Here is a 144179-nt window from a genome sequence, read left to right as displayed (position 1 = left end):
AAACCCTTTTTTTATCCAAGCCTTCTCTGGTTTTTAATTTACTGTTTGTTAATTTTATGGTTTTTAAATTATTGTACTGTTTTAACTTTTATATGTGCTTTAATTGTTGTTAGCCGCCCAGAGACATATGTTTGGGCGGGGTATAAATTTAATAAATAGATAAATAATAATAAATAAATGTCACGTCTTCGTTTCAGTCAGTTCCAAGATGGAATAAACCCCAGGGCAGGGTCCACTTTAAGTGACCTGCTCCCATCTCTCCTAGAGTTGTTCCTATCACATCGAACAGCTGCTGTGACAACTATATAAGGAGGCAACTTCCAATGTGGTTCCTGAAATCCTTTGAATACACTGGTGAACATTGTCCCAAGCGAGGTGTTATGTAAGCATTAAAAGCATTTTAAAATCCAATTAGAATAGGAGCATAGGAAGCTGCTGCCTACCGAGTCAGACCATTAGTCCGTCTAGCTCAGTCTTGTCTACACTGACTGGCAACAGCTCTCCAAGTATTCAGATAGCAGTCTTTCCCAGCCCTACCTGAAGATGCTGTCAGGGACTGAACCAGGGACGTTCTGCGTGCAAAGCTGATGCTTTACCACTGAGTTGCGGCCCTATTCCCAGCCATAGTAGGAACATAGGAAGCTGCTGCCTACTGAGTCAGACCATCAGTCCGACTAGCTCAGACTTGTCTACACTGACAGGCAGCAGCTCTCCAAAGTTTCAGACAGGAGTCTTTCCCAGCCCGAACTGGAGATACTGCCAGAGATTGAACCTGGGATCTTTGATGTGCAAAAAGCAGATGCCCTTCTACTGAGCTTCTGCCCCATCCCCTAAGGGGAATATCTTACCCCACTCACATGTAGTCACCTATCCAAATGGGGTAGACCCTGCTTAAGGAAGAGGATAATGCCTGTTTGTTATCGCAAGACTGGGTCTCCTGTAATGAAGCTCAACGTAGTCCTGTCAGTATGTTTCCCCTGCTTCTGGCTTCATTTATTTGACCTGCATGGTGTGGTTTTCTGGGCTGCCGCCAGGTCCATTTTTTCTGTCTTTAAATGTCTGTGCAAATAATCTCCCCCAGCCAGCCACCAGTGTGTGCACTTTGTACAATGCTAAGGAAACCTAAGCTGTAAAGCAAGACCTCCCTAGTTCCTCCAACACAGACCTGATTCAAAACCCACCACTTCAAGATATGAGTCAGGGTGCTTTCAGTTTTAAACTGGGCTCTAAAAAATGTGGAAACTGCAAGTTAAGGTGCCCGGCTTAACATCCGAGCCATATGAACTGTAAAAGTTTTGTAAAGGTGAAGTGTGCCGTTGAGTCGGTGTCAACTCCTGATGACCACAGAGCCCTGTGGTTGTCTTTAGTAGAATACAGGAGAGGTTGACTATTGCCTCCTCCCCGTGGAGTATGAGATGATGCCTTTCAGCACCTTCTTATATCACTGCTGCCTGATATAGGTGTTCCCCATAGTCTGGGAAACATATCAGTGGGGATTCAAACCAGCAACCTTCTGCCTGTTAGTCAAGCATTTCCCTGCTGCACCCACATATATCAAAGTTGTAGGAGAGGCAGAGAGTGATCATGTGGGAGCCAGGAACTGGGGAGGACAGGCACGGACAACCCATAATCTCTCCCCCACATTTTATCAAGGGTGGATGAAAGGCCGTCCTACTCAGCAACCATCTCCCGCATGATCACTCTCCCCTCCTCGATCTTTGCAAACACACAACCACCGACCGAGAGCAGGCAAAGCTCCTATCCTGGCTGGGCCTTCCTCTGACCCTGTTGGGGGTCCTGAGAACAGGCCCCTGGTCTTTTTCAGATTATAGGTCCTCCCTAGGAAGGCCTGTGGGATTCTGGAATCGGTGCAAGGCCATACATATTTCAAAGCACCGACATGTCGGAGGTTTCACAGGGGAGTCCGATGAGGCTGAGGAGGGAAGAACCGCCTGTTTCAACACAGGTAACTTTCGACCAGGTTTGCTAAGGTGCTTGAGAGGAAGCGAGTGAGGTTGTTCAGGATAACATCAGCCCTGAGCAGGTGTGATGACCGTGCAGCAAACTGCCTTTTCTTGGGCTTCAGACTGGGCACTAAAAGCACATTTCTCCTTTGCAGATTTACTACGAAGAATGATAAGCGGTTCTGTGCTGATCCCAGGCTTAAAAGGGTCAAGGGGAGAATCCATTCCTTCTTAGAAAACTAACCGTGTCCTGTTTCCGCCTCCTGTACCCCCAGAAGCGAAGAGAAATGTTCAACCTGGAGCTACCAGCTTGTGGAGGAAAGGAGGAAGTTATACAAGGTTGAAAGCTAGGCTATCCATCTTCAAAGGGGACGCCCGCCTGATTTTTTATTTTTTATTATTTTGAATAACCACATGTACAATTTGCTTGTTCATTTATTCTTTGCATCATAAAATAAATAAAACAGAAGCACTTTGAAAACAGTTGCCTGACTTCTTTGGGGATTAGTGGTAGGGTGGTATCCTGGGGACATCAAGAGTGTTAACCAATTGGTGTTGCCCAGAGCTGTTTTGGAGATGTCACAGGTACTAGTCATTTGGTACTTTCCTCAACTTGCTTATTGGTGTAATTGGGCACTAGTCAATTGTTACTGCCCAGAGCTGGCTGGGTACCATCATGGGTACTCACCATTTGGTACCTCGATAAGTAGTTTGGTGGTGTCACAGGTGCTAGCCAAATAGTGCTGCACAAAGCTGGCTCAGATGAACATTTGTTCAGCAGGGTCCACCTTAGTTTGCATTTGAAAATTCTGCAATATATTCCCCTTAGGCGATGGGGCCATAGCTCAGTGGGAAAGACTCCTGCCTGAACACTTGGAGAGCTGCAGCCAGTCAGTGTAGACAATACTGAGCTAGATTGACCAATGGTCTGACTCGGTATGAGGCAGCTTCCTGCGTTAGTAACTTCATGGGCACTCATCATTCACCACCATCCAGAAGTAGCTTAGTAGTGTCACAGGCACTAGCCAATTGGTGCTGCCCAGATCTGGCTTGGTGACATGGGCATTAGCCATCAGGTGCCATCCACAACAAGGTTAATGAGGGAACAGGTGGTAGCCAATTGGTGCTGCCTACAATTATGTTAACTTCTGACTTTTTAATCAGTGCGAGGGATGTGCACAGGTTCGGCACTGAACCTCGGTTCGTGCACAATCCTAATCGGTGGAGGAAAGGTGATTCCACAGGAAATGAACCTAATATGCAGAAGGTACAGTAGAGACTTTGGAACATAGGAAGCTGCCATATACTGAGTCAGACCCTTGGTCTATCTAGCTCAGCATTGTCTACACAGACTGGCAGCGGCTTCTCCAAGATTGCAGGCAGGAGTCTCTCTCAGCCCTATCTTGGAGAGGCTGCCAGGGAGGGAATTTGGGACCTCCTGCATGAAAACAGGCAGGTGCTTTTCCCCTAAGGGGAATCTCTTGCAGCGCTCACATGTAGTCTCCCATTCAAATGCAAAGCAGGGCAGACCCTGGTTAGCAAAGGGGACCAGTCATCCTCCAGCTTTGTGCAAATGTAGTGAGTGGAGAACTCAGACATCAACTTTCAGCATGAATCCTGGAAACTGAGTGTGAAAAAACATGTCCATATTTCCATTAGTGGAAACTTGGAGGGTGGTGTGAGATGGCAGAAAGAGACTGCAGGAGGTTCCATTAGTTCTAGCTCTCTGCTAGGTGGCTGGTTCATGGCTTACCCTCCATCTTGGAACCATAGATTTGGGCGGGATCTTGGAGATCTTCTAGTCTACCGTCCCTTAGGAAATTCTTCCAGTGACTAGCCAGCATATTCCTAATCCCACATAGGCATGTGCAGAGTAGAAGGTGCTTTACCTCCAGTTTCCATTATATCTGCAATATCTCGGCTTTGCATGTCCCCCCCCCCCAGCAATGACCAACGGTGGGGAATGGATCATGATGTTCCCTTTCCATAACGCAGTGTTCCTGGGGCATGGAGAAAGTGAGGAGGGTAGTGCTTTGCCTACGGTGTGCTTGAGCAATCGAGGAAGCAGACAGGAGAGGCCTTCAGGCAGGGTTTTAAATCTGCAGCCAATTCAAAGAGCCCACGACCAAGCTGAAAGGAAGAGGATAGGCTCACAGCTGCTCCCACTTAGGCAGAGATACTTCCAGGTTCCTCTCTGGGAGGTCCAGAAGCCAACTCTGGAATCAGTTTTCTACTTCCTCATCTGGTACTCTCCAAAAAGCCTTTGGTGTGACTCCAGATTACAGCATGTTTTCGCCCGCAATCCTCAGAATCCAAATGCTGCCTTTACTTCTGAGAAATCTCTGCTCCAAACCCCAACACTTCCTTCCCATCTTCTGCTGGACAGAGAAGGGAGGGGTCCCAGTGTCCCGGGCCAAGGTGGAAAGGACATCTGTGCCTGATTCTGGACCTCAGCCAACCACTTCGCACAAGACGTCCAGCGGGGAAGAGTAGCCAAGCTGATCTGTTTCCTCCTTTTCTCTCCCTCCCTTTGTCCTGTCACAAAAGGAAGATGGAGAAACCGTGGTCCTACTGGAGGAGGAGGAGGAAACTCAGCTGGCACCAGCCATGTCACTAAGGAATTGGTTCGGGGCACATGCCCCTTGGGCTCACTTTAAAAGAGGCCTCTGCTTCCCCATCTCCACCACAGATGGCAAAGATGAAGACCTCGGTGGTTGCCATACAGGTTGTCCTGCTCATGGCCATCGTCCTCTTAACTTCGGCTGAGGTTGTTCCTGGTAAGGCAGTCCTCTTTTATTTTCTCTCTTTCTCTCCATGGCTCTGCACTGAAAGAGGAAACTCTTGCTAGGGTCTTGTGAACTCTTCTTTTGATCTTAAGGTTTTCACAGATGCTCATGGAACAAGTCACATGGGTGTTCCTGACCCAAACAGGCTGGTCTTCAGGCAACTCGGGTGTAGGCATGGGTTGGGTGTGGGCCCACCCTGTACTTGAAACAAACTGGGATATCAAACCACAATTTGATGCTGGACTGATATTCTGTATGAATATGCACAAATCGGATTTTCAGATTTGATTCAAATTTGAATTGAAGCTGGCCAATTTGATTCAAATTCAAATCGAATTGGCCAAAACCAGGTCGATTTGATTCAAATTTGATTCTATTTTATTCAAATTTGAACCAATTCAACCTATTTTGGCACTTTTTTTTACCAATCAGGGCAGCTGAATGGCTTTTTTAAAGGTGCCAAAATGTCTCTAAACTGTTGTCGAATCTGAGATGCTGTCAGGATTTGAACCCGGTACCTTCTGCATGCAAGCAGATGCTCTCCCACTGAGCTACGGCCAAATTTCTTGGTTTCCCCATCAGTCCAGTGGGAGAGGAATCCGCCGAGCAGGGGCTGTAAGCCAGAACGTCACTCTGCTCCCCTCTCTCTTGCAGGTACCAGGCTGAGATTGATTTGCTACAAGCTTTACATGAAAGAGCAAATTGCTCTGGCAAGAATGAAAAACTATCAGTTTTCCACAGAGGGCTGTGGCCTGAAAGGGATTGTGTAAGTATGAAAGACAACTGTCCTTCAGGAGAACCAGACTCTAAAGTAGTCGGTCAGTATGGACCTGACTTCCAGATTCATCCATTTGGCCAGTAGAATTCACTGGGTTGCTGCCAGGTTCATTTCCTTAGAGGGGGAATGGAGAGCCCTGATGGATCAAGCCCAAGAAGGCCCATCTAGTCCAGCATCCTGTTTCCCGCAGCGGCCCACCAGATGCCTCTGGGAAGCCCACACAGTGCATGCCTTCTCTCCTGGGCACTTTCCAGCCTAGCTGCTCAACAGCAGCAAAATGCCTCCGTTCAGGCAAGTTGCATTTGAAACGTAAACAGCAGGGGGAGCAGTTTCCTGGAAACTAACAACCCCAAAAAACAGCAGATTTTTCACGCTGGATGTATGACGTCCTAGCTCTATATTGCAGCAATTAAATTTGAAATAAGGCACCCTGCTGTCCGCATAGGGACTGCGGTGTCACGGCACAGGAAGCGTGGAAGCACACTTTCGAGATGCGTCCTGACCCCGTTGCAGGGTCTAATCTGGAAAACACCTCTCCTGTTGCTCCCCTGCAACTGGTATAGAGGCGTCTTGTTTCTGAGGCTGGAGTTGGCCCATAGCCACCAGACTGGGAGACACTGATAGCCCACCTGTCCTCCATGAATTGGTCTAAGCCCCTTTTAAAGCCATCCAAGCTAGTGGCCCTCACTACGTCCTATGGCAGATGTGCTGTGGCATGCACTGTGTGGAAAAGGACTTCCTCTTGTCAGTCCTAAATTTCTCAGCCTTCAGTTTCATGGGGTGATGCCCAGTTCTAGTGATGGGAGGTCATTCCTGGGTTCCTGATTTGTGCAAATGTAAATGTCTTGTCAATGTAAACTTCCTGCTAAATGGGCAAAGAGGCACCTTTTTAACATGGTGATTTTCTTTATTGAGCAGGGGGAGAACAACTGGCCCTATCCACTCCCAGCACAGCATCCCTCCAGTGGCTGTTGCTGGTGTCTCTCTTATGTTCATTAGTAGATTGTGAGCCCTTTGGGGACAGGGTGCCATCTTATTTATTTGTTATTTCTCTATGTAAACTTTTTTGGAAGTGTTTCTTGAAAAGCGGTATATAAATTATTGTTGTTGTTGTTGTTGTTGTTGTGTGCTTTGTACAATGCTAGTGACTAAAGTAAGCTGAGTGACAGATCAGGGCTTCCATCCCCAGTTGGAATCTCCCCTCTGCCATGAACTCAGTAGGTGACCCAAGGCAAGCTGCTCCTTCTCGGCCTCAGCCCCAATGTGGGATAAAACCATATTTACCCAAATAGAAGAGGAGTCTGTATTCAAGACGTACTGCCATTAAAATAATACATGTTGGGTACAGGTTGGTTGTCCCTGTATTTAACCCACAGGAAGAGGACTCTAACTTTAAGATGACTCCCTCCCCTCAAATTCTTATATCAAACTAGTCTTGGAATCAGGTAAATATGGTAATACTTGATTATCTGAGAGGGTGGTTGGTTAAAGGGGTAACATTTACTGTGTGCTTCTAGTACAGACAGTAGGGCTGGTTCTGCCTCCTGTCCCTTCGATCATGGTCAATCAGGGGGCAGCTGAAGCTGTAATGAGGGTTCCCAATCTACTGGGGACACAATGCATGCTGGGATAGCTCTTTGGATTGTTGGAGGACCCAGCTCCCGATTTCATGAAGACGCCAGCTGTCTGCATCATCTGGGAGCAGAGTTCACAGTTAGTGCTCATCTGTGGGAGACAGAGCAGGAGATCTCCCACCAGCACCACAAAAAAGCAACAACACTAACCCCAGATGCTTGTGTGAGAGGGCTCGGGGAGTGAGGCCATTCAAGATCGCCAACTCTGAACTGGGGTGGCTATCATGCAGTGATGTGCCTCTTCTGGGGCTTCTGAATGGGCACTCAACACACATTTCTCCTTTGCAGATTTATGACAATCCAGAATCGAATGACCTGTGTCGATCCCAATGATGCATGGGTCCAGGATTACATGCATCAGCTCCCCAAAGCATGATCATGTCTGGCTTCATCTTCCTCAGCCACCAGAAGAGAAGAGGGAGAATCGTGTTCTCATCTATCAGCATGTGGAGGGAAGGAGAAAGTTATCAAAAGTTGGAAGTCAGGGCTGCCGATCTGCCTTTTCCTTTCCTCGTGCTTCGGGGGGGGGGGGTTTACCCACCTGCAATTTATTATACGAAGGAGCTACATGTACACTCTGGTTCTTCCTTTGTTCTTCACATCACAATAAATAAAGAAATAAAATGGAAACATGTGAAAAAGTCTTGCCCAATTCCTTCCGGGGACTAGAGGTGGTAACACTGCTGGAGTCAGCCGTCCTGCGCTAGCTTAGTGAAGGAACAGGCACTGGCCAATTGATGCTGTCCACAATTGTGTTTCGCTCGCATGCCTTCAACTTAAAGAACAAACACCCTTCTGGCTGTGAGATCAGCATAGTAAAAGGAGCCCAATGTAGAGATTTCTTCTGTGTGGAATAGCAGTGGGTTGAGAGCTCAAGTAATCCTCAGTATGAGAACCTGGGTGTGATACAACCTGGGTGTGATACAACCGTATCGTATGTGGTATGATACAGCGGAAACGGAATCCAGCTTGCTGGGACATGACAGGGCTGCGCATTGAATTGGAACAATAACCATATCGGATTCTGTACAGCCCCTTTGGCAGCATTTTGCATTGTATTGTTTTTGAGGTAACATTGCTAAATATCGGAAACAACCTAAAATGATGCTTTCCGTCTCGCATCGGACCGCATCGGAGGACTGGGTGGCTGTTTACCTGCTTTTTTCAGGGGCTTGTGTCCCACCCAAACCTTGCTCCTCTTTGAATCTGTGGGTGTATGTAAAAATGCTGAAGGGGCTAGGAGAACAGTGAAGTGATTGGCCTCCTCTCTAGCTGTGTGTTTAATGCCTCCACAGGCATGCAGCTGTTAGGAACATAGGAAGCTGCCATATACTGAGTCAGACCCTTGGTCCATCTAGCTCAGTATTGTCTACACACATGTACTACACATAGTTTCTGTATGAAGTTGGAAATATTGTCGCTGACAGTTTTCAAAATGGCGGCACCTCTCTCAGCTTTCACCATAGTTGAACAGTGATGTGTCATTTGATTTTTACTGTCAGAAGGAGTTAAACCAAGAGAAATCTACCGTAGAATGTGTGCACAATATGGAGACAGTTGTTTATCCATATATATACATACATATACACACACACACACAAGGGATGTGAAGTGTTCAGAAACTTCACACAAGTAGAGTAGATGAACATCGACCTGGTAGACTGGTGCATAAACGTCATGCATAATTGGCTACACTCTTCACCAGAAACCTTTTTCTCCGATGGAATTAAAAAGTAGGGATGTGCACGGACCGCAGAGGTGTGGTCGGACACCGACATGGCCTGTGGACCGGTTCGTGCACATCCCTATCAAAAAGCTTGTTAGTCACTGGAATAAACGTGTTGAGATAGGAACTGAAAAAAAGTGTATGTTCATGTTTCTGGAACAGGCAGTTTTGATGCTATATTAAATTCCTTATTTAATGACTTCTGCTGCCATTGGAACATAGGAAGCTGCCTTCTACTGAGTCAGACCATCAGTCCATCTTCCTCAGCATTTTCTACACTGGCTAGCAGAGGCTCTCCAAGGTTTCGGGCAAGAGCCTCTTCTAGCCCTTCCTGGAGATGCTAGGGAATGAACCTTGGACCTGCCGCATGCAGGCAGATGGTCTACCACTGAGCTGTGATCCCAAGAAGAATATCGTCTAGCTGGCGGTGCTCACATGTAGTCACCTATCCAAATGCAAACCAGGGTGGACCCTGCTCAACAAAGGGGACAATTAATGCTCACTCCCACAAGACCACCTCTTCTTCTTTCACCATACAATTCAAGGAGCCATGTTTTTGTATTGTATATGCAAGATGAATTGGCATCCAGTTTTGCACTGCCTAAAGAAACTCATCCTTTCCCCACCTGGGTTTCCAACTCCACTGTGCTTCCAGCTATTGCTAAGCCAAATGTTCTCTAAGGAAGATTTTCATTATACATTTTGGGGTTGCAAGAAGGGGTCACATCAGGGATAATCTGAGGCAATTGTGGACGTGGGGAACTAACATCTCAGTCAGTTTGGGGGGGGAGGTACAGTTTACCACTGGTGGCAGTGGGTGGTGGTGTTGTGGTTTAAAAATAAACAACATTTCCCGCCGTGCTCTGTTCTGCTGATGGCAATAACTTCAGCCCTGGAAAAGGTTGACAATTTTCACCCAGAAGCTCCCTCAGAATGACACCACACCATAGCATCATCCCCTTGGGCATTCTGGGGAGAAAATGGAGGCAGAATGCTGGGAAGATCTTCAGCGCTTCCAGCTCTTCTGTGGCTGCCTGACAAAGTGCAGTTAAAAAATGTGTACAAATCAAAAAGTGGCTCCTCCTCACTGCTGACTGAGAATTCGGCTCCAGACACCTGACATGACCCAATGGCCCCTTCCATTTTTGCCACCCACAAACGGGGCAATACAAAGTGGAGGGCAGCCTTTGGATCAGCCTTACTTCCTGTAAACAGCAGCATGCCCGTGCAAGGTGGGCAGCTTGTCACACTATCCAGCTTTCTGTCTGACAAGAGCTGCAGAAAGGTTTGCTTGTTTATTTCAAGGGCGAACCTTCCTCTGCTGCTGCTGCAATCTGATGCAGTGGGCGACAGTCCACAAAAAAAGCTTCTGCCACAGAAAATCTGTTAGTCTTTAAGACGCCCCAAGAAGACCCCTTGTGTGTTTTTGTGGTTGTTGCAGCAACAGACAACTGCAACAACCCTTCTAGCCTCCTCACGGTTCAACACAAGTCTGGGTGGAAATTCTGCAGTGACAGGGTGACATCTGCTGGACGTTGTGCTGAAAATGAACCCTGAGCAACAGCTACAGGAAGCACCAAAAGCCAGGTCTAGTCATGTCTTGGTCAAAATCAACCAAAATGACACAAAGTTTAAGCCAGCTTTTATTTTATTTTATTCTATTCTATTCAATTTATATACTGCCCTTCCAAAATGGCTGAGGGTGGTTTACAACCGAATAAAAACAATTAAAACCAGTTAACAATTAAAATCCAAACTATAAAAACAGGAAAAAAAAACCAATTACACATTCAAACAGTTAAAAACCCTGGGAAACCAGGGCAAACATTTAAAACAATTTAAAACAGTTTACAACCGTTTAAAAACCCTGGAAGCCCAGGCCAAACAGATAGGTTTTTAAGGGCTCTCCTGAACGACAGTAATGAACTCAAATTACGGGTTTCTGCCAGGAGTGTATTCCATAGCCCAGGAGCAGCTACAGGGAAGGCCTGCCTCTGAGTCGCCACCAGATAGACCAGTGGTAACTGGAGACGGACTTCCTCAGATGACCTTAACGTGTGGTGGGGATCATGCAGAAGATCCCTGCTCTCTAAGATAACTCTCTTTTAAGTTCTCCAGAACCACTAGGTAATGCTACCCAGTTTGGCATCTACTGACTCTGTAGCTGCTGCTGCATCTAAAATCCACAGCTTTGCTCATATAAAGGCATTTCTCTCCTGTTCTCTGCCTTACAAGAGGCCTGAGTGCTGGGGATGGAGAAAGAATAACCGTTACATCTACATGCACTTTCTAAAATGGGGGAACAGCTGTTAGTCTTTTCTTTTTACTGTTGTGAACTGCCCCGAGCAGTATCGTACTGGAGGGATAGAACATAAATGTTTTAAATAATTTTTAAAATATGTATTTAAATATTGTAAAATGAATGAATGAGTAAATAGTATTTCTCTTATTAGCCCTGGGTCCATCCTGATATCACCGCCTAGCAGTTTAAGAGGCTAACCTAATTAAGTTTCTGGTAACTCTTCCAACACACCATCTTAAGACTGTTAAGCTGCAAATCTTTGGGCTCCTACAATGCACCCAGCTCCCCCACCTGTTTTTTGCTTTGCTTTGCTTAACATCCAGCCTGATGAAGAACTGTAGGGAACTCATAGGCTTGCTTAAGGCTTTGTGTCATTTTGATACTGGGAAAAGTTGGAGGAAAGAGAAGAAGAGGACGACCAGCAGCAAGGTGGATGGACTCAATTACGACAGCAATGAACGCACCACTGAGAATCCTTAAAGGCCAAGTTGAAGACAGATCATCCTGGAGAGAATCTATCTATGTGGTCCCTAAGAGTTGACACCAACTTGACGGCACTTCATCAATCAGTCAGTCAGTCAATCAGTCAATCAGTCAGTCAGTCAATCAATCAATCAGATAAGGATATTACTAGATGTTGCTTTTGGATAAGTTGAATAGACCAACACGGCCACCTCTGTTTTCATGTGCTAAAGCAGGGCTGCACAAATTCAAGCCTCCAGCTGCTGTTGGACTGGACGTCAACGCCAGTCAGTGGCCAATAGTCAGGGATGATGGGAGCTGTAGTCCAACAACAGCTGGAGGTCTGACATTGTGCAGCCTTGTGTAAAGGAAGGTGAAGGTAATAGTAGTGTTACCAAACAACTGCATTTTATTGTCCTGATCAGTAAAACTGTGTTCTGCAAGATAACCAATACCAGGATCTAAAACACTGGAAAACTCCAGATTCCACCAGCCTCTGCCAATCAGTCATCAATTCCCTCCCTGCCAGCTTCACCCATACACAACACCCTGGCTGGCCACATCCCTGACTTTCCAGATTCAGCAAAGGCCCCACCCCAACTTCCCAAATTCATCTTCATTCCACCTAACCTATCACGTTCATTCTGACTATACTGGCTATATATATGACAAATACTGCTTTGGAGGGTACCAAGTTCTCCCTCATTAGAGGTCCACAAGCAAAGGCTTGACAGCCATCTCTTTCCTTCACTGAGCAAGTTTTAGTCTAGAAGAATCCAAAGTTCACTCTCTCTCTATTAGCAACTCCACACAATCAGCGCCTGGTCAGTATGCCAACAAACAAGTCATGTGAAGCCCCCAACAACTGCATTACCAAGATTCTACCCACTCTGTACCCCCCAAGTTCAAATACAGGTTACCGAAGTTGGGTGGAAGTTGGGACAATCCCAGTAATGCAGAGCAGGAACCAGTGGTTGGCGACTTCACACAACACACCTGCCAGGTGCACACCCTCACAGGCAACCCCCGCTTCCCAGTTTATCAACCTGGCAGTGTTCATGTGAAGCTGCTCTATGATTCCAGGGGCAAATTATTCTATTTCTACTACAAAAGGTAAAGTTGTGCCATCGAGTCGGTGCCGACTCCTGATGACCACAGAGCCATGTGGTTTTCTTTGGTAGAATATCCGAGGGGTTTGCCATTGCCTCCTCCCACACAGTCTGAGTGGGGGACATAGACGTTAAAGCCTGCAGGGAATACATATCATAGGAAGAGATCTGACTCTTCCGCATATCTGTGCTGAGTCACAATCCTTCCTTTCCTCCTAGGGAGAAGATGGAAAAATCTTTCTCTCTCCTTACCTATTCCTTATGAAGTCCATTAGATTAGGATTATTGTTGGAAGTGAAGGACTGTGCGCTGTCTCATGTCTCAATGACAGAGGGGGACAGACTAGTGAGTCAGAGGGCTAGAGAGGTCAAGACACTGGTCATCTCCTTCTCTACTGCTCTGACACTATCTCTTTGGTATGTAGATTGCTACTCTCAGGGACACTTCCTTCCTGCCTGTCTGCCACTTCCTCTTCCTTCTTCTTCCCTTGCTTCTTCCTTGCAACATGCAAGCTTCTCTCTCCCTGCACCATGTGTGCAGAGATGTAGAATCCATCTGCATCCAGCTAGTTAGCTAGATTAGAGATCCTATCTCTCCACTTTCCTATCTAGAATGTAGTTCTCCAATAAAGACTCCTTATATTGATTTGAAACTATGAACTGGCTCCAAGTTTCTTTTGTTCTCAGCAAACACGCATGCCTGGACAGACTCCGCTGTGTTTTGCCTTTGTGCACTCTGCTATATTAGAGGGGGATCTCTTACTAGAGAGAATTCCCAACAATTAGGACTTTCCTATCCAAGTGTACTTAACCAATAAATACTTAGTATTTAGTTCTACAAGCATCTCCCTGTGTTTTCAACAAAAAGCTGCAACAACTAAACCATCCACTTCTACCTAGTCTGTAACTGGAGTGTGCGCTCTCTTCCTTAGTGCTCTGCTGATTTACCTACTGGGGGTAAAAATTAACAGCCTCCAACAAGTCATGCCTATGGGATGCAACAACAAAGTTGCCCTGCAGCCTTGCCTTCGACCCTGAGGCAAAGAGTTGAAAACCCAGTTTTCAGGCTTTTTGCTCTTTGAATGCTTTTGGAGTGGGGAGATCTAGGAAGAGGATTGGCAGTCTTTTGCAGAAATGACCATTCCCTTGCATGGCGTCCAAGCTGGGATGGGGCTGCAAAAGCAGAGGCGATGCTGCAGGAGGGCTGGCACGCACTGGGGACTTCTGGGTGTATGTGTGTTAGGGTTCTGGTGGTGGTGGTGGTGGGGATAGAAAGCCAAGGCTGATGGCTATCACAAGCCAATTAAGCAGAAGTGTGTGTTTGTGGCATAGGCGGAACTGGCGGGGGGGCAGGCAGGGCACGAGCCCTAGGCGCCACTGAGGTGGGAGCGCCACACCAGTTCCTGCCACCCTCACCCCATTGCCCACCTGCCCAGCCCCAGGGCCCCTCAGCCACTTGCCTCCAGCTCCGGCCTAGGATCGGCAAGGCCTGCAAACTGCATAGCTCTTCGATCCCCGCCTCTCAGCTGATCAGCGGGTGGGTGGGGCTTCCAGAGAGGCCTCCAAGTAGGCCTCCCTGAAGCCTGTACTCAGCAGGCCAAGCAAGCCAGGAAGGAGGAAGCAGGCAGAGTTCTCTGCAGCAGCAGCAGACCGTCTGCCCAGACCATCCAGCACAGCTTTTGCCAGGTAGGCTGTGAATTCCTTTTTGTGGTCCCCCCACCCCTATAGGAATCTGCTTGCCATAGGGCTTTTATATGGGGGGTGGGGCGAGACTGAGAAGTCTCTGAATATTTAATTTAAAACAGACTGGAAAATGTGCTGGCTTTAAAAACAAAAACTATCTAAAAAGGCCTATAAGTGGCTTGTTTCAGGGCAGAAAATTACAAAAACTTCTGGAACAAGTATATTTTATTTATTTTCATTCATAAATGCACTTATGTTCAAGTTGTTTTGCAACCCAGAAGGTCTGAGTGAGAACTGTGAAGCAGGTGTTGTGCTTTTATTTTATTTTATTTTATTTTATTTTATTATTTTATGTTATTTTATTTTATTTTTCTTGTGTGTGAACTGCTCCCCAATAACTTGCAGGGACTTCAGGGTAAATCTGGCCAACATGTGAATGCAGCACCTCCATTCCAGAGGAGATGTGTGTTAAAGCGCTTTAAAAGCCTCGTGTGAAAAACCTCCTGGAATCAAACTTTACTGAATTTGTTCAGAATTCTGAGAAAACAAACATAGGCTCACCCTACATGGTTGAAAGTCTCCTTTGCTAATCTGCAGCAAGGGGCCCATTTTAATAATTAGTGTTTCTAGTGTGTTCTAGGCATTAAAAGTAGCACAAATATATAGTACTCAATGTATATCACTATATACTGTGAAGTGTCCATGTGTGTATTCAGTGAAATGTATTTCCAGGCAGCATAGTTATTTTGAAATATCAGACGTAAATCCTTGGGGGCCTGGGGTGTGTGGAGGCCCTGGACTTTGAGGGGCTGGGGCCCCATTTTAAAATCTCATCTTGGCCCATTCCATCCTTGCTATGCCCCTGGCGGTCACTACACATGGGTTTCACTACACAACACCTGCACAGAAGAAACTCCTATGTAGAAAATGTGTCTTTTGTAAATTGACCCTGAATTTTCCATCCATGACTGGGATATCTGAGAGTTAGAGTCAATAATAAAAGAACAGCACACTGCTTGTGACAGGAAGGGGCAAATGACAATGATTTCTTAGTCTGGCAGGGGCTGGTTTTGGCCCTGGCAGAACTTGGCTGTCTGCTCCTGTTGCAAATTCCTCTGTCTAGTGTGGCAAACTAATGTATCCTCCTACCTCTTGGTGTCAAAGTAAGCACTAATGTGGTGAATGCACATATACCCCATCATGAGCCAACAGTCATCATAAGACCAAGGCTGGCAGGAATCATTCACTGGTTTATACACACACACACACACACACCCCACCACCTTCTTCTTCCCCTATTTTGCTAGTAGCTATTTGGGCAGGTGATCCTCTAGGACAAAGTCATGTTTTTTAAAGAATGAGATGAGACAGAGAAAATGACACTTGGAATCCTCGCATAACTCCTGACTGTTGTTCTAAGTCTTTTACAGAGATGGCTCATGTTTTCAGGTTTTGATCAACAACCATGTCTAGATGGTACAGTGTTCCTTTTAACAGGGATTTCCAGATATTGTTGACTACAAGTCCCATCATTCCTGTTTGGACAGTGGCGCTATTTCAGTGCTTGCCCTAGGCGCTATTTTCCCTAGTTACGCCTCTGGTTTGTGGACTTCAACAGAGCCAGATCACAGAGGGTGCTTTAATTACTAAACCCTTGGGAGAAAGGGAGGCGTGGCGTCCCACCTCCTCTAAGAACTCCTTGGCCGCAAGGAAAACACAGATGCGAGCTATGTGTGAACCTACCCAAAAGACAGTAGAGGGGAGGGGCTGCTTCCTTAATGCTGCGAGGTTCATTCGAAGCGGCTTCTCTCGTTGGATACCCCGAGAGCTGGAAGTCCTGTGTGGGAAAGCTCCAGGTAGGGCTGGGAAAGACTCCTGAAACCTTGGTGCTGTGTAGACAATAAACTAGATCAGGGATTCTCTACGTTGGGTCCCCAGATGTTTTTCGACTTCAACTCCCATAATCCCCAATCAAAGGCCACTGGGGCTAGGGATTATGGGAGTTGAAGTCCAATAACATCTGCAGACCCAACGTTGAGAATCCCTGAACTAGATGAACCAATGGTCTGACTCAGTAATGGCTGCTTCCTATGTTCCAAGGAAAGCACAGGTTGAGAACATTTGAAGAGTCATGCTGGATATTTGGCTTCCCACCATTGCCTCCAAGAAGGCTGCACAAATGTAACTTGAATGGTCATCACAGCACACTCCTGGAGCTTGTTCTCTTTTACTGGGAATGACTGTCCTCCCCCAAGATAGTGCAGTTTTATTATCTCCTGCAGCTAGCTATAGTTTGCTTTGCTGTGTGGGAAGGCCAGCTGAATTGGGTTAAATTTATATTTTATGATATCCCACCCTTCCAAGCACAATGCTGATTAGGGCAGCTCACAGCAATAATTACAATAAAACAGCATACCATTTAAAATAATAGTAATAAATAAATAAATACAGAGTCAGCAAGGCAGTCTAAAAACATAGCACTAAAAACTGGGATCCTTATTAAGACTAAGTTTAAAATCCAAAGATCACTGGTGCAGACAGCAGGTTAAAATGCTAAAAAAAAGCTGTTAAAGAGAAGGGAGAAAGAGGATGAAGTTGAGGGATGAAAGGAGTATAAAAAACAATATAATAAAATTAATTTTATTAGTTGATGTAATAAAACTAATAAAATAGTCCTGTGAATGTTGTGCATCACAAGCAATTAGTACATGTGGATCCCAATCCTATGCATGGTTACTAGAAATAAATTCAATTGATTTCAGTGGCCGCAGTGTGAAATAGGTACCCTGCAGGTTAAGTAAATACTGTAGGAAGGTTGAAAGAATTTCCCTACATAGTGTATGATCCAACAGCAGCAGGATGTTTCTGCTGCAAATGGTGATGTGGAAAAACTGTTAGTCATTATCAGCAAGGGAGATATAATAGGACATTTTTGTAACATTTGACTTTTTAAAAAATCTTAGTGCATGATTTAGTGCTGGAAATATATGAAAGCTGTTATGTGGCTGGAACAGGCAGAACAGTGTCATCAAATGACACAGCACAGCAGAATATAAAAATTGGTGGGTTATGTAGCACAGCTGGCTGCATAATTTCATTGTAATTTATAAGGCCACAACATCTGGCCCTTGGCAGCTGAGTTCCCATCCTTTTATTTCAAAGTCCAGAATTCTCTGCTGTGCTGGAGAAAGAGTTTTCAGTTTCAAGTGGAATTTGATGGCGGGGGGAGATCACATTTGGTCATAAAGATAATCATGAAATAAATACTCTGAGAGAATGGAGAAAAGAACAAGGGTTGATGGCATCGTCACAAACTGCACCCTTGAGGTGTCCCTGCATGCCACTCACTACAACTGTACCAAATTTGGTTCAAATAGGTAAGACGGTCCACAAATTAGCCCATTTGCACCTCAAATGTTCACGTGACCGCCATCTTGAATCAGGGTAGATGACATCATCACAAACTACACCACTGAGGCAACCCTATGTGTTCCTACAGCTGTAGCAAATTTGGTTCAAATCGGTTAGGCTGTTCACAAGTTACCCCATGCACGCCTCAAAGGCTTACGTGTCCGCCATCTTGAATTTGAGTGAATGACATCATCACAAACTATGCTGTTGAGGTGTCCCTATGTGTCCCTACAACTGTACTCTATTTAGTTCATATTGGTCCAAGCACTGCAAAGTTGATTGGAGGGGACACACAAATGGACAGACACACAGAATGCCAGATGATCTCATAAGCCTACTGGAAAGTAGGCTAACAAAAGGAACCAAGTTAATTCTATTATGACTGTGAATAAAAAAAAAAGAGTTGATAAAACTGTTGGGGTTAGCTATGTCTGCTAGATCAAAACAGTGGGCACTAGAAGAAGAGGTTGGGGGGGGGCTGGACAATGGTGCTCTCTGGACTGGACCTCTGGTCCAAGGTCCGGTCCTACACTGGGGGGGCCCTCCAAATGTCCCCCTGCGGGCCTAGATGTCCCCCTGTGGGGGCAGTGGGGCCCATGTTGCGCTGCCACAACTGGCAGGTGGCTATGTGCACAGCGTGCCAAGACTCAAGGGGGGGGAGTCCAAATGGCCCCGTAGCGGCAGCAGCCCACGCTGTGCCGCCACAGCCAGCAGGCGGCCATGTACATGGGCTGCCATGTGCTCACCAGGCAAGGCCAGCTGTGAGGCCCTTGTCAGTCAGCCCCAATCTCTCTCCAGCAAGGTGGAGGACACAGCCAACTCACTGCAGGCGATTCCTACCTACCTGCACAGCTGCTTCCCACATGCCACCCGATCTCCCCTCGGCCCGGCAGAGCAGGCTGGGGCAGGCCAGGCGAGCAGCACTCCGAGCTGCGCACACACACGGCATTGGGCCATTTCATGCAGCCTGCCCAAGTCATGCAGCAAGAGGACAAACAGCAAGGCAGGGCAGGCTGCCTACTGGCAACCAGTCTGGAAGCAGAGTGGCCAGCACAGTACACACCCCATCCCCACCCGGCTGCCTGCCCTGTGTATTGTACAGTACCTACCTTCTCCTCTGACTTAGTAATAACGGAAGGTATGCGATTCTCTTTTTTGGTTACCCCCCACATTTTGTATATTTATAGAATGGCTTGTCACCGGTCTTTTATATCAGGCACAGATGTAGGGGCAGGGTGGGACGGCTCTATATCTCTAATTTGAAGTGAATTAGTCAATCCATTTTTAAATGTTTTATTTTTTTAAAAAAATTTTTTAAAGGCCTATAAGTGTCTTGTTTTATGGCAGAAAATTGTAAAAACTTCTGGAACTGGAAACCACCATCACCACCACCACCACCCTGACCATCATTCCATCCCACATGTGGAAGAATCTGCCCCTTGCTTTCATAAAAAGGGGAAAGCATCCCATTTTTGCCCCACCCTTTAGATCTCTTTGAATGGCTTGGCATAGGGCTTTGATATTGAGCACAGTTGTAGGGCAGGGTAGGAGGACTCAGTATTTCTAATTTGAAGTGGATTGGTCAAACTATTATTTTTAAATAAATTGGTTTTTTAAAAAAATCAAAAAAAGTCCTACAAGTGGCTTGTTTCATGGAAGAAAACTACAAAAACTTCTGGAACTGAATCCTGCCCCTCGCCACCGGACACCAGTGGGAAGTTGTAGAGGGGTGGGCAGTTACCCACTCGGTCCAGGCTCCAAAATTACCTAGGTGCATCTCTGGGACTGGCACCAGTGTCCCCTGTAAGAGGGAATCCCAGATGTTGACTACAGCTCCCAGAATCCCTAGCTGCAGTGGACTTTGGCTGAGGATGCTGGGAGCTGTCGTCGACAACATCTGGAATTTTCTATTACAGGGAACACTGGCTGGCACCACATGTTTACATGAACAGGAGCGTGGGGGGAAACTGAGCTGAACCTCTCCCACCTCGCTGCGTCCTCACCAACTTCCATTACTGGAGCTGGGCTTGGAGAAACGATCTTGGGCCTTTGTCTAGCAAGCAGAACATGGGAGGTAAGGAGGCAGTGTTCAGCAGAATGCCATGGGGCGGAAACACGCATCACCTATGTGGCTGCCCTTATTATATCTAGTTTGGTCATCAATCTGACAAGATAGATACATAGAATCTCTCTTGGCTTGGTGTGAAGTAACTATTTAATCGTTAGATTTATATACTGATGGTTTATATAATCCATTTATCTCAAGGTGGTTTACAAGATTAAAATACAATAATCAAATCCAAAAAAAAGATTAAAAATACAAACCATAAATTAGAGTCAGAGCTGTATATACAAAGACAGAGAAGAGAGACTAGTTTTGCCATTAACTTCATAACCTCCTCATTGTAACTATTTTATCATAAACAGGTGTGCATGACGTAATGTTATTAGAATATGGAAACATTATATATGTATACTAGTGAATTGACACTTCTGAACTTTGGTGCTGGAAAAGACTTTTGAGGATACCATGGACAGCCAGGAAAACAAACAAATGGATCATAGAACAAATCAATCCAGAATTGTCACTCGAGGCACAAATGACCAAACTATCATACTTCGGACACATTATGTGAAGACCCAGCTCCCTTGAGAAGTCCATAATGCTGGTAAACATGGAAGGGAAGAAGAGGATGACAAGCAGCAAAGTGGATGGACTTGATTACGACAGCAATGAATGCACCACTAAGAGACCTTAAAGGCCAAGCTGAAGACAGATCATCCTGGACAGAATCTATCTATGTGGTTGCTAAGGGTCGACAACGACTTGACGGCACTTAATCAATCAATTAATCAATCACTAGTGAAACAGACTTGCAGTTGGCAAGCATTCCTCCTGTACCACGAAATGACCATGCACTCTCCCTTCACTCTTGCTAGTTGATGACCATAGCAGCTGCTTTGTTTACAGGATGTGATCGTGTTGCTGCCAAGAACCCTGAAAAATATGAATTCTATTTCTAACTAGTGTTTCAGGCCCGTTGTGATAACGGGCGCTAGTAGGGGAGAGTTCCCCCCCCGCCCCACTTCCTCTGGCCTCCCCCCCCCACGCCCTCCCAGCTGGCCGAGACTTCCTTACCCAAAGCAGCCCGCGACAGTCGGGCGATCAAAAATCCATTTTTTGCGAAGAAGAGAGGAGCTCCGGAACAGAGCTCCTCTCTGTGCTAAGCCAATGCCCAAACTGCTGCTATGGACGCAAAGGACGCAATAGGTGTCCTTTGCGCCCAAAGCACCACTTCGGGGAGAGACTTAGCACAGAGAGGAGCTCTGTTCGGGAGCTCCTCTCTTCTTCGCAAAAACAGCTTTTAGTTCGCCCGACTGTCGCGGGCTGCTTCGGGTAAGGAGGTCTCGGCCAGCTGGGAGGGCGGTTGGCGGCCATGGCGGCGGCCGCGGAGGCATTCTTCTGGGCCGTTTTGGCCCTTAATCATTTGCGGGGGGGGAGCGGGGAAGGAGTATGTGGGCAGCTGGGAGGGCGGGAGAGTGGGCGGTGGCGGTGGTGGTGGCCGGGCAGACTCTGGGGGCGGCGCTGCCGGTCCGGTCCGCCCCCGCCTCACATTCCCGGCCGGTCTCCCCGGACGGGCAAGGGCCCCAAGGACTTGCAGCCGCCTGGCTGCGGCGGCGGTGCCAGGCCTCGGCGGCGGCTCTGCCGCCACCTCGGCCGGCTTACCCCATCACCTCCTCCCCCCGCCCGGCTTCGGCGGCGCGGCTCCACCGCCGCCTTGGCCGCGCTGCGTCCTCTGGCCGAGGCGGCGGCTTTGCCGCCGCCTCGGCCAGTCTCCTCCTTCCCCGCATTCCCGGCTTCTTCGGGGCGGCCGCTTCTGGCCGCCCAAGATGGCCACCGGGTGCCGGCCCTCATGTCTCCCTTGCCCTGTTCTGCGCCTGCGCTTCGCGCAGGCGCAGAACAGGGCAGGGAGGCACGAACACACGCTTGGTGCCCGTCCACGGACGGACACCAAGCGTTTTATTAGAGAGGATAGAATTCTAAGAGAGGCATGAGATAGATCAGTGGCTCCCAACTTGGAGTTGTAGTTCAGTACTGGGGATGGTGGGCCACAGGGTTGTTGTGAGGAGAAACTTAAGTATGTTGTACACCGCTCTGGGCTCCTTGGAGGAAGAGCGGGTAGGGATGTGCATGGTCCAGACCAGTACCGAGGGGGGGTCTACCTTTAAGGGCGGGGGGGAGAACTTACCCCTCCTGCCGCTCCTCCCCCTCCGGTGCTGTAGTTTATAGCGAAGTTTTTTGGGTGGCAGTGAGGAACAGCGGCAGCGTGCGTGTGATGTAGGCGGTGCGCGCACGGCGGCAACAGGCGCATGCACGCCGCCACGCACACATGCGTGCTGCTATTACAAAGGCTTCCAGGTGACGACGGGGGCAGGGGCAGCAGCGAGGAACGCTGCCTCCCCAAAAACTTTGCTATAAACTACAGGGCTGGAGGGGGAAGAGCGGCGGGAGGGGTAAGTTCTACCCCCCGCCCTTAAAGGTAGACCCCCCCCTCGGTGCCGGACCGCTGGACCGGTCCGGCTCCGAACCGGTCCGGAGGCCTCCAACATGGCCTCCGGACTGGTCCGTGCACATCCCTAAGAGCGGGATATAAAATGTAAATAAATAAAACAAATTAACAGATTTTGATGCTTTCCCCAAAACCCCCATAGGATCACAAGCCAATCAGAAGCTAGTGACAGAAAACCAATCAGCAAGGGAAAAACAGGCCTCCCAAATGGTGCTTGAAACTTCAAAATGGCATGAGCCCCACCGCTTGTTAAGATCATTTGGAGAGGTTCGTCTACGGTTGCTGCCAACCCATCTGACAGCTACTCGGGAACAGGCCTTCTCCGTTGTAGCCCTTGGACTTTGGAATGAGCGCCCTGTTCAAATAAGAGCCTCTCCATCTCTGGCAGCTTTTTAAAAGGCACTGAAGACACATTTATTCACCCATGCTTTTAATTAGATTTATAATTTTAATATTTTTAATATTGGGTTTTTAATGTTTTAATGTTTTAAATAATTTTAATTGTTAATTGATTTAATGTTTCAAATGATTTTAATCGTAAACTGCCCAGAGATGCAAGTTTTGGGCAGTATAGAAATATTTAAATAAATAAATAAAATAAAATAAAATAAAATTTCAAACTGAAATGGAGTTGCTTTGTTCTGTGCTCAAAACAGGCCATTAAAAGGGTGTCTTGTTTCTAGCTCAAGACACTCGAAATGGGCCATTTCGAGTCAAAATACTTTGACATTGAAATGTTTTGTACATCCCTTTACACACACACACACACACGCACACACTTATTATTACAAATATTTAAATATCAGTTTTCAACAAAAGTTCTCAAAGCAGTTTACACAGAAAAAGATAAAAATATTATCCCCCCCCCCAAAGAGCTAACAATCTAAAACAAAACACTGGGTAGACACCAGCAACAGCCACTGTCCTATCCAGCAATGGTCAGCTAGGAAGAGTGGCTCCTCTTGCTAAATATAAAGAGGTTCATCACTTTGAAAAGTGCCTTAATTTTCACTTTCAGGAATATATATTACACAAATAGTTATATATTTATTACATTTATATTCCACACTTCCTCCAAGGAGCCCAGAGCAATGTAAATGGTTATGGTTTTCCTCACAACAATCCTGTGAGGTAGATTAGGCTGAGGGATACGTGGTTGGCCCAGTGTCATCCACTGAACTTCATGGCTGAATTGGGTTTTTGAATTCAGGTTTCCACAGTCCTAGTCCAACACTCTAACCACTACACTACGCTGCCTTTTAAATATATTTTAAATATATATGTAGAAACCCAGCTAAAAACACTGGGTTGTTATATTTAAAACAAGTTCTGGTAAGAGCTAATCTGCCTACTTTCCTTTCATTATGCCTACAACTGGACTAAATTTGGTCCAAATTGGTTAGGCAGTTCACAAATTAGCCCACTTGTGCCTCAAACATTCATGCGTCTGACATCTTGAATTGGGGTGGATGACATCATCACAAACTGTGCCATTGATTTGTTCCTACAACTGTACCAAATTTGATCCAAATCGGTTCACACTTGAACCTCGAACATCCATGCATCCGCCATCTTGAATTGTGATGTATGACACTATCACAAACTACTCCAATGCAGTGTCCCTTTATGTCACTCACTACAACTGCACCAAAATTTGGTCCAAATTGGTTAGGAGGTCCACAAGTTAGCCCACTTGTGCCCAATGTTCACATGTCTGCCACCTTGAATCAGCGTGGGTGACATCATTACAAACTATGCCCTTGAACCGGTGTTCGCTTTCATTCTTTTCATCGGTGTGTTTTGTTCTGGGCGTCAGTATCAAGGTAGTGTGTACACACATGCATTCAGTGAGACTTTCCTGATTTAACCTGAGCAGGATCTAAAATTGACTGAGCAGACATCAAAAAACCATGTCAGCGCATGCACAAACACATGCCTTAGAGGGAACATTGCCTTGAGCCGTTCCTCTACGTCCCTACGGCTGTAGCAAATTTGGTTCAAAACAGTTAGGCAGTTCATAAGTTAGCCCAGTTGCACCTCAAACCTTTATGCACCTGCTATCTTGAATGGGATGACATCATCACAAACTATGCAGTTGAGATGCCCCTATGTGTCCCTACAACTGTTCCAGATTTTGTTCAAATCAGTTACGTGGTTCACAAGTTAGCCCACTTGTGTCTCAAATGTTCATATGTCCGACATCTTGAATCAGGGTGTGTCATAACTCCTACTGGAGCGGGGGGGCGGGGGGCAGAGTTAACTGAGGTGAATCCTTGACTGAAAGGGATTCAAGTAGGCTGCCACCATCCACTTTATTTTAATGTGGGACAATCCACTCTTTCCACATAAGATTTTTGAGGAAAGTTAAAGTGGCAAAACTCTCCCTAGAAGTGCTAAGCAGTCCTAGGCCTCCAAAGACGTGTGACTAATGCAGACCTAAAATTAAGAGTACCACACTTCACCAACAAGGATTTATTATTAGATTAAAAGAAAAACAACAGTATGCAATAACAATGTCTTTTCATAAAGTGAACTGTAAGAGAGAGAGAGAGTTTTCATTAAACCAGGCAACTCAGATTCCAAGCAATACAGTAAAGAAAAATAAGTTCCTTCACGTGTCTAATTGAACTGATTCTGACTTATTACTCACAGGCTACAGCCTTCCCATTTCAACAATATTTATATTGTTCAGTACATATTTATATACTTCTTTTCAACAAAAGTTTCCAAAGCAGTTTACACAGAGAAATAATAAACAAACAAAGAAGATGGCTCCTTGTCCCCAAAGGGCTCACAAGCTAAAAAGATACATCAGATAGACACCAGCAACAACAGCCACTAGAGGAATGCTGTGCTGGGGTTGGATAGAGCCAGTTGCTCTCCCCCTGCTAAATAGGGGCATGCACGGTCCAGAATTCCCCCGGTCCGGCACGGGGGGGACTGTTACTTTAAGGGGGGGTGGTAGTACTCCCCCCCCCCCGCCGCTCTTCCCCCTCCCGCACTGGTCCTTTTAAAAATCTTCTTGGGGCAGCAGAGTTCTTCCCTGCCGCCCCTGCCCCCACCGTTGTCCTTCAAAGCCTTCCATGGAGTAGAGCTAGCGGCGCGCATGCGCCCTTCACGGTGCGCACACTCATTTCTGTCTTTGAAGGACAGCTTTGAAGGACAACAGCAGGGGCAGGGGCGGCAGGGAGGAACTCTGCCGCCCCAAGAAGATTTTTAAAAGGACCAGCGCCGGAGGGGGAAGAGCGGCGGGGGGGGGGGGAGTACTACCACCACCCCTTAAAGCTACATGCCCCTGCCCATCCGAACCGCCGGACTTCCGAACCGGTCCGGAGGTCTTTTACAGTGTGCCCAAACCGAACCATGCACACTACTACTGCTAAATAAAGAGAATCACCACATCTAAAAGGTGTCTCTTTGCCCGCTTAGCAGGGGTAAATTTTTTCAGCAGTTCACAGCCAGCTGCTTCCTCAGGGCACTCCTGGGACAGAATTAACCAACAGAACAAAGCTTTCTCCTCTCCAGTACATGGCTGTATCTGTACCCAGTTCTCTGGATCGGTCCTTCTATTTTGAATTTCACTGGCTTTTTTCCTTATTACGGAAGACACAGCCTCCCAGCAGTTGCTCTAAGTGAGGCCTAGTCCTCCCTCAAATCCTTCCCCATCACTACAAGGCAGATGACATCATTACAAATTAAGCTATTGAGGTGTCCCTCTGTGTCCCTACACTGTAGCAAATTTGGTTCAAATAGGACAGGCAGTTCACAAGTTAGCCCACTTGCACCTCAAACGTTCACGTGTCCGCCATCTTGGATCGGGGTAGATGACATCATCACAAACTATGCCACTGAAGCATCCCTACGTGTTCCTCTAGCTGCAGCAAGTTTGGCTCAAATTGGATAGTTCACAAGTTAGCCCCCACCTTTGCCTGAAACGTTTAGGGATCTGCCATCTTGAACTAGGGTGGATGACATCACCAACAACGCAGCTGAGGTGTCCCTATGTGTCCCTACAACTGTGCCAAATTTGGTTCATGTTGGTCCAGGCATTGCGAAGTTAATGGCCCCCTCCCCCGCCCTTGAAGTCCTACTCCCCAGCCAGCCCCTCTAGCCACCCCCGCCCGGTTCCATGCACATCCCTAACTTAAACTGGAGAGAGGAGGCAGTGAGTGCCCAGGGCCTTGTCGCCCAGTGGGCGCCAGGGTGGAAAGGGCACCAGGAAGCCTCCTTTCGCCCCGTCCCTCCTGGAGGAAGATTCATTTAACTTCCCTCCCAACCCCGCAGCAGCTGGTCGCGAGACAGCCGTGGTTTTTTCTTGTGCGCAGGCGCGAGCCCTGACCCGCACGTGTTCCCGTCGTCTGCTGCTTCTCCCTCTGCGCCCGGCCGCCAGTTGCCACAGGAAGAGCGAACGAAGCGAGGGGCGGTATGGTACCGTAATGTCTGTATTGCCGGAGCGCGCCTTTTTCAGCCTCGCCGCCTGATTGGTAGGCCTCAGCTCACGCCGCTAGACTCGTCCCGCTATTCCGTCAGGAGAAAGGCGCGCGGTGATGGCATCATCCGAGCAGGCCAGGCCGGCGAGTGAGGGTAAACAAAACGGCCCCCGGTGCTCCTGTCCTGGGTAGAGACGGCCGTGGAGTTCCTCCTAGCCACACCTAGGATGCGCGATTCGTTGAGGCGATTTCGGGTGCCGAGGAGGCGGCGACCGGAATGAATGAATGAACGAGCGGCGGAGGAGGGGGCATTCTCTTTCCGGCATAGCATGTCAAATCAGCGGACAGCCTCTGCGCTTGATTGGTGGACCGCAGCACGCGCCGTGGGACTCCTCTCGCCTGGCTGTCGGGGGCGGCTGCGCGAACCACGTCGCGCAGTGATGACGTCATCCGAGCGGGTCGAGCCGGCGAAGGGGAGCTAAGCGAAGCGGTGTCTGCACCGCGCCTAGAGAGGTTTGATGTCGCGGAGAGAGACGGAGCGCAGCCTCTCCTCTGCTCGCCACGCCAGCACGCACGGCCTTAGCTGGGGTGGCAGCAACAACTGGGGTGGGTGAGTGAGGGAAAGGACCGTCTCTTACCGTAATGGTTGCATTACAGGAGCGGGTCTTGTCATCCGCTACCGTAATGGCCGTAGTATTCCAGCCCGTGATATATCCTACCTATTTCTCGTATGCAGTGCCCGAGAGAAGAGTCGGTTTGCAGTTTGTCTTTACAGGTAAATAAAATAAATGATTGAAACTTGGAGTCCAGTGCTATGCATAGTAATAAATATAATCCCACTGCCCACAGAAATAAAATGCATTTTAGTTTCTGCATGTGATTAAAATGGTAATAATACTTGGCCTCTATATATCAGAGTTATTTTTTTAATGTTAAAAGCAGTTATTTTCCAGAAATAGGGTTGCTGTCTTAGGGTTTATCCCGTGAACAGACTCCAGCAGGAAAGCTTTTCCAGGAGAGTTGCCTGCTTGAATGTTCCCTTACAAAGAATCCTCTTGGCACTTGTTTCCTGAAACATGCTGGGTTTTTTGCATACAGGGAGTTTTGTGTTTTATTTTTAATGCTAACATTCAGTGGTCCCTCTAATTTTTTTCATCTCTGTGCAGAATGAGTTTTGTTCTGGGTGGCCGTATCAAGGCAGTGTTTGCACACATGCATTCCTGATTCAACCTGAGCAAGATCTAAAATGAACTGAGCAGACATCCAAAAACTTGTGAGCACATGCACAAGTGCATGCCTTAGAGGGAACAGTGCTGACACTGACCTGCCCTTTTTAATTTCAGTGGAACTGTTTGAGTAATTTTCCTCATGTCTGCCATTATAAATATGCCCTAATTATTTGCTAACATAATGCTTAAAGTAGCTTACACTGCTAAAATGTGACATGATTTCATAGTAAAAGATAAAAAGCAAAACTATTTAATTTGAAGGGCTGTTCAGCAGCAACCATAACACATCACTGAAGCCAGCAGATATCTTTTTGTGCTCAAGAAGCTTCTAATTACTAGCCCCTGAAGTACTTTGAGTGAATAATATTCTTTTTTATTTTTTACTGCAGTTGTACTTGAATGCATTTTTGTTCTATAACTCAGAACTGGTTTGTGATTCTGTACTATATTAATAAAATCTGTTTTGGTGTGTTTATAGATAACTGTAGTAGAGGCCAGATGCCTTGAAAATTACTTTATATTCTCCATTCTTGCCTTGGTGACTGAAGCTGCTAAAATGCACCAGAAACTCCTGAAGAGTGCTCATTACATTGAGCTGGGAAGCTACCAGTACTGGCCTGTTCTGGTACCTCGAGGAATTCGCCTATACACTTATGAACAGATTCCAGTGTTCCTTAAAGACAATCCATATATCACAGATGGCTACAGAGCTTACTTGCCTTCAAGACTGTGTTTAAAAAGGTATGGAATCATAGAGCTGAAAGGGATCTTGTTAGATAGTCTAGGCCAAACCCCTGCTGATGCCAAAAGATAAATAAATCAAAATCTAGAGCTAGCCACTGTTTGAAGAGTTCCCAGCTAGGGAGAGTTCACCATCCCCTAGGTAATTGGTTCCATTTTATGGAATTGGTCTAAATGATTTAAGGTGAAATCCATCAATAGGTCTGAAGCTGTGCTTCAAAGATGCAGTAAGCACTCTTTCATTTAAAACCGTCTTTGAAATGTACTTCCAAGTAAATACTCGGGAGTACATTAATAACTTATCTAATGTCAGGAATTGACTCAGCTAGTTATTGGTGTCAAGTAGGTGTCATACCAAGTCAGGCCGTTTGGTCATCTGGCTCAGTATTTTCTATACTGAGCCAGTGGCTGTCCAAGGTTTCAGGCAGAAATCTTTTTCGAGCCATACCTGGAGATGCCAGGGACTGAACCATGCAAAACAGATGCATTGCTACTGAGCCCCATCTCCTAAGGCTGTATTACAGCACTCGCATGTAGCCGTCCATACAAATAAACAGGACAATTCGTGCTCAGTAGTGTGAGACTGGCTTCTCCCTTGAATTGGTCCGAGAGTGTTTAGTCTTGGCTAGTGGTGTGCATGGACCACTGGGTGAACTAGTTGGGTTGAACCAATTGGCTGGGCCTGTCGGTTTGACGAACTGGTTCAAAGTGGTTCACAATCGGCTCACACTCAAACTGGCCTGGTTTGTGGCGGTCCAGTTCGATAGTGAACTGATTCTGCATATCTCTAATCTTGACTTTATACCAGTACATAATAATCTTGTTGAATCAGATCAAGGTCCAGCATCCTGTTTCCAACAATGGCCAGTGCTGGTTTTGGGATCCTACAAGCAGAACATGAAAGCAACAGCCCTCCCCTGTTCTCTCCACTGCATCTGGTATTTGAAAGCGTGCTGCTTCTGAATCTTCCCCGTCCTCCCTTGGCATCCAAGTAGTGCCCACCCTTACCGCTTGTGGCAGTGAATTCTAGAAGTTAATTGTAGTGGATCTGAGAACAGGACTTTCTGTTGTCTGTTCTAAGCCTTCTACTGATCACTCTCAAAGGGTTGAGTCATTCTGCTCCTTGTGCTAGCCCAAGAGACTTGGGTAGTTCGGCTCATCTTGGATGGTTTCACAGGAGCAGTGCATCCATGTGGGACTTTAGACTAAGACAAATTAAGGACATGGGGAAACAGAGTGATGAAGCTAACGGGTCCCATTCCTCCTCCTCCTCCCCCCCACCCCCGCTGGAACTAGGATTCCCACCATGCAATCATACAAAAATATGCCGCTGCCCGCCTTAACCAAATGCACAGAACAATCTCGAGTGAGCCAGCTCCTCCCAGTAAACCCCCCACAGATGGCCCTCTCAAACTGAATGTCCTCACTAAGGAAGCACAGATGGCATGGGCAAAAGGGTGCCCAAAGTGGATATTGACTAGCTTGCAAACGGGAGAGCAGTAGGATACATCCTAGTTGGAACATGGGTTCAGACTGCCAGTTAATGATATTCTGTTTAACTTGTTCACACATGTGCTGGCCTTGGGCCGATAAACACATACATACATACAACTTGTTCACACAGTCATGGTTGTTTCCTTCTACATTTTTCCAGCCTGTTCATTTTATCCAATGAGACAGTCAACATCTGGAGTCATTTACTGGGCTTCTTCCTCTTCTTCATTTTGGGCATATATGACATGATTTCTGTGTTGCCTTCAGCGAGTGCCTCGAGAGAAGATTTTGTTATTTGTTCCATTTGTCTCTTCTGCTTTCAGGTAAGTTTGTTTATTAATTAAAACTCACTCTTGGCTGATGGGAAGAGAAGGTCTGCCCTGGGTCAGGCTTATGGAGGCCTTCTGCTGATGCTAGACAACTTACAGTGGCTTGGCTCTGGATGTTGGACTTGTGGCTCTGCTAGATAACAATAAAATGTGAGAGATGCAAAACTTCCTCATAAGCTCCAAATGCTATTTTATTCACAGGCCACATGCTCATGTAAGTTTCTGAGTTACTTCCCTGCATGATTGTGCAAGGTCCCTATGACCACACACCAGGGACCTTGCACAGTTTTCACAGCTCAACCTGCTGGTCAGCATTTGCATTCTTAGAAGAACACCTCCACAACTTTTGTGGCAAAAGCGATGGGTTCTTCTCAGAAGTGAGAGTTGGCCAGCAAGTGGAGCGGTGAAAATTGTGCCAGGTCCCTGATTGGTGTGTGGCTAGAGGATAAGTTCATAAGAACAGTCCAGCTGGATCAGGCCCAAGGCCTATCTAGTCCAGCATCATGTTTCACACAGTGGCCCACCAGATGCCTCTGGGAAGCCCACAGGCAAGAAGCAAGGCCATGTCCTCTTTCCTACTGTTGTTCTCCTGCAACTGGTATTCAGAGGCATCATGCCTCTGAAGTTGGAGATGGCCCATAGGCACACATTTTATTGTTGTCTGAAAGAGCTCCAAGTCTATGCCCACACGGTGTTGGAGCAGCTGCATGCAGTGCTCCTCAGCCTGGGTTTTTTAATTATTATTAATGTATCTTATTATTATTTATTCGATTTCTATATTTTGTATTTCTTTTATTATAATAAATAATAACTGTAGTGACCAGTCTCCGCACCCTCTAAAGAGTTAACAGGAAGTGAACCCTTGTCTTGACTGACAGGCTGGTGTACTCCATGGCAACCAATCAGTCGACCAGGTGGGTAGGACATGACAGCTGCAGGGGGGAATTTTGGGAAGAAGAAAGGAGGTCTGTGCTGGGAACATGATAAAGGACATGCAGCAATGGAGTTTGCTGTAGCAGGAAGACTGTAGATCCTTGTAAGACAGGATTGTAAGAGGCTTGATTCTCTTCAGGAGTTTGGTGAGTTCAAGGGATGGAAACCTGGGTTTTTGGCTTTGGGAATTTAGTCTAGGAAAAGAGTGTTTAGTCAGACTTCACGTCAGGAATTTATATTTCTTTGTGTGTGTGCTTTGCATTTTCCTAAATATCTGTTCTTTGCAACTAAGTAACTAAGATTTCAAAGTGTGCCACTTTAGAACCAGCAAGGCGTATTGAAGCATTCTTGTAACCAGCTAAGTATTTTTAAGTGTATCTAAAAAGCTAAAAGCCTCAGATGGAACTGTAGTAATGTTTAATAAAAAGTCTTTCCCCCCTTGTTCTATACTTTTCACAAGCCCCCAAGGGTTGGTTATTAACCTAGCAGGAAAATGGGGTGGGGGCTAGGAGGGGGGTTTCTCTGGTGCAAAACCTGCCTCAATGAGATCTTGACCAAATTAGCAATTAGCTCCATGTTCAGGCAGATGCCTGGGAGAACAATTGGTTTTATTCTTGCCTATTAGTAAGGGAGGGGGGGTATATATATTTTTTTATATGCCCAGTGACAGAAAGACTCTGGACTAAAGCACTCTGTTCTTCGTGGCAGCAGTAACCTACCAGAACTTCTGGGTTGATCAGGATCTTTTTCTTAGCTTTCTGGGTTTTGAAAGTTAAGGATTTTTAATCATTTGTAGGCAACTTCTCTGAGCATGCTGAGGAAATGACTCATCGCTGATAGGAGTCATTCCTGAGCTAGTTGACTGAGAAGGCTGCTAAGAGCTGGTTAAAATTGGTTCAGCCAGTTTATTCATTAACTGACCTGAGTCAGAAAGGAAAATTTCCACTTCCCACAATCCGCCACAATAATAATGATAAAAACATAGCAACTAACTATCATATTTCAGTAAACCCATTCATCATTTATAGCCTTCTCACCACTCTGGGCTGGGAGAAAGCAGCATTCCCCACTACTAGGCTAGCATCTTTTGTTTCCAGAATGTCTTAATAGTCGGCTACCGGGTCATAGGGTAGAGCCAGATGGTTCTTCCCTGCTCCTTAGCTGTGTGCTTCTGGTTAAATTGGACAGGTATAAGCTTCTGCTAGCTGATTATGAGTTTTATTCAGATGATTAATCCTCCTACTTGCATATGTGCAAAATGATGCATATTTAGCAAGAAATATATTTTCTCTGATTTTTAAATGATGCATGCATGTGATATATGTGTCATATCATATCAGATAAGGCATTCTCTCTCTTTGTTTGTGAGAAAGGAGGATGCCTCTTAAGGTGGTGTGTGTTGTCTGTAGCACATTTTAAAATCTAACCAAGTAATCAATTAAACCTTGCATTCCTACATGATATAACCCAGTCAAGTCAGATGATGTTATGGAACCTTGTTTAGAGTAAAACTCTTAAGTGTTAACCTTGGAAGGCCAATCTTGAGTTTGTGGATCCAAAAAAACCCCACCCTCAAACCATCTTAACCTGATTATAAATAAATTATTTTATTGCTTGGCTGTCTTGAAACTAGGTCTTGAAGAAATTAATGTGAATTTGTTTGAATGTTTTTATAGGTCTGTATGCTTTGCTCAGTAGGATATCACCTCTTCTGTTGTCATCGCTCAGAGAAGACTAGCCGACGATGGATGGCATTGGATTACGCAGGAATTTCCATTGGTATCCTGGGCTGCTATGTGTCTGGAGTCTTTTATGCGTTTTACTGCAATAATGTAAGTTGATATTAGTGGTGACTAGGCTGCAGACAGGTGTGGCTTTGCTGATGTTGCTTTTTGTTTTCCGGATAACCTAGCTGCTGGTGATGCTGCATAACTTGGCTGGGGCAGAGAATTAATTAGATTAGGGGTGTGTATGGAGAACTAGAATCATTTCAGATAATACTTTCTCATGAAAAGAGAAAGCCTGAGATTTTGGTCCTGGGTGGATAAAAATCAGTTTTCTAAACAAAATAAAACTTTTTTTTTAAATAGTCCAGTAATGTTAAGTGTTTCTTCAAAATAAGGTTTTAATTCCTCTTAAAAAACAGAAGCAGAGGTCATAATGGTGTTACAGCTTGAAATGCAGAATTGTCCTGAACAAGTGTTACAGTATTTAATTCTAATATCTTGAAGTCCCAGGAAGATGCCAAATTGCATAACAACTTGTTCTTGTAAGAAATAATCTGTCTATTTTGCTTTCACTATAATCTTAATCTTAATTGATAATTATAATCTTCACATTAGCCCACTTCAGCCTCAAATGTTCATGTGTCCACCATCTTCCATCAGGATGGATATCACAACTACGCCATTGAGGTGTCCCTATGTGTCACTCACTATAATTGCACCAAATTTGGTTTATATTGGTTAGATGGTCCACAAGTTGGCCCGCTTATGCCTCCGTTTATGCATCCTCCATCTTGAATCAGGGTGGATGACACCACAAACTACACTGTTCAGGTGTGTCTTATGTCCCTACAACTGTATCCAGTTTGGTTCATATTGGTCCAGGCATTGCGAAGTTGATGGGGTTGGGTGGGAGGGCACACACAGAATTCTGGTGATCTCATAAACTTATTTTTCTTAAGGAAGGTAAGCTAAAAATAAAATGTCATTCTGGCCAGTTCAACCAAAGCTCTCTTTGATCAGATGATTAACAAGAGGCAGCTGAGGATGGTAGCGTCCAGCTAAAATTTATCTGTACATCTCTTAAATCTGGATCTTCCACAGTTTTGTGGGCCTCGTCAGTTTGTTTAAAGTGATGTTTTGAAGACAATTCACATTTCTAAACAACTTGCACAGTAATTGCCTGCTTTTTTAAAAGGATCCTCAGATATGCTCCTTGATTGCCTCAGTGAATGAGTTGATCAATTAAAAATGTAGTTAATTGTTGCTTGAAACCTTGGCTGCATGCAATAATGAGCAGCAATTGCTGGTATTGGCATAAATAACCCAGTCATGCCTGTAGAATGTATTGGTTTTTTCTGAAATGAAGTGAAATTAATATAGAGGCTCTCTTTCATTATGGTGAAATAGAATGCTGCTGTTTTATGTTAGGGGGGTTGGTTTTTTATGAGACTATGCTGCCTGAAGTGCTTTTTTTTTTTAAGTAGGACAATGCTGAATTTTAAAAATAAGTCAATAGCACTACTCTACAAGAGGAAAAAGAATGGAAAGAAACCAGTAACTTTAAATCTCTTTCCTTTGGGGGGGGGACAAAAGATGACTGAATAAGGGGCAATTCAGCACCAATTCCTCAGCCATGTTGACCAGGGCAGCAATAAAACTGGTTGAATGTGCAAAGGAGAAGCTTTTAACTTAAAAGGAACAGTTCCCCTGAAAAGCCTTAGTAGCACTTTGCCGGTTCACACTAGATAGGCTGATGTTGCAGTTGTGTGTTATAATAAAAAGCAAATGGCCATAAATAGTATGAAAAAAACCTGAAATATACTGGACTACACTGATTTGATGTTGTGTCATGTCAAAAGTGAGTGAACCATGAAGGGCAAATATGGAAGCAACCTGCTAGTTGACTCTGGTCTAGCACCAAGTTGAGTGTGTTCTCAGTTAATAGATGCAAAAGGTTTTGGCAGTGGGCATGCAACATGAACACCTTATTTGTTCTTCTGTACAGTCAAAAATTAAGTTTTATTATAAATAATAAAAACAATCTCCTTTTTTTAGATTGATTCAAAGTAAATCTAGTTCATTGGAAGGAATGAAATTAGGCTCATTTACAGTGGTCCCTCTAATCCCCCCCCCCAACCATCTGTGTGGAATGAGTTTTGTTCTGGGCGGCAGTATCAAGGCACTGTGTGCGCACCTGCATTCAGAATGGGGCCTTCCTGATTCAACCTGAGTGGGATCTAAAATGAACTGAGCGAACATCCAAAAACTTGTGAGCATGTGCATGCCTTAAAGGGAACAGTGCTCATTTATTATACTAGTGCTGTTTGCCTGACACCTTTTGAGGGAGAAGTCTCTTCATCAGAGACTGTAAGATATGAATGCAAAACAAATACATTGTTTAAATGAATCTTCAAAACTAGAATGTGAATCTTTAAAAGAAAAATATTCTGTTGCTTCGATAAAAATCACCCTTTCATATGCAAAATAATATGGTGCTGGTTTTGTGGCTCTCTGCAGGGTCAGTTCGCACGCGCACTGGCCAATACACGTGATCAGGACTCGGGCATACTAAGAGCACACTCACTCTGATGTCGCCGGAGGCTGCCCCAATGCATTGTCGGGGCGCCCTTTAATTGTGTGGGGGAAGTAAACGGGGTATCCTGTTTAGTCACATGTTTAAACAAGGCTTTGGAACACATGTGGAGAGGCAATTCAGTTGAATGTCCCCTTCAAGCAATTAAGTGATGTCCTGAGAGCACATTGGGATGTCCTCTGGTGATGTTGCAGTGGGCACGTGCCGGTGAACAACCATTTGAACTGGTGAGCCTGGAAAACTATTGTAAGTGTATATTCAAGAATTTAGTAGAAGATCCTTTTTGTTTGACCTCACCATTTCTTGATCAAAGATTTTGATTCCAGTTATCAACCAGAGACTGCCTGTCTCTTCTCTCCCCCCTACCCCATTTCCCCCCCAGTACTGGCGTCAAGTATACTTAATCACTGTGCTTGCAATGATCTTGGCAGTCTTCTTTGCTCAGATCCACCCCAGTTACCTCACTCAGCAGTGGCACAGGCTGCGCTCAGTCATCTTCTGCTCTGTGTCAGGCTATGGAATCATTCCTACCATCCACTGGATTTGGCTCAATGGAGGTGTTGGTGCATCTATTGTGCAGGTAAGCTGAGAAGTCACCGGCCTTGCATCCCAAGAGTCTGCCCGGACTGCAGAAAATTGCAGTCTTTCCTGCAAATCAATCTGACTGTCTGTACACACAGACCTGCAGGCTTTTGGTCTTCTTTCTGTGTCTTTATTCTCTGCTAGCACCTCAATCAGGGAGTTTACACAATTTTGGCAGCGCCACCTACTGGCCTTCAGTGATTTTTAACTCGCCTTTTTAATACTACTTTTGTGGTGACGGCAGGTTAATTGCTGAATGCAAGAGCTGGCCAGCAGGTGGTACTGCCAGATTGCGCGAACTCCCTACTTGAAGGATGACCAGAGAATAAGCACGCGGAAGGAAGGAGAGTGAAAGCCTGTGGGTCTGTGTGTCTGTCCAGTCAGATCTTGGTGGCAACTTGCGGGAAAGTCCAGAATTGATTGCATTCTGGATAGGTCCCAAACCTAGCGATGTTCAATTCTGGAATAGGTCTTACTGATTTTTAATGCAATTTCCTTCCAGATAAGCTTGCTTAGTATAGAAGCATACTTTTGGGATGCATCCTGTAACTTCATCCCAAGCTTTTGAAAAAGGGGTGTTTTTTCTTTAAACTAAAAATGTGAAGCAAAAGATAAACATAAGCACTGAAACTTGAATTATATTAACTCTGCTCCCCAAGATGAAAATAACCCAGGGCACAATTATAGCCTGGTCTGTCCTTAGGTTGTGTCCAAATGTGGATACATTTGGTTGTGTCCTAAATGTGGCCTTCAGTGAGGGACTAAGGTCTGAGGGGAAGTTATGTTCAAGATCCTCCAGTTTTAGCTTGTTTTATTGGTTTGTGCCAGGCTGCTCATAGGGATATGTCTGGGCTCTCTTGTTAAGGATGGAGCAGGGGGTGTGTTCGATGAGGTTTGGCCGGCTATTTGAGTAGTGGTGGGGAATAGAGGATTGGGCATTGGCAAGCCAGCATGCCCTTACAGGGGAAGGGAGTCCAGTAATTTTATTACTCTTCCAGCTGCCCTGTCAGCTCTCAGGCTTCGGGGAGTAGTTCCAACTCCTCACTGAACCTAACCATGCTCCTTTGTAATGCCAGGTCAGTTCAAAATAAGATCGAAATAATCTATGATTTAATTGTGGCTGAAAGAGCCAACCTGGCTTGTATAACCACACAGGACCAGGCTAGTGCCCTTCCCCCAGGGTGGTCTGTTCCTGAGCAGGTATGGGGAAGTGGGTGGGGTGTGTGGAGTGACTGTGGTCCATAAGAATAACATCTCCCTTACCAGGATCCCTGTGAGAGAAATGACTTATTGAGTGTGTGTTCCTTAGGTTGGGGAATCGGAATAGATTGGGGACTCTGTTGGTGTACTGTCCATCTCGTTGCCTAACAGACTTCTTAACTGAGCTGCTGGAGCTGGTCACTGAGTTGGTGTTGGAGTTGCCCAGGCTTTTGGTGTTGAGTGATTTCCACATCCACTTTGGGACTGGCTTGTCTGGTGCTGCTCAGGAGCTCATAGCGGTCATGACAACTATGGGTCTGTCCAATAAGTCCTAGGGCCTATGCATGTTTCTGGTCACATGCTGGATTTGGTCTTTTGCTTGGATCCGGGGGGTGTTTGTGGGTGGGCTCTCGTGTAGTTTTCCCATCGTCTTGAGTGGATGACTTCCTGTGGTAGGAAGTCTACCACCCTACTACTACTGCCAGTTACAGCCCTACTACTACTGCTACTACTTGCTACTGTTTAGCAGCAGCCATTTGTCTCAATTGCTCTCAATTGAGCCATTGCTCAATTCCCAGCCCCTCTCCCTTCCCTTGCCTGAATCCCATCTGCCCCAAGCCCCTTTCCCTGTGTTCGTCTAAGTTGGTTTTCTCTCCTTCCCTTCTTGGTTGAAACTGTTGTTTTGAATTTGGTCAGTGAGAATAGATGACAGCTCATACACATCCATCATTAGAGTGCTGGAATTGCCTTAGAAGTCATTGATTGCTAAATTGTATTTGACAGTTGCTCAGATGCTCCAACTATGACTTGATTTTCCTATAATAAAACTTCAATTTCTCCAATAGCCTCACGTTTGACTCCCTCTCTCTCTCTATGATGCCAATCTGTCCATGAGCCACACAAAGAATTAGAATTGTGGGGGCTGCAGCATCAGTTTCCCCTTCACTTAGATACTCTGCCTCCCCCGCGGCATACTTAATACAATTGGAAGTCCACAATTGGAAGTCCGCGGCATACTTAACACAATTGGTGGTAGGAAGTCTACCACCCCTGACTCCTGCAGGGGTGGTAGACGTATTAGAAAGGTCCTCCCAAGAACACTGTTGGATCCAGTAGGATTCCAAAGGACCTTGGAGGGATTTGGAGTTGGATTGGTAAGGGATTCTTTCGATGCTTTGGTGGATACCTGGAACAGGGAACTTACCAGGACAGTAGACACGGTCGCTCCTAAGCATCTTCTCCGGCCCGCTTCATAATCAGTTCCATGGTATATGGAAAAGCTATGGGAGCTTAAGTGGCAAGGAGCGCAAATAGGAGGTCTCATCTTGAATTCGATAAGACACAGTATAGAGTCCATTTAAAGGCTTACACTGTGGCAATATGTGCAGCAAGGAAGCAGTTTTATTGCTTGTATGTGTCTGCAAATTCTCATCCAGCAGAGCTGTTCCAGATTGTTAGGGATTTAACTCAAGCCCCTCCTCTTTCAAATCCGTTTCCAGAAAACATGTCTCACTGTGAGGCATTCAGTGAGTTCTTTGCAGATAAAATATCTCGCATTCGGGCTGATCTAGACTCCAATATTTCTGCAGAGCCAGTTAGGGAGGTGTCCAGAAATCTGTCTTGCAAGATTAGATTGGATCAGTTTCAGTTTGTGATTCCTGAGGATGTGATGCTTGGTATGGCCTACTAGCTGTTCTTTGGATCCTTGTCCAACATGGCTGATTTCATCTTGCAGGGAGGTTGTTGGTGCTGGCCTACTTGATATCATTAATACCTCACTGAGGGAGGACAGATTGCCACTTTGTTTGAAGGAGGCAATGGTTAGATCTTTTCTTAAGAAGCCCACTCTGGATTCCCTGGTGATGGATAATTATAGGCCAATCTCAAACCACCCATGATTAGGTAAGATGGTTGAGAGGGTGGTGGCTGACCAGCTCAAAGCAGTCTTGGAGGAAACCAAGCCGATCAGTGGTCCCTCTAATTTTTTTCATCTCTGTGCGGAATGAGTTTTGTTCTGGGTGGCAGTATCAAGGCACTGTGTGCACACCTGCATTCAGAATGGTTCAACCTGAGCGGGATCTAAATTGAACTGAGCGGACATCCAAAAGCTCGTGCGCGGACACGTGCACACGCCTTAGAAGGAACAGTGAAGCTGATTATCAGAAGCTGATTATCTAGACCCATTTCAAACTGGCTTTAAGGCATCCTATGGGGTTGAGATAGACTTGGTTGACCAGATAGATGACCTTCACTAGGGAATTGAAAGAGAGAGTGTGATTCTGCTGGTTCTTTTGGATCTCTCAGTGGCTTTCAATACCATTGACCATGGTATCCTTGTGGATCACCTGAGGGATTTGGGGATAGGAGGCACTATTTTTACAGTGGTTCCGCTCCTTTGTCTTGGGTAGATTTCAGATCGTGGTGCTTGGTGACAGTTGCTCCTCAAAAGAAGAACTGCTATATGAAATCCCTCAGGGCTCCATTTTGTCACCAATACTTTTTAACATCTACATGAAACCGCTGAGTGAGGAAATCAGGGAATTTGGTGCTGGATGTTATCAATATGCTGATGACACCCAAAATCTATTTCTCCTTATCAACAATATTAGGGATAATCAGGAAATGGCATTAACCCCTTAAATGCCTGCTTACAGGCAGTAATGGGCTGGATGAGGGATAATAAACTGAAGCTGACTCCAAGCAAGACTGAGGTACTCATTATGACCCCCCAACAATCTGCAGGATGGGATAGAACTTTCTCTGGATAGAACATTCTGAGGACTCCCCCATAAAGAACAGGTTCAGAGCTTGGGAGTGCTCTTGGACCCAGATCTCACCCTGCTGTCTCAGGTTGAGGCTGTGGCCAGGAGCGTCTTTTACCAGCTGCAATTGATTCAACAACTCCGCCTGTTCCTTGAGAAGAATGACCTGAAAACAGTGGTTCACCAGGTGGTAACCTTCCGGTTGGACCAGTGTTCTCTCTAATTCTTTTCGTCTGTGTGCAGAATGAGTTTTGTTCTGGGTGGCAATATCAAGGCAGTGTGTGTGCATGTGCATTCAGAGTGGGACCCTCCTGATTTAAACTGAACGAGATCTAAAATGAACTGAGCGGACATCAAGAAATGTGTGAGCGTGCATGTCCTTAGAGGGAACACTGGGTTGGACTACTGCAATGCGCTCTATGTAGGGCTGCCTTTGTACATAGTTCAGAAACTTCAGTTAGTCCAAAATGCGGCAGCCAGGTTGGTCTCTGGGGTATCCCAGAGAGACCACGTTATGCCTGTACTTAAACAATTGTACTGGCTGTCAATATGTTTTTGGGCAAAGTACAAAGTGTTGGTTATTACCTTTGAAGCCCTGAATGGCTTAGTCTGGGTTACCTGAGAGAGTGCCTTTCTCTACAAGATCCCCACCACTCATTAAGACCATGAGGAGGGGTCCATCTTCGGGTGCCACCAGCTCATTTGGTGGCAACCTGGGATTGGGCCTTCTCAGTTGTCACTCCTAGGTTGTGGAATGCACTCCCTGTAGATATAAAAGCATTATCTTCCTTTGGAGGCCTTCAGGAGAGCCTTAAAGACCCATCTTTTTAGCCTGGCTTTTAATGATATCTAATTTTTATTTTAATTAGTTTTAATGTGGTTTAACCTTTAAAAAAATATGTGTGTGTATGTTTAATTTTAATATAAATGGCCCTGAGCCCATTTAGGAAGAGTGGTATATAAATTGTGAATGAATGAATGTTAATCTAGGAAGCAATGGGACTTAAGTTCCCCGTTATCCTAGATCAAGCCTTGATCTAGCACCTTTAGTCTGATAACTACATAAGTGTTGTGAAGCAGGAGGGAGGAGAGTATTGCTGTGGGATTTGGGGGAAGCCTGCTTGCTGTTTTCTCAATTTCCTTATCCTGCAGAAGACAAGCAGTTTTTTGTCTAGTCAGTTTTACTTCTAGCAGCATGTGGCATTGAATTGCAAGGTGCTGCTCCTCACAGGGAGAGGTTGTTCCGTCTTAAAAAAAATTAAGAAGGAACAAAAAGCAAAAAAACCACCACTGATCCAAATTTACTTTATTCTTTATAAATGCCTTTTTACTGTTGGAATAATTTAATTGGAGGAAGAAGTCTCAATAACATTCATAGTGAGTACATTCTTATCTCCAGATTTGTGCATGTTCTTTCTAAAAAAAAAAAAAACCCATAGGAAAAGAGCTGCTCAGTTTATTTGGGTTTCATCCTAGTTCTGGTGACCTACTTTACATTTGAAATTAGTTCAAATGAATAACTTTCTCTTTTTTAAAAAAATTAGATGAATCAGGAACTCGATGACATTAATGAATATTAACACGGCTTCTTTCTTTTTCAGGAATTTGCTCCCCGTGTGATTGTGATGTACTTGATAGCTCTTATAGCTTTTCTCTTCTATATTTCAAAAGTCCCAGAAAGATATTTTCCAGGTAGAGATACTCATGTGCTAGACTGTTGAAGACACACGCTGAAGTTTTGGTAGCTGTAAGATCTTACTGGTAGAAGTTCTGCCTCTGGAAGCTACATACTACTGTTTTGTGTAGCTTCTAGAGGCAGAACTGCTTCATTGCCTTTGGAAACCTTGGCATTATTGTTACAAAGCCTTCCTGCTATGCGGTCACTAGGAATTCTCTATGGTGTAGGCCAGCGTTAATTCAAGGTCATGAGAGTACTTGCTATCCTATGTACCACCTGCTTTAGTGGCTGCTGGTACACTAGCCCCAGGGGCTATTATAGTACTGTGCTTGTGCTTCTTAAATATCAGAAGCTCCCAGGTTCAATCCCTAGCATTTCCAGGTAGGGCTAGAAAAGGCTCAGTCTGAAACCTTCTGCCAGTCAATGTAGACAGTATTGAGCTATGGTCTGACTTGGTGTAAGGCAGTTTCCTGTGTTCCTGTGTAAATTGCATACTCTGCGTCACAGTTTGTTCCAGCATTTTGGGGACTTCAGAAGAGGAAACTTCTCAAAAATGAGGGGACTGGTAAAAAGGAAGCTGAAAGGGAAAGTCAGGAGAGTCAAATCACTCCAGAAAGCATGGAACTTATTTATAACCACAATAATAGAAGCTCAGTTGGGATGTATACCAAAGAGGAGGAAAGGTACCACCAAGTTCAGGATGCCACCAGTGTGGCTAACAAGTAGTCAAGGAAGCTATAAAAGGGAAGAAGACTTCCTTCAGAAAATCGAAATCCTGCCCAAGTGAAAGAGAAACTCTGGCAAAAGAACTGCAAGGAGACTAAAGGATGCAAAAAGAGAGTTTGAGGAGCATAAAGCTAGAAGTGTCAAGGGGAATAACACATGTCTTTAACCTTAATCCTAACCTGCCAGGGAGCTGGTTGGACCTTTAGATGATGAGGGCATGGAAGGAATTATTAAGGAGGATAAGGAGATTGCAGAGAAGCTGAATGAGTTCTTCGCATTTGTCTTCACAGCAGAGGATACTGACCATAACTCACTCCAGAACTGAGCTTCTCAGGCTCAGAGGCTGGAGAACTTTGCCAGTTTAAGGTAACGAGAGAGGATGTTCTAAACAGTCTTGAGAAGCTAAAAATGAACAAATCACCAAGGACAGATGGCACCCACCCAAGAGTTCTGAAGGAACTCAGTTGTGAAATTGCTGATCTGCTAGCAAAAATGTGTAACTTTTCCTTACAGTCAGACTTTATATAGCGGACTGGAAAGTAGCTGAGTAACTCTGATTTTCAAAATGGGATCCAGGGGGATCTGGGAAACTGCAGACTGGTTAGCTTAACTTTAAGGACAAAATTGTTAAACATATAGAAGAACAGGCCTTGATGAAGGAGAACAAGCATGGTTTCTACAAAGGCAAGTCTTGCTTCACTAACCTTTTGGAGTTCTTTGAGAGTGTTGTCAAGCATGTGGATAAAGGTGATCCAGTTGACATAGTATACTTGGACTGCCAAAAGCTTTTGACAAAGTTCCTCACCAGAGGCTCTTGAGTAAACTTAAGTCATGGGATGAGGGGACAGGTTCATGTTTGGATTGGTAACTGGCAGAAGGACAGGAAACAAAGGGTAGGAATAAATGAAGAGTTTTCACAATGGAGGGAAGCAAGAAGCGGGATTCCCAGGGATCTGTACTGGGACCAGTGTTCTTTAGCTTAGGAACAGCCCTGCTGGATCAAGCCCAAGGGTTATCTAAGCCAGCATCATGTTTAACACAGTGGCCCACCATATGCCTCTGGGAAGCCCACGGGCAAGAGCTGAGGTCATGCCCTCTCTCCTATTGCTTCCTTGCAATTGGTATTTAAAGACATCTTGCCTCTTGGGCTGGAGGTGGCCTATAGCCCTCAGACTAGTAGTTATTGATAGACTTGCCCTCCATGAATGTATCTTAAGCCCTTAAAGCCATCCAGGCTGGTGACTGTCACCACATCTTGGTGACATGCTCATTCACAAATGATCCAGAAGTTAGGGTAAGCAGCGAAATGGCCAAAGTTGCAGATGACACTAAACTATTTAGGGTAATGACATCCACAACAGATTGTGAGGAACTCCAAAAGGATCTCCCCAAACTGGGTGGGCGGTGACACCATGGCAAATGTAGTTCAGTGTAAGCAAGTGTAAAGTGATCACATTGGGGCAAAAAAACCCCTTTACCTATACACTGATTGGGTCTCTGCTGTTAATGAATGACCAGGAGAGAGATCTTGGGTTCATGATGGATGTTGAAAATATCAACTCGGTGTGTGGCAGCTGTGAAAAAAGGCAAATTCCATGCCAGTGATCATTAGGAAGGGGATTGAAAATAAAACTGCTAGTATCATAATGCCCTTATACAAATCTATGGTGCATCCATATATGGAGTACCTCATGCGTTCTGGCCACAATATTTGAAGGAGAACATTGTAGAACTGGAAAAGGTACAGAAGATTGCAACCTAGATGATTGGGGCCTGGAGCACCTTCCTTATGAGGCAAGGCTACAGTATCTGGGGCTTTTTAGTTTGGAAAAGAGGTGACTATGGGAAAACATGATAGAGGTGTATAAAATTATGCATGGAGTGTTGAGAGTGGACAGAGAAATTTTCTCCCTATCTCACAACACTAGAACCAGGGGTCATCCCATGAAACTGGTGGCTAGGAAACTTAAGACCGACAAAAGGAAATACTTTCCACATAGCACATAATCTATAAAACTATCTGCCCCAGGATGTGGTGATGGCCACTAGCATGGATTGGCTTTAAAAGGGGCTTGGACAAATTCATGGAGGACAGGTCTATCAATGGTTACTTTTTTGTCAGCTATAGGCCACCTCCAAACTCCGTCAGGATGCCTCTGGATACCAAGAGAGAGGGTGTGTCCTTGCCTCTTGCCTGTTTACTTCTCAGAGCCATCTGGTGGGTTACTGTGAGAAACAGGATGCTGGATTAGATGGGCCCAATCCATTAGGGCTGTTCTTATGTTCTGTTCCCCACCATGACCTACCAAATAGATACCTCTGGAAGTTCACAGAGTGTGAAGTCAACTCCCTGCCCCAGCATCTGTTGTTCAGAGAAATTTGCTTAAGTATGTACAATGTTTCCCAGGGTCCTTTCTTCCATTTGAGTATGGGGTACAATTTTCTTGATGGGGTACAATTTGCTTGATTGCTTGCTTGACAAAAATCAGTATAGATTATTGGAGTATATGTGAATCAGTGCCTCTGGTACATAGAGAAAATGTCAGGGTAAATAAAAGATGCTATTGTGTTGTGTGTTAGTTTAGCTAAAATATTCCTTTCTCTCCCTTTCCAACAGGGCAGTTAAACTACCTCGGCTCTAGCCACCAACTATGGCATGTCCTTGCAGTGGTGATGCTGTACTGGTGGCATCAATCTACAGTGTACATCATGCAGTACAGACACAGCAAGCCTTGTCCTGACCACAGTGCACCCTAGCACATGAAGGTACAGCATTCCCTTGATATAGGGGGAGATGGGGGTGTTATCAGGAAGAAGGCTCTCTTGGTACAATTTAGATACAACGCCATCCATTCTCATCTTTTTCTGCATCTTTCCTCTGACTTGGGATTTGAGGATACCCTATTGGCTGACATACCCATCTTTTCCATCTAACTCTGGAGAACCAGGCAACTATCTTACCTCACTTCCTCCCCTGCCCCATTAAAAATGGCTCCCTTGATGGAAAGTAGATACAGTTCATCTTGGAGCAGGTGTTTTGTTTAGCATTTCTTATATCTTCCCCCTGCACCCTCCCCCAAAAAGCAACTGTGCAGGGTGAGAATGGAGATTGAACCCATAAGTCCCCGCACTACATAGCCAATACCAGCTATGGGGTGGGGAGAGATGAGGTGGGGAAATAAACAACTAGATCCCGACCCCTCCACTGCTTTTTGAGATTGAGGGAGAAAAGACATCAGGTATTCCAGTAATTTAAAAATTTTAATGTGTGTATTCATTGAGATTTTTGTTATATGAACTTTAACTGTGTGTGTTTGTATGTGTATATAAAAATTTAACTTGTATACCACTTAGAGATTTCTATTATCAGGCGGTAAAGAAATATGATAAATAAATGGAATCCCAGTGTTGCATCTAATTATGGTCCTTTTGTTTGCAATCCATTTGTTTCTTTCAGAATATAACTGCACTGAAGGTGGGAAGATGAATGTCTCTGTTGCGTTCACAATTCAGGAGCACTGTCCTGAATGGCTGTGAATCTGTTCCACGTGCTAGGAATGGTACATCATAGGCGTTCCTGAGACACTAACTAAATCTCCAGCTTGAACAACTTTCTGTTCAAGGTCTGGACCATGGAACAGCTGCAAGGTCACTCTGTACTGAGAGAATAGAACTGGGCCTACAAAATATATGGATCACTTTTATTCATTACTACTGATATAATGATCAGTTTACTCAGATAAGCTGAGAACTAGGGAAGTGCTCCCTAAAATGCATGCATGCAAAGTTCCTGCCATAAATTCTCATGTTGGGATCTGAGAATCCATCTTGTGCGCTATGTTTTTAAGGTGTTCGCTGTGTCCTTACACTAATGTTGCTGTTGTACCACCTAAATATGAACTGAATTTCTTCACATGCACACACCCCTTCTCTAAAAGAATCTTTTTTTAGCTTTCTTCAGTTGTAACTCGTAGCTGTGAAAGAAACTAACCAGTAATGTTCGTTTCCAGCAAACATTAAAATACAATTCAGAACAGAAGATACTTGATTTCTTGAATAATCTAGATGTGCAAGTTTCAATGGTTTGCTAATGACACGTCACATGTTTATCTCATGTCAGCTGCTGTTCCTAAAGCTACACCAAATTGCTTTGAGCCGCCTTTTGTGAGGTCAGTTGCCTGTTGCCATTTGTCCCAGGCCAGATGTGCTTATTGACACTTGCCAGTGAGTGGATTGGTTATGTCAAACAGGAGTTCAGAACAATTTTGTAACTAACTAGGTAAGGTCTGGCTAGCTCATACTTTGAAATTCTGGCTACTTCGTGCCAAATCGGTATGGGACAAACTGCAAGGTGAAAATGGGAGAAGTCCTTTAAAAGGTTTCTAATAGTGGCCAGGGAGGTGGTGAAAGGGCACCTTACTGGCAGCAGTGCCAGTGGGTCCCCCAAACCCTAGTGCTCCCACCCCATAGTGCCACTGCCACGTGGGTCATGCTGCTGGGTAAGGTGCCCTCTCATAGCCTGCCACTGCCCTCAGAAACCTTTTAAAGGCAGGATTCCCCTTTACAAGCATCACCCAACAGACCAGGCCTGGTTCGAACTCAGACCGGCCACCTTATTTTCAAGGCTCTTTTGGTTTGGGTTTGACTGAACCCGGTTCAATTCAAACCGGTTCTACACACCTCTACTGCAAACCGTATAGTTCTAGCCCAATATTGGCCGAGTCTGTGATCTTGGAAAATTATAGATGGGCTGAAGCCAAGATGTTTATACCTATAAAAATGTATGAGAAACAGGTGTTGTAGGCAATAGTCTTTGCTGCAGAACACTAATTTTCTAAACTTAAGTTCAGCAGCAATTTAAAAAATTTTTTGCAGCCTTATACATGACCTTGGGAGATGCGCTTCCCTTCCCTTGTGTGTAGAACCTTTTTAAAAAGCATGATTGCTGCTGAACTGATTTCTCATGAAGCCTCTTCATTGTTGAGCAGATTTGGCTAAAAGCTTGCAGACTTGATTTCTGTATGGGAAGACCAGAACCAGGGGTTTGCATTAGCTAACTAAACTGGATAAAAATGGCCATAATTAGATCTGACTTGTATTTGCTATGTTTGGAATTAGTCCACAAACCAGGCTCTTTTTCTGTCTCTCAATTAACCTAGTTTTAATCCCACCTTTAAATACTGGATTTTAAAAATTGCCCTTTACTTTGCCTTGTAACCACTGATTAACAGTGGTCGATGTAGTTACTTTGAAAATAGTATCTTTTTGTAGCTTCTCCAACCATCAACATAGCCTGTAGATCCCAATTCTACAATCATTTGTCCTTCTCTTGAGGGGTGGGGCGGGGGGAAGGCTTTGATGGTTGTTGGCTTGTTAAACACCTTAGAGCTGTGAATGCTTTGTATTCTGGAACTAGACTGACTTGGTTTTAAATGGGAGCAAGATTTAAAATTAAGTTGAAATTAACCCTAGATTAAATGTTGTGAACAGAGTCTGAAGAGTATGTTCTATCTGCCATAGGTTTACCTTAATGGACAATGTAGCTAAAGTGTAGCAGAATTTTTTTTTTAATTGGGTCATAATTAAAGAAGACCTAGGCTTGTATGGATGGCCTGCCTCTTAAACTTGGTCACCTTCATAGGTAGCATCAACTTGTCAATTGAGCAAATGCATACCAATATCTGCTACCAGAGCCTCATTTAAAATTGGACACTGTAAACCTACAAGGAGCATTGGTTTAGATGACACAGCCATGATCTGTCAGTGGATTAAAGCTGTTTAGATGGTTTTAAAAAACACACACCTTAAATGGGCACAAGTGTCAAGTTTAACTACATGCATAAAAATCCTTTATTACCACTTGAATGCAATTTAATCTAGTTGTATGGTATACAATATATAAATATAGCCTCTGTAAATAAAGAGTTTATGTAATATGTACTTGATGTGGTGGTTTGCAAAGTGGCAAGCGTGCTCTGGAACCCGAGGGGAGAGGGTAGGTGGCCTTTGACTTGGCACTCAGTTTTGAGATGTGCAGGAATGAAACTTCCACTGCCCCCATTTATGATAAAAAGCCACATAGGGAGGGACATCACTCAATGGTAAAAGCTTTGCATGTGAAGACCTGCCCCAGTACACAACTCAGCCTCCTTGCTGCACTCTCAGCTATGGCAGTTGGTTGAAGAGGCAACCATAACCACAATGGCAGGTGCTTCCATGATTGGCAGCATAGCTCACCCAAGGCTGCTGCTCAGAGAAGCACCCACCATCACAGTTACAGTGGCTCTTGTCTGAAGAGGCAAAAGCTGTAACTTAGAAGGCATGATGGGGGCGGAGAGAATGACATGCTGGGGTGGTACTTATAGGTGCATGTTCAGCACTAATTGTGTACAGTGCCTTAATTATAACATCCAAATAGGGTGCACTGGCTTTCTTCAAGCTCTTTTTATGGCCCACCATAATTTATGCTACAGCCTGCATCATACTATAACGCAACTCCCGATACATTTATAGCACTGTGCTGTGAGAAGTCTTCTGCCAGCATTTCTACAAGCGTTCGCAAAACAGCACACTTTCTTCTAGTTCTTTGGACAAGCCAATGACACCTCAATGATGAGAACTGCAACACCCCAACTGTCTAACATTATAAAGCAAATAGGAACAGATCTACAGAATATCTGGTTTATTTATTTTTATTTACTTAGTAACAATTGCAAGTTATTTTCTGATGTACATCAATTTCACAGAGAAGTTAAAGTTCTGTTTTAGTGGTACACATACAAGCTTTAGAAATTTCAAGTCTAAACAAGAAATGGAAGTGTAATTTGAGAAAGTGCACTTAAAGCTGTTTGCCAGCAATTAAAATATAGCATAACGCTGTTTACTCTTGCGTGATGCTCTAGTCACAGAAACCAACCTTGGCTATAGAAACTATTACTATCTTTTCAAAGAAGCGCTTTAAAATAATCACTGGGCAGCCACTGCTTTGCATTTCCCTGTTACTTTTTTAGCAGCTTTTGGCCATACTTACTTTTCCAATGCCATGAAAATGATTGTGATTGTGATTGCAATGTTATGTTTTAGATCACAAACTCAAAGAGATATGTGATGTGTGCGTGTGTATGTTTTATATATATCTCTATATAAAAATACACCCTATAATATATAAAAACAACCTCTTCAGATAAACTCTAGTTGCTAATCTCACAGTAGTAGCTATATCAGTTTATTCTCACAGTAGATTTTTCTTGTTCTTGGGAGAAAAGTAGAAAAGCTGTTCTGGACAGCTTCCCCCACAACCCCGTGAGCACTAATCCTGTCCCTATAAGTTATTGGGCTCTGCCATTGCATTTAAAAGGTGCAGGATCAAGCTCTAATATGGGACCTCCTTCTACACAAACTAAGTATAATAGGGGACTAAGCATCCCCAGATTGATATTTCTGTTTGGAGGCAAAGAGGTGGGGTCAGCATTTTGCCACTGAGCTCAACAACTGTACCTTCCAAGGGCCAAACCACATGAAGTTGGATGACACACTAAAGTCACCCTGAGGTGATATTTAAGTGTGAAAAAACAAGAGCTGACAAGAAAATTACTTCAAGTAGTTCTACAGAAATGCCCAACTTGCCATTTTCATTTCAATGGGGCTTTTTTGCATACTTTTTCTCATCACACCAGTCAATGAGAGCTGATATTTACCAAGTTGAGAAAAACCACTGAAAATTTCAGCATGAGGGAGCACATTTGAAGTTCGGTATCTGTCATGTTAATCAATACAATAAAAGCACTTTAGGTTGACTATCATGTCAGAAGTAATGAGCGACTCAGCCGCAAGATGAACAGCTGATGTGGAAGGTGCACTCAGCTGTCTGCTATATGCTAGTGGTAAAGATTAAACCATTAAATGGGAGAAATGCTGGAAGAAAAGACCAGTTGGCAGCCATTGGTATGAATCAACATCTCACAATCTTATTTCAGGTAAGACCATGGCAGACTTGATTTCAAATATACACATAACACACAATACAAGCAAAGGTATCTCCCCAAACCTACTGATCGTCTTTTTCTACTAAAGTCCAGAACTGAAGAGAAGTTCAAATTTAGTTCAGTCCCACTGCCTCTGCTGGCGACAGTAAAACAGGCGCAAGTCAATCTTGTGGGGTACAGCAGTATACCCCATGGCAGCAGCCACAAAGAATATCAACATACATTCTTATTACAGAAACCTATGAAAATAGAGTCTTGTCCAAAAGAGAAGTCATGAGAAAGCAAAGATTGTTGGCAATAATGTGAATGTCCACTTTTGCTTGTTACTTTGGCCTTCGATGTTATTCTCCAGAATGTGTGTCTAGATCCCAATCTTGCAGAACTCCACACACATCTAATTTCCAGTACTCCACAAACTGCACAGATTGAACAATGCCAATATCCCAGGGATTATCCTGACGGGGAGAGGGGACACACATGCCTCAGGATCACAGGTGATAAGAAAACCACACATTTTCTAACCCAACAATTTTCAGAGGAACTGGGAAACCCATGATTAATGAGAAACGTGTGCTACTTTTGCCTTACCTCGTCCCTTTGAACTACTGTAGATCAAAATTTACATCCCTCTTGGATAAAGGCATTTCCCATTTTCACACAAAATGGAATTCTGGATCAACAACATCTGAGTATGTAATACAATAATCTGGAAAATGCTGACAGTATTTTTTAGGTTACTGTACACAAATAATGCAATGACCTGGTTGTTCTAATATCAACTTTTTCATAGCACATTTGGGACTTTCCCAATGATTTTCTGAAACAGCTTTGAATCTAGAAGTTGGACACTAGATCATCCAGATGCCAGTTTAAACCATAAGCTAGAGATATCCAGACAAAACCAGAGAATGTTCAATTAAGTTTGCTGCAATTTATTTAAATCCCATTAACCTAAATGGGACTAGTTAACTTGATTAGCTTTCTATAGAGTGGAGCTACTGTGCCGATTTTATCCTCTGAAAACACTTGCACCTTTCGAAAGAGGGCTCTTACATCGGGGCCAAGCAGCTGCAGTCAGTTTTGTATTGATTCTGGAGCTCAGTTCCTCTATGTCCACTTCAAGCATAAATGGTTTCCTATAAGGAAAGTCTCACCATATAGGAAGAAGAAAGGACAAATACATGCACTTTGCATGTTCTCTGTCTATCACCTTACATATTCATATGCCACAGTCACAACTAATCATTTCGTTTGAAGGAAATGTCAAGGTTAAACAAGCCCTTGGATAGAGAGTTATCTGTTACTCTAGAACTGCACCAACTTTTACAGCAAAATCTGTATTTAGTTCCAAGAGGTTTGGGTACAAGAAGAAAACAGGCATTCTGAAGGACATGCACAGCACGCCATTTTTAACCATGTGTGCTTTACCTAAATACTTAGCCTCACATGCAACCAATCTGGGATTTGTGCTTAATGTGACAAAGTAAGAGAAGGACTAGAAATACATACCCAGAGAGCATCAGGTCATGTCTCTGGAAGTTGCAACCTTTTCTAACAAGTACTTCCATATGCATTTTAAAAGGGTCTTGGCTTCCCTTACCTCTACCAAAATTCATTTTTTTAACCAGTCACAGGCTATATATTTAAAATGCATTCTTCTTTCCCACAGTGGCTGGAGGGCAGCAGGACATCTTTTTAGGAAATTCATTCATCCAGGTACTTTACCTCCCCCTAGTTAAAAATGAGAATTCTTATCTCCAGCAAGTTCATATTCAAGTCAAGTCAGCAATATTCATATATACCCAGGGCCCAATTCACGAACCCTGTATATAAACACACTCAGGTGCTTCAGCTCTGACTCGCACAGATATGAATGATTCTACAGCCAGGCTGCAGAGAGTTAAGCCACATTCACGTGTGCCCAGCAGGATGGCTGGCTCCATGACCTATTGCCAACTACTTTGGAAATATTTCCGTTTCAGAAATGGTTTGCCATCATTCATGGAGCTGCTGCTGCTTCAGCAACAGAATACTCATGCCAAAAGACACTAGAACAGCATTGCACAGTTCTCTGGATTCTGACCATACCCTACAGTATAGTTTAGACACAGCTGCATGGTAAGGTGTTTTCGCATTCAGCCATTTCAACACAAAGTCAAACTGGCCCAGACTTTAACCTAACAACATGAAAACCTTATGCTGATTAAAAATCCAAAACAAACACACTGATTGAAAATGCAAACCATGGGAAATTCAGTCAAAGTTCTTGCAGCACATGAGGCTGTTATCTGAAATGACCACAGCTGATCCAGAATGGAATATGGACAATCAAGAATATTACAAACACCTAGCAGAAGCAGGAGGCCCAAAGGTGCATCAACGTCCTGCAAGTTTTAAAACAGTGTCTCAAGGGCACCAATTGGCTTAGAGGTAAATGTATAGTAGGACATGGTGGTCCTTGCTGTAAGGCATTGGTGGTTTACTATGCAGATTACTGGTAGCAGACTCAAAAGAAACGTGAATTTTTAAAAGCCTACAGTTTCACAACTCCTTTGCTGGAAGCTGCCTAAATTCAAGTTAGTTTCTTTAGCGCTCGGTGCATTTTGCACAGATTCTTACAGAAGTACAGTATTGAGTGACAGAATGCATTCAAGAGACATTAGGTAACAGCAATCTTAGAGAAGGGTTTAAAAAACTTTCTAAATGTATACACAATTTATCTGGAATACAAACCCCCAGTAAACTGAACCATACATTGGATGAAACTCCTACTTTATAATAGTTCTTTGCAGGTTTCTGCTTGCTACCAATTTTCTAGCTTTTGTTTTTCCTGTCTCATCAACCCTGCATGCAAGTAAACCAGATTCTGGTCTTCAAAGTGCTGCAAAATCCAGCTGCATACTTCCTCCTCTGTCCCCAACCTACTCTATTATTGTATCCCACTAAATTATTGATATCGGAAGAGCTTTAACTCTAGTCTTCTTTGACCCTGTTTAACTTTAATGGCACTTATTGGGAACAAGCCAAGCTCTCGCACACAGTACAAAGGTTTGGGTTTCTTTGCACATGTGTAGTAACCAAAGAGAGTTTGTTAAGCCAGCATAATGAAGTCCAGAGAGGTTTTAGAAGAAAAACCTCAGAACAAGAAAACTGCAGTAATTCCAAATCAACCTGGCTTCTTGTATGTTTAGGCACACTCTCCATTTGGGTTGAAGCTTTAAGAACAGAAGGGCCAATCTTATCTCATCAGGCCAGTTATGATACAATTTAAGGCAGACCTTTCCTGTAGCTGCCTTCTTATTGAAGTGTTTAACCTTTCTGAAAAAGGATATAATGATTGTGTGTGATACAGTCATAGGCAGTAACTGCAAATAGCTTCGGTGATCTTTTGTTTGGAAATTTGCTCTCATTGAGTTGCTTTCACCTCCTTAGCCTTTTCAATATTGCATGTTTAACATCACATTTGAAAATCTTAGGATACCATTGAGAATGAACAGGTTGTACCAAAAGATATCAGTTTCTACTCAGTTCAACCAGATGGATTATTAAGGCATGTGAAAGCTAAGTTAAATAATGCAAATAAACTCCTGGAAGAATCTACTGTTTGGAAGGAAATGGAGCAGCCCCAAATGGATCCAACTCTACTGCCTGTTGCTGCTGACTTTGTTGAGTTGTCACACTCTGCACAACAAGTTCTGTGAAAGGAACCGCCCCAAAGTCATCTGTTAATTTCACCCCATCGGCAGAATGAATGCCTCCAAGTAGCGAATTCTGCCTAGGTCTACCAGACACTACTGTGTTGTGATCCCCACGATTGTCACCCAACCCCTGATGTTGCGGGAGACGCAATTCTGTTGGATGGAAAGGTTTGGCTCCAAAGGGATCCAGAAGGCTATCATCTGCTTGTAGAGCGTTGACTCTGTCCTTGCCATCAGATAGGGTAATACTAATGTTTTCCTTGGAGTCAGAGATGGTCAGAAACTCATTGCTGCTCTGGGAATCCCGACGACCAGCTTTTTTGTGCCTGCGGGCTCTCTCTGGTGTGCGGTAACTGGGTTTCAGAGCCTTCTTGGTGCTAGTTGGAGTGCCATGATGGCGTTTCCCATTGCTCTTTGATACTTCCTGTTTCATGCGCCTCTGTCGAGAAGAGAGTTTCTGTAGATTTCGTTGCTGCTTCACTTTTTGCTGCTGTTGGCTCCCTGCTATCTCCTCAAATGGGATAAGCCCAAACAGGTCCTCATTGCTCTCACTGTTATTTGAGGTGGAGAGAGGCTGGAATGGGCTGCAGCCAAATATATCTACGCTTTTGGGAGAGAGAGGAGACGGCTGGCTTTCAGAACCTGAAATCAAATCATCTTGCTGAGATATTTTTCTGCTGAATGGGGCTTTGGTGAAGACATCAAAGTCATCCTGATCTTGCTTGAGGCCTGAAAAAGCAGCCTGGGGAGAGGAATCTTGGCTATCCTTCTGCTTCGGCTCTTGAGGCTGAAGAACAAAAAATGGAACAGCACCAAAGACATCAAATTCTTGTTTGGGGCTTTTCTTGGTCACTGTACCGGACAAATCCGACAACATTACATTAGACTCCCTTCCTGCAGTACTGTCACTGTCTTCTCTGTATCTGCTGCAAGGCAGCTCTTCCACAGGCCTAGCATGACTAGAATCAGAATCCGAGCTTTGCTTATCATAATCTTCTGCTTCTTCCTCAGAATCCATGAGAAGGGGTCGATGGCCGAAGTTCTCCGGTTCAGTATCATTGTCATCAATGAAATCTCCATGCTCACCCTGCAAGACTTCTTCATCCTCTTGCTCCTCTTCTTCCTCACTGCTCTTTGGAGAAGGAGGATCCGATTCAAAGTCACTCTCTGATTCAATTCCATTTTTTGTGTGCCCTTCTGTCACCTTCTTTCTAATTTTGTGGTGCTCGACATCCTGACTCAGCTTCTCATTTTTAGCTGGACTCCCTATCTTTTCTTCTAATTTGCTGGCTGTGTTATCAATTTCATTCCCTGGAGAACCTGCATGGGTGAAGAATATGCAAGAGAAAACTTGAATTCCTTCTTAGCATTTCACTCCAAATTAACATGCATACATTACATACATGTTTAGCTCCTTTTTTGTTATGTCCTGGGATGGACAACATTTCCTTGACTGACAAAGGTAGATTTCAGAATAAATTAAAGAAAGACCGTAAGATTAGATGGGCAACAGTTATTGCACTGTGGGATGTACAGAGCTGAGCTGTGTCATGAAAAGGTCCAACACATTATTGCCTATAGAGCCGCTACGTGTTTAGCAAAGGCTAGAATATCTGGCTTGTCAAAAATGCACTGAACATACTACCTGTCTTGCTGGACCTGACCCAAAAGTCTAGTCTATTATTCTTTCTCCAACAATGGTGTGCCAAATGCCTCTGGGAAGCTTGCAACTCAGGCATGACAGAAATAAACCATCCTATTTTCCCCCAACTGGTAGTTCACTGGAAGACTGTGAAAATTTCTATACTTAACCATTTTTGCTACTAGCTATGGATAGACCTCTATTCCATAAACCTAGTTCTTTATAAAAACATCTAAACTAATGATTACCACCACATCTTATGGCAACAAGTTATATTACTACCCTGTTATTTATTTATTTATTACTTATATCCTGCTCTTCCACTGAGGAGCTCAGAGGTGATCCCCCCCCCCCACACACACATCTGAAGTAGGTCTAGAAACTCCTGTCTATTTTATTTTCTAATTTGTAGACCTCCCCAAACGTCTGCCTCTGGGTGGTTTATAACAAAAAAATTAAAAATTAAAACCTTAAAACAATTAAAACCACAGTCCAGTTAAAAAGCTTGGGTGAAAAAATAAGTCTTCAGAGACTTTTACAAAGTTGTCAGATGGGGAGGCTCTTATTTCAACAGGGAGCGCATTCCAGAGCCTCAAGGCAGAAGCAAAAAAGGCCTATCCCTACGTAGCCTTCAGACAGGCTGATGGCAACTGCAGATGAACCACTCTGGATGATCTCAATGGGCGATAAGACTCATGGTGAAGACAATGTTCTCTTAAATACCCAGAGCCTAAGCTGTTAAGGGCTTTATAGGTTATAACCAGCTCCTTTTATTTTGCCCAGAAATTTATTAAGAGCCTGTGCAGCACATTTAGTAGAGAAGTAATATGGTCTCTCCTAGATGACCAGAAACCAACCTGGCTACCTCATTCTGTACCAATTGGTACAGAATCTCATCTCCATCACTCTTAGTTGAAGAAGTTGTTTTGGAGCTCTTCAAAGCATCCTGAATGATTTGACAGTCTCCAAAGAATTGGTTCTGCCACCAACCCACAGCAGATCCTTAGGTGACCCGAATGCTTACATCCCTCCATTGTGAGAACAATCTGTTTATACTCCACCTGTGCTTCCTGCTTTTTAACCAGCCGCAGTTCATGAAAAAGCCCATCCTTATTCTATCCATTTTAAAAAAAAAACCTAAGCATATTCCAAATCATTTATCTATATGCTTCTACAACAGGGGTTCTCAACCTTGGGTTCCCATAGGCTGGACAACAGCTCCCCTCATCCTCAGCCACAATGGTCTTCAGGCTCTTCTAGAAAACTGGTATCCTGAACTTCACCGTCTTCACCCTGACTCCATACCATTTATTAATGTGGCATAGCAGCAACCCCAAGATAATTCCTTGGGAAGCTGTACTGATTACTACCTTGCACTGTGAAAACGGATTATTTATGCTCTCTACTTTCAGAGTTTTCAGCCAGTTATGGGTCTAACTTTGTTTAAAAGACCTGTCAAAACCTTCCTGAAAATCCAAAGGCTTTGTGTGCTTTGGGGATCCACAGACATAGTAACTCAAAGCTGAATGTGGAATCAAGAGTGCAACTAGGAGCAGCACACACTGGTCAACTCTCCAATCTAGCAGCCAGGATTACACATATGGAGTCATTTTCTGGCAACTAAAATCCTTCTGACCAGCTGACAGAGAAGGATTACAGCTTTTTAAAATAAAATAAAAAGCCTGAGCAAGTGCACCATTGGATCAGAATTCAAGAGGATGCCTGTCAGATGATTCCTGTCTATTCATTTGATATGCTTTTGTATTCTACAAGAGTGATGATGAATGAATACTTGCTTTCCAGAAGCCATGCAGATTCTCTCTCAGCAAGACTGCTTTCCCACGTTCAACAATTCTAGCCCCTTTTCATCAACCTTTACACAAGACAGAAACTAGGCCAAATCTGTATTTTTCTACTTCCATTCCTCCACCTGCCAGAGGCCTGCTTTCAAAATGTGCTGGAGTAAAAACAGACACTTATTTAGGTACCCTATACAGGACATAGCATAAATGGCAGGAAAACAGGTAGCTGTTTGGTGGTCGAAAATGAGCCTATTTTCTCTACATTGCCATCAGCTTAACATGATGTAAGCCGCCAACCTTTTACAGGATTTAAGATATTCCTCCATATCACCTCATCAAGAGGTGCAGAGCAGGAGAGCCTAAGTGATTAGTTGTAGGGGGCTTAAAGATTCAGTGACCTCTCCTGTACCACAAATTACATATTGATAAGAACAGTTCAAATTATAGTATGAGCAGATTTAAGAAAAATGATCATAATGAGTAGAAACATCAGGTATTATATATTTGGGCTGCTTACGGTGTCAGAATGCTTCTTTGTGTTCTTAGTTTAGTACATTTGGTTTGCAGACAAATTAAAATGTGGATTATTTGATCCCTTGTGTAGATTTCCCAGTGGAATAGCCATCATGCGGAATCACAGAAGTCCATGTCCTCTAAATCCTGACTTTTCAACATTTGTTTAAATATTGCAGTTGCTTACATGAATGTGGTTATTTTTTAAGATTAAAGCGTAATCTTTCTACAAGTAACATTTTTGATCAAACACCAATTTTCAAGCTATCAATGTGAGCATCTTTTAAAATCCACATACGTGGAAAAACAGCATCCAATTACATTTTAAAACATTTAAGAAAGTGAGAACATGAGGCATTTCCTCCTTTGTTTAGGCAGCCCGTTTGTAAGATGCATTTCATTTCAACTGAGCTGAAATGAAATTTGAACCAGGCACCTCACAGCTTACATGCATTTGTAGTCACTATATATCACTGGATCCTGCGGTACCCTGTAGGTGCTTCTGTTTTCCATGTACTTCAGAGCTCCAACTTATTTTCTCAGAATTTATTTTTAAAAATATTTATACCCCACCCCTCCAGTGCACTACTACTTGGAGTGGTTCACAACGGTTGCCTGAGATGCTGACAAGGGGCCCTGCAAGTTTGTATGGGCCGGGTCTCTTATAGGAGCTCAACTAGATGCTTGGAAAACCAGGTGTTTATAAGCAAAGGCAAGCACACATTTACAAACTAGAATAGAGAGGATTCCTACTTTTTACCCAGAGGGCTGTGCAAGAGGGGAGCAAAACCTGCCACTCTTCTCCCAGTGTGCTTGGCAGCTTAAAGCAGTTTTCTCCCTGCCTAGCTCACTTCCAGAATCTGAGTCAAACTGGGGAAGACCTACTTAAAAGCAGTGGAGCACTGCAAGGCAAGGCGAAGAGGGGTGGGGTCCGCTCCCCTCTACTAGGCGGCTGCTTTTGCAAAAAAATTAAGACTCACCTATCCAACCATTTTTAAAGCAAAAAATTAAGCTCATGTTTAACACACATGTGGTTGTCCCAGATGTCTAGTTCAGGCCCATGACTCCACAACCATAACAATGCTTTCCAAGTTAACAGAGTACGCCATTCAAACGTATCATGAGAGCCCTAACAGTTCAATTATAAATCTGACAAAATGCTATTTTAAAATATATCATACCAAGGAACTACACTCATTTCTTAACCCAACCCAATTTCTCATCCCAAACAAATCCATATTTCATTTAACATTGTTGCATTTGACAAATGCCCAAGGGAGAAAGACATTGTTTGCTTTTAAATTAATGCCATAACAAAGTTGTAATAGGGTGCTTTCAGATCAACATGCTGAAAAAGATTTGATTGAAATAATCTCTAAACTGCTGCAATGAAAATTTCAATCTACATTTATAAAGTGCTGAAGCACCGTGGCCCACCAGATGACTCTGAGAAAGAAAATGAGGTGAGGCACTCCTGCTGTTGCTCCCATACAACTGGTATTCAGAGGCATCTCACCTCTGAGGCTGGAGGTGACCTATAGCCAACAAAAAAGTAGCCATTGATAGACCTGTCCTCCATGAATTTGTCCAAGCCCCTTTTCAAGCCAACCCATGTCAGTGGCCATCACGACATCCTGTGCCAGAGAATTGCACAGATTATACGCTGTGTGAGAAAGTATTTCCTTTTGTCAGTCCTAAATTTCCAAGCCGTCAGTTTCATGGTTCTAGTGTTGTGAGAGGGAGAAAAAATTTATCTGTCCACTGTCTCTACTCCATGCATAATTTTATACACCTATATTATGTCTCCCCGTAGTCATCTCTTTTCCAGACTAAAAAGCTTCAGATCCTGTAGCTTTGCCTCATAAGGCCCCTGATCATCTTGGCTGTCCTCTTCTGCACCTTTTCCAGTTCTACCATCTCCTTCTTAAGATATGGTGACCTGAACTGTACGCAGTACTCCATATGTGGATGCACAACAAATTTGTATGAAGGCATATATTATCATTTTTATTTTCAATCCCCTTCCTAATGATCCCTAGCATGGAATTTGCCTTTTTTCACAGCTGCTGCACACTTTCGTCTACCATGACCCCAAGATCTCTCTCCTGGTCATTCACCAACAGCTCAGACACCATCAGTGTATATGTTTATAGGTTGGGTTTCTTTTGCCCCAATACACATCATTTTACACACGCTTACATTGAACTGTATTTGCCATTTTATTCCCACTCACCCAGTTTGGAGAGATTCTTCTGGAGTGTCTCACAATCTGTTTTGTATTTCACTACCCTAAATAGTTTAGAGTTGCCTGCAAATCTGTAAACCACTTTACTGGTGACCCCAACTTCTAGAGCATTTTATGAATAAGTTAAAGAGCACTGGTCTCAGTACAGATCCCTGGGTGACCCCACTTTTTCCCCCTCTTTCTGAAAACTGTCCATTTATTCCTACCCTGTTTCCTATCCTTCAACCAATTACAAATCCACACAGGAACCTGTCCCCTTATCCCTTGACTGTTACTCAAGAGCCTTTGGTGAGGAACTTTGTCAAAAGCTTTTTGGAAGTCCAAGTATACTATGTCAACAGGATCACCTTTATCCACATGCCTGTTCACACTCTCAACAAACTCCAAAAGGTTAGTGAAGCAAGAATTGCCCTTGCAGAAGCCATGCTGGTTCTCCTTCATCAAGGCCTGTTCTTCTATATGTTTAACCATTTTTGCCTGTAAAAAGTTAAGCTAACCAGTCTACAGTTTCCCAGATCCCTCCTGGATTCCATTTTGAAAATCAGAGTTACATTAGCTACTTTCCAGTCCTCTATATAAAACCTGACCGTAGGGACAAGTTACATATATTTGCTAGGAGATCAGCAATTTCACAACTGAGTTCCTTCAGAACTCTTGGATGGATGCCATCTGGCCTTGGTGATTTATTCATTTTTAGTTTTTCAAGAAATCCCCTCTAGTCACCTCAAACTGGCCCAGTTTTTTAGCCTCTAAACCAGAGAAGCTTAGTTCTGGAGTGGGTATATGGTCAGTATCCTCTGCTGTGAAGACAAATGCGAAGAATTCATTTAGCTTCTCTACAATCTCCTTATCCTCCTCAATAATCCCTTCCATGCCCTCATCATCAAAGGATCCAACCACCTCCTTGGTAGTTCCTCTTCTGATATATTTATAAAGAGGTTTGTGTTATTCCCCTTGAAACGTCTAGCTATATGCTCCTCAAACTCTTTTTGCATCCTTTGTCTCCTTGCAATTCTTTTGCCAGAATTTGTATTCCTTTTGGTTCTCTTCATATGGGCAGGACTTCCATTTTCTGAAGGAAGCCTTCTTCCCTTTTATAGCTTCCCTCACTACTTGTTAGCCACGCTAGTGACATCCTGAATTTGGTGGTGCCTTTCCTCTTCAGTATACATTCCAACTGAGCTTCCATTATTGTGGTTTTAAATAAATTCCATACTTTCTGGAATAATTTGACTCTCCTGACTTTCCCTTTCGCTTCCTTTTTACCAGTCCCATCATTTTTGAGATGTTTCTTCTTCTGAAGTCCAATGCATCTTTGTTGGACTTCCTTGGCAATGCTCCACTCGCATATAAGCTGAAATGGATCTCACTATGCTCGCTGTTCCCCAATGGTTCTACAACTCCAACATCACATAACAGGTCCTGGGCACTACTCAGGATTAAGTCCAAGGTCGCTTTCTCTCTGGTTGGTTCTGCATTTAACTGTTCTACAGCAGTCATTTAGCATGTCTAGAAATTGGGCCTGTAAATACCTGCATGTAAATTTGCCAAGTTATGTGTCCAAAGTATAATGATTGACCAGGCTCAATCTATCATACTTTGGACACATTATGTGACGACCCAGCTCCCTTGTGAAGTCCATAATGCTGGGGAAAGTTGAAGGAAAGAGAAGAGGAGAACGACCAGCAACAACGATTATAACAGCAATTATAACGCACCACTGAGTGACCTAAAAAGCCAAGTTGAAGACAGATCATCTTGGAGAGAATCTATCGATGTGGTCATTAAGAGTCAACACTGACTTGACAGCACTTAAAATCAATCAATCAATGTTATGGTGATTGAAGTCCCCCACTATTACAGCTCTCTGATGCCTCTCTGATTTGCTTCTCCATCTCCAGGTCACTCAAGAGTGTTTTGATACAGAGGACAATAGCACATCCTTAGCAACACATTTTTCAGCCCTTGTATTGACATCCATGTTTCTGTGGAGGGCTCTGGTCCTCCTAGGTTTTCTAGCTTGTTGGATTCTATCCCTTCAACAACATATAGTGCTATTCCACCCCGAACCCACGCACACCCCTGTCCTTTATGTAGAGTTGTATCCAGGAATAACAGTAGCCCACTGGTTCTCACTGTTCCACCAGCTTTCCATTATGCCAACTATTTCTATGTTTTCATTAGCAACCAAGCACTCCAGCTTGCCCATCTTGGCTTGGAGACTTCTGGCATTGGTATATAAACACCTATACACAAAGTATCTTACCTGGCGTTGGCATGTGCTGTCTCCCTTACTGTCATTTGACCTTTTCTGAACAGCTATCATGTGCTTTCATCTGCTCTACTCCTGGTTCTACTCTGTCCCCTTCTGGTTTATCTGAAATGTTTGCAACCTCGCACCTTAGGGGATTTTGCTTGCCGAACCAGATACCACCCAGTTCCTGTCAGCAATCCCCCAGGCATCATTTTAAAAGCTGCTCTGCGATCTTTTTGATTTTAAGCACCAGCAGTCTGGTTCCATCTTGGTTCAAGTGCAGCCCAACCCTTTTGTACAGGGTTTGCTTGCCCCAAAATGTATCCCAGTACCTAACAAATCTAAACCCCTCCTCCCAGCACCGCTGTCTCATCCATGCACTGAGACCCCTCAGCTCCACCTCTCTCTCTGGCCCTGCACATGGAATAGATAGCACTTCAGAGAATGCTACCCTGGGGGTCCAATATGCTACCTAGCAGCCTAAATTTGGCTTCTAGGACCTCCTGATTACATTTCCCAACATTGTTGGAGCCGACATGCACAACAGCTGACTCCTCCCCAGCACTGCCTAACAGCCTATCTAGACGCTAGATGACATCTGCAACCTTCGCACCAGGTAGAACATCTTTAATCATAAGATCCCAATCTTCAATTTTCTGTCCCGATGTTCTTTTTCTAGACATCCGATTATATGAGGATGAATGGCTTGTAACAACTGGAGTAATTACATGCCTTCTGCTAGTTCATCATTTCAAAGGCTTGGAGAAAGCAGAAGCATAACCATTTTAAAGCTTCTTCTGAATTGGTAACATACTGCCACCATCATTTCACAGCAATTTGCCACATGTCAGCTCCAAGGATTACTGGGACACATCAACTAAATCTGCACTATTTCTTTGGCAAGAGGCAGAGCAGCAGATGTCACATATTCTAATGGATTTAGGAGCTGCTCTTGTTTTAGGAAACAGGCAAAACTTGTGAATTCAAACATTTCTGTATGTTTTTTTTAATTTATCCCAGATGCACTTAGGCTTTAAAAACTTGTAGCATCATCATCATAACGGAAAGAACCCTGTATTCTGAACTCCCTTTAATCAGTCATGAAATTATTCATCATCAAGCCGACATAGTTTGAGGAGAAAATTATTTCTCGTTCAAAGAACAGTGATGAGGAACAAAAGGAAACAGACTTGAGATGACAAAATGATATAGTGGCTCATATTAGCAAGGGCCTTCTGCTCACCTCGCACCATAAATGCATTCCATATTTTTATTTATTAATTTTCAGTAATAGAATTACAAGTCCCCAAATTTCAAGTTAACTACAAAACCATTTTTAAACTGGGAATGGATAGATCATTGATCTTTACTATTTTTCAAGCACGAGCCACTTTGGCAAAAAAAAAAAAAAAACACCTTCCAGTACGAGAGCCATTTCACACTGCTCTGACCTTTGCAAAGGCTGCACTTTTTCCCACACTGGGCGGTGTTGCGAGATGGCTTTAAGAGAAAGAGACCCTGTCAAACATCAGCGCCATCTTAGAAGGTGTGCACGAACTTCTGGGAAGTGTAGGGGAAGGGATTACACTCCCCAGTGCTCCATGTGCACCTCCCAAGATCACACCGGGGCTCTGTTCCCCTTCAGGAGCCCCACCAGCACTGGGGAAAGGAACATTGGTATTACTGTGAAGAGTTCTTTTTCCCTATGTCTGGAGCTCCTCATTGATGGGTTGTACAGTGAGCATGCTTGAGACAGGACTGGATTTTTGCAAGGGTAGCTTCCTGCAGCCCAAGGGCACCTTATCCCAGTTCCAGGACTGCAGCGAAGAGTGCCACTATGGAAAGAGTGAATTGCCTAGATGGCAGTAGGAAAAGACAACAAACCACCTACTAGGATAGTAATAACAGCTAGAGAAAAAAAACATATTTAAGCATATACAACTGAGAGTTCAGTACTTCTATCACTAGGAACCCTAGGAGCTGACTCCCCCAAAACCACGTAAGCCCTATCTCCTCCGAATCAATATAGATTAAATAGCACATCCGGGTAGGCATGAGGAGCTACAGACACAGAGCAAAAGAACCCATCACAGTAAGACCTATGTTCTTTTTTCCCCCGTGCTGGAGCTCCTCATTTATGAGACATGCCCAAGCGGAATTATACATATGGGAGGAAAGATGTACTTGCAGTACCTGCTGAAGCACCCTATGGCCAGAGGACACTTGGTCAGCAGAAAAAGAAGGTATCTTATCGTGACAGATGAATGTGGTAATGGAAGCCTACGTAGCTGCCCTACAAAATGTCCAAACGCGGAGTGTGAGCCAAAAAGGCAACCGATACCACAGCACTGTGGGTAGAATGTGCTAACACCCCTCCTGGTAATGGAAGATTCAGAACTTGATAGGCTAAGGTGATACATGATCTGATCCATCCAGACAGAGAAGTCTTGTAAACCTTTTGACCCAGGGAAGCAGGATGAAAGGAAACGAACAGTGAATCTGTCCTGCAAATACTCCTTGCCTGCTTGATATAGACTCACAGGGCCTGGCAAACATCAAGTTTCTGCCAAAGGTTCTCCTTATGGTGAACAGGAGATGGTCAGGACAGTAGAACATCATCCTGGAATGATGGAATGTCACATTAACTTTGGGGATGAAAGTGGGGTCTAGTTTTAGGACCACTGAATCTTGCTGGGAAATACACAGCTTCTTGCACACCGAGAGAGCCCCCAGCTTGGAGACTCTTCAGACCAAAGTGATGGCAACTAAAAACAGGGTCTTGAAGGAAGGTTTCATGCTAATGGAAGGCAGGGGCTCATAAGGGGGCTGGATTAAGGCATCTAGCACCTTGTTCAAACTCCATGAAGGAAATCGCTGGATAGACAGAAGTGCCAAATTGGAAGCTCTTCTCAAAAAGTGTGAAATGTGCGGACGAAGCAACCAAGAGCCCAGATCTGAAGTATTCAGCACTGAGGCTAATAAGGAAGCCTGTCTTCATAGAGTGCTGGGACACAGGTGAAGATCCATTCCTGACTGAAGAAAAGCTAATACCGCTGGTACTCTTGCTGACAACGGATCCAGATATTTGCAGCCTGACCATCTCGAAAAAGTGGCCTGGTAGATTTGTTGAGTTGACGGGCACTGGGATGCAATTATAGTGACCTGAACCAGCTTTGGATACCCCTTGCTAACCAGGCTTGCACACCCAACGTCCAAGGGCAGAGTTGGAGCTGCTCTGGATACCGCAACAGCCCTTGGGACAAGAGATCCTTGTGGAGAGAAAGACGCCACGGAGAACAGGTGGAGTAATGAACTAGCTCCGAAAAACCAGGGCCTTCTTGGCCAATGCGGAGCCACCAGAATCAGCCATGCTCATTCTGCCACCATCTTCCGGATTAACTTGGCTATGATGACTGTGGTGGGAAGGCGTAAAAAAGACCAACGAGCCAGGTGGCCATGAGAACATTGATCACTTCTGCCAGGTGCAACTGGAATCTGGAGAAGAACTGAGGTTGCTGGTGACTGAGATGAGACAAAAAGAGATTCACCCCTGGAAAGCCCAGGCATTTGACAATCTGAAGAAACACGTCTGGATGGATCGACCATTCCGCTGGATATCAGCTGAGTCAGTCTGCTTGCATGTTGTTCACCCCGCTGAGGTGTTCTGCCATGATGGATGGCAAGTATTTCTCTGCCCATAAGAGTAAATTGTCTGTGTGTGTCTCTGTCTCGATCGCGTGCCTCCCTGGCGATTGATGTGGGCCTTGGTCATGATCTTGTCTGTGCAGAGCAGGACATGATGACCCCACAGAAGGAGATGTAATTCCCTGAGGGCCAAACTGGCCGCCCGAAGCTCTAGTCTCTTCGCCTTCTCTTCCTTGGACCATACACTTTGCACTATCTGATCTTGGCAGTGCACTCCCCAGCCTGTGAGGCTGGCATCCGACGTGACAATGATTCTCTGAGGGTCAGACAGAGGCAGGCCCTTGTTGATTGCCAGAGATAACCACCACAGAAAGGAGTTCTTGACCTTTTGAGGCAGATGGATTTTTTGATGGTCCCCTGCCATGATGGCATCCTGATGCTAAAAGGAGAAACCACTGCAGCGGACAAGAATGCCACCTCACCCATGGTGTACAATCCAAGCAGACCACCATTGACCCCAGGATCTGAGCCAGGAGCATCATGTCTGCCGCAGGAAAATGTAAAAGCAGGCATAAGAGGGCTGCAATCTTGATCTTGTGCTCCTCGGGCAGTAAAATCAGGCCCCATGCCATATCGAACACTGCCCCGATGTGTTGGAGAAGCTGTGAAGGGCACAGATGTTCTCTTGTCTGAATTGACAAGATCCTTGTGATTGACAAGATCCTGTGATCCTCTAGGCAACTGACAAGATCCTATGATCCTCGAGGCATTGCAGAGAAAGGACGACCGCCTTCTGGGTCTGAGAGAAAGAAGGGGCTTGGGAACAGTAGGTTGTCTAAGCATGGATACATGTGCATCTCCTGCAGGCGAAGGTGTGCTATGATTGTGACCATGAGCTTCGTGAATGTCCAAGGTGCCGAGGACAGGCCAATCGGAAGGGTTTGTACTGATAAGGGAAGATGGCATATGAAAACCGAAGAAATTTCCTGTAGGGCAGAGCAACTGGAACATGGAGGTTAGCCTCAGCTAAGTCCACTGATGCCAGGAAATCCCCCGGACGGACCACTTCCTTGATGGTTCTCAGTGACTCCATCTTGAACTTTTTCCTCTGTATGTATTTGTTTAGGTGCTTGAGGGCCAACACTGCCCTCCAAGAACCATTCTTTTTGGGAGAAAGGAACAACAGTGAGGAGACATGTGACATACATCTATTAAGGACACCTGCTTGATTGCCCATATCTATTCCAGATGACGAATGGCGTGAATCATCCTCAGGTGCTTCTTTGGCTTGTTTGACTTTGGAGACATTTGAAAAAGGTCAGGAGGGGTAGAGATGAAGTCTAGAAAGTAGCTATTCAAAACCATGCCCAACACCCAGCTGTCCTGGGTGGTGGACATCCAGGTGGGGGCAAGGTCTAGAAGTCTGCCCCCAATAGGAACCGCATCACTGTTTCTTGGGGAACTGTGCACTGGTACTGAAAGGCCTAGATCCTTGTACTCTTGAGGGTCCCATATAACGCTGCCTCCATTGCGATCGTCCAGACCCTCTGAAAAGGTTGTTTCAGAAATCCCTGCCTTGAGAGAAGGAATTTCCTTGAAACTGTCTATGGGAACAAAAGGAGGGAGAATAGGGACGAAAAAGCCTCCGAAAATCCTTCCTGGTAGAAAGCATGGCCTTCTTTTTCTCTTTTGTCTCTACTAATACTGGATCAAGGGCTGGGCCGAACAAATTAATACTTGTAAAGGGGGAAGAGTTAAGGGCCAACTTGGACTTAGTGTCCACCTGCAATGATTTGAGCCAGAGTGACTGCCATACAGTGACCCCCCAATGCCACAGCCCTGGATGCTTGTTGAATGCAGTCAAGGCTTGAATACGCCATTAACACCGCTACCTTGGCCATCTTATTCATGCCCTGGCAGAGTTTCACGTTCTCAGGAAGTACTAGGGCGATGAGCTCCTTTGCCCAAAGGACAGAGGCACAAGAGAGAAATCAAATTGGTAGAGGCAGCTTTTATAATAGTAGTGCAAGCTTCATGATCTTTTCAAAGGAAAACATCATGTTTTCTATCCTCTGGGAACTTTAATTGCTCCTGACCGTATTCAGAAGAGACCCTTTCACCATATGTGCCTTCAGAACAGCCCTTAAAACCTGTTTGGCCTGGCTTTCCAGGGTTTTTAAACCGTAAATGTTTGGCCTGGTTTTCCAGGGTTTTTGGGTTTTTTTTGTTTTTTTAAAAGAACTGTTTTAAATGTTTTAATTGTTAATGGTTTTATGTTGTTTATAGTTTCTGATTTTTACTGTTAATTGATTTTAATTGTTTTTATCTTAATGTAAACTGCCCTGAGCCATTTTTGGAGGGGCGGGATAGAAATCAAACAAACAAGCAGTAAGGTGGGGGTCGACGCAGGACGGGGCAAGTGCCTAAGAGGACGTTTGGAAGGTGAGGACTCTGAGGAAGAAGAATGAGAATCCCGCCTGTTTTTGCCCCAATTTCCTTGGCATAAACCTGTCCCGATATTGGAATGGCCTGCCTCCTAGGGCTGGAGTCAGTTGATGAAGATAGAAGAACCCTGGGGCGCCTTGGTCTCTGAGGCAGCAATGCGGGCCCTGCCAGTTGAACTTCGATAGTGGCGGGGTAGAGGAGGGGGCAGCACTAAGGGGTAGACACTCCCGCACAAAGAAGTCCCACAGCCACCCAGCCACATCTGAGGTAATTAAGGATGCTGACTCCAGAGGGAAAGGCACCTCATAAACTTACTGGTACCAGAACTCTGGAGGGCTGGCTGGGACTCTCCGCTGGCTTGGAGGGTGTCGGAGCCCTCTTTGCCAGTGCAGCCAGTTGCTCAGAAGGAGGCGCTTCACTGGGATACGCCATAAAGATCAGGTCCGGAGACTCAGGGAGAGGTGCAGGGGGACTGCGCAGACCAGCCAGATCCCCCTCTACACCCTCCACTACCACTAGTGGCTCAGACTCCAGGGAATTGCCCACCATCATGATGTCTATCCCACCCCTCAGGAGAAGGTACAAGGTATCCCTTGTACTACAGCTTGGTTATATGGCACACATCTTTTATCAAGAGGTGCTCACTGAAGCACACTGAGCTGCGAACATTTCTTTTGCGGGGGCTCCATTAGCACCTTAAAGTGTTTTGTTTTCTTTGTGGCCTTTTTTTGGAGCCGGAGAGGCTTCCACAAAGCAAGAGACAAAAAGCGCAGGAATTGAGCACTTCAGAGAAGCCGACCACGCCCCAAAGGGGGAAACCTCGACAGAAGTTATCTTGGGAGTTGCGTGAGGGTCCTCTGATATAGGGAGCCTCTGAGAAACTCCTCTGCGTGTCCCCACTCCATGAGGGCTGAGGGAAAAGGCCAACCAACCAATTAAAACAAAGTGCCAAGCCAAAAAACAGCCAAATTGATCAAATTGAAAAGCAATTTGGAATTTGGGGAAATTAAACAAAAAACCTAAGGCAGCTCCCTTCCCACCCTTGCACAATCGGGGGGAGAGGGGGAGTGGCGGGGAGAGAAAGATAATAACAAAACTATGGAAATGCTGAAGAGCTCTTTCTGTGTCCTTCCAGCTCAAGCAGATAGGACTGGAACTTAGATAAGGTGCCCTCCAGCAGCAGGAAGCAGTCTTGTCTTAAGCATGCTCACTGTACAACCCATCAATGAGGAGTTCCAACACAGGGAGGAAAGTGCAGGATTATGCAGTAGGTATAGTCACCTCTGCACAGTGACAGGGTGCCATTTGGCTTTGGCTGGACCTTTCACCTAACAGTCAGGGAACCACATTTAGTGTTAACAGGAGGGCCACTGGCTCCCAGGCCTTGCAATGAAGAACAGTGGGACAGAAGCTCCCTTCTCATCTACTATCTCGTTTTAAAACAGATTTTCACTAGAATAGAACCTACAAAATATGCCTAAACGCCTATTTGAGATTTTCTGAGACTCGGACCATGGAAGATACATCTGATGAACTAGGCTCTGTCCATGAAAATCTATGCCACAATAAATGTGCTTAGTTATTAAGCTGCCACAAGACTTGAACCATCAAATGTAATGCATGCCTTTTGACAACTCCATCCCCAGTTAAAGTTCTGGTTTGGTTTTTTGGAGTCAGAAGACAATTTATAAATAAATATTTGGGGGAAATGAGACTCACTAAGAAATCGAGTGTATACATGTTTCCATAATTTACATAACACGATTAATTCAAATTAGTTCCCTCAGATGATGTTCTTGGGAGAAAACATATCAATAATGGTAGGCTGGAAATAGTTTGCAGCCCAGAAGGACCAATCAGTGAGAGATTTTGTATGCTGGCAATTCAGCATCAGAACACAGTACACTGTGCACCTCACAGATATACGCTATATCATTCAGACACCATGAAGAAATTATCACTTTTTACCTGGCAGCTTACAAGATAGGCTTAGCATTCATTACAATGTATAGGACACACTCCTCCCTTCCACACATATACTTCCACCTCCATCAAGATTTTAGCTTATGTTTGTGAACAAGAGCATAAATACATAGACAGAGCTAACTTGTTTTTCATACATGTCAGTACTGCAAAGATATGTCAGAAGGAAATGAAGTGTTTTAACAAAAAACAATCCGAACTGCCCAAGAGGAAAAACCAGTAGCCTGTCTTGTGTGCACGGTCCACCACTTTCTTGTGATAAAAAGGAGATATTACGACTACTTCCTTAGTAAAATTTGGCTGAATTATAGAACCAGCGTAGCAGTCTAATAAGAGGCAGCATTCATAACAGAAAATGTAGTACAGTCTGTATGACATGATAGGCTTAAGTCATTCCTCAACTTAAAAGGAATATGCATGAGAAGTTGAGGAAAGCAAAATAGTAAGAAAGGAGAACTTAGGAGAGATAAGCAAGAACAAAAAAAAGATGGGGTGAACACAAAATCGTCTAGGGAAGTCTAACACTTGGGGACAAAATTGTATGGGAAAGAGTGAAGCTCATCCACTTAGCAGGCAAGACTTCCCTAATAAAATGGGAGATACAACTAGATTCTAGTGAAGCACAGTGAAAGGTTTCATGCTAAATAGAAAGAAGTACAGCTACACGTTTTGAGTACCAACTGAAATCATCAATAAACAAATTCAAGTTGGATATACAAGAGAATAAAAGACATTTTCAAATACAGATGCAAAAGTTCAGTAGTCTGATGGAGACTGCTATTTCTGTAGTCCAATCAGCTATGGGAAGAGCAACAAGCCAAAAGTTCTGTGAAAGCAATGTGCGTCAACCATACAGCATGTTCCCCTACCTCCTCCAAGGCATTCCCAAACACATTTCTGAAGTACGGTACTTGAGAAGGGTACTTTATCAGTAACCGTCTCAAGTATCAGTCACTCAGTAACTTTATTCTCAGAGCTTGTATAATTATTAGCATCTGAATATACTAGGCAGCATCCAGACAAAGTTAGTCATGACTAAGTCCCTGTGAACTTAAGTAATGACTAACCGCTCATTGATTTCAACAGTGTGCTTGCTCATGACCAACTACTCTGAAAGCTGTCCACTGATTATGTAGCAGAAAGATGAAAAGATATAGAACTATAGATAGTCAAAAGATACCTCTTGCCAGTTAAATTTACTACAAAGGTACAGCCTTTTTAAATTCAGTCTCAGAAGACAAGATGTTAGTTATGAAGCATGAGATACATCTTGATTTATGCTGGGTTAGATATGCAGTGGAAATAAGTTACTGAAAAAGACTTCAATTTGGTTTTCAGGAAAGCTTCCAACTTCAAGAGGCTTGTCCTATACAATTTTAAAATACCAATTTCTCTACCACCAGTATATATTTACATGAAAAGAAGTGATGTTACATTATGTAACTTGCCTGGGTGAGAAATGAAAGGTACAGAACCAAAGGGGTCTTCTGGAGGATGGTTCTGTGGAGCAGAATGTGGCTCCACATTCTTATCTGAGGATGTGCTCCTCTCCACGAGCCTGTCTGCAAAAATAAAATGAAACAAAAAAAAATAAAAAGTAAAATAAAAATGGCAGTTTTTACGCCAGTAAAAGATATACTTAGAAGTCCCTTCCAAAACCTGCTCTTGAAAGCAAATTCATCAGCACAATACACCAGAATTCCTCCTGGAAGCCTCACTGAAATAAAAGGGAACTACAGAAGCATACATATTCCATTAGTTTCAGTGGGGCTTGTATACACACGCTTGTCAGACTAGGTAGCCCTGTCCTAAAGGCTCATGGTAACTATACTCATTTAAGCCAAGTATTCCGATAAACAGAAAAATAAAGCCTCAACATTAGTTTCCCCCAGCTATTCAGTCAGAAGGTCCAGCATCACTTTTAAGAACTGCCCAGGTTTCAGCAAGTGTTCAAATCAAGTGGATTGCACAAATATGGAGCAGCAACAGAACATATGTCTCTACATTTTCTGATATAACTGAGGGTATCGTCAAGAAAATCCAAGCTTGATTTTTGTTTTATTGTCCAAATTGGCTTCACCCCTTTCAGTATCTTCTGCCAGGTTGTTGCAATTTTTCTCAATTCTAATACTGCACAGTGTTCAAAGTCATACATAAGGCACATGGAAGTGTTTGGGCATGTTTAAAGAAGCTTTTTAGATGCCAACCCATGTATTTTTAAAGCCTCCTTTTCAGAAACACCCACTATTAGTTAACAATTAAAGGACTCCAATAGTCATTAAGAAATCTTCAATTCTAGATAATCATTTTTTCCTTAAAAGTAATCCTGTTTTCAACTAGCAACATGTCCAAAAACATAAATTACAGTTTTAAATACCAAAATAAAAAACAGTTTTCCATTTTGTAGATACCCCATCTGCTCAGAACTAACTAGTTTGTATGAATCTGTACAAACCTTTCCAATACAACACTGAATATTAACAGAATCAACAGAATGTAGTGATGAATGAAGACAACAAAATGTAAATATTTTTAATTAGCATATACATTGTAAGGGACAATACAAGTTAGGTCGTAAGTGCCAATCTTTTAAACAGTATATGAAAAAGATTCCTTATGAAAGATTTTGCATTATTTGACAGCTAAATCATGTGTTTGGAAAAGCAAAACCATGCCTAACCATTTCTTTAGTTTTATCTTCCCTCTTCCACCAGAAAGGAAAGAGTAAAAAACTCAAATATTCAATCAATCTATATTAAATACAGCAAATTTTCTCAAACATACGAATTAAAATGCCTATTGAAGGATATTTGATAAATGCAATTCTAAAAAAGTACACAGTGAAGCTTATACACAGGAATGATCTAAACATTCAATCAGCTTGTTTATTACTCTGCATAAATTGTATACAAAAGTAATTTGCCTTAGTAAACACTGAGGCTTTTTAAAAAATCCTTTTTATAGAGCCCAACACCACAAGAGTCATAGGAGAAGATATTGGTGTTTTGTCTCAGATATGTTTCAAGTGTGACCATCGACAAAGAGCAGGGAGGATGTACCACTGCAGGAAGTTCTCATGAACAATGATGAACTGTTATGTGTTATACATTTCAAAGCTAGTGCTATTGAGGACCTCTAAGCTCCTAACCTGTACCTAGTCTGAAATATGAATAATATTCTTCTAGTATTGAGTCAGTGCATTTGTCAAACTGTAACAAAGCATGTACCATGCCACTGAGGTCATTAAACTCAGAGGACAAAAACAAGTATTTTCCCAATTTATTCACGTTGATGTGGATATATTATTTGCCCTACTCCTACACAACCTATTTCATGGGTGCAAACTATTCATTTTGAGTGCACTACTGAATGCATATAGTGCAACAACAAATGCTGCCATCCTAACACTATTTTAACTGCCAGTTTATGGATCTGAAGTCTAATACAATCACTAGCATTTCAGCCATTAAAATATACAATATCACAAACAGTATCTCTTAATACAGATAGCTAGGAATTAAGCTACAATTCCAGATATCACTTTTTTTTTTCAAGGCCATAAAAGTTCTATCTGCCAACTACACTTTATTCTCACTCTGGGACAAGCATTAAGCCAAAAATGTGTTAATTGTCAGTATTCAATTTTATAGGTGCTGTTCTACAGAGGAACTTCAAAGGAAAACAAGTTAAACAGTAAATATATAAAGAAGAAACCATAAAGGCAGCACAGAAGTATTATAAATACAAAACCATACTTCCTTTCCATCCCACATTCCTAGATTTTAGTAAGTGACCAAAACTTCAGAGCACTTTGGTCTTCTTGTTCTTTGCAAAGAATAATTAGATTCCTATTTGATCTACAGGCCATCAAGCTTATAAAAGAGCTAACTATGGAACATATTATGCCAAGAGATCAAGTTCTTGACACAATTTCTCATACAAGACTGAGAGTCATAAAACAAAATATCATCACGAACCTTTTATCTAATCACCTCAAGCATGAACAGCTACTTCTTGGATTTTAAAAATACAACTTTGTAAAGAGCAACAGCTATTTTATAGTTTGCTCTAATTTCTTCTGATCCAATAAGCAGTGAGCTACATCAAGTACAGCTGGACATTCTTGCAATAGCAGTGTCCATCAAGGCTCTTGTAACTCTCTCCTGGTTAGCATACTTTAGTTACACTTGTTACATACAGCAAAACCAGAAAGTCTGCATCAGGATGCAAAGCACAGCATGGTAATAAGAATTAGCAATAACAGTGGACATCTCTTCTAGTCAACTATTCACATTTAATAGCCCCAGCTACAGTGATGTCATCTGTGAAGTATTTCAGCAGAACTTTGAAGGATCCTCAGTCAAGTTTCTAACATGCCTTATGTTCATAGGAACATAGGAAACTGCCATATACTGAGTCAGACCATTGGTCTATCTAGCTCAGTATTGTCTTCACAGACTGGCAGCAGCTTCTCCAAGGTTGCAGGCAGGAATCTCTCTCAGCCCTGTCTTGGAGATGCTGCCAGGGAGGGAGCCTGAAACCTTCTGCTCTTCCCAGAACGGCTTCATCCCCTAAGGGGAATATCTTGCAGTGCTCAGACATCAAGTATCCCATTCATATGCAACCAGGACAGACCCTGCTTAGCTATGGGGACAAGTCATGCTTGCTACCACAAGAATACTATGGTTCCGAGAGTTTCATTTCCCCTGTCAGCAAATACCTAGATGGAACGACTTTTTGAATGTGTTTGGCACCTCCTTTTATGTGGAAACACATTACTATAACATATTTTGTAGCAAGAAAATGATTAATAATTGTTCATCATATATCCAAAACAGTTACATGAATCATTTTCTATCAAGTATATCAAAGTTATTTTCAAAATTAAATACACCAGAAGGATGCCAAGTGTTTAACCTACTTCAAGAGTCATTACTGACTTGAGAGAGAAGAGCAGATTATTATTATTTTGCCAAATTCAGAACCAATGTCCAGTCATGCAACTCATACTTCTTCAATTCATTTCCATTAAAACTGTGTATGAAGAAAACAAGTGGAAGAACAAACAAGCGATTTCAAAGTAAACACACTGGCTTTTTTACTTGAAGATATTTTATTCAACTATTGTGTCAGAACAATAAAGCAGCCCTTACATGTAGCCACTCAAAAGACATTACAGAACATTAACATAATGTACTAGGTCATTTTCCCTCTGTCACGCATTTTCAAAGGGCGTTCCAGACCTACAGAATCTTCTGTTCTGGTGTGCAAGGGAACATAACTACGAAGTGAAGCAATGCAAGCAGCTGACCAATATTCTGCATTGTTGCACACCCCGATTTTTAAAATTTTATTTACACTCAAGAAAAATATTCAAGAGAGGACCTCGACATTTTTTGTGATATCACAAATGCTAGACAACGAATTTCTATCGCACACATTTTTGTAACAGAAGGACAAGCGAGACAGCGGGCCTCGTTCTGCCCTCAAATGCTCAGAAAGAATTCTCTGTACAACAGACTGTGTGGCCCTTGAACAGAACAGTCTTTGGCACTGCCGGTTGTACCTAAACAGCTCTTATTTACTGTGAAGCGAAATAAGCCTTCAAGCGTCCCTTACTTGATCTCAGAAGGTCAAACTCCCTGTCCAACAGCTCCTCCTCTGTTAGCTTAGAGAAATTGTCTTCTCCAAAAGGGTTCCAGCCAGACATATCAGGAGGGTTACTGATGTTCTGTTTTGGATAGCTAGAAATAGATTCTGCATCAGCAGCAGATGACCTGTGAAAATTGATTGAGAAAGTGACTTAAGGTAACATTAACATAATCAAAAAGGCATTAAATGATATTGAAAACATCGATACTGAAAACATTTAATATCATTAAATGATATTGAAAACAGGCATTAAATGATACTGAAAACTTGATATTGAAAACAGGTGATTAGTCATTGTGCAATAGTCAGGATAAATTAGGAAGTAGTGTTTATTCTACAAGGATTATTCAGGGTGCCCTGAAGAAATCAGAGTGGTATTCAAAAAATCAAATTGGGAATTCAGTCGGGGAAATCTGCAGTTGTTACCAAGAACAATTGGGGATGCTTACCTATTTGCAGTATAAGGTGTGTCCAGAGCTGCACCAACATGAGCTGGAAATGATTTAGAATGAGAAATTAAGGCTGGTGAAAACTCCTGAGGTGAGGCAAGAAATTCAGGAGAATGTTTTGGCGGCGGCTTCACAAGGACTTGTTGCTGCAGAAGGGCTTGTTGGTACTGCTGCATCTCAAAAGAAAAAGGAGGGGGAAATGGAGTCAACCCTGGAAAGGTTTATGGTATCTGACAAGATCACTTCAATAAGCTGCTCCATTTCACCCTGTACAGATGCTGGATCTTTTCATAGCTACCACATTATACAACCAGAAAAAGCAACATTAAAAAAACCCAATCAATACAATTAGGAGAAAAACCAGGTGTGTAGGGCATAGTTAAGTCTCAAACATCCATTTAATTATATAAGCTGAACATTAATTATGGCATTACTTAACAATCAGTCCAAAAACAATAGGTGCATATATAACCTTTTAGACTTAGTGGGTTGGGTGCAAGTGCCTTGGACAATTAGAAAGGCATTTCTGCTCATGCAGTGGGGTGTGATTTGCACCAAATATGTTAGAGCCCAACTCATCCCACATGGCTTTCCTGGGGGGCTGCAACACAGAGAAGAGCTAAGAGACCCCCATTTCTTGACTGGAAAACAGTTCTCTAGATCTAGCCAATATTTTTCCACATGTAAAAGATTACATATGGAAAAATACTGATTCCAATCAATGCAGCATGAATCACTGAATTAAAATCGCCATTATATGACTACAGAAGAAATCTCCTGCTTACAGGGGCGTAGCAAGGTTGGAGTGGGCCCAGAGACAAGATGTTAAAATGGGCCCAATCCTCACTGAAGTTCAGCTCACGAAGTAAAGAAATCTTAAATGAGGCGGAATAGTGGTAACAAAAAGTACAGTTATGTATATGTATATCCATCCTATGTGCCACAATAGAACATCATCCTAAATTATTTTTTTTAAGGTTTTATAAATTGTGGACGATGCAAGTTATTTAATGGTACTAGAGCAAGACATGCTTGTTCTGGTAGCTCCAGGTCTTAACACTCACATCAATTTTGGAGGGTGAATACAACTGAGGGAAGCCCGGGCGGGGGCGCGACTGGGGGAGTCAGTCATGTGACTTGCCTCTGGGGGCCCCCAGACAACTGTCTCCCCTTGCCTTATTATAATTACAACCCTGCCTGCTTATATTAAACACGATGAACAATTCTAAACTTATCTTCCAAAATTCAGCACAAGGAGGTATGCTTGTCTCTTAGGAGAGAGGAGGCTTATGCTGCACTCTACTAAGCAAATAACTGCCTGCCTTTGACATCATTACACTGAATCATTTGCATAAGTTTACAACTTCTTTTTAAGCAGGATAAAAATGTGTGTATACTTGAATGCGCTTTAACAAAATACATCTTTACACAAAGCTTTTGGTTTATGAATGTTTTAGGAAGCAAATAACAGGTTGATTACCTGTAACTTATGATCTGGTAGTGATCCGTTGTATTAATAAGGAATGGGTTCTGCACCTGCACAGAAACCTCACAAGTAGACTGACTAGCTCCTGATGACACCCACTCTGCCCTGCACATGCTCTGTGCTTCCATTTAAATCGGCAATCAGGCACCATTTTCTCAGTTTCTTGCAGACCGTCATATCCTGACAATCTTCTTGTGACCCTTCAAGATAGGTTTCTGGGTTTTTTACTACGGTTGCAGGGAGGTTTGGGAGGGTCTTATGAATACAACGGATAACTACCAAATCATAAGTTATTTATTTTATTAATTTTAAATATTTCTATACCGTTCAAAACTTGCATCTCTGGGAGGTTTACAATTAAAATCACTTAAAACATTAAATCAATTAACAATTAAAATCACTTAAAAGAAAATCACTTAGAAGATTAAAAACATTTAAAACTCAGTATTAAAATTATTTAGAACTTTACATCTAATTAAAAGCCTGGGTGAATAAGTGTGTATTCAGTGCCTTTACAGGTTACAGGTGAGCAACCTGTTTATCTGGATCATGATCCATTACGTTCATAAGGAATGGGTGATTAGCCAGCTTCTGAATGTGGTGGAGGGCACAGTAGACCCAGATACATATGGCAACAGCCTTTTTAACACTCAATCAATCGCAATTCAATAGCATAATGTTTTACAAATGGCTGCCGAGAAGACTATGTTGCAGCCGCACAAATATCTGCCATCCTAATCACCGACAAATATAATGCTGAAACAGCGCTGAGTGTGCTCTTATTTTGTTGCGGTGGGGGGGGGTGTCCACACCCTGTTTGTAAGTCTGCACAATCAACTTCACCAATCAATGTGCTAGTCTCTGACTTGAGACTGGTTGGCCCTTGCCCTTTCCTTTGTAGGCTACAAAAAGTTTGTTTTTCTTTTTGCTTTGGTCTTTTCCAAGTACTATAACAGTGAGCAACGTACATCCAAACAACACTGTCTCCGGATTTTGAAATAAGGTTGGTAGAGTTATTTCTTGATTTAGATGAAACTCCATCACTACCTTTGGTTGGAAAATGGGGTCCAATATCATGACCACTTTATGCGGATAGAACTGCGTGTAAGCGATTGTCTGTACACAATGCTGTCAACTCGCTCACATGCCTGGCAGTAGTGATGGCAATAAGGAATGTGGTTTTTAAAGTGACCAGTTTGAGTCACCTCCTTCATTGGCTCAAATGAGCTTTCAGTTAAGGACAATACCAAGGACAAGCTCCATTGTTACACTGGTTTCCTAATTGAGGATATAAATTGTTAATTCCTTTTTAAAATCTTTTGCAGTCAGGATGGGAGAATACTATTCATCCATCCCACCCTCTGTGCTTTGATGATATAGCAGCTAGATGGACCCTTAGGGACATATTTGCTAAGCCACTAAGCTTCAGTGAGGTCATGTACAGCAACACCTGTTTTAAAGTGGCCTTTCTAGGAGGTAATCATGTTTACGTGAATATATTGCGAACCTTCTCCATTTGCATTTATGATTTTTTCTTGTTGACAATCTTCAATTTAGTAAAATCTTTTTTAAAACCTGATTCTCCACGCTGTCATTTGCAAAGTCTTCACATCTGGGTGTTGCACCTTCCCGTACCAGAAGGTTTGGCAGAGGAGGGAGCCTGTGGTAACTTCTCCTCGAGAGTTTGAGTAGCAATGCAAACCAGGGCTGTCATGGCCACCATGGTGTCACCAGAATGCAGGTTGAGTTGTCCCTCATGATCTGTACTAGCACACGACTAATGGTGGTGGTGGAAATAGATATAGGAGGCCCTTGTTCTACTGATGTTGAAACGCATCTCCCAGTGATCTCCTGCCAACTCCTGCATGTGAGCAGTATCTCTGTCACTTTCTGTTGGCAGCATTCACCAATGTCCACAGTTGGATGTCTGATCTTTCCTCAAAAAAGGCCAAGGAACAAGAGACATCATTGCTGATGCACGCTGGATAACTGAGAAAGCCAAAGAATACCCAAAAGAAGTCAATATGTGCTTTATTGACTACAGAAAAGCCTTCGATTGTGTCACCCATGTCAAGTTGTGGAATATCTTTAGGGAAATGGGTGTCCCAGAACATCTCATTGTTCTCATGAGAAACCTATAAACAGGACAGGAAGCCACAGTCCAGACGGAACATGGTAAAACAGACTGGTTCCAGATTGGCAAACGAAGACAAGGCTGTATACTTTCTCCTTCTTTATTCACCATATATATGCTGAACCTAGACTGAGAGAAGATGGATTAGAAGAAGATGAGCGTGGTTTTAAAGTTGTAGGAAGCAACTTCAATAGCCTACGTTATGGCACCACTCTGATAGCTGAGAATACAGATGATCTGCAAACTCAATATTATCAATCCTTAATGAAAATTAAGGAGCACAGTGAAAAAATGGAACTACTAAACGTAATGAAGACTAAACTAATGACAACAGGTACAGCAACCAGCCTCAGAATTGATAATGAAGACATTGAAGTGGTGGATAGCTTCTGCCTTTTAAGATCGACCAACAGTAAAGGATCCAGCAGTCAAGAAATACGCTGCTGACTAGCACTTGGTAGGGTTGCAATGAAGGCCTTGGAAAGCATATTTAGATGCCATGACGTGTCTGTACCTACAAAAATGAGAATTGTTCAGACAATGGTTTTTCCCATGACACCCTATCGATTCTATGGAAGCAAGACAGAAAAAGTATTGATGCTTTTCAACTTTGGTGCTGCAGAAGACTTTTGAGGATACCATGGACAGCAGGAAATGGAATCCGATGGGCAGTCATCATGGAATCCGTGTTCTCGCTAAAGAGGCCTTTTTCTTCAAATGCCAGATTTTCTTCACGATCACACGTGTCTTGTTGCAAGGCCGTGGATCTAAGCCATGCATGACAGTGAAAAGCCACAGTTTCTGCCAGGTGTTTGAACGCACCAAGTTGTTCTCTAGTACAGCAGCAGTCTTCTCGTATAGCTCTGCAAACCTATCTTGAGACTTCTGGTGATAGTGACGTGGAATCTTTCAATAAAGTGTCCCATAAGAAGTGATTGAATTGAGCCATACAGGCTGCATAGTTGGCAATTCGTCTAGTCAAGCTTGAAATTGTATAGATCTTTCTTCCCAATACATCCATTTTTCTCCCTTCCTTATCTGAAGGTGTTGTATGGTGGCGTCCAGCTTTTGATGAAGATGACGCACTATCAATTACCATAGAATTTGGGACAGGATGACGAAGTAAGTATGCATTTTCCTCCTCTTGTATCCTATATAAGACCTTGGGTTAGGGCGGTATAGAAATGTGCTAAATAAATGAATAATAAATAAATACTGTAAATATATAACCAAAGTAGACATTTTTGGTGGTACATCCGGGGATGGATCTGATGGATGGCTTGCTCTGTCAGAATCTGAATCCGTAGAGTCTGAAGAATAATCATCACCGTCCCGTCACAAGTGGAGGTGGTGCCACTGGGGGTACCGACTTTTTCTTTGGCAGTGGTAGCACTCCTGGGGTATCTAGTAAAGGAGAACTTGGCTGCATACGTTGTGTCTGACAAGCAGTTGTGATTGAGTACGTGGCAATGCAGGGGCATTGTTTAGTAACCCAGTATCCATGGAGGTGCCCGTACAGAGGTTTAATCTCTCTGGAACAATTCTGAAAGGTTGCTGAATTACCAGTTGCACCTTCCACTGAGGTATTCTGCATGACCCCTGCTAACTTGGCAAAGAGGCACCTTTTACTGTGGTGATTCTCTTTATTTAGCAGGGGGAGAGTAACTGGCCCTATCCACCCCCAGCACAGTACTTCCAGTGACTGTTGCTGGTGTCTATCTTATGTTTCTTTTTAGATTGTGAGCCCTTTGGGCACAGGGATCCATCTTATTTGTTATTTCTCTGTGTAAACCGCCCTGAGCCATTTTTGGAAGGGCGGTATAGAAATCGAATGAATGAATGAATGATCATCTGGTAGATTAGGCAGTGCTGAATGCAGAAAACCACAAGAATGTAAGTTCTCTTTGACTTTGCAGTCCTTGAATGTTGTGCTGCAGGAGACCCTGAGTACTTGCATACTGCATGGTGGACTTCCATGTAAGGGATGCAAAAGCTGATGTCATCATAGCTGACAAGCACCCTGTGGCAGCAAAAAGAAAGTCCGTTTAACCAATCCAATGTGTTAAGCAAAGAATGGTCTCAAAATAGTCCTATAGTCAATAAAGTCCAAAATATTAGTATTTCATTTTCTGTTTGTTTCTAAATAATCCGAGCAGCTAGCAACAAGGTGTTGACGCTTTGGCGGTCAAACAACAACTGAGGAAATGGCACCCCCAACTGCTGATTTAAACGGAAGCACCGAGCATGTGCAGGGCAGAGTAAGCATCACAAGGAGCTAGTCAGTCTACCCGTGTGGTCCCTGCACAGGTGCAGAACCCATTCCTATTAATGCAACAGATCGCAATCCAGTTCCATTGCTTCTTTAGGAAAAATGCATGATATTTGCCATACTTTGGGGGGAGATGCCTATCATTTTATAAACCAAAATGCTGTATAGAAATTACATGCATTACCAACATGTAATAGGGGAGGTATAAAATGGCCAACTCCTTCAAGATGAGAATCCAGTAACGGCAAACATGTTTGCACATACAGGTCCCATTGTATTTACACAGCACTGTAAATTCTGTTTTCCATCTCTTTGTTGTAGCAAACACAGTTACCATAAAAAAGTATTAAAATGGCTAGTTATCCTTAACTGTACAGTCATCCTAATTATTAAACACCAAATTAAACAGAATAATTATTTATTCAAAAGTACTTACCATGGCAGGATATGGGGATGGGGGAGGTTGCTGCTGGTACACAGACTGCATTAAAAGCTGCTGTTGTATCATATGCTGCTGCATTGCTTGTTGATACTGCATTTAGAAAAACAGATCTAGATCACAAATACTCTCTAATCCAGTGAAATTACTCAAAGTTATCCTTGCTACATCATCAACATAACTTCCCTAAATGCCTGTTTACAAGTGGTAATGGGCTAGAGGAGGGATGATAAACTGAAGCTGAATCCAAATAAGACAGAGGTGCTCATTATTGGAAACTAATCCAGAAGCTGGAATAGATCTGCCTGTTCTCAATGGGGTGGCCCTCCCCAAGAAAGAAGTGCACAGTTCAGGAGTTCTCCTGGATCCAAACATCTCTCCAATAACTCAAGTTGAGGCAGTGGCCAAGAGTGCTTTTTACCAGCTTCAGTTGATATGCCGTGTCCTTTTTCTGGAAGTAAGTGACATTAAAGCAGTGGTGCACATGCTGATAACTTCCAGACTTCTATTTCAATGCACTGTACATTGGACTGCTTTGGTACATAATCCGGAAACTACAACTGGTGCAAAATCTATAGCTGGGTTGGTGTCTAGGGTAACCCAAAGATACTATATTACTCCTGTTTTAAAAGAACTACACTGGCTGCTGGATGTATTTTGCCCAGAAACCTAAATGCTGGTTATTACCTATAAAACCCTAAATGGCTTGGGCCCAGGGTATTTAAGGAGGACACCATCATGAACCTCACTGCCAATTAAGATCACAGGAGGAGATTCAACTGCTGTTACCACTGGCTCATCTGGTGGTGACTCTGAAGTACCTTTTCCTGTAACTGCCCCAGACACTGCCTGTCAAAGTTAGAGCTGTACCATTTCTGACAGCCTTTAGAAGAGCATTGAAGACCCACCCATTCAGTGAGACTTTTAATTTAAATTTATAACCAAATTTAAAATTCATCTATTTTAACTCTTGATTTTATTGTTTATAGTTTTTAATCTGTAACTGCCATGAGATGCTTGTGTTTGGTAGTATATAAGTGTGCTAAAAAAAACACCCCAAAATATTAAGGTTTTTAATTAATCATCTTCAACTGAAAGATTCAAGAAGGCAGCTTCCCCTTCTCTCTCTTCTCCCTCATCCCCAAAGAGAGCAGAGCCATCCTGTCATGGGCCTATAGCATTCCCCACCTTGTGCATAAGTCAGGAAAGCATGCAACGAAGTGAACTCATTCACCAAAGAAATATACTTGCTGAGCGAATTGTGCCAGACAACTTAACGTGAACCAAAAATAAACGAAGTCAAATACCTCCATACAGGAAAACCTCAATATTCATGGGGATTCTGATCCACTCTACAATTGCGGATACAGAATCCGCTAATATCGATCCACTGGGGCAAAGGGAATTGGGCGGTTAGGTTCCCGGAGGCAGCAGTGGTACCTTTAAAAACCACCGCTGCGCTCAGAGAAATGGGCTGCAGACCAGTCAGCACGGTCATTTGGGAGAGAGAAGGTGTCAATGCTGCTGCCTCCACCGCCATCCCCACCACTGCGGCCGCCTCTGCAGCCATCCCCACCACACTGTGGGGGTTTCAAAGGTGCCACTACTGCCATCCCCGACCCATGGACGCAAGTTCCACGGGTTGGTTGGTTTTTCCCAGGGTCGGGAACACCTTCCAGACACAAGTGGAAAACACACACAGCTCTATTGTAGAAAATGATATATCCTTTGAATATTTTCTCCCAAATCTTGTGAACAATGGCTTTTTAATGTTTTCTTTTTTGAAAAGCAGTGCACAATTACCTTTTGAAACATAAAAAGTGATCTGCTATACAGCATGAGAGGCTGCTATTCAAGAAGCACAAGTTCCGCACTCCCTGGATATATAGAACTAATTCACATTTCTTTGTATCCTGGCCTCATTTTGAACATAAGAACAGCCCTGCTGGATCAGGTCCAAGGCCTATCTAGTCCAGCATCTTGTTCCACACAGTAGCCCACCAGATGCCTCTGAGGCATGTCCTCTCTCCTGCTGCTGCTCCCTAACAACTGGTATTTAGAGGCAGCTTGCCTCCGAGGCTGGAGGTGGCCTATAGCCATCAGACTAGTAGCCACTGATAGCCATGAATTTGTTTAAGCCCCTTTTGAATTGACAGCTCAATTATCTTGTGACCAATCATAATCCTAATCATTTTCTTGCTTTGATAATGGCAAGTACCTAATCCTGACCCCAAAAGAAAGATTTTACACTTTGTACTATTGAATGTAATACCATTTACATTATTCTAGGAAACAAGGAAACCAATTTATACATTGTATTGATAACAGAAGTGGCAAATTAAAAACTACATAGCTAAAATACATTGGTACCTGCTGCATATATGCATCCTGAAGCAACTCTTGCTGCTGCTGCTGCAAATGATGCAACTGCTGTAGTCTCCAGTCACCTTGTTGTAGTTGTTGCAATACTCTATTTTGCTGTGGAGTCTGATTAGATCCGTGGGACAACACACTGTCTTGACTATTTCCAGGTTTTGAGGCTCCTAGGATATTTTCAAAATGTATTATCTGCTTAATGCATTTTAAAAGTTTAAGCACAAATCTTACTAATAACTCACATGTAACTCCCATTACAAGATGCATCTAGTAAAAGAAATACATGTTTGTGCTCCATTTCTCCATATACACATTTTGCAAGACATTTTCTTTAGTTAAACCATGCGGGAACCCCTCCTAACTCTGAAGGGTCTGTTTCTTGGGGTTGGAGCTGAGTTTCCACTGTAGTTCAGGGGTTAACCTTCAAGCTGATGTAGCAAGACACCAATGTTCCTGGCACTTTAACTGTTAGAGTTGTAGATAGACCATAAAGGTGGCATCAGAAAGAATTTAGTGTACAATAAGACATGTCTAACATTATGCTTCAATAATTATATAAGTTAAATGAAATGCTTATTCTTATACACTGTAGAAAGTGAGGTTGCTTACCTGTAAAAGTAGTTCTTGTTGTGGTCATTGTCCTTCACACTTTGGATGTCTGCGCCTGTGTAGACAGGATCTTGGAACCTTCTAGAACTGTAAGCTATAAGCTTTTTGGAAGTAGCCCCACCCCCTTGGTGACACCTATAGCCCCTCAGATTGCCTCGAGTCCCTGACCGCGACGATCATACATAACAGATGATCGCTACAGCGGGGAGGAAGGCTGTGTGAAGGACAATGGACCACTACAAGAGCTATGGTTACAGGTAAGCAACCTGACTTTGTTAGTGGTCAAACCAGGGTGGAACCGCCCAGCAAAGGGAACAACTCATGCCTGCTGCCACAAGACTAGCTCTCCTCCCAGCTGGATTTGGACCTATGACACCTTGGGCTACTACTGTAGTGGTAAGCCTGGCCCTTTTCAGGTCCCCAATAACTGTGCCCATGGTGATGTACCGCAACCCTGGGTTCTACCCACAAATATTCATAATGTGGTCTGTGGCTGTTATAAGCATAATATTTTGAGAAGGCTCTCTAGCAAGGTCCAGGCAAGTAAAAATTCCTCTCCCTCCTCAAACCCTGAGATGCTTACTCTTATGTTGCTTCTTCACCTCAGCTTGCAAACAAGGCTTCCCTTGTTTAGCAGGCTTAAGCCCCGAGGAGGAAGCCTTTGGTGTTAGCAGCGCCTGCCCTTTTATGAGAAGGAGTGCAGGGCCCGTCTTCGGTACCGGCGCTGCCTGTGACTCATTCTGTGTCGGCTGCTTGGATTCCTGAGAGCACAGCATACCAGAGCTGGTACAGTGCTGCTGGGAGAGCTGGCTAGTGTGAGTGGCTTGTAGGGCCAATGTAGCACGTAAGGCCCTCTCCCACAGCAAAGCACAGGCGGGAAGTGCATTTGCATCGGGCCCATCTAGTAAAACCCTGACAAACAGCACAGAAGTTAGTTCAGTGGGTCTCCAGGGCACGCAAAGCACTCCTTGTGCCTGTCTGAAATGGAGAGTTTAACAGAGCAAGTAAGGCAGTTCTTAAAAGAGACTCTAGCAGCCACATACTGCCACAGGATCTCTGAAGAGAAAACCTTGAGGGTGGGGAAGGGGGGAGTTAAACAAAGACATAAAATGAGAATGGCTGAAAAATGAGAGGACAGATAGAATAAATGAAAAACTAAATTAAAGAGAAAGGGCGGGGAGGTTTGTTTGGTGGTGGTAGTGGACAGCTCTCCTCACATGAAATGAGGCAGAAGGTCTCCTGAACTCACTATCATGGCGGCCGGAAGACTGAGGGAGGTAATCATTGAGGGGCTATGAGTGTGTCACCAAGGGGGCAGGGCTATTGCCAAAATGCTTATAGTTTACAGCTCTAGAAGGCTCAGAGGTCCTGCCTACGCAGGCACAGACATCCAAAGTGTGAAGGACAACAGCACCACTAACAGCACCACTAACTTCTCTATATATATTTCTCCTAGGCATACCCGTCGCTAATCCCATGTGTGGCAGCTCTCGCGAGAGTTTGTGAGCAGCTGCTGATTAGTGATGAGACAGGGGAGAAGATAGGGATGCGGACACGGCAGGCCAGCTGCCGGGAGCAGACAGTGACAGGCCAGCTGCCGGGAGCAGACAGTGACAGGCCAGCCCGGCCACTGGGAATTAGTGAGCTGGCGGGAAGTGGCAGGCTGGCTTTCCAGACAGCCTGCCCGCCAGCCAGAAACTGCGGGCGGGTGGGGGGAGTGGGCTGCTCCCACCAGTGGGTGGCTGGCCAGCAGGAGCAGGCAGGAGCGTGAACAGGTGGTGGCGGGCCAGCCAGCCGCCAGGAGCAACAGGAAGCAGTAGTGGGCCGGGCCAGCTGCAGGCGGTGGCAGGAGGTGAAACCGCAGGGGGTGGAGGGGGAGAAGTGGGCCGGCGGAGGTGCAGATGCTCTGCATACAGCCTAGCTAATTTAATTTATCTTCTATGGGGATGTTTCCTTTTTTCTTTTTTGAGGTGGCATATCTATTCCCATGATCCTTTTTGAGAGCGATTATGGCTCCTGGAAGGTGCAACTGTTGGTCACTAGATGATACATTAAGTTTTCCACAATGATGTGTGAGCACAATTCAGAGTGGACACTATAATGCAACTCTCATCCTGTTAAGAGCATTTAGATCAAGATTACTAATCCCTGCTATACTCCATTTTTTCAGTTTCATTTTTATTCCTGGGCATCCACAGTTGTCAGTCTTCAAAGACATTCTCTAATTTTAAAATAAAATATAAAAAACAATTGTGTTTTACTCAGCGTTAAAGAGGGAAGCTTCATCATTCCATTCCATTGGTTTGAGTAGTTACCTTTTTGTCCATTGTTAAAATCACCAAGGACTGGCACTTTGACTGGTGTTGCTGAGCTCTGAATTGTTAGTACACTAGAAGTGGTAGTGCTTGTATTGGCCTTTGGTCTTTGTCGTGGTGCTATTGAGGTTTCTGTTGGTCCAATGGCATCTGTTATTCTAAAGCGGAAGAGTTTTGATACATTTCTGTGAATATACTTGTAAAATGCAGGGTACAGTAAAGCAGCGAGCACGTCTTCCAGGAATGTCATTTGTAAAATACACCTTTTTTCTCTTTAGAAGTTGTGTTCTCTATATTCACAGATTTCACCGGCGGGGGGGGCTGGGGGGAGGGGCTTGTGCAACATTTCTCTTTGCAAGAACGATTAGCATTTTAGGGCCAGACCAAATGGCAAAAGATCCATTCTGAGTTGGAGAGCATTCACCTCAGGAAAACTGTACAGAAAGAAACGTTTAACACCCCACTCCCCAGTGCTATTGCCCCAACCTGAATTGTGGAGGGTCCAACAGCTGCATTTAGCCTCAGAAGATCCAACAACAGATCTCCCACTGTTTAATCAAGTTGCACCCTTAACATACTATTTGACACACTGTGTGCAGTAAATTTACTGAACACACAGATGTGCATTCAGTGCAGTGGTAATATTGCTAGACAGTTTCTCACAAAGGCAATCCAACAAATGAATCGCTCACTGTTTTTTAAAGATTCAGGAGCCTCAAGCATTTGATTTTATAGGGCTCCTGAATTACTCTTTCATACCTACATCAAGACAAACACTGCCTGATACAATGAGTTACCTACAACAGAAATTAATACATAATGTATCTGAAAAAGCAGATTTCTATTCTAGTTCCAGACCTGTGAATACTTTCATTCATCTATGGTTGGTTTAGTGGGTCTCAAAATGTGGCTCTTCTATCTCTATTTTTCCCTAACTGAAAGCTGTATCCCCCTCTACTCCATGAAACATTTATAAGTATGCCCAAAGGTGATATTCCATCTTAAGACACACTTTACTCTTGTAATTACTACAAGAGCAGCTATATTTGAGTTCTTCACATTAAGCAACTTTCACACACTGCCTCATCCACATTCATTAATAGTAAACGAAACAGCACAGCTACATCTGATCATTACTCTTGCGGGAAATGCCCACATTCAGTGTTGGAGTCGCCTATGAGGAACCCAACGTGCCAATCTATTTTGGGTAGCTGAGTTTTCATAGCAGCAATTGCTGCACTCACAATTCCCTAGAGTCAGAATAGATGAATGTCTGCAAACTATCACCATCAAGTCATTTACATGATTGAGTAATAGCACTACCACTGGAACATAGTTCTCACGTAGCTCAGTGAGCATTCCTATGAAACATGAGGAATGCATTCCTAACGTTTCCCAACATCTCCTTAATGCAGAGCAATATTTCCCAGAGAATGTTAGCCCTGTGTAAGAGCAGCTTCACACTTTACAAGCAATAGTTGATTTGTGCATCCTCTGTCACTTGACTTGCATATTATGTGAAAAAGAGGCAGCTGGGCTATCATGCTTTGCACTTTACAAAGTGAAAAGAGGGTGCATGCACCACTCAATCTCCTCTTCATTTTAACATGAAAAATAGTCCCAAATTTGAAATTTAGAAGTCAATGCCAATTAAGGAGCTGGGTACAAATACATGAGCCTTATTATACAATTAAATAGAAAAACTGACCCTCTTGATATGTAATACCATATGAAAAAGCTTAATTAATAATACACTTTAGTATTATTATGTAAAAGTGCATAAAATTATCAAGCAATGACTATACTGTACTCACCTAGCTTTTATTTGGCTTTTCTTAGCAGCAGCCTCACTAGCTGTCAAGGGTTCAGGAAGAGTTGAAGGGAGAGGAGAATTCTTGGGAAAACAAGTGACCAAAATGTATTAAGGTTTTTTGTGTTAAAAAAAAAAAAAAACCACACATCAAAGGTGAGAATTTCATAAACTCTTGATATATTTATTTTATTTATTGCTGATGACAAATGATTCTGGTTTCATGCAACTACAGTCCTACTGGGAACATATCAGTCCAAATGACAAAACTTACATGGGCACGGTTTTCCAACAAGGGAGTGTACAGTAGGCCTGTGCAGTTGGAGGAAATTTGGATGCCTCATACGCGTTGTTGTCCTCAATACTCCCAGTGCGATCAGCACCAGAGAGTAGTTGCTCAATGCACCGCGTGGTGGGATCTTTTGTATCTGAACCAGTACCTGCACGGGGGAGGCCAGGAAGGCACACAGGCGGGACTGTAGTTCCTCACAGAGCTGTCCCCAGCCTTTCCTGGAAATCCCAGAGATTGATCCTGGGATCTTGGAAAGCATGAGTTCTGTCATTGAGCTACAGTCCCTTCCTGCTGGCTTTCTGTCAAGGGAATGTGTCAAGGAGCAGTTTTGACAAAACTCAGTCAAGAGCTCTGCTCAAATGTTCAGAGCTGGTCACAGAATTATCTGGATTACTGCAGTAACCACATTGTTCCATTCTTATCATGTTCTTAACATTTGCACCATGCCACCTGAATAAACATGAACTTGACCATTATTCAACAAGTCCATGAAATAAGATTATTTCATACAAATTTAGTAATTATCAAGGAAGACAAGATGACTGGGTTTTAACAAGCTAATCATTATCAATATTATTTGTAGCTTCTGGACCCATTTAAAGCCAGTTAAACAAATTCTCATTTTAAAATACAAGTCTACTTACATTAATGTTTGATATCGGACAGTCCTTTTTGGCAAGTCTAAAGGCAAAGTAGGATACTTGAAAGATATCAGGCCTCCGTTCTTGGTCTGGTTCAAGCATGTATCCTGTCAATTACAATAGATTAAAGTTTCTAACAAAAGGGAAATATCCTACCAAAGACAACCACAGGGCTCTGTGGTTGCTAGGAGTCAACACCAACTCAACAGTACACTTTACCTTTACTTAAAGTTGTACTACTTTTTAGAAATTACATAAAATGAAAACAGGCCAAATAAAATGCCCTACCATGCTCTGAAGGCCTTCGGAACTCCAATGATGCCCCCCTCCCCCCACAACAAGCACCTAATATTCTGCCAAAAAATTGCTTTTGTTGGTTGTTTGTTTAAACAAATGAACCACAAAATGGCTCTCTTCCACCAAATGACGACCAGAAATTACCTCCGAGGTCATTTCCAGCCACCCCCAACCCGCAGATATGCGGAATTAACCCCTTTTCTGCAGCCCCACCACCACCACCTATGCCAAAGTTGGGTGTTAATTACCCAACCACATATACGCGAAACCGCAGATGTCGGGTCTGTGTATAGGGAGGTCCACCCGTATGAACATTTTCATGGAAAACTTAGTTTGAGAATTGTCTAGATACTTACTTATCAAACAGTGTGTACCATGGGAGTAGCGGGAATTATCTGGAATGGTAAAGCTTCCATCACAAATGGCAACTTGACTCTCACCAAAGGGAAGTGTGAAGAAACAAAGCTTATACAGCAAACAGCCAAGGGCCTAAGGAGTGAAACAGGAGTGTTAAGAGAAATACCAACAGCAAGTCTGTACGAGTAGAATTTGAGCTTCTCAGCTATAGAATTTGACCTTCTCAGCTGTAGAACTATGGCAGGATGATAGCCTGAAACCTGTGATAGTGAAACTAATTAAGAGAAGTGGTTTCAAAGCCTACTGAACAACTCTTGCCCTGCTGCATTCCCCAAAAGTCTACTCTCAGAGGTTCCCCCAACCCTAACCAGCTCTGGGATTTGGGGGGAGGATACAAGGGGCTCAGCAAAAATCACTCCCCTGCGTGCATGAACAGAACTATTCAGGATGCTGCCCATGATTTACAAACCCCATCCCACCCCCCAAAAACTGATTGTGTTGCATTTCCATCAAGACAGGAGAAAGGAAAATCATTAATTATCCAACCATTAACAAAAGGCTGGACCATCTTGATGGGTGCAGGTACTGTGCATATCTGCCTAGAGACCCATAATCAGGTTTGTGTAAGCATAAGACTATCATACCATAATCCTACTGTAGCCTGTGATAGACCTCCCTACAGATGCCTCATCTACACTCAAGCACACATTAACACAAATCCACCAATTAGTAAGAAGCTGTGTCAGGCATCAACAGATATCAATGCAGCATCAGAAGTAAAAGGTTGGCAGAAGCAAGATATAGCAGCTTCTATCCTAAGCAGCAAAGGTCTTGATTGTGCCCTAACACGTTCTACATACTATTATCATCATCATCATCATCTTATATCATTATCTTTCCACTTCCAAGTTTATCATTGAGCATATTTTTAATCTTCAATTTTGGGATGTAGCTTTGGCTACAGCTTGACATTTTTTTCTCCCCACTGAAATCTTAGCAGGTACTAGGCTTTCTATATGTTCGTGAATCACTATCATTACCTGTGCTTATTGCTGCAGGACATGAATGGAGAGTTCTAGGTTGCAGACAGTTTTAATCCTTTTTGGCATGAAAAGCTTATGAGAGAATCCTAGCCTAGAAATTGCTCATAAATTGGTTGGGGGGGGGCAAACTGGGCTTCTCATAATGTTATTTTGCTGGACCAGTTTATTTCCTCAGATACAGCTTTCAAATCCTTTGAGATTTTGAAAAACAAGTTTGATCGATCTCAGAACACAAACTGGCAGTTTATTCAGCTTAACACAACTTTTTGGTCCTGATGCAATTGCTGCTTTTGCAAGGATCCTTGCTTTTCAATTTGGAGCATTTATAAGATATTCGAAGTCCTTTAACTTTTCCCTATCAAAAACAAAGATATAGGCAAGACTGATACTAGTTAAATTTGAGACCTTTGGAATAATGAACTCAAATACCCAATTCTTCCAAATCAAAGGTGGGTTGCCTTGAAGGCAATGAAACGTGCTTCCTTTGATCTTAAAATGAGGTTAATACAGAAAAAACTTATTTTGTAAATATTGGACACCTCGGAAAATGTTTATTAGGACCAGTCAAAAACTACTAGTTGGAGGCGTAATTTAGATGTGGGAAACTTACATATATGGGTTGGTCCTGTCATGGTTCCATTTTGGTTTGAAATTCACAAATTGGTCGATTTGACTTTACAGCAGTACTGCTCAACTTTGGCCCTTCTGCAGATGTTGGCCTACAACTCCCATAATCCCTGACTACTGGCCACTGTGGCTGGGGGTTATGCAAGTTGTAGTCCAAAAACAGCCAGGGGAGTGGGGGTAGAGCAAGCCTGCTTTACAGCGATCATTGTTGGATGTTCATGATCTTTAGTATTGCATCTGTAGTATTTGAAATTTCTCTCTACATCAAGAACTGTGGGTTCTTTGAGCACAGGGGGTTGCTAAAATGATTATTATGCAACATTAGAAGGACAAATGTACTCCTGACTTGCAGCTTTGGATAACTGATGTGTGTTCCCTGACTACATTTGAACTGGGTTTTTCCTCCAAATGAAATGGTAAAGAGGAGCAGCTTTCAGAAATTTGATCAGATTTTAATGAACTGTTTGTGCTTTAAGGGTATTATATTTAGGAGGGATTTTTTTAATTGATATATAATTCTCTTGTGTAAGTGATTAGGATTTTTCTTGATCGTTTTTTTCTTTATTCTTATTTTTTTATTTTATCATTTTATGCTGTTATCTTTTTAGCCAGCATCAAAGAAAAAGAGTAATAGCAAAAATATAAGGGATAAGTTTGAGGAACCAATTGCAAAATACATAAGGTACCAATTTATTTTGTAGGTCTTCATTTGATCTCTGAGGAACATGGGTTTTTTTTGTTTCAATAACAACCAATTGAGTGAATAAATGAAAATGAATTTTTTGTTACTAAATGATCTATAGCTTACAATATTTGCCTGAAGAAAGTGTTACATACATTAATGTATACCAGCAATTTCATGGTTGGGAAATAAAGTCCTTATAAATAACTACATTTTTCCTCATATAGTAATTCTTTAACCATTAATTCTCCCATCATAAGATTTTGCTTACCCAGATATCTGCCTTGGTTGTAATTGGTTTCCCTCCATAAAGATTGATCATTTCAGGAGCTCTATATGATAATGTAGTATACCTAGGAATACATAATTTTAATTTAATCTTTATTCCAGTCAAAACATACAAATGACTAACTTGTTTTGACTACCCATAAACACTCTAACTTGGAGGCAATGAGAGTTAGGACAAGAGCCTAAGCAAAAGACACACACATTCTGTTATTTTGTGCATCTTCATTTTGTGTAGAAAAGCTCCATTTTACTCTTATTCTGAAACAATGACCCTTGAATTGTAAAAAGTTAGGCTTTTCTACCTACACGCCCCATTTCTCAATCTTTTAGGAATAATTTTCAACAAAGGGTTTTTGCAGCTTTCAGAATTAGACGGCTCTCTTTTTAAACAATAAAAAACAATAGCGGCTATGAAGAGGCTAACAAAAAGGAACCTTGTGAACTGAATAACTTAACTTGCATTAGTAATATTTTTAATCTTTGGAAATTGTAATCTGAATCAGGAAGCTGGAAATTTATGACATATCCATAACAGAACACTAAGTTGTACATACTCTACTATGATTAAGTGGATTCTTTGGATGGTGTTAAGAAGTAAGGATTGAACTAGTCATCTTTATTCTTGGACTGGGCCCATATCACAAACATACTGGGTAAGACATCAACTTATCCTAATTACAAATACTATTTCCACATATTTACCAAAGTTGAACATTGTGAGCCACCTGCTATTCAGATGCAGAAGTCTGTCCACAAGAAAAAATACACCTTAATTGTATTGTAGTGACCACTCTCCCCTCCCTCTAGAGTTAACTAGAAGTGAACCTTTGTCTTGACTGACAGGTGGTGACCTACAGAGATCACCCAATTAGTCCACAAGTGGGCGGGGGGTGGAGGACCTAGAGAGCTGCTGCTGGAAATTCTGGGAACATGAAAGGAAGTTCTGTGCTGGAGGAGAAAGAGAACACATGGCAATGGAGTTTGCTGCAGCAGGATGACTGCAGCCTTTGGAAGATAGATCTGCAGGAGGCTTGAGTCTCATCAGGAGTTTGGTCAGTTCAAGGAAAAAGGGGACCCAGCATAGGGAACAGTTTGTTTAGTAAGACTGTGCGCCGGGGATTTGTTTTGCTTGCGGTGTCCTTTGCATTTTCCTAAATATCTCTTCTTTGCAACTAAGTAACTAAGATTTTACTGCATGCCACCCCAGTATCATTTGGGATGCTGTTGAAGTATTCTTGTAACCAACTAAGTATTTTTAGGTTTATCTAACCAACCAAAAGCCTCCAGACAGAACCAGTATGTAGTAACTGAAAAGGACTCTGTAACCATTTAAGCATTCTTAAATGCAACCTAAAACTGAAGCTTAAGACAACCTATTTTTGTAGTCTTTTGAATTAAAGTTCTCTTTCCCTTTGTTCTTTACCTTTTTCAAGCCTCCAAGGGTGGTTTATTGACCAAGCAGAAGGAAGTGGAGGCTTTTCTCTGCTACAAACACATCTCAATGAGAGCTTGGCCAAATTAACAATTTAACTTCATGTACAGGCAGCAGGTCTGGGAGAACAATTGGTTTTATTCTTGCCTATTAGCAAGGGGGGAGAAGATTTTTTTATTTGCCCAATACCCAGTTACAGAGGGACCTTGGATTAAAGGACCCAATCCTCTGGTCCGGTTCTCTGCAAGTTTTAGGGTGCTTAGTGGCAGCATTTTAAATCTACCAGGAACATAGAAAGGTTTTAGGAGAAGCCCACCCAGGCAGCTCACCAGGGATGACTCAGCATTTCTTTTCCCTCACTTGAGCTAGCTCTGAGACAAAGAGCTCTGAGACAAAGAGCTTTAATTCCCTACACTTCCCATTATTTCTCTTAATATTTTCTGTATATGGTAGAACCAGACTTTGAAACTTGTATTAATACAGATAATTCAAGAACTATCAGAATACTGATGTTAAATAACCAACTTTAAAAGTGTAACTTACTTTTTAATTTCGTCTTCAACTACATTAACTCCATCTTTCTGAGGATTAAGGAATTTATTAGTGGCACTGCCAAAGTCACAAAGGACATAGTTCCCACTGTCACTTAACAAAAGGTTCTCAACCTTAGAAAGAAAGGCAACAATTAGATACACAAAATGAAGACAATGGACAATACCTAGACACACACTAAGTCAATGCAATATGGGTTTCTATCACGGGAAGGGGGGCATGATGCTCAGCAATCTCCCCTCCCCTCTGAAGCCCTCTGTGCTCCCCAAAAATATACCCCTGAGGACTGAGGGATCTCGTGGACATATTTTTGAGAGGCACAGGGTGGGCATTATGGGCCTATACATAACCCCAAAATTGAGCCCTAAGCACTCCTTCTCCTGCAGTAGTTTATACCATTCTGCAGGCAGCACAGGCAAAAATTTTAACCCCTTCTTCCACTCCCAAACCAAGAAGAAAAATAAAGTACTTGTAAGAGTTGTAGAGAATCTTCTTAACATTATATAGTTTGCTAATTCTAAAGTCTATTTAAAGCAAAAGTATTTATAAAGCATGAACAATAACTTGGCAATTGAACTTCAACTTTTGGAGAAAGCCATCTCATCACCAAATAAATGGCTGTTCCAAACACTGCAGCTGCAAGTTGGTGAAAGTTTTAAAAGGAGAATGATATCTGTAGTTAAATTCATTATCTGCATTACCACATTTATGAACAAAACAGGGACCAAAGGAGATTTTATTTATGTTAATTTACCACATATTTCTGCTGATCATCAAGAATAGCAAGTATTACAACTACTCCAAGTTTGTACCTTTAAATCTCGGTGAACAATGGGTGTTTTGCACTGATGCAACCTAGCCACAGATTCACAGGCATCACAAAATATTCTTAACACTTCTGGCTCAGTAAAGCCTGTCTGCAATCTCTGATTCATCTGATTCACTACTTGCCCCGCTACAAAAAGAAAGGTTGCAATTACAATAATGCTTTAAAGATAAAACACTGTGAAACAGTTTTGAAAGCCTAGAAACATAAGCTATGCAAACTTCTTTTAAAAAGCAATTCTGACCAACGAAGAGTGCTAATTTTAAAAGATTAGTTCAGAGTTTGATGCAATATGTTTCTGATTCTGCAACTATTCTCCAAGTGCCTACTATTTTACTAAACTCCACACACAAACACCCCTACTATTTCAATCCTGATGACCTAGCTGCACATTGGAAAAGAAACCTTTACATTTTTTCAAGTCATTTTTTCATAGGCCATTGCCCATTCTACTAGGTTTCACTTCCTGATCTACTAGGCACAGTCCTTAGCTCCGTGCTCCAGCACCATGCATCTCAGAATCTGAACCTCAGAAGACCTAGCAATCCTATATAAAGTGGCTTGCTTAACACTATTTAGGGCTCCTGCACACACCAACTTAATAACATCAAAGCCACTACTATCGCTTCCTCCATGTGCTGCTCCAGGCAAACAATGTAGCATATATGCCACATCTAGTCAATGTCAACCTACGACTTGACTGCATTTTTATAGCAGCTTGACTGAGAAATCAATGAAAAGGTATAAACTGCTTCAGGATATTGGGCAGGAGGTAAAATAAAGGTCAACTCATGTTTACAACATGCACTTCTGACCCACAGGCAGGTTTGTATTCTCGTTGAAAAAATGGTCGGGTATAGATTTGCAAATTACCTACAGTTTAACCTCTTATATTCCTTAAGGAAAGTAAGATTATGAGATCACCCAGCAGTCTATGCCCCCACGTAATCACCCATGTGTGGAATTTTCCTTTCCTATACTTTTCCCTTTTCCTCCCCCTGAAAAAAAATCATAAGGAATTGTTCCTCAGTCTACAGCACTATTTATACTTCTGCCAATCCTCCAAACCAAGAAGAATAAGGAACAAGACATTTTCTTTTCCAAGGCATTTTTATTTTCAAGCCTTAGTTCAGCAACTTAGTTTCTCCAGTCATCTATCTACACCACTAACAGTACCAAGCACTGCATAACCAAAACTGAGTGAAGTTAGCAGAATACATCGAAGTACAGGTGAAACTCGGAAAATTAGAATATCGTGCAAGAGTCCATTAATTTCAGTAATGCAAATTAAAAGGTGAAACTGACATATGAGACAGACACATTACATGCAAAGCGAGATAAGTCAAGCCTTAATTTGTTATAATTGTGATGATCATGGAGTACAGCTCATGAAAACCCCAAATCCACAATCTCAGAAAATTAAAATATTACATGGAACCAAGAAGACAAGGATTAAAGAATAGAACAATATCGGACCTCTGAAAAGTATAAGCATGCATATGTATTCAGTACTTGGTTTGGGCCCCTTTTGTAGCAATTACTGCCTCAATGAGGCGTGGCATGGATGCTATCAGCCTGCGGCACTGATGAGGTATTATGGAAGACCAGGATGCTTCATTAGCGGCCTTCAGCAATTCTGCATTGTTTGGTCTCATGTCTCTCATCCTTCTCTTGGCAATGCCCCATAGATTCTCTATGGGGTCAGGTCAGGCGAGTTTGCTGGCCAATCAAGCACAGTACACTGTATACTTTTCAGAGGTCCGATATTGTTCTATTCTTCAAACCTTGTCTTCTTGGTTCCATGTAATATTCTAATTTTCTGGGATTGTGGATTTGGGGTTTTCATGAGCTGTACACCATGATCATCACAATTATAACAAATTAAGGCTTGGCTTATCTCGCTTTGCATGTAATGCATCTGTCTCATATATCAGTTTCACCTTTTAATTTGCATTACTGAAATTAATGGACTTTTGCATGATATTCAGATTTTCCGAGTTTCACCTGTACTGTATATACATTAGGATCAAAAGGCAACCTTCATTCACACGTCATTTCAGATTTTAAAATCAAAGATACATTCCATATTTTAAAAAGTTATAAACTTTTAAACACCAACAATTCCATAGCAGAGAATGCCAAGCAGCCCATCTATAGATTCTATAGCAACAACATACTGTTTTTATCAAAAGTATCAACTGAGAGTGTTACACCTTACTCATTTTAGAAACAAAACTAATTTACAATTTCTTATAGCACTAAACCATGGCAGGCTAAAATTTCAACACTGGGGCTCCTGCCATTATAAAAGCCTCCGAAACATTTCGGCATGGGGGCGTTCGGCGCTGGCGGGGGTAGAACTTTAAGGGTGAAGGAGGGTGTACTCACCCCTCCGGCCACATTTCCCCTGCCGGCGCTGTTATCTTTCAACCCCTCGGGGCGGCAGAGTTCCTCCCTGCCGCCCCGTTTCCCCTGTCGGCCAGAAGTGGCTGGAAGTAGCGAGCGCGCGTGCGCCTGTTGCGTGCGTGTACCCATCTGCCATGCACGTGTGGCACACACGTGCTCACTACTTCCGGCCGACGGGGGAAATGGGGCAGCAGGGAGGAACACTGCCGCCCCAAGGGGCTTAAAGGTAACAGAGCGCCGGTGGGGGAAATGCGGCGGGAGGGGCGAGTACCCCCTCCCCCGCCCTTAAAATACTACCCCCACCAGCACTGAAGTTATTCGTGCACATACCTAGCTCCTACATCTTTAATAACTGCATTAAAGAGGGACTTCTGGAAGACAAATTTTCAAATCCATAGAGCACAATTCAGGATATGCTGCACCTATAGGAATTCCTGTTTCTAAAGGTCTAGGAGCCCTAAAGTTGGGAATTTATTCAGCCTATGGTTAAGTGCTTTTAACTTTTTCATTTCAGCAAAAAAAAAATGTCATTTCCTAATGCCGTTAAAATGTATAGGCATTTTGATAAAAACAGACAACTGGCCAATTTAGCAGGAAATCTATGTCTCAGTGCAGCAAAGAAACAGTTGTCCACAGGTAATTTTGCAAAGGTTTAAAACAGATTAATTCAGAGATCACCAGACAAGCATGATAGATAAATGCATTGGAGTTTTATGCTGGACAAAAAGTCCTCAGCATTTCAGAAGCAGCCAAGAACTATGTGCTCATTTTATAAAGAGAGCAAATTAAAATGTAGTCCATTTTTAGTTAAAATACCAAAGCTAAGACTAAAGTGTAGTCCATATTTGCAATGATCTGTTCTCTTACAAAGTCCTCATTATCTCTTATAGCATTAACAGGAAGTAACTCATTAACTTTAGGACAGAATGTTCATTAGTGGTCTGAGAGTATCCAAGGCTGCAGCACTGCTGAAGCAAAGCAGGTGTGAACCTGATCGGGCTGTTGGATGGGAAAACCACTGGAATACCCATTGTAAGAGCAGGAAAGAATACTGGAGATGGAGGAATCAGCACTATCTACAGTCTCCATAATGCAGTCTTGTATTCTGGAGGCTTCATGCAGCTTAAATAACAGCCATTAGTTCAGTGCTACAGCAACACAGCAGAGTGCTCATAAGTGGAATAATGTAATACATAAAACAAGCAATTGCTACCCATCCTCTTTTTCTCCCTTCTCTTCTGGGAGCAAAGGTGGTGAACTGCAGGAGTTATGAGAAGTAAAGCAAGCAGCAGATAGCACCCTGTCCTGGAACTTATTTGCAGGACTGGTATAGATATGTCTAATATACTGTTGCAAAAAACAAACAAACATGTATATCAGCTTTCTTTATATTCAAAGAGAATTTTACTTACCACGACAGTATTCCATTAAGATGAGCACCTCCCACACATTATCACTTACAGAATTAACAGCACAATCCAAATACCCTACAATGTTCTTGTGCCCAGACAATTCTTTCTGAAAAAGGAAACACAAGAGTAAAGAAAAACTAGGATTCTATGTACAATTACTCTGGAGTAAGCCCCACTTAATAGTGGGGCTTGATTCCGAGTAAACATGCAGAGGGTTGAACTGTACATTTCTTTATTAAACTAAAGAAAAAGTGTACAACAGAAAAACAGCAATGACATAACCAACAATATTATGCATGCCATTTGCAGAAGTGCCTAAACATATGCTTCTCATTATCTTCACTAAATAGTAATGACGTAAGGTTATATCCAAAGGTTCCTTTCCTCTAGAGGCAAAAACCTTTGAACACAACCTTTAGTCTCCATGAATTGATTTGTCAAACCCCAACTGATTTTCAGCTAATAGGTTTGGGCCAATAAGAGTGGATCAGAGGCCAAACAAAGGTGGACTGTACTAGTAGCACTGCAACATTTTCTTTTTAAAAAGAAAACTGAGGAACAGGGAAGTAGAGACAGAAAGGCCCAGTTCATACATCACACAGACCATTGTTTAATCCTGGCTCCATGCAACATCCCCAAGCCTTCAGGTTCAAACAAGGGGGAAGATTTCTTCTTCCAAACTTTGTTTAACACAAGCCAGGATTTGTGATGATGTCTGAACTGGGCAAAGCCTGGCTGTGTGTTTTCAAACTCTGGTTAGAATGAGTCAGGAACTGCTGAGTTCAAACATCATGGCAAACCCTGCTTGAATTAAGCCAGGACTGGAAGTAGAAACCTTTCTTGCACATGAAAAAGAGAAAAGAAAGCTAGCAAGCCTAAGGCTTGGGGACACTGCACAGAACCAGGATTACATCTGCACTGCACATCTGTATCCCCTAACACATCTGTGTTCTTTTAAAAGTAACCCAAGTGATGACAAACTCTTCCAAACATTTACATCACAATGCATGATTTGTATAAAAAATATGTTCACACTAAAATTGTTTTGCTTACCATTATTGTTATTTCTCTCTTGCAGATATTTAGGTCAGGCACATTATTAACATACATTCGTTTCAATGCACATCGAACTCCACCATGTGTGCGCACAAGGAGCACTGTGGAAAAGCCACCTGAAAGAATATGGAAATTCAAGATTATTGGATCTGTTAACTAGTTCATCCTAACTTGTGTTTTACTGGGTTTTTAAAAGTTCATTAAAACTATTATTTTTAATGAATTTAATAATTATATTCTTAATTTTCTTATTTAACATGTCTAACAAGTGGGAACTCAAAAAACCTTTAAGTAAAACATTCCATACCTACCTTCCTCCCCGCCTATGAATTTATCGGGGTGGGGGGGGTGGGAGTGCTAACATTACATAAAGAGGAGAATTGAGCCCAGAAAGAATATCCTTTGGAACTCTTAAAAATCCCACACAAAAGCAAACTAGACCCTATTCTTCCTTACCCAGCACACAGAACTCTTGAGGAGCGAGTGGTTATAGCTGGCTACTAAAATAAATTAAAGTGTGCCGTCGAGTCAGTGTCGACTCCTGGCGACCACAGAGCCCTGTGGTTGTCTTTGGTAGAATACAAGAGTTTACCACCAGCATCTCCCATAAGCCAAAACAAATTTTGTGGACTCTTGAGAATTACCAAACATTAAAAAGAAACATGGGCAAATGCTGCATGGATGTAGACACTCCAAGATGGCTCAAAAGCATAAATTGTGCACAAGCAGTGATTTTGCAAGCATTTAATATGAATACAGTTGAGCTTAATATAAAATGGGGAAACTTATTCAAAACCCGAGTCAATACCCTGCCCCCTCACACCCAAACACAGCAAGTTTCAAATTCTCATTCCAACAAATGATTTTGAATGCAACCTGCCAAATTTTGAATGTTATTGTCTTATCCTCTGTTTCAGTACTATGTATCACTTTGGGCTGTAGGCAACTAAGTTGTCTCAATCCCTTCAATATGAAATACTCATGTGTGCATAATATTTGTAATGTACCATTCAAGTTGACAATGAGTTTTTAAGAGTTAATGTTTTGCTTGGGGGCGGGTGGGGGGGGGAGTTCTCACTACAAGTCAGAGTTCACAAATTTTGCCTGGCCTTGGTAGCTAACTTTTTTCTAAAGTATTAGCCAGTTGTGAAGTTCAATACCACCATGATACACTACAATATTATATGCATTTTCAGAAAAGAAATTGATTTCATCAAACTCAACCTTTATCTACTGTAGATCACTGAACTCTTTTTTCACTTTTAAGCTTTTTTCCTTCCTAGCTTTTAAGGTTGGTATTTAAAAGGGGAGGAGATCACTTTGCAAATGTTATTAAAAGCTAAAATATTATATATTCACATTTTCTGGTGAAAGCCCAGAATGTGTGATTTTAAAGAGTATGGATTTTAGTTAGCAAGGTGCTTATTTTATTATTATTATTATTATTATTATTATTATTATTATTATTAATAATTAATTTTATTTTATACATTTCTATACTGCCCAAAATGTAAGTTCTCTGGGTGGTTTATAAAACAATAAAAACATCAAATAAAAGATTAACACATTTCAAAAATTAAAATTAAAAGTTAAAACTATTAAAACACAATTAAAACAGTATCTAATTAAAAGCCTAGGTGAGTCTTGACTGCCCTTTTAAAAGTTGTAAGAGATGGGGAGGCTCTCATTTCAGCAGGAAGTGTGTTCCAAAGCCTCGGGGAAGCAATGAAGAAGGCCTGTATTTTAATACCCTACAATAAATTTTACTACAAAAGTGAGGAATGGGCAAGTGTTTCAAAAAGCAGGTAACCTGCGGCACCTCAGGAACTATATCATGGCATGTGTGCTCAGGTGCAATTTTTTCAAACTCTCAGTGTTCCCTCTAATAGGGATTACCAGATGTTGATTACAGCTCCCAGAATCCCCAGCTATCATGGCTTTTTCTTGGGGATTCTGGGAGTTGTAATCAACAACATCAGATCATAAAGGAACACAAACTCTGGCAACAACAGAACAGAAAGGAACACAACTCTGGCAAAAGAAATGCAAGGTGGCAATAAGGGAGGCGAAAAGAGAGTTTGATGAACATTTAGCTAAAAGCATCAAGGGGAAATCACAAAAACTTCTTTCCATACATCAGATGCAGGAAACCTACCAGGGAGGCAGTTGGACCGTTAGAAATTAGAGAGTGAAAAGGTTTATTAAGAAGGCTATGGAGGTTGCAGAGAAGCTCAATGAGTTCTTTGCATCTGTCTTCATGGCAGAGAATATTGAGCATATAGCTGCTACTGAACCAGGCTTTTCAGGGACAGAGGCTAAAGAACTAAGTCAAAAGGAAATGACGAGAGATAATGTTCTAAACTGTCTGGAAAAACTGAAAACTAGCAAATTGCCAGGGCCAAATGGCATCCATCCAAGAGCCCTCAAAGAACTCAAATGTGAAATTGGCAACCTCCTTGCTAAAATATATAACTTACCCTACAATCAAGCTCTGTACCCGAGGACTGAAAAGTTGCAAATATAACACCAATTTTCAAAAAGGGATCCAAGGGCGATCCAGGAAGTAACAGGCCGGTTAGCTTAATGTCTGTTCCAGGCAAATGGATGGAAAGCATTCTCAAGGATGAAATTGTAAAGCACATAGAACAACAGGCCCTGCTGGGGGAGAACCAGCATTACTTCTGCAAAGGTAAATCTTGCCTCACAAAACTTTTGGAGTTCTTTGAGAGTGTCAACAAGCGTGTGGATCAAGGTGATCCAGTTGACATAGTATACCTGGACTTCCAAAAAGCTTTCAACAAAGTTCCTCATCAAAGACTCCTGAGGAAACTTAGCAGTCATGGGATAAGGGGACAAGTACATGTGTGGATTGCTAACTGGTTGAAGGATAGGTATACATGGAGAGTTTTCACAATGGAGGGAAGTAAGAGGTGGGGGGATTGGGACCGGTGCTTTTTAATTTATTCATAAATGATCTAGAAGTAGGGGTAAGCAGTGAGGTGGCCAAATTTGCAGATGATACCAAACTCTTTAGGGTAGTGAACTCCAAAACAGATTGTGAGCAGCTCCGAAAGGATCTCTCCAAACTGGGTGAGTGGGCGACAAAATGGCAAATGTGCTTCAGTGTCAGCAAGTGTAAAGTGATGCACATTGGGACATAAAACCCCAACTTCAAGTATATGTTGATGGGATCTGAGCTGTCAGTGACTGACCAGGAGAGGGATCTTGGGGTCGTGGTGGTCAGCTCATTGAAAATGTCAACTCAATGTGTGGCAGCTGTGAGAAAGGCCAATTCCATGCTAGGGATCATTAGGAAGGGGATTGAAAATAAAACTGCTTGTATTATAATGCCCTTATACAAAACTATGGTGTGGCCACACTGGTAGTACTGCGTACAATTCTGGGCACCACATCTAAAGAAGGGCATTGTAGAAATGGAAGAGGTGCAGAAGAGAGCAACCAAGATGATCAGGGACCTAGAGCACCTTCTTTATAAGGCAAGGCTACACCACCTGGGGTTATATAGTTTAGAAAAAAGATGACTGCAGGGAGACATGATAGAGGTCTAGAAAATCATGCATGGTGTGGAGAAAGTGGATAGAGAAATTCTTCTCCCTCTCACATAACACTAGAACCAGGGGTCATTCCATGAAATTGATTGCCAGAAAATTTAGGACCAACAGAAGTACTTTTTCACACAACGTATAACCAACTTGTGGAATTCTCTGCCACAAGAGGTAGTGACAGCCAACAACTTGGACGGCTTTAAGAGGGGTTTGGATAACTTTGTTGATAAACCTCTCCTCCATGACTACTAGTCAGAGGGCTAGAGGACACCTCCAGTCTCAGAGGCAGGATGCCTCTAAGTACCAGTTGCAGGGAAGTAACAGCAGGAGAGAGAACATGCCATCAACTCCTTCCTGTGGGCCATTGTGCAACAGCCTGCTGGACAAGTTGGGCCTTGGGCCTGATCTAGCAGGGCTGTTCTTATGTTCTTAACATCTGGGTATCTCTGTTAGAGGAAACACTGCTCTCAGCCCATGTATTTTAAAAAGCTGTGTCTGGATTTTTTAATTATTAAGAATACATGATGAAGCTAGATTTTTGACATGCAAGCTCATTCATTTAGCACTAGTATTTTTCAGCCCGTTATAATAACGGGTGCTAGGTTTTTTTGTTTTTTACGCATACGTAATTAACGTTTCTTTTTCCCCCGCCCTTGACTGGTAGGGGGAGGGGACTTTTTCCTGGTTTTTGTTTGGTTTTGGGGGGGGGGGGAGTGTAGTGTGTTAGCACTTGTTTTCTTTGTGTGTGTGTTGGCTAATGGGTGTTTGGGCGGGCGGGGGGCGGATTGTGATTAGTGCATACTTGGGTCTTAGACATTAACTTTTAAAGGCAGGGCTTTTCCACCGCTGCCGTTTCTTCCCTCCCCGTTCCCCTCTTCTCATCCTTCCGTCCTCCGACATTAATTTTAAAGGCAAGGCTCTTCCGCCACTGCCGTTTCTTCCCTCCCGCCCCCCCCCCCATTAATTTTAAAGGCAGGGCTCTTCCGCCGCTGCCGTTTCTTCCCGTCCCCTAATCTTGGACAACATGGCCGCCCATGTCTGGGCGGCCGTATCTTTTTCGGCAGTTCTAAGCATGCGCTCCGCGCATGCTCAGAACTGCCGAAAAAGACACAGGCGCACGGGATCACGCTGAAGCCTTTTATTATATAGGATTCTCAGAATGACCCAAAAATGCTAACAAAAATTGAACAGAACTCTGCTCAAAGGGCGGAGGGGGGGGAAGGGAGAACTCTGCTCAAAGGGCGTGGGGCTGGTGTCTGCTGGTTTTGTTTGTTTTTTTACTTTCTTCTATTCCCATCCACAAACTCCTCAAGATAATCTCCCAAGCTTGCAATCCTATGAATACTTATCTGTGAGAAAACTCTTCTAAACTCAGTGGGGCTTGTGAGTAAGCATACATAAGATCAGGCTGTAAAATACATTGAGCATCTGCTTAACAAAGGTTCCTCTGCCACCTGTAATGCAGCTTTTACATTTATAACAAGTTATGTTTGCTTAGAAAGTACTGCCATTTCAAAAGGCTTCCTATATTTTAGTTTTACACTGATAATCAGCACTAATGTTTCTTGTATAATGAGGTTTGGACATGACCATCCTTTAACAGAATGTTCATATCTAGAAAACTTGCACTAGTCTTAGAGCAAGCAATGCTCAAGTCGATTATGAAATGAAAATGAATGAAATTGTGGTAGAACTCCTTGAGTGATTCCTCACAAGTTCAGATAAGGAAATATGGGTTAAGTATATGATTATTTAAGCACATATTTGAAACCAGGAATACGGTTTTGCATTAATATATACACTAACTCGTAAGTAAAAGGTAAAGGTAAAGTGTGCCGTCAAGTCGATTTCAACTCCTGGTGCCCACAAAGCCCTGTGGTCTTCTTTGGTAGAATACAGGAGGGGTTTACCATTGCCTCCTGCCGCACAGAATGAAATGCCTTTCAGTATCTTCCTATATTGCTGCTGCCCAATATAGTACCAGTGGGGATTCGAACCAGCAACCTTCTGCTTGTTAGTCAAGCATTTCCCCGCTGCACTACTTAAGGTAACTCGTAGGACAGGCGGCCAAATTTTGCAAGTCACAAATTTTGTCACAAGCTCAAAGTAAGAAGTAACAGCACTGTAGGGCACATTAAAATAGGTAGTCCCTGACTCTCACTTCCTTGACACAGTTTTGCCTCTGGTCCCCTGAGCAAGCAGTAGTAAAGTGACTAGGCCATAACCCAGACACCTCAGTATTTTACTACTCTTCAAACATGAAATAAACTTGTGCTATCTGTACTACTTTTGGTACCCATGAACAAGGGTAAGAACAGAACATAATTAGATTTATTTACTATGCAACAATGATCAAGAGCATGTCAGCACAGGCAAATACTTCGAGAAGCTAAACTCAAGTATATTTGCAATTCTCAAAAATTGCTTGAAATCTCAGATCCAAGTCATTGACAAAAGCTTAAGTGTAGTTTGCATGCATGGAGAGCCAGCATGGTGTAGTGGTTAGAGTGCTGGACTAGGACCGGGGAGACCCGAGTTCAAATCCCCATTCAGCCATGAGACTAGCTGGGTGACTCTGGGCCAGTCACTTCTCTCTCAGCCTAACCTACTTCACAGGGCTGTTGTGAGGAGAAACTCAAGTATGTAGTACACCACTCTAGGCTCCTTGTAGGAAGAGCAGGATATAAATGTAATAATAATAATAATAATAATAATAATATAAAAAAATTCAGATAGAACAATGGCCCAAGCATTCTACTTTCAGATTAGATCTGCCAACATGTATTTCAAAAGGATTCTGAAGAGTATTCTAGGACATACACACTCAACTTTTCCCTGTGGCTGCACACTGCAAGGGATAACAAGCAGTGAGCAGGCTATTTTTCAGGAAAGTTCATTCACCAGCAGGAACTCCCACTCCTTGAAAGTTTTCAATAACTCCAGGGGTTTCATAGAACAGTCTAAAACCTTGAAAGTTTTCAACAATTCCAGGGGTTTCATAGAACAGTCTAAAAGCCAATGAGACAGAAATTCAAAAAATTACTCTTTTTACCATTAGGTGGCAACATACCCTAACACAGAGAACTCTCCATTGCTATCCAGTACTACATTGTAATAACCTAGAAAACAAATTGTCTTGTTTTGGTCCACAAAGAAAAACACTATAACTACTGTTAATGGAAGCAGTTAAGTAAAATGTTTATATAACTACATAAACTTGAAGGAAAATGTTAGGTGATTATTTTTAAAGCAAATGTGGGAGAAAGACATCCAGAGCATAAAGGTTCCACTATTTAACCAAGCTCCTTTGTTAAAAGGAGGCACTACAGGCATTTTAATATTCTCAGCATATATTTCAGATTTACACAAAACCCATACATGAAACTTCTATCTCCTTAAAGGAACTGTCTAGATATTCTCAAAGAATGCAATCATTTCCACACTACAAGTTCACTTACAGGAACATACCCACATCAATACTCACAAACGCCGAGATAACCATATACCAAGTTGCTTCTGGATACTTAGATATGCACACAGAACTGTAACGTGCAGACAGGGCAACATACATACAATATTAATTTTAAACTTCAAGACACCAAATGAAACTTCAAGACACCAAATGAAATTGCTGATTTCCAGACTCCCAACAACCATAAAATGCTAAAGTAGTAAAGGCTGTACATATGTGCATTATTTCTCTACCAAGTCACACAACTGTGCTTAGGAACATAGGAAGCTGCCTTATACTGAGTCAGACCATTGGTCCATCTAGCTCAGTACTGTGTACATAGACTGACAGTAGCGTCTCCAAAGTTGCCGGTAGGAGTCTCTCTCAGCCTTATCCTGGAGATGCCAGGGAGGGAATTTTGAACCTTCTGCATGCAAGCATGCAGATGCTCTTCCCAGAGCAGCCCCATCCCCCCAGAGGAATATCACACATGTATTCTCCCATTCAAATGCAACCAGGGCAGACCCCGCTTAGCAAACAGAACAATTCATATTTGCTACCACAAGAGCAGCTCTCCTCTGTAAAATTAAAAATGTCTGTAAAAATTAAAGCCATTGCAAGAATTAATTTGTATTTGGGGGAAATGCAGCAAGAGAGAAATTTGGACTCATTGAAGCGTCAACATGTTCAATCTAGAACTACACTGTATTATCAAGAAGTACCCATATTCTAAAAAGCCATTACTTCCTTTAAAGATTGCTTTATAATAGCAAACAAAAGCTAAGTAACACTATGTGTGTTCCTCATGAAGGCAGAAGCCTCAGGGAGATTGCATGGGCATCTTTCCCCATAGATTTGAGAGTGGTCAGCAACCAAGATGAAAATTAATACAGAGAGTACGCTGAATGTACTTTACAAGCTGTTAAAGCAATGAGGCTAGAAGAATTCAATATTATATATGTCAAGTAAAACTATAAGTGAAACCAGTGTGCATATGGCAGGATAATGTATGCAAACCCTCTGGACAATTTTTCTTGGCTATAGAGAACTATGCAAATAGATGAGAAAGAACTAAGCCAGATTTAGTGTTCTACAGGTTCTCACTTCTGCTATTTTCTTATCACTTACATCTAACCAATATATTCCTTAATTTCCTCATTTCTGCATCTTAACCCCTTTCCTTGTGTATCCCTCCTTAGTTCAGATTCTTTTGTCTTAGTTCATAGGAATGTATCTTGTGGTCTTAGTTCATAAGAACATGATGAAGGTATGACAAGCTTTTAAGCTATATGCAACCCATGTGATAGACTGATTTAAGGTCAAGACTACTTAAATCGCCAGCCACAAAACAAATTAAGTTTCCCGTTTTGTAATTCACATGTTTCTTGAACAAGCATGCCTAACAAAACTTTTTGCTTTGCAACAAAGTAGAGTCTGCACACAACATGCAAGAGGATATTTTCATTTCAATTTGAAATTTAGCCTTTCTTTTTCACTACATAATTATCTGTGGAGAGAGAAGGGGGTGAGTATTAAATAGATTTCTGTTTGACTCTTTTGGCTGGTTGTGCTGTCAAGTCGGTGTCGACTCCTGGCGCCCACAGAGCCATGTGATTTTCTTGGTAGAATACAGGAGGGGTTTACCATTGCCATCTCCTGCGCAGTACAAGATGATGCCTTTCAGCACCTTCCTATATCGCTGTTGCCCAATATAGGAGTTTCCCATATTTTGAGAAACACACTAGTGTGGGGATTAGAACCAACAGCCTCCTACTCTCTAGGCAGGTTGCTTCCCCATGGTGCCATGTAAAGACGTTGAGCAAGATAAATTAAATTTGAGGGCTAAGATGCCCCAATTTTTTCACATGCAAGGGCTGATAGTTTCTGGGCAGAAGATAGTTTCACCTTAATACTGGAACTAAATATATCTACCATTTGATTAGGAGAGCCTAACTATAAAAATTTGAGAATATAGAGCTCAGATAGTTAGAAGGCATAAAGCTGGAGTACACGAGCATCCAGGCAGGCTTCGTGGATAATCCTTGTGTCTTCCTCCATCCTACTGCCTGGGTTGACTTACCAGCGATTGGAACTAGTAGAAGGCCAGCAAGAAGAAAATTGTTCTATAAACATAAGGAACCATGGGGAAAAATCCGCTTTTTTTAATAAACAAGGATGATAAACATGGGGCAGCAAAATATGTACTGCTTGTAGACTTTATACAGGAGGCCCAAGGACCAGCAAGTCATCATAGATGTTGGGATCTACTTCACAAGCCTAATCCATTGAGTCTACCTAGAACAGATGATCTGGTATGTCTATTTTTAACTACCCAAGCTCTCCAATTGCTCAGTGTGTTAAATGCACATAATTAAACCTGTGGTTACCGTACTAATACAGTTTAACACAAGTCATGAGCAGAACGTTATCAGTGAAATAAGCAATCATGCAGTTTGTTATAATTAATTGATATAATTAAGTGTAGATAACAAAGGCTTTAGTATGATACATGTTGAAGTATTTCATTTTAATATGTATACACTATTTTTCAACAACAAAAAATCAATAATTTGTTTACATAAGGAATAATGATGGCTCCCTATCTTAAAAGCAACACAAGAGACATACCAGCAGACAGACACTGGGAGGGACACTACTATGGGATGAACAGGGACAGTTCTTTCCCCCTGCTTGCAGTATTCACTTTTATAGTATATACTTTTGTTTAGAAAGTACAGGCTAGAATAGCAATTTAGAAGTTGGTCATTTTTCCCTTGGTGATTACTTAAAACTATGTTAGTCTGGATCTTAAGAGCCCAATGCACAAGCAAAAGGCAACTGCTGCAGCACCGTGTACTGCATTGCACAACATCCCCAAGAGTCATCAGCCCTCGGAAACAACTTTTTAGACTCAGGAAGACTGCTGAAAGGAATGATGGGGAAGTTCCAATGCATGTGTAGGACATGGCACACAATTCTTTAAAACCAATCCCTTGATTTATATCAATCTGCACCCCTCACCTGATTCCCTGTACAAAACACTTACTTGAACACAGCTGCTATTCAGGGTGGCAAGAAAAGCCCTAAGGTATTGAATACAAATGCGGTTATTTATCAAATGTTTTTCTTGGTTGGCTTGCTGTTATAAAAATCAAGTGTTTTAACTGGCAACTGTGGCTCATTGGGGGCGGGGGGCGCAGAGACACAAAAGGAGGGAATCTCAAGATGTATTCAAAGGGACTAGGAGGCAGAGAGAGCCCTTATAGTCTCTTGAAGAGGATACATCAGGAGAGGAAGGAAGGAATCTAGGAAGGTTTGATTTTGTGGTTTTCGTTTCTCAGCACTAAGTACAGGAGAACCTCATTATCCACAGATTCATCAGCTGCGGATCTGTGTATCCACAGTCATGTAAAATACACCCAACCTCAGCATAGGCGTGGGGGAAGAGGGAAAAGACATTAACCTCACGTATCCGCAGATCAGGGGTGGTTGGAAATGACCATGGAGGTCATTTCCGGCCACCATTTTGTTTCTCGGAGCCACAAAATGGCTCTGTTCAAGGAAAAATGGGGGAATTACTATTTTGGGGCAATTTGTGGGCATTCTGGGACACAGAATGACTCAGGGAAGAAACAAAACATGGTAAGGTGTTCGCCCCACACATTAACCCCCCAAATGTGGCCCATTTTCAGCAAATTTTGAGCCAATCAGGAACCTAACCCTCATGATGCCAATGCCCTAATGCCTCGGTATTCATGGCTGCAGCCGGGAATGGAACCTCTGCAAATATCAAGGTCCTCCTGTATAATATGCTATGCTGTTGCAACAATATGGTTTTTGATAGATCTCAAATTGACAAAGGCACAACTTGGGCACCTGCCTTGAGTGCTGATTTGTTTTGTTTGTGAGATAGTGTTGTGGTGAGAAATGGACAGTGGCAGGTTTGTGTGCATGCAATATTTCTTGGCGATTGCTTTGATGAGCTCCATATCTGGCCTTAAGACTAACATTTGCTTCACTCACTGCTCTGCAATCTGTATTGCAAGGTGTACTCAGTCAAAATATGGCTGAAGTTGCTCTAGTTGAGTTTATGGCTATGCTTGCTGCTAAGGGTCCTGCTGTGGCAACATTAGGGGGCATTGTAAGGAGTCATAATTGTTTCTGAGAGAGCAACTTGTGCCAATGATGTTACTGAAGTGTAGGCACTGTGTCTGGCAGAGGATTCTGGGTCAGAGATGGGGGGGCATTTTTTATTTTTTTTAAAATGTGTGTTCTGTGTTGAAAGAACAGATTCCGTTCTGCAGTGTTTTTCAAGGCAGGGTTGCAAAATGAATTGCACTCTGAGTGCAGCTTGTTCTGGCCATAGGGAACGATGGGGAAACTCAAAACACTCCATTGTTCCTCACAAGTAGCTCCTAGGAACACCAAAGTGTGTTTAGAAAGGCATGATGGGTGCTACCTATTACCCATCCCACAAAAGAAATGGGTAAGCAGGCAACTTGTGTGTCCCTCAGAGCTACCCATGAGGAACAATAGGGTGTTCCGATTTCCCCCATTGTTTCCTATGGCCAAAACACTCAAAACATTGCATTTGTTCCATTGAAACAACCAGTCCAACCAGTTGTTTTGATGGAATGTTTTGGCCATTTGCATTTTGTTTTGAGCTCGCAGCCAAATGCAAAATCTGTTTCATGCACATCTCTACCAAATCCTAAACCCCCATAATTGTTCTAATTAGGGTCATTCATTGCTCAGCTCCATAACCTTTAACCCACTTTACTGAGTAGGCAATGTATTTTCACTGAAGCACTCCACAAACCATAAAATGTTTGCCACAACTGCAAGTCTCAAAAGATGCAATATACTATGCCAATTACTGTTATAAATAAATCTCAAGTCTGCCATTTATTATTTCAATAAAGACCTATAAGCCCACCTCCTTTAACTTGGCATGGCACACATACCAGAGGCTAGACCAGACATGATGTAAGGTAACATTTACCTGACTCTTCTCTCCCCATCTCACTTTCAGATCAGAACAGCAGCTGCAGAGGGCAATTCACACGGAGCCACAAAGTTGGGAGACAGGACCTAGCCCTTTTGTGCTGTCATATTACTTGCTTATATCACTCCCACAGAGCTGTTTGCCTCACAAAGAAATATAGGTACCATCAACATTCTCCATCCCTCAGTGCAAAAAGCTGGAGGTGAGTTAAATTGGGAAAACAATATGGGAAGGAAGAGTTAAACCACCCCACCCTCGGGCCCATATCCAAACCTGTTGTTGCTTTGATCTAAATGAGAGAAATGGCAGGAGATCCTGTACTGTGTCCAGTTTGGCCCCAAGAGAGACTCAAAGCATCATTTTGAATATTAGTTTTAAGTTAGTTAAACATACATCTGTGCCTTAGAATAGAGCCCTTAAGGCTTTATAATTGGGAACAATTTCATTCAAATGGCATACAGATGATATAATACACCATCTCTCAAAAGTGTGAATAGCAAACCAGAAGCCTAAAGCCAAAGAACTGGTTGTTTAGTTCAAATCAATATGTGAAACTCAACCATTCTTGTTTCTTGGCTCTCATTACTCTTGTAAATTTGCTGGGTCACAATGATGTAGTGACAGAAGAAGCCTTAACTGACAAATTATTACACCAGAACACAACACCAGAACACAACACCAGAACACAACACCAGAACAGCCCTTCTGGAGCATGCACAAGCCCCATCTAGTCCAGCATCCTGTTTCACACAGTGGCCCACCAGATGCCTCTGGGGAGCCCACAGGCAAGAGGTATGTGCATGCCCTCTCTCCTGCTGTTGTTCCCCTGCAACTTGTATTGAGAGGCATCGTGCCTGTGAGGCTGGAGATGGCCCATAGCCATTAGACTAGTAGCCATCGATAGACCTGTCCTCCATGAATCTGTCTAAGCCCCTTTTAGAGTCATCTAAGCTGGTGGCCATCACCACATCCCATGGCAAAGAATTGCATAGATTAATTATGTGCTGTGTGAAAAAGTACAAGTCTATGTAAACCTGAAATTTACAGCAGCCCTGTAAGGTCTAGACCTAGAAATTCTATCTCCTACTCCAACGACAGCTCCCTTTCCTTCCTCTTAACCCTCAAGTTTCACTCACCTTCACCTGCTGTTCCCATTTCTCAGTTCATTACTTACTCTGTACCCTTAGGAGTGCTTGACAAGAGTTATTCCTTTTTCCATGGTCTGTGTGAGGATATAATTCTATCTGAATTAACAGCTCTCTTTTCCCTCCTATAAGGGATTGCAAATTCAGAACCAGCGTTTTCATCCACAATACTAAAGAATTTGTGAAATACCAAAACAACTTTGATTCATTGCTAAGCACCACAATGCAGTTTCTTTACCGGTTAGCATAGGAGGAGAGCTGGTCTTGTGGTAGTATGCAAGAATTATCCGCTTTGCTAAGTATGGTCCACCCTGGTTTGCATCTAAATGGGAGACCTGTGTGAGCACTGTAAAATATCCCCCTTAGGGGATGGGGCCACTCTGGGAAGAGAATATGAAGCTCCATGTTCCCTCCCTGGCATCTCCAAGAGAGGGTTGAGAGAGACTCCTGCCTGCAATCTTGGAGAAGCCACTGCCAGACAATACTGAGTTAGATGGTCCAAGGGTCTGACTCAGTAGAAGGCAGCTTCCTATGTTCCTAACATTCAAACTGCCTTGTACTGATTCAGTCAACTGGTACATCTAGATCTCCAAAAGAAAAAAAGAGAGATATAACTTATCTAAAACATGCTAGATAAATACTACATATAAGTAACATCTCATAAAGAAAAGTGAAATGGCAACTAATCCTTGATATGATGAAAGAACAGGTTTGCAACAAAGCACCACAGTCAGCTTTCCTGCTCTCAAAATTCAGTCTTGGGTTCAAACTTACAGAACAGAACTGCAGTCCCCGCAAAAAACCTCTACTCATAATAAAGTATTTTACGGCTATTTTACACTTGTCCCAAATACATCAAGATTCAGTATTCTTAATTTCATTTGCTTCTGCCTTTTAGGATTGACCATCAACAGTAAAGGATCCAGCGGTCAAAAAATACACCACAGACTAGCACTTGGTAAGGTTGCAATGAAGGCCTTGGAAAGGAGATTTAGATGCCGTGACGTGTCTACACCTACAAAGATTAGAATCGTTTGGACAATGGTTTTCCCCATGACACTCTATGGATGCGAAAGCTGGACCTTGAAGAAGCAAGACAGAAAAAGCATTGACACTTTTGAACTTTGGAGCTGGAGAAGTATGAGGATACCAAGGACAGCCAAGAAAACAAATGGATCACAGAACAAATCAATGCAGAATTTTCACTTGAGGCACAAATGACCAGGCTCAAACTATCATGCTTCAGACACATTATGCAAAGACCCAGCTCCCTTGAGAAGGCTATAATGCTGGGGAAAGTTGAAGAAAGAGAATGACCAGCAGCAAGGTGGATGGACTCGATTATGACAGCAATGAATGCACCACTGAGAGACATTAAAGGCCCAGTTGAAGACAGATCATCCTGGAGAGAATCTATCTATGTGGTCGCTAAGAGTCAACAGCGACTTGACGGCACTTAATCTATCAATTTCATTTGATCTATGTAGAATCTGCACATATTCACCTAATCACTCTGACTACATATCTATATAAAAGTCTCCTGCCACACCATTTTTTTATTTCACTGACATTGTGCTAAGCAAGAGCACAGAACTTCTCCCTGCTGTCCTTTACCAATCCACTCAATGCTAAAAATTTGCACACAAAAATGATAGCCTACCTTCCACACACCTGTCTGTCCCCCAATAGTGGGGAAAGCCAGTTAAACTCTCCACTGTAACTTGGCTTCTGGTGAATGGCTAGTTGCAAAGCTGAAGTAAACAGTTTCAAAGAGAACAGTCATTCAGACCTACTCCTAGAAGAGATAAGGATCAGCAACTGAAGCCCCAGAACAAGATCCAACACACACACACACCCCAAGGGACCTCCTGAGTTTCCTGCTGACAGCCCAAAGTTCTGTGGCAACAATGTCAGGACACTGTAGGGAGTGAAGACTGAAGTCCTGACCCAGTGCCTCCTCAGGTTCTTCTCAAAGTAGCTTTCAGAAAAACTAGCTGCTGACTAGAGCTATAAGAGCTCTCAGAATTGGCTATCAAACAGTTTTAAATCAGGGCTGTACAACTCTGGTCCTCCTGCAGATGTTGGCCTACAACTTCCATAATCTCTACTAAACATTGTGGTTGAGAATGATGGGAGTTGTAGTCCAAACACATCTGAAGGGCCAAAGCTGCGCAACTCTGGACTACAACTCCAATCATTCCAATTGCACACTGTGATTGAGGATGTTGGGAACCGTAGTCCAACAGCAGCTGGAAGACTGAAGTTGTGCAGCCTGGTTTAAGCACATTTACATACCAAACTGAGATGTAAGCTCTATGTTGTGTAACATAACACCTTAAATAGATTAGATATTTTTATTTCTGTACCCAAGATGTTTTACTTGTTTTTTTACTCTGCTTTTCAGCAACATGGTCCCCAAATTGGCTTACAAAAACAAATTAACACAGTGCAACCACAACACAGATAAAATCCAGATAACCCTCTTCCTTCAGTCAACCCACTACAAGAGCACAGGAAAATTATATTTTTGAAGTGTCAGAAGAGCAGGTGAGATGGAGCAATCCTTTGGGGAAAGTCAGGGATGTGCACAAACCTGTTCAGGGGCCTGGGCCCTTTTACAGACCTCTGAACAGGTTTGAACACTGGGGGGGGGGCTGAAGTTCAAAGGTGGGGGGTCTCACTTTGAGGGCCAGGGAAGGTGCACTTACCCCTCCCCCTGCTTTTCCCTCACCGGCGCTCGGTGTTGGTAAAGGCCTTCGGGGTGGCAGTGTATCTCCCTGCTGCCCCTTTCCCCCTCTTCAGCCGGAAGCACCGGGAGCATAGGCACACGCCGCGCGCAGAAAAGACCGGTCTGACCGGTCCAAAACCGTGCACACTCCTACCCCCAATCAATATTTTGCTTTGTTTCACTATACGCAATTTCAGTTTTGCAAGGAAAATATTGTCAGGCATACAAAACAGAAAACCAGTCAGAACTACTTTGCATCTCATTCAAGTCTATAAAAGAAAATTGAATGTCAATATATATTATTCACAAGTTCTGGCAAAGTTCTACATGTTTCCAACATATTTCTGAAAGATGAGCCCAAAATAATATTCCATTCATGGAAATCGAACTGAAGTCAAGCACTTCTAAGTCCCATGCTTAAAATTTCTCTCAATGAAACAAGTGGAACTTAAGAGCTTCATTTTGGCTAGATCATGCCTACTATAACTGTAACGAAGTTAATTCAAATAGGTTTGCTTCCATTAAGTTATTAGCAAAATATCTGAAGACAAATTGCTACAAGCCAATTTTGCTAAATCTATAAACTGAATGATAGGGCTCAGGAGATCCACTAGCCTACTTGTCTGTGATGAGTGAAAACTGATGCCTGACGAGTAAAAAAAAGTAATGTACCTACATAGCTCAACAAGTGTAATTTTTGTCTAGCTGGTGAACAGAGACAACATTTCTTGACCCACGAATGAACTGCACTATCCTGTGAGGCCTCAGAGACCAGGATTTGGGCTTGGAGCAGGGGTTCCCAAGCTGTGATACTCCAGATGTTGCTGAATTACGACTTCTATCAACCCCCAAGCCACAATAAATTGTAGATGGAAGATTATGGGAGTTTTAGTTCAGTAACATCTGGAGTACCACAGGTTGGGAACCCCTGGCTTGGAGAGTCTGATGACTGCAGCATTTTTAGCCCCCCTATTTTAGAAGACTGATTCAGAAGTAGTGCTTGGGACTGAAAGATCAAGGTATCTTCAGTAAAGAAACATGTTACTAGGGATGTGTCTGAACCACAATTCAAGTGCTTTTAGGGAAATTCGAAACAGAACTTTAAAAGGATATTCACACAGTTACAAATAGATTACTTGAAAAAGACATTATCTCTCAAAACAGAAATACACCAGGCCACCTTTATGGTTAATCTTTATAGACATTATGTATGGTGTACTTTGTTTACACTATTTATTGCTACTGTTAAGTGAGCAAAGACACACCTTTAAAAGTAGTGATTTTCTTTATTTAGCAGGGGGAGAGCAACTGGCTGGTGATGTGCACAGAACCAGGCGGGGGTGGTTCAATGGTGCCTGGGGTGCAGCTTTAAGAGTGGGGGAGGATGCACTTACCCCTCCCTCCACTCTTCCCCCGCCGGCACTCCTTTATTCCAAAGTCAATTGGGGTAGCAGAGTACCAACCTGCCTCCCCGTTGCCCAGATACAACTGGAAATATTTGCTGTGCCAGCACGCGCTGGTGCAGCAGATACTTCCGGTTGTATCCAGACGACGGGGAATACAAGGCAGCAGGGAGGTACTCTGCCATCCCGATTTATTTATTATTTATTTTTATTTTATACATTTATATATCGCCCTAAACCAAAGTCTTGGTTAACTTCTTAAAGCAGCATCCCGGCACTATCGAACCGTCGGAACCAGTTGCCTTTCGAACTGGTTAGGAGGCCCATAAAGCGCCTCCGAACTGGTTCCGTGCACATCCCTACAACTGGCCCTATCCAACCCCAGTACAGCATCCCTAGAGTGGCTGTTGCTGGTGTCTTCCTTACATTTCTTTTTTAGATTTTGAGCCCTTTGGGGACAAGGGACCATCTTATTTTTGTATTTATTTTTCTATGTAAACCGCTTTGACAATTTTGTTGAAGAGTGGTATATAAATATTCGTAGTAGTAGTACTATTTTGAGGAGTTTATGTATTGGATGATTTTATAGAGTATTTGTATCTGTGTTTATATAACCAAATTATATTATACAAGTGTTTTTTAGCCCGTTTAAATAACGGGCGCTAGTAGGGGAGAGTGCTGCCGCCTCCAAGAGTTCCACCTGCACCCGCCGTCTGTTTCGTGTGCTTCTGCAGTGCCGCCAGGCCTCGGCCGTGGCTCCGCCGCCGCCTCGGCCGGCTTCCCACGCCGCCTCTTCCCTCCGGCCGTCTTTGGCGTTGCGGCCAGGCCTCGGCCACGGCCCCGCCTCAGCCGGTTTCCCCCGCCGCCTCTTCCCCTCGCCCGGCTTCGCGGCGGCCGCTTCTCTGCGGCGGCCGCTTCTTCTTCCGGCCATCATGGCCGCCTGGTCGCCGCGGTCGTGTCTCCCTCGGCGCGTTTCCAGAACGGGCCAGGGAGGCACGGACACACGCCTTGGTGTCCACGGACGGACACCAAGGCTTTTATTAGAGAGGATAGTTTATGCACCTATATTAATATAATTATATTATATTCAATATTTAGTTAGCTTTGGGGGTGGATATTTACCGCTATTGGTTTTTACATACAAGCTCATGGTACACACAGCTTGTGTTTCGGTTTTATGCTACCTAGAAATGCCAGGGATTGATCCTGGGACCTTCTGCATACAAAGCACTGAGCTCTATCACTGAGCGACTAATTATCATTCAAATCAAGGAAATAAGTTAGTCCTGACTACATCCTATTGAAACTAACTGGACTTAAGTTAGTCATTACTTACTAGACTGGATGTTGCCCAATGTTGCAAATCGCCTAACCTAGTTACAAACTGGTATGTAGGTAAGAAGCACCTCAGGCATCAATCCATAGGCAAAAAATAGTTGGATGGAGATATGGTAGGTATTCACAGGCTTTCAATTTCCCTTAAAGTTCTGCACGTGTAGGCTGCGGGGGAGGATAAATATTCTGCATACTCCACATACAGGTGATGCACCAAGGGTGTATATGCATTGTGCCCAATGACTTTCAGAACTGAAGTGTGCCCAGCTGTTCACTTATCTATTGCTCTACCTTTTTTGTCTTTCCTTCCCACCCCACAAGATATCCACATTAACTACAACAGGGTCTGGTATTTATGTAACGAAAGAGTATTTGCATGACCCAAGGAAATGTACAGGAGGAACACACACCTGCATACATAAAAATAGACAGTATACCTCTGAAAATCAGTTGGGGCAAGGAGAGCAGGAGATATTTACTATGTTCATGGCTTTCTTCTGTTGCAGAATGTTTCTGCATTCTGTTTCCTAGAGTCTGGCTGGCCCTCATGGGGAACAGAATGCTGGACTGAACAGACCTTTGGTCTCATTCAGCAGGGCTCTTCTTAAGTTCTTATGGAATACATTAAACTCTTTCCAAGGTCAACAAGGTAGCCCCTGTTTTCCTGAGGGAAGATAGCAGAATAAAGTCACAGCACAAAATTGGGATTTACAAGATCTTATCCTCACAAATGAAGGTTGTGTACCCACAAAACTGTAACTCCTCAGATTTATGTAAAGGGCTACTTGTGCCAAGATGAGCAGGTACTTGTAAAACTGAAAAAACACAGCACCTTTTCCATCAGGAAAGAAGGCATGCAATACTGTGTATAAGACATCTATGCCTCAAAAACACCAGCAGTAGTTTTTGTCTGGGGACTCCACTAATTTTCAAACTGCAGCATAAGCAAAACATACATAGGCATGGATACACACACACACTAGATATAGCTATACCTATCAGTGCCATACAGGTTTTTATTCACAAGAGTACTTCTGTAAGCCATTCTCGCAAGGTAAATCCTTTCAACTTCATGACTTTAATTACAGCTGTGACTTGAGAAGTCACAATATGGAAATTAGCTCTCATTCACAATTGAATACAGACAGCACATAAACCAATTCCCTTTTCTTCCATAAACACTAGTATGGTTGGGCCCTGTGCAAAGCCAGCTTCAAGGGGAAAGACACATATCTGTTAGTTTCTCACAGAGCTTCTAAATACCAGAGAAAACCTGACAGCCTGATCTTAAACATACTTACCAGAAGTCCCTCTGAGCTCAGTGGGATGTGCTTTCCAATCAACATGCTTGCAATTTCAGCCTGAGCCATCAATGGGCTTAGAGCACACCTGCCTCACCCCAAGCTAAGAGACATAGCCAATTAAAATTTACCCAAAAGTGGCCTTCACATGACCAAACAAAAGGGTGGTGGGGGACCAATTTAGCTTGTGGGACCAATTTAGCTTAAGATTCCCCACCTTACCTCTAGAATGAGTTGCCCTAAGGCCTGTACAATTACAGCAGTTATATATGGTAACACGTGCTACAGCAAAAAGCCTCTATATTGCAGTGGCACACATCTTGGCAATAAGACACAAATTCACATCCCACCTCAGGAGAAGGTGCACTGATTCTGGGTCTGCCAAAAATATACCTCTGAAACCAAGAAGTTCACACTTATTTTTAAGATATGAGCAAAGCAAGGTTTATATCTTGTATATTTTGCTAAACAAGCAACTAAGACCAACCTTACCCGACAACACAAGTCTTTCTGATGCCATGGTTTTGTAGCACCTGTATTTCCCATAGTAGTATGTACCGATTGTACATACTACAATCAGAAAATCACAAGGATAGAAAGAGAACCACGTCCATAGCACTTACCACAATTCAATGTGTTTCTTATATGCAAGTATAAAAGCTTCCAGAGCATTATGGTAGCTGCCTTAGTTTTTAAAGTGCTGCAAAAGACTCTTCCTCTTTGATGCAACACTTCATACATGTGTTATAACATAAAGCTTTTGAAGGCTGGTCTTGCTAACAGGGACAGTCACCCACAAAGGCTTATGCTATAATTAAAAAAAACTGTTTTCATCTTCAAGGTGCCACAAGACATTTTGTTGTTTATACAGCTTGCGGATTTGTAGTCCACAGAAGCTTCTGCATAGCAAACATGTCAGTCTTTAAGGTGCCACCAGATACCACGGTTTGTGCCTAAGTATGGCCGGCAACCCTTCAGCACTGTGATTCTCCCCACCCCGCTGGCCTTAGTAAGCATTTTTTCTGTGGCCCATGGCAACAGGAAAGATTACCTACAGCAAGCAACTCGGTTCCCCAGATGCTGTTGGACCACACCTCCCATCATCCCCAGCTGTGGCTGTTGGACCACACCTCCCATCATCCCCAGCTGTGGCTGGGGATGATGGGAGGTGTAGTCCAACAACATATGGGGAACCGAGTCTGAGAGCCCCTGACCTGCAGGACGTCAAAAGGTATCCGACCTCATATGGGAACCGTAGATCCCGAGGTGTCAGCTGCGTGTCTGTCATGGCCCCTTTTGGGGCGGCTACGTACAACCGGGGGAGACCGGGAGTGGGGTGTAGTCCTCCTCCTCCTCCCGCTCACCTTCCGCCAGCAGCTCCTCCACAGTAACCTGGAAACGTCCGACCGCAAACACCCGGCTGCTGCCCACCGCCGGGCCGCCTCCAGCGACCGACCCTGCGCCCGCCGCCGTCGCGCCGCCGACGCCGCCTCCTCCTCCTCCGACGCTGCTGCTGCTCCCGCCGGTACCGTCAGACTTGGGCATCCGAGAGAACTTCTTCATGGCGGACGGGGAGCGTCTTCCCCCTCGGGAGGAAGGAGGCGAGGAAGCGGCCGGAGGAGGAGCGGAGGAGCGAGCGCGGTGGCCGCCGCCGCCGCCCAAGGAGGAGCCGCCCCTTCTTCCCTGAGGGGGACCAGGCAGCCTTGCGCCGCCGGCTGCCAGCCAGTCAAGTCCGTCGGTGCCCGGAGCCGCAGTGGGGACGAGTCCGGGGCCGCCGCTGGGTGGGAAGCGCGGCTGACAGGGAAGCGTCACCCCCGGGTCCGCCGCGCCTCACATTCCGGGCGCCCAGGTCTGCGCGAGCGAAGCCGCGGCTCTGCTGCTGCTGCTGCTGCCGCCCCCGCCGGCTGAGAGACACGGAGTGGCTGGCGGGCGGGGGGGGGGGCAGGGCGCGGAGAGGAAGGGAAGAAACCCCTCCCCGCTCCCGCTTCCGAGAGAGAGAGAGAAGAGGTGTGCGCGCGCGCGCCCAGGCAGGGGACACGCGCCGGACTTTGCACCCGCCTCGCTCTTGCAATGCCGAGCCAGAAATTGGGGAGAGAGCGGGGCGGGGGGGTGGGCGGGAAAGCGAGCAAGGGAAAAGGCGAGGCGCCTCCGCCCCGGGGAGAAATCCGCGCAAGCGTGCTGCTTCCCCTCTCTTCCTCCTTGGCTGGAGAGCTGCGGCCGCCTCACGCTCTCCCAACTACAGGCACACACACACACACCCCCCTCCCCCGGCAGCCCCTCCGCTCTATGCTGCCGGAAGTGAGGTTGCCACGCCTGAGTAGCACGTGCTGATGAGGCGGAGGAGGGAGGGGCTGGGTGTGGAGGGGAGGGTGTCCTCGCGCGCGCCGCCGATCCCTCCCACTCCTCGACAGTGGGGTGCGTGCGTGGGTAGGTCAGGACGAGGCTCACGTTCCAAGTGGTTTCGCCGAGGAGCCCTTGAAGAGGAGCCGTGGCCTGAACCGGGGGTGGCTCCTCTGCGGTGGGCGGCAGTGGCTGCTTTCCCTTTTCTCCTTCTTTCGAAGTGTGCAGGCGTGCATGTCACACAGCACCGCCCCAGCTCCTAAGGCAAGGTTTGGGATACTTCAGCGAGCGATATGAAAGGGAGCCTCGTTAATATGCCCCCACCGGTTGTGAGCAGTTGAGCTGCGGGACTCAGTGCCACAGGATTGTTCTTTTCGGAAACGTTCTCTATTCAGGGGTGTATAAAGGCAGCCTTGGAAAAACCCCTGCTAACTGGGCAAAGAGGCACCTTTCTAAATGGTGATTCTCTTTGTATTTAGCAGGAGGAGAATTTTTAAATCTTCTAACCCATTCACACTTTTCAGAACCTTTTTTGGTCAAATGTTTTAAATCGATTTATGAACCAAAGATTGCAGCTCTAATACATAATTTCCGTTTTCAACATTGTGTTAAATTTTAAATTATTTCAACATTTTAGTTTTGTTTTAATTTGTATTTTACTGTAAACCGTCCAGAGACACAAGTTTTAGGTGGTATATAAATGTGTTAAATAAATTAAATCAATCAATCAAATGTTTTCAAACATGAAAATGACATGCAAGGCAATTCCAAACACACTTGTCAGAGAGTAAACCTTACTGAACCCAATGGGACTTACCTCTGAGTAAATGTGCTATGAATTGCACTGTAAAGGTATTAATATGGGATATTATTATTATTATTATTATTATTACATTTATATCCCGCTCTTCCTCCAAGGAGCCCAGAGCGGTGCACTACATACTTGAGTTTCTCTTTCACAACAACGCCGTGAAGTAGGCTAGGCTGAGAGAGAAGTGACTGGCCCAGAGCCACCCAGCTAGTTTCATGGCTGAATGGGGATTAGAACTTGGGTCTCCCTGGTCCTGGTTTACAATTGTCCAAGATATTAATCAAGCAACCATATCTGTTATCACACAAACATTCAAGTAACAAGTTTCTATATCTTTTCAAAAGTTTCAGATTTAGCTCCTTAAAACACACACACATACTTTCTCTCTTTTTTTGCTAGCATATGATAATTCTAACCATAAGTGGGCCAGGATTTCCAACAACATAGTATGTGGTAACTATAAGCCAAGATTATTGTGATACATCCAAGGCACAAACTGCAGGGATATAACCAAAATTGCAGTGTGAAGATGAAATTACTCGCTGTAATTCCCAAGTTAACTCACTGTAATAACCAAAATGGCACATTGAAACACTTCGTCCCAAAGAGAAACAATGCCATAGCAGCTCTGTGACGTGTCACTCCCTGCAATTGGCATTTCCAACAGGGCCCATACAGGGGATTCCCTTCTTTGCCAAGCAGTCTGGAGACAAGTGGGCTCTGAGGTGTGTTTTCTACTGGATCAAGTACAACCAGATGTCTGGTGAGGTTACTTTGATGTGTTTGAGAGTGGGCCGCTTTCTTTTGATTTGGTAAAATTAGATAGTCTGGACTCTGTGTTCCAAGCCTTCTTAAGTAGGTCCAAAGTCTCTGCAGAGGCAGCTTTAAGAGCTACATAAAATAGTTGTGCCTCTTACTCAGAGTGTTTGCTGTTTGCAAGAACTGTAGGTATATGAGTGGGCAGCTAGAACTGCACAAAGCCCCAGGCTATACAGACTGATTAAAAGATGCACCAATTAGATTTGTTCAAGTACAGGGAGTTAACTCACTTTTACTGCATTGTTCCCAGAAAACAAAAAGAGAATGTCTTGGGAACTGAACAGATCAAAAGACAGCAGAAAAGCTTTATCTGCAAGGTTTCAAAATAAAATTATTTTCACCGTCCAATCAATACCGCAGAGTTACTTAGTCTAGGAGCTAGCATATACTTATGTGGGTGAAACCTCTGCTCTTTAACCAGCTCCTTTTTAACAGCAGCAACTTTCCACAGAAATTGTATATGCAATATAGCTTTGTGCTTTGAGGTGAGTGTATCTAGGAGGCCAGGTCTGTTAAGTGGAACTGTAAGTAATTATTCAAGTCTAAACCCAGCCGGGAGTTATTTCACAATTTGATTCCATCTCATTATGTTATGTAATAATTATGCTGTATGATAATGCTTGCTGAACATTAGAGAAGTTAAAACCACCACAAAAAATCTCCATGGGTATCACATTTATTTTAATTATACTGACTTGTACCCATAGTGTCTGCCATTTATCTCCATTTGTTTTGTTTATTTTTCCCAACAAAAATCTCCAACATGCACACCGGCACTTGGCAGCTGGCTATTTAGTGCTAAATTTGCCCCTTGGTTGGCTGTGAGTAAAGGAATCCAGCTATTAGACAGGTATCAGTGAGGAAAGTAGCAATGCCCGCTCGCTCTTGCTCTCAAGTCCCCGTGCCTCTTCTTCCCCACAGTAGCTCCATCCCTTCTTCTATCAGGATTACCTCCACTTCTCCCTCTCCTTGCAATCAACCCTCTCCTCCCAGTCCCCGCCCATGCAGGACCAGGCTAAGTAGGCCAACTGAAGTCAGGGTCTTGAAGGCCTTTTTGCAGGTAACACCTGCATACACATTAGCCACCTGATGGCACAGCAGGGAAATGACTTGCCTATCAAGCAAGAGGTTGCTGGTTCAAATCCCAGTGCTGGTATGTTTCCCAAGGAAACACCTATAGGAACATAGGAAACGGCCATATACTGAGTCAGACCATTAGTCTATCTAGCTCAGTATTGTCTTCACAGACTGGCAGCGGCTTCTCCAAGGTTGCAGGCAGGAATTTCTCTCAGCCCTATCTTGGAGAAGCCAGAGAGGGAACTTGGAACCTTCTGCTCTCCCCAGAGCAGCTCCATCCCCTGAGGGGAATATCTGACAGTGCTCACACATCAAGTCTCCCATTCATATGCAACCAGGGTGGACCCTGCTTAGCTATGGGGACAAGTCATGCTTGCTGCCACAAGCCCAGCTCTCCTCTCCTATATTTGGCAGCAGAAGTATAGGAAGATGCTGAAAGGCACCATCTCACGCTCTGCAGGAGAAGGCAATGGTAACCCCCTCCTGTATTCTACCAAAGAAAACCACATGACTCTGGTCGCTAGGAGTTGACACTGACTCGAGGGCACAACTTTACCTGCATACACACAAGTTTCAAATCACTTCAAAATATCACTGCATGTCTGCTTTTTTTTCCTTTTCTTTTAAAGCAAGCCTTATTTCTCCCTTTGTCATACATTTCAGGGATATGACCTTGGGCTGCTATCCTATGCATGCAGCAGTTACTTCTGACTACTGTTCTATGCAATGTTTCCTTGAGGGGATCCTCTAAAAGAATGGAATTCACAAACCTGTCCAGAGAACTTATGCAGACCTCTCCTTTCAGTACCACTACGACTCACATACACAGACACACCCAAAAAAACTGGCATAAGGACTATAGAGATGTGCAGCTACTTGGCTATTTTGGACTGTCCTGGTTTCCAAACTGTGCTTGTTAGGTGGCCCATAAAAAGAAGGCAATAATCACAGAATTTTTAAAAAAACAAAACTTTCTGCATTAAAGACACATTTCAGATAGGATAAATTTGAAGTTGTCCAATTAGTCATTTCAGTTACAAAGCCATGTTTTTATTTGGAAGATATAAGCCTCCCCCTCTTTCATCCTCAAGGGAGGAGAGAGAGAGAAAGATAAGGGAGCTAGCAACAGGCTTTGCTCAAAGTCCCAGAACAAAAAGGAAGGTGCAGGCTGTTTACTCGTTAGTAAAAGAACTACCGAGAGGAAGTGTAAATCCACCATATCCCACTCCATTCTCTAGATCTCTTAATGTTGCCAAGATTTCCTTGTGGCATTTTAGAAAAGAAAGGAAAACAGCTCCCAGGAAATGCTTTATAAACCCATTGCCTTCTGTGTGCTTGGTTGGGGTGCTATGAGGAGAGGAGAGCTGGCTTCCCTCTGGAGAAGGGGAGACTGGAGAAAGGTAGCAAGGGCTAATACCAGTGTTCCCTCTAACAGGAATTCCCAAATGTTGTTGACTACAACTCCCAGAATCGCCAGCCATTGCAGCTGGGGATGCTGGGAGTTGTAGTCAACATCTGGGAATTCCTGTTAGAGGGACCACTGGCTCCTACCTGTTCTTAACTCTGCTCGCAGATAGAGTACTCTCACAAAGATCTCCAGAGAGGCCACTCAGCCTGCCTAGAAGGATCCCGGGAAATCAGATGACTAGGCTAGCCTTACTTGCTGGCTATTGGTCAGAATAGGTGCCTGTAAACAATTCTGAATTCTGATTGTTTGGGGGCAGGGCTAGACTCTGCCCACCCTTAGGGGAATAAAAAGAAAGGCAAATCTTGATAGGAGCTGGGGTATTAAATATGCAATTTGGGGTGACTATATATGATAATTACTTCATTTGGGAGCAGCGGATCCCATTGAACACCCTAAGAGGGAAGAATGAAGAAAAAGGCCCAGAGCCATCATCATCTAACAGCTCTGTGTAAGATGAACTTGGGAAGAAAGGCTTCTTCTCTAGCTTGTGGGGAGCAAGGCATAGCAAGGGGTGGGGATGAGATAAATAGATTCTAATGCAAGTGTTATGTTTAACAATGGGTGGATTTGTCATGGGAAAGTTGCAGGCCCTTGGTAGCAGGGCATCTGTTCTGCATGCAGAAGGTCCCAGGTTCAATCCCTGGCAGCATCTCCAGGTAGGGCTGGGAGAGACTTGCACCTGAAACTTTGGAGAGCAGCTGCCAGTCAGAGCAGACAGTACTGAGCTTGATGGACCAAGGGTCTGACTCAGTATAAGGCAGCTTCCTATGTTCCTAAATGCAAAAGCAACATTCAAGGAATGGGGGCGGGGCAGGGAATAGATGGTATATTATATAATAGAGGGATACCCCTGCTAACTTGGCAAAGAGGCATCTTTTAATGTGGTGATTCTCTTTATTTAGAGGAGAAGAGCAACTGGCCCTATCCGTACCCAGGACAGCATCTCTCCAGTGACTGTTGCTGGTGTCTATCTTAGGTTTCTTTTTAGATTGTGAGCCCTTTGGGGACAGGGATCCATCTTATTTATTTGTTATTTCTCTGTGTAAACCACCCTGAGCCATTTTTGGAAGAGCGGTATAGAAATCGAATAAATAATAAAATAATAATAATAATGTATGTTTGGTGTGAGGTAGAGGAGGCGGGGGCTTCCTCAAATTCATTCATTCATTCATTCGATTTCTATACCATCCTTCCAAAAAATGGCTCAGGGCAGTTTAGATAGAGACATAATGAATAAATAAGATGGCTCCCTGTCCCCAAAGGACTCGCAGTCTAAAAAGAAACATCAGACAGACACCAGCCACAGTCACTGGAGGTACTGTGCTGGGGATGGATAGGGCCAGTTACTCTCCCCCTGCTAAATAAAGAGAATCACCACGTTAAAAGGTGCCTCTTTGCCAAGTTAGCAGGGGTAACTGATGACGAGCCTCCTCTAGTTCAGAGCTGGTATAAACTATATCCTTAAAAACCGTTGAACCCTTAACCCCCTAAATTACAGCGCTATCTTCCCATGTTGATATTACTGACTGACACGCAACTCCTTTCCAGTCCTGCTGCTTGTGCTGTTGTGCAAGAGGGCTAATACTTCAGAACGCTACTCACGCTCTGAAAATGCAAGTTCAGAAACACCTCCCTGAGAGTTAGTGACATGTTTCCAGTCTTCCAGAGTGTTTCCAGAGAACAAGTAATGGTCAAAGGTGGTAGCCCTCTTGTGCAAGGAGGACTGGGGAAGTTGCATGAAGGCTCCCAGCAGGCTCCCTGGAGCACCTTCCCTATGAGGCTAGCATCTGAGGCTCTTTAGTTTGAAGAGGCGACTATGGGGAGACATGATCGAGTATAAAATTATGCATGGAGTAGAGACAGTGGACAGAGAGAAATTTTTCTCTCTCACACACAACACTAGAACCAGGAGTCACCCCATGAAACAGAAGGTTGGGAAATTTAGGACCAAAACAAGTGGAAGTACTTTTTTACACAGTGCAGAATTAATCTATGGAATTCTTTGCCATGGGATATGGTGATGGCCACCAGCTTGGTCAGCTTTGAAAGGGGCTTAGACAAATTCATAGAGGACAGGTCTATCAATTGCTACTAGTCTGGTGGCTACGGGCCACCTCCAGCCTCAGAGACACAATGCCGCTCAATACCAGTTGCAGGGGAGCAACATCAGGAGAGAGGGCATGCCCTCACCTCTTGCCTGTGGGCTCCCCAGAGGCATTTGGTGGCCTACTGTGTGAAACAAGATGCTGGACTAGATGGGTCTTGGGCTTGATCCAGCAGGGCTGTTCTTATGTACTTATGTTCTAAGACGTAAGATCAAGGAAGCAATTAGAGTCACAGAGAGGTGGATGCCTTGGGCCTGATCCAGCAGCACTGTCCTTAGGTTCTTATGACCAATGGTCTGACTGTATAAGGCAGCTTCCTATATTCCAAGTCTATCTGTCCAATTCTCCTAAAATGTCATACCCATGAAGCACATAACACAAAATCTTATGAGAATTCATTAAAAAATAGCAGTATAAAATATGCCCTATTGTTGCTGACCAGAAATAAGAATCATTTCTGCACTGTTTGTTGTTTCCAGTGTTCTGTTTATATGCAACTATTAAAATCTCTACAGGATTTAGGTATTACAAAATGATCTGTTGAGTATTTTTTCCAATTATTATTTGCTTTTGAAGTGCCCATTTTAATGTCCTGTTCAACAATGGACAAACAACTGTGTGTGTGTGTGTGTGTGTGTGTGTGTGTGTGTGTGAGAGAGAGAGAGAGAGAGAGAGAGAGAGAGAGAGAGAGAGAGAGAGAGAGAGAGAGAGCAAGCAGACATTTGAGGCTGCTGAACTCAACCTTTTGCCCACAACGAGCATGGCTTCTATGTCTGTCCATCCACCTCTCTGTGACTCTCACAACTACATTTGACTGCAGGTAAGTCTGAGCTGCAATTCATCACCCAATTCCACAAAATCACAAGGTATATACAATCCTGTGGAGTCTTCCCTCCAGCATAGCCTTTGGATCGACGATAGCAAAACATCATAAAGAATTTCTTCGAAGAAGCAATCTGAATTAATTGGTGCTGTTTCAAACCGTACTTATGTTTCAACATTCTATTTCAAAAATCTTGGATCCATGTGGGGATACGAAATCATATTGGAGGAACAAATTTTCTAACTCGGCAGCTGATCTCCCCAAGTTAGAAAAATTTCTGAAAAGCCATAAAAATAAGCGATTTGATGAGAGGAGGCTGGTTTCTCCCTTTAGTACTGAGTCCTCTGTCACGTGAGCTACTTTTAGACAGAAAACTTTCCACTTCAAAAATTCCCCAAGGAAGAGCCTTCAGGAAAGCCCAGAAAGTTTCTAGATATTTTCTTCTGAGAACAATTAAGATCTGGTGTTCCATAATGTCTCCAGATCAGCATGCTGAGGATACAACTTTTATTTCAACATACTTTGAATTGGTTGCATCTGCATAGTCCTAAACATTCTCTAAAACTTCTGCATTCAATCTGATGTCTATTCAGTTTCCAGTCTGGCATCTTTAATATGACTCTTCTAGCTTCTAGTGTATTAGTAGGATGTTACCTGCTCAGTTTCGTGGGAATTGAGAGGCTATATATAAAACCTGGATTAACATCTAAAAACGATTGTCTTCATTTTCGCATAAGTAATAGTCATTTTATTTAATTAATTTATTATTATTTCTTGTTTACACAGTCAGACAGGTGTTATTGACTGGTTTGTTTTATCCAGACATCGAGTCCTTCCCAAGGACCTGGGATGGCTGAATTTTATCATCAATACTGTTGGTTATTATAGATATCGTCGCAAAATATAGGCTGTTCCCAGTAAAGCTGCTTTTTGTAATTGGCTGATGGTGATTTCTGTGGCCCCTAATGTGTTGAGGTGCTCTTCAAGGTCTTTTGGGACTGCACCCAGGGCGCCAATTACCACTGGGATTATTTTGGTCTTCTTCTGCCACAGCCTTTCAATTTCAATTTGTAGATCTTTGTATTTGGTGATTTTTTCTATTTCTTTTTCTTCTATTCTGCTATCCCCTGGTATTGCTATGTCGATTATTTTGACTTGTTTTTCTTTATTATTCTTTATTATTATTATTATTAATTCAATTTCTGTATTGCCCTTCCAAAAATGGCTCAAGGTGGTTTATACAGAAAAATAATATATAAATAAGATGTCCCTGTCCTCAAAGGGCTCACAATCTAAAAAAGAAACATAAGATAGGCACCAGCAACAGTCACTGGAGTTACTGTGCTGGGGTGGATAGGGCCAGCTACTTTCCCTCTGCTAAATAAAGAGAATCACCACATTAAAAGGTGCCTCTTTGCCAAGTTAGCAGGGGTGGAATTTACATTCCACTCTTACTCCAAGGAGCCCATAGCTGTGTACACAGCTATGTTTATCCTCACAGCAAGCCTGTGAGGTAGGTTAGGCTGAGAGATAAGTAACTGGCCTAGAGTCACCCAGTAAGCTTCATGACTGAATGGGAATTTGAACTCAGGTCTTCCCAGTCCTAGTCCAACACTCTAGCCATGACACCACACTGGCTCTTGACAATTATTTTGCAATATGTTTCCAAAGTTAATACTAAGCTCTGCTAAGTTCTAGAAGAATATTGTCAATAAAGAAGTTTTAAAAAGTAGTGGAGCAAGCTCTATTTCATGCACTCCCCCCCCTCTGCCCAGTGGTGCTCTTACCCGGGGCCGAGATCCAGGGCCTCCACACCCCCTGGGGACCCCCAAATCCTCTTTAGACTGTCCCAGGTGGTGAGGTCGCTGCTGGCCTGCACTGCGCTACTTTAGAGACAGAGGGGGGAATGGGGAAAGAAATATGTGGGATGGGAATATGTTAAGTTGCATGTTGAAATGTTTCTGCTATTGCATATATTTCTGCAACTGCATATATTTACATAAATATACCCCGCATGTTAAAAAATACTGTGTTTGTCATGAGGGGGTGTGTGTGCGCGGGACCTCTGCCGTGGGGGGGGGGGGGGCTCCAAAGGCCTTTAGGTCCAGGGCCAGGCTCCAAATTACCTAAGTGCTCCTCTGTTCCCCCCGCCCCTGAGCGAGATTTTGCAAGGGAAAGTCCAACTGTGACCAAGTAGAAAGGACTTCTACCAAATACGATTAGAGTCTATAGAGAGAGAATCTCTCTGTAAATAGTATTGAATACTGGTGACAGCCAGACGAAATTACTCAGTAGTATTATTCAGGAGTTACTTAATTTCAATAGGACTTCTGTTGGGTCATTTTCTCAGAGTGTCAGCCTGTGACTGACATACTGCGAAACGTTCCGTCTGCCTTTTAATGGGACTTGTGTGCAGTTGCTCAAAATGCAATGATAGTGTGGATACAGTTGCACAATGGACAGCCGTTATTTGCAATGGCTGTCCATCACACAATTGCATCCGCACAATTTTTGCATGTTGTGGAAGAGGGCTCTTGAGCAACTCCATGCACATTTCCTTAAAAGAAACGTTGCTCAGTATATGTCAGCCACTGACTGTAACTCAACAAACTGGCAAAATTGGAACACATCCTAATTAATGAAGAGCAGACTGGATTCAGAACAGGCTATTCCATAATGGACAACTGATTTGTGCTCACACACACACCCCACCTTCTCTCCTGATGTGGTTTTCTGCTGCCTAGTTTTTCACTTCTGACAACAAAATCAGTTTGCATTCGGTTTAAAAACTATCAATCAGAACTATCTGTCTATAACTGGAGGCAGCTGGTAGGGTATTATTACCCCCTTTTAAAAAAATAAGCATGATACTGCTCAGCTCTCAATCTATAGGGATAACCCCAGTGATATTAATATAATCAAAACATTTGCTGAAACCCAGAATCCACCACACAACACTATTTTTTTGAACTTCTCCAGGTCTTTCATCCTGCCCAGGAACTTTGTTACAGGGCAGCTTTATAATAGGTCCGGTATAGGGGATTATGGATCAATAAACTGACAGTAAATTGTAAGACGAGATCAGGAAATGCCTTTTTAATTATATGGGGAAATGTTGTTCCCAAGCAGATTGTGGAACATTGCTTATTAAATTTTAATAATAATAATAATAATAATTAATAAATTAACATCACAATTAACAATTTTCCAGATGTTGGCACTCTCCTTTGAATTGTAAGCCCAAATGTGCCTTTGGTAATCAAACTTCTTCCTTTTCAACAAGAGCTTGTATTCTCTTTTTGCTTGTATGAGTGGTCTCAAAAGTACAGAAGAGTTATCTTGCTTAATTTTCCTTGCAGCCCAACGGACCACTTTCTTAGCTGTTTTGCTCTCATTATCAAACCACAAAGGTTTATTACTTTTTGAACAGTATGTTTGGTCTGTGACCATAGGAGCTAGCTTAAACTAATCCAATGTTTGTTGGAAAATACCCATAAGACGGGAAGAAGTCAGATCTTAGGCTTAAAAACCTGATGTGCAAGAGGGTTTTATAGGATCAGAGATCAACAGATTGCCAGTAACATCTGCCAGAGACCTATCCCAGTGCAGATGTCAGGCACTGGTATTTCAGGTTCTGTTGTCCTCATAGCTGGATTGACAAAGTTCTCATAGTTTGAAGAATTTTAAAATTGGCCTTGATCGGCTGATGATCACTGCTTCTAGAGTCAGTATTTCAAAATCTTGAAAATTGTCAATTGCATGTGAGGTTGTGACAAAATTAGGGTGACTCTATGCTTTCCTGGGATCTCTCCTCAGTAGAGGGTTTGCTCTGATCTCAAATCTAGGAGCACGCCGCTCCTTCAAGCAGGGGCATATCTAGGGGTAGGGCAGGCAGGGCATGTGCCCCGGGTGCCACTTGAAGGGGGGGTGGCATTTTGTAAAATTATTTTTTTTAAAAAAAATGGCTGCCAAAAACAAAATGGCCACCGTGCATTCTCAAATGGCCTCTGTGAGGCTCTAGGTCATGCCAGGCTTTGCAGAGGCCATTTGAGCATGCACGGTGGCCATTTTGTTTTCAGTGGCCTTAAAAAAAAAAGATTCTTTTTTAAAACGGCCACTGCACGTGCTCAAATGGTCCCTGCGAGGCCCTAGAGGCCAGTGGGGTGAGGGGGAATCTTTGCAAAAAAAACAACCCAGCCTTTAAGGAAGCCCCCCAAAGGGGCTACGGGTAAAAATAATAATAAAAATATAATATAAGACACTGTACACATATTCAGATTGGCACTATGTACAGAGAATCAGGGCTTGTGAATACTAAGCTGATGCTTAAGAGCTAGGATTGTATTCATTTGCTCTTACTTTGCTTCTTGTGATAAGTGAGTTAAATGTGATGTCTTGCTAATATGGCTATTAATGGTGAGTTTGTCTTTGAATCAGTGTGAAATCCTTAATATTAAGGCCCACTGGGAGTTTCTTGCTCTCTTTCTCTCATTTTAACTGTCTTTCTGAAAGACTAGAATATATTCCAAGCAGTGACACAGTTTACTCTGCATATCCTTTAATTATTTACAGAGTATCTGGGAAAAGTCAAATTCTCCATTGATTTTTAAAACTTATGTAATTGTGATGCTACAATCCATAGTAGAGAATTAGACAGGCACTTCTGTTTAGTTTTCCAAGTACATCTCCACATAGTATTTGGGTATTTCATGAGCCCCCACATACTGAAATTTGTAGTTTTCCAGCATTTTTTGGTCTGGCTAAGTCCACTGCTAAATAGTTTTTGAAATATTAAAAGATTAATGAGCTTGACTTGTATTTTTTAGCTGATATTATGGTAAAGTTATCTGAAAGATGGGTGTCAGATGCTTGGACAGGGGGCACAATTTCAGTGTTTGCCCTAGGCGCTATTTTCCCTAGATACGCCTCTGCCTTCAAGGTAGGCTGCCACCAGTTGAAGACTGATCTAAAGCCAGTGACCAAGCTTAGAAACAGCTCCAACAACCTAGAATTGTCTGGCTTGGGACTTAACAGGCACTGTACAGCCAGGGTCCACCCAACTCAGCTCTAGACAACAAGGTCTTATTCTGAAAACAACTCAACAGTAGTGAATGACCTTATGAGGCACATGGGGAAGAGTTTTGCAAGTAAGTAACCCTCCAGAACCTGTTAAATCAGACTGAAGCCACTTCTAAGTATCTGAACTCCATTAAGAAACAAGGCTTACACACAGAATAATGAACTGGGGGGGAAATAGGTGGAAACTGGAAGTAAAGAAAGGAATACAGGAATTCAAAAGAAAATACAAAAAAAATTTACTAACTGACTAGCACTGAGTTTTACCTTAGTCTATCAGTAGGCAGGTCCTTGGCTCAGAGAGTGTTAATCTTTACCACTTCTCCAGTTGAACACCCATTCCAAATGGAAGAAGGTAAACACTGGCCAGGCCTTTGCCTTCTAGCTTTAAAGCCTTTATGGAGGGGATGAGCTGGATCCAGGCGACTGTGGGTCTTACACCTGTCCATAGTTCAAAGTGTATTCTAATTTCCTCCCCTCTGGGTGGTGAGGTGCAAAGTGGCCCTATCTCCTCTGTCGAATAAGATTCGGGAATAGGTGCAGGGAGGGTCTGTGAGATGTGGTGGAATGATGCTCTCGCTTCAAGATGACGGAGGTCGGCATTTGTCACAGAGGGTAACAAAGGTACAAATACTCGTTCTGACAGCAGAAATACATGGCCATTCTTCATTACTGTCAAAAGGACCACACAGAGAGGAGAGCTGGTCTTGTGGTAGCAAGCATGACTTGTCCCCATAGCTAAGCAGGATCTGCCCTGCTTGCATATGACTTGATGTGTGAGCACTGTAAGAGATTCCCCTCAGGGGATGGAGCCGATATGGAAAGAACAGAAGGTTCCAAGTTCCCTCCCTGGCAGCATCTCCAAGATAGGGCTGAGAGAGATTCTTGCCTGCAACCTTGGAGAAGCCACTGCCAGTCTGTGAAGACAATACTGAGCTAGATAGACCAGTGGTCTGACTCAGTATATGGCAGTTTCCTATGTTCCTATGACCCTCTTTCCTTGAAAATTTTGAAATTTTACTTATATAGACCCTCAACTTTCTAATGCCAGCTAAATTAATATGATAATATCTAGATTTCCTTGGTGGAAGTTAAAAAGCATTTACATCTTCAAGGCCCAGTTCGGCAACAATACTTTTAGAATTCCTGCCAATATGAGCATTAAAACATTAGCCAACAATCTAACAATTTCGATAACAGTTCCTGAGGCCTTGAGGCAGACAAATGAAATCTCTCTGAACAGCATTGATTTAGTACTTGGAATTTCTAAAAAGGAACTGAACTTTGATTAATAACAAATATATATCTTCACCCCAGATCCTAACTGCTAGAGCAGTGATACTGTTGTTGGCCGGACCTATTTGTTCATATTTTATGTCCAGTCTTGAGTTGTCTAGAAGAGTCAATCTGCCCTTAGGAAGAAAGCGCAGATGGACTCTTTTAAACAAGTCCGGACAATAAATTTGAACAAACAGAGTTCTGGTGAGTCAAATGAACTCATATGTCAAAATTTCATCAGGACCAAAATCTGTGACCCAGGGTTCTTGGAGACAGGCTTCAGCCAGGGTCTGTTCCAGTTCCGCAGATGCCAATACAAGGTGATGATCCAAAGCACACAAGATCAAGGCTGGAGAAAGCAGATCACAGTATGAGAGGCCAGAGGAAGGGGTGTAGTCTGAGCTGGGATGAAGGTCATGTTCCTGAGAAGAAGCAGACGGTGGCACCAATATCTCCTGCTGCTGCGATTCTCTAGGACAAGTTACTCAAACCAATGAGCAAACGCTACAGTTGGGGGTCTCCAGCCTTGCTTCCCAGATGTTGTTGGACCACAACATGGCTGAAGGTCACTGCGGTTGTGCGTGGCTGGAGTTGTAGTCCAACAACATCTGCGGACCCAAGGTTGGTAACTCCTGCTCTAAGTCCAGGGCTTTATAGGGACTGATGGGTCGGGATTTGCCTGTGGTGTCAACTGACAATTATTGCAGTCTAGGTGGCATCTCAACTCTGCAATGCTTAGTCTGGCAGGTTTGCAGTGGAGGCAAAGTACCAAGGTGCCAGGTCATAGGTTGGTGGGAATGTGGTTTGAGAGACCTTTCCCCCTAGTGCCTTACAAAGGATATCGCCCTCTCCACCCCCAGCACAGTACCTCCAGTGACTGTTGCTGGTGTCTATCTGATGTTTCTTTTTAGATTGTGAGCCCTTTGGGGACAGGGGTCCATCTTATTTATTTATTATGTCTCTATGTAAACTGCACTGAGCCATTTTTTGGAAGGGCGGAGGAACTGAATGAATGAATGAATGAATATATGAAATCTCTATTTTTTAAAAGTAAAAGTAAAATCACCTTGCTTTAATAGCTGCTTCCCTCATACATAGAAGGAAATCTTATGTGGATTTAACTAAAGGTTTATTCAGCAACAACCTGTTTTTCTCTTTCCCTCCCTTTTCCTTTCTGACTCTGCCACCCCACACTCTCTACAGAATCCCCCCACCCTTGGGACAAATGTCCAGACGAACAAACTGCAAAAGATAAATGGATCGGATACAACACTCCCTTACAATGAGACTTCCAGTCTTACTAGTTGTCATAGTGCTGCAGCAGCTTTAAGGACGATCATCCCCAGCTGTTTAAGAAACACGAGGGATCAGTGTGCTCCCTCAATAGCATCATAGATTTAGTATGCATGCAAAGTAGCAAGCCAGGTTAATATTGTTAGTCTTCCTGTTGGTTCATATAACTCTAGGAGAATTACTTAGTCTAATAAGTCCAAGTTCCCCTGCTAGCTGAGCAAAGAGGTGCCTTTTAAAAGTGGCAATTCTCTTTACTGAATAGGGGGAGAGCAACTGGCCCAATCCAGCCCCAGCAGAGGGGTGGCAGCAGAGTAGGTAAGGACCTGCTTTGGTTGGTTGGTTGGTTGGTTGGTTGGTTGGTTGGTTGGTTGGTTGGTTGGTTAAGTGCCATCAAGTCGGTGTCGACTCTTAGCGACCACATAGATAGATTCTCTCCAGGAAGATCTGTCTTCAACTTGGCTTTTAAGGTCTCTCAGTGGTTCATTCATTGCCATCGTGATCGAGTCCATCCACCTTGCTGCTGGTCGTTCTCTTCTTCTCTTGCCTTCAACTTTTCCCAGCATTGTGGACTTCTCAAGGGAGTTGGATCATCGTATAATGTGTCTAAAGTATGATAGCTTGAGCCTGGTCATTTGTGCCTCAAGTGAAAATTCTGGATACCTGCTTCTTAAGGGAACCCTCCCCCATCCCACCCACATCTGCACAAACTGTTCATGCACATCCCTACCAAGTAAACGATGACCCCTTTACCTAATAAGTCCAAATTCCAGCACTAATAAGTTCAAACTCCAGTCCTAATCAGTTTAAGCTCCATCGCTAATGAGTACAAGCTTCAGCCCATCTGAAAGACTCCAGTCCGCACAGCTGACTCCAGTTCAACAGACTTCATCCCACACTCCACAAAATAGCATCTCTGATACATGAGTTACCTTGCATGTCAAAAATTAATAAAATCGATTAAACTCCTTCAGATTAAGCTTCAATCTGATTTCATGGAACTGTTAAATTCCATTCCAGGGGGCATCTCCCTCTTCTGTGGCACATTCACTCTCTTTACATTCCATAAATGATCTGAGGAGATCATGACAAACTTCACTAGACAGGATCCTCACTAGGCAGGAAGTGAGGAGAGCTGCTCTTGTGGTAGCAAGCATGACTTGTCCCCTTAGCTAAGCAGGGTCTGCCCTGGTTGCATATGAATGGGAGACTTGATGTGTGAGCACTATAAGATATTCCCCTCAAGGGATGGAGCCGCTCTGGGAAGAGCAGAAGGTTTCAAGTTCGCTCCCTGGCATCTCCAAGATAGGGCTGAGAGAGATTCATGCCTGCAACCTTGGAGAAGCCACTGCCAGTCTGTGAAGACAATACTGAGCTAGATGGACCTATGGTCTGACTCAGTATATGGCAGATTCCTATGTTCCTATGATCCAGGTATGGGATGGGATGCAGCAAGAGTCATTGCCACAGGATGGCTGATGCAAAGAAAGTTATGGTTTGTAGCGATGTTCCTCCTCATCATCAATGATTTGCTCTTTAACCCCACAGCCCTCACAGAGCATGTGTAATGAGGGCAATTTGCTTCATGCACCACTGCTCTGCAGATCTTTTTTCTGCAAATGTTGATCAAGCAACAACCATAGCAGCAATACAAAGCTTGAGCAGGTTTATTCAAATAGGGTTCTAGTGACCGGTAGATAGGGTAAGATAACTATTTTATTTTTATGGAAAGATATAAAGAACATCTGGCTGATATGCAGTATAATAAAAGTCAAACAAAACCATGGGCGATAAATATGAAAGAATAACATAATGGGAAAGTGACCAAAAGAAAAGTATACATATTGGCTGTGGAAGGGAATTTAATAAGGCTGAGAAATTTAGGACCAACAATACGAAGTACTTTTTCACACAGCGCATAATTAATCCATGGAATTATTTGGGATGTGGTGATGGCCACTTGTTTGGATGTTTTTAAAAGGTGGCTTAGACAAATTCATGGAGGATAGGTCTATCAATGGCTACTAGTCTGCGGTCTATAGGACACTTCCAGCCTCAGAGATACAATGTCTCTCAATACCAGTTGCAGGTGAGCAACAGCAAGAGGGCATGCCCTCACCTCTTGCCTGTGGGCTTCCCAGAGGCATCTGGTGGGCCACTGTGTGAAACAGGATGCTGGACTAGATGGGCCTTGGGCCTGATCCAGCAGGGCTGTTCTTATGTACTTATGTTCTAAGACGTAAGATTAAGGAAGCAATGTTCATAGAACAATTGTAACCTAATATTAAAGTTAAGGATGAGAGGAAAGAAGCCATCAGTCACTGAAAGAGTTAATATCTGCTCAGCAAAAGATCCACTCTCTCCTCCCTTGTGTGTTATCTATTATCTGTTTGCTGCTTTCTATTCTCAGCTTCTGTATTTAAATGCCTTTAGCTGGCATGCTAAATGGAGGACTGAGGATGGTGTATCACACCAAAGAGGTTGCTTGGTTTTATTTCAGCTTGCATAGTTTGTGTAAAAAAAATCCATACATTATTTTAATATATTTTATGTATTAAAGAGGCCATTTTAAGTTTTTATTCGGAGCAGTGCAATAAGTATTTCATCGCTGGTATATCAACTTATTTTATTTTTACTTCCCCCAAGCTCTTGCTGTATGACCAAATAAATCAATAATGCCAAATCCCATAGCTACCAAATATCTGCTTAGTTTAGGAAGAAGAGCTGGTCTTGTGGTAACAAACATGACTTGTCCCCTTAGCTAAGGAGGGTCCACCCTGGTTGCATATGAATGGGAGACTTGATGTGTGAGCACTGCAAGATATTCCCCTCGGGGGATGAGGCCGCTCTGGGGGAAGAGCATCTAGGTTCCAAGTTCCCTCCCTGGCATTTCCAAGATAGGGCTGAGAGAGATCCCTGCCTGCAACCTTGGAGAAGCCGCTGCCAGTCTGTGAAGACAATACTGAGCTAGATAGACCAACGGTCTGACTCAGTATATGGCAGCTTCCTATGTTCCTATCTGAAAAATTGCAAGCTTCTTAAGAACATAAGGACAGTCCTGCTGGATCAGACCCAAGGCCCATCTAGTCCAGCATCCTGTTTCCCACAGTGGCCCACCAGATGCCTCTGAGAAGCCCACAGACAAGAGGTGAGGGCATGCCCTCTCTCCTGATGTTGCTCCTCTGAAACTGGTATTGAGACGCATTGTGCCTCGGAGGCTGGAGGTGGCCAATAGCCATCAAACTAGTAGCCATTGATAGACCTGTCCTCCATGAATTTGTCTAAGCCTCTTTTAAGGCCATCCAAGCTAATGGCCATCACCACATCTAATGGCAGAGAATTCTATAGATTTATTATGTGTCTTCTTCACCATGAGCCCCACTGCCTGTTAAGCTCATCTGAAGAGGTTCGCCTGTGGTTGCTTGCCGCCAACCCATCTGGTGGCTACTCGGGAACAGGCCTTCTCTCTTGCTGCCGCTGGACTTTGGAATGTGCTGCCTGTTGAAATAAGAGCCTTCTGCTATGCTTCTGAGCAATGCATAGGGATTCCTTCTGAGCAATGCATAGGCTCGTACTTCATGGCATAATAATGACGCAGGTGGTTTGCAAAATCCAAAAAGTATTCAGGGCTTCCTAGGCTGTGACCGTTAAAGACCCCCTCTCTGCTATTCACAATGTGAATATGTCCATATTCTTAGACACTGAAACTACACAGAGCAAGCATTCATGATCGCTTCCTATGGTTTACTTTGATGAAGGCACGACTTCTACTTAAGGGGTTTTTCGTAGGTTGATGCCAATGCATTTGACAACCTACAATGTTCTGAGCAACCAGGGCTGCTCAGCTTTGGCCCTCCTGCATATGTTGGCCTACAGTTCCCATAATCCCTGGCTACTGACTGCTGTGGCTGGGGATTATGGGAGTTGTAATCCAAAAAGCTGGAGGGCTGGAGTTGAGCAGCCCTGTTATAGACTGAATCAGGAACAATATCAACACCACGAGGCAAACACAAAAGAGATATGTCAGCTGTCAGTGCCTCATTGCTCTTGTTCAAATGAGAATCATCTGCTATGCTTTCATTCCACATTCCACTTCTAATTCCAAACAAATAAATCCTGTGCATCCAGTATGAATGCACCGTGATTTAAATAAGTAGCATTAGCATTCAGTTAATATAACCACAGAGGTGAAGATCTGTCAGTTCACTTGCAGGTGACTATGGTTATCATACCTAGCAGGAGTCTACTTCAGGGGTTTTCAAACTTGGGCCCCCAGATATTTTACTACAACTCCCAACATCCACATCCACAATATCCAAAGGCCATTGTGGCAGGAGATTATGGGAGTTGTAGTCCAACATCTGGGGCCCCAAGCTTGAGAACCTTTGGCCTAGTTAGTCCACTAGAGTTGGGGGAATCTCAGTGAGCACTTTGAATTAGTTTGAATTCAGTGATTATCATGGACCGGTCTTTCTCCCTTGTCATCTGAGAACAGTGAAAATAAGCATTTCTACAAAGAGAGAGAGAGAGAGAGAGAGATGACGAAATCCACTCTTCCCTGTCTTAACAAATGTTCTTTCTTAGCTTCTCTGTTGATGACCCTGGCTTGTGTACTGTTTTAGATACAGTTACCAACATCCAGCTCAA

General features: G+C 43.2%; 2 protein-coding genes and 1 long non-coding RNA gene across 8 annotated transcripts in view; 2 read left to right on the top strand and 1 right to left on the bottom strand.

The window, feature by feature from the left end:
* The window catches only part of LOC128327829 (uncharacterized), an 8458-nt gene extending 6019 nt beyond the window's left edge, over positions 1 to 2439 (top strand). Inside the window, exons 2-4 of one of the 2 annotated variants that reach the window (XR_008308812.1) lie at positions 198 to 382; positions 1808 to 1966; positions 2120 to 2439. This is a non-coding gene — a long non-coding RNA (uncharacterized LOC128327829). The remainder of the gene's footprint in view (positions 1 to 197; positions 383 to 1807; positions 1967 to 2119) is intronic. The other variant, XR_008308811.1, reaches the window with a different exon arrangement.
* Positions 2440 to 26804: 24365 nt separating this feature from the next.
* Positions 26805 to 48789, top strand: PAQR3 (progestin and adipoQ receptor family member 3). 3 transcript variants are annotated; one of them, XM_053252066.1, is made up of 8 exons: positions 26809 to 27630; positions 28633 to 28825; positions 30480 to 30642; positions 33258 to 33413; positions 36284 to 36481; positions 42047 to 42137; positions 45467 to 45615; positions 46307 to 48789. In XM_053252066.1, the coding sequence occupies exons 1-7, from the start codon at positions 27498 to 27500 to the stop codon at positions 45604 to 45606; spliced, it is 1074 nt and encodes a 357-aa protein (XP_053108041.1). In that variant the 5' UTR covers positions 26809 to 27497; the 3' UTR covers positions 45607 to 45615; positions 46307 to 48789. The 3 variants fall into 3 exon arrangements, with proteins under 3 accessions (XP_053108043.1, XP_053108041.1, XP_053108042.1); XM_053252067.1 differs by having other exon boundaries at positions 26810 to 27630; positions 28563 to 28825; XM_053252068.1 differs by lacking the exon at positions 36284 to 36481 and having other exon boundaries at positions 26805 to 27630.
* A 736-nt stretch (positions 48790 to 49525) lies between these two features.
* Positions 49526 to 124754, bottom strand: BMP2K (BMP2 inducible kinase). 3 transcript variants are annotated; one of them, XM_053252063.1, is made up of 16 exons: positions 123810 to 124754; positions 102509 to 102627; positions 101456 to 101561; positions 97624 to 97766; positions 96803 to 96924; positions 94811 to 94892; positions 92187 to 92319; positions 91537 to 91640; positions 90605 to 90684; positions 88791 to 88948; positions 85861 to 86033; positions 83488 to 83583; positions 77163 to 77338; positions 76681 to 76838; positions 72510 to 72623; positions 49526 to 55852 (listed from the first exon to the last, which is right to left on the bottom strand). In XM_053252063.1, exons 1-16 carry the CDS (start codon positions 124006 to 124008, stop codon positions 54432 to 54434), a joined length of 3384 nt encoding a protein of 1127 aa, XP_053108038.1. In that variant the 5' UTR covers positions 124009 to 124754; the 3' UTR covers positions 49526 to 54431. The 3 variants fall into 3 exon arrangements, with proteins under 3 accessions (XP_053108038.1, XP_053108039.1, XP_053108040.1); XM_053252064.1 differs by having other exon boundaries at positions 77163 to 77332; XM_053252065.1 differs by lacking the exon at positions 72510 to 72623.
* Positions 124755 to 144179: the final 19425 nt, after the last annotated feature.

Source organism: Hemicordylus capensis, chromosome 5 (assembly GCF_027244095.1).
Source record: "Hemicordylus capensis ecotype Gifberg chromosome 5, rHemCap1.1.pri, whole genome shotgun sequence".
NCBI classification, from domain to species: Eukaryota; Metazoa; Chordata; class Lepidosauria; order Squamata; family Cordylidae; genus Hemicordylus; species Hemicordylus capensis.
The sequence above is the reverse complement of the archived record's forward strand: the minus strand, read 5'-3'. Positions and strand labels throughout refer to the sequence as shown.

Bases quoted from the DNA above. Each gene is read 5' to 3' on its own strand.
- PAQR3 (XM_053252066.1), top strand. From the start codon at position 27,498: ATGGTTGCATTACAGGAGCGGGTCTTGTCATCCGCTACCGTAATGGCC. The intron at 30,643-33,257 runs GTAAGTTTGTTT...ATGTTTTTATAG, and splicing joins TTTGTCTCTTCTGCTTTCAG to GTCTGTATGCTTTGCTCAGT. The intron at 36,482-42,046 runs GTAAGCTGAGAA...TTTCTTTTTCAG, and splicing joins TTGGTGCATCTATTGTGCAG to GAATTTGCTCCCCGTGTGAT.
- BMP2K (XM_053252063.1), bottom strand. From the start codon at position 124,008: ATGAAGAAGTTCTCTCGGATGCCCAAGTCTGACGGTACCGGCGGGAGC. The intron at 97,767-101,455 runs GTAAGTAAAATT...TTCTTTTTGTAG, and splicing joins CTTAATGGAATACTGTCGTG to CGGGGCAAGTAGTGAATCAG. The intron at 86,034-88,790 runs GTAACTACTCAA...AAAATATCCTAG, and splicing joins TTTTAACAATGGACAAAAAG to GAGCCTCAAAACCTGGAAAT.